General features: G+C 43.5%; 1 protein-coding gene and 1 non-coding gene across 4 annotated transcripts; one reads left to right on the top strand and one right to left on the bottom strand.

Moving 5' to 3' along the window:
• Positions 1–4,590: 4,590 nt before the first annotated feature.
• LOC119650507 lies at positions 4,591–4,786 on the bottom strand. The gene has a single exon (XR_005249321.1). It is a non-coding gene; the product is annotated as a small nucleolar RNA U3 (small nucleolar RNA).
• Positions 4,787–10,189: 5,403 nt separating this feature from the next.
• LOC119648143 (serine/threonine-protein kinase pakD-like) lies at positions 10,190–63,141 on the top strand. Of its 3 annotated transcripts, none has more exons than XM_038049690.1 (12): positions 10,190–10,275; positions 24,825–25,347; positions 29,960–30,497; positions 30,559–30,664; positions 30,765–30,987; positions 31,043–31,394; positions 41,901–41,985; positions 42,098–42,263; positions 42,331–42,779; positions 50,586–50,708; positions 61,782–62,000; positions 62,059–63,141. In XM_038049690.1, the coding sequence occupies exons 2-12, from the start codon at positions 24,951–24,953 to the stop codon at positions 62,947–62,949; spliced, it is 3,549 nt and encodes a 1,182-aa protein (XP_037905618.1). In that variant the 5' UTR covers positions 10,190–10,275; positions 24,825–24,950; the 3' UTR covers positions 62,950–63,141. The 3 variants fall into 3 exon arrangements, with proteins under 3 accessions (XP_037905618.1, XP_037905620.1, XP_037905619.1); XM_038049692.1 differs by having other exon boundaries at positions 31,061–31,394; positions 62,059–63,140; XM_038049691.1 differs by lacking the exon at positions 10,190–10,275 and adding an exon at positions 24,346–24,746.
• Positions 63,142–121,896: the final 58,755 nt, after the last annotated feature.

Raw genomic sequence — 121,896 nt, 5'->3', positions numbered from 1 at the left:
ACAATCAATATTTCATGAGCCCTACCCAAAGCCAAACTCCAGAGAAAGAAGATGGAAAGGATGGTCATAATACGAAGTATTAAGTCATTTTACACGAAGCTAGAATAGAACACACTTCGCAGACTTAAAAATCAGCAACAACACCCATGGAAGAAAAGGCGACATGACCAATATATGGGAAAAAATCAACAAGGCCTACCTGCGAAAAGGTCAAAAAGGGGAGCATACTGGAAAAGAAATTAAAGGCACTCACCTTAGTACAAGCGGGCCACATTGCAATAGAGAGACCGATGGAAGAATTCATACCCAACTATATGTTCAACAAATCCAACAAGCGAATGGCCACAAGGAATAGAGCATCGTCCAACCACCATAAAACCATAAAAAGAATTGAAAGAGAAACCCACTTTCTACTTACCAGCAAACAAACGAAACGCAGTGGTCATTATGAACAAAGGAGCATACCACGCCTTAGTACGTAAAAAATTAGAAAAAGGTAAGTTTCACTTCATCAGAAAGGACCCTCTGCCAGACTCCGTTAAAAGAGTGGATAACGCTCTGGCTGAATGTAAGCCCATTATTAAGAAAGCAGCCGAACTGAGAATGCCTAACCCATCTCTGCCTAGAATCAAATGCCTCCCCAAAATACATATCGAAGGCAACGAAGTCAGAGAGATAATAGCAGTAACGAATTTACCGACCCAAAATATTGCGAAGTGCCTCTTGGAAGAAATCAAAAGGTTAAGCCTTAAAATCGGAAAACGAGCAGTGGGAAACAGCAGACAAGTCATTGCCAGACTCAACAAAGCCGGGGGGATACAAGGTGATGAAATACTAGTACACTCCGATGTAAAAGCGGTGTTCTCTAACGTATCGATGAAGGAAGCCCTGCACTTGTTTGAGGAATAGATCACGGCACAGGAAAACTCATCCGAATGGAGGAAAAAGGCTAAAGTGTATAAGAAACTGACTTTCACATGCATGAGTGAATCCTATTTTACATTCAGGAATAAATTTTTTAAAACAACCTCCGGGGCAGCAATGGGCAAGCTCCTCTCATCGCTGCTATGCGAGGTATTTATGGAGAACCTACAGAATGAATTCGAAGAGGCTGGGAGACTCTCGAGATTCCGGATCGGATACGTGGATGATGTAGTAGCGATCATTTCAAGGAAAGAAGCAGAGACTATTCTCGAAAAGCTCAACCGGGCACACAGTAACATCGAGTTCACCATGGAGATCGAAAAGGAAGAGGAGATAACATTCCTGGACCTCAAAATCATTCGTAAAAGAGGGGGCTTTGAATTCGACATCAACAGGAAACCGACCCAGGCACAATGAACCATCACATACACCTCAAACCACGATTTCCACCGATACATAACTTTATGATTCACAGAATGGTCACAACACCACTCAGGAGAGAAGAAATCAAGAAATGAACTACATCCTGGAAATAGCCAAGAAAGATGGACACAATAGGAACCTCATCGAAAACCGGATCAAAAAGAAGCTACGCCAGGCCTCAAGACAGCAACTTTGAACACCCCTCCAGGAAGCGAACACTGAACCTAGGCAATGGATAACGTTAACTTACTCGGGTCGGGGTCGCAGAACATGAAAAAGGGGCTACACAAATGTGGATTCCGGGTCACCTCGACCAGCAGACGATACTTACTTAGGACTTAGTTGCGATCAGTGAAGGGAAAAAAGAGTGTACTGAAAAAAGCGGCATTTATAAGACTTCCTGCCCAGACTGCGACAAGATTTATGTGAGGCAAATAAAACGGCTAGTCTACACGAGGGTGTTAGAACACATAAAGGAGATCGAATCCACTAAAAATAAGAGTAACCTATACATAAAGTCCGCGGTCGCCAGACATATAATAGAGCAGGAACACATTTATCGTTAAACAACGTTAATATTTTGAAGGAAATGAACGTCGTTAGGAAATTAGACTCCTTCGAGAGTCTCCACATCTCGAAAAATCCCCCCGAAAAAAGGCTAAACACGAACATGGGCAACAATTTTTCCACTTTGGTGGAACTTTTTGAAAGGACTGGAGCAACATAATTATAAGAATAGCTATAAAAAAAACCCAAATTGTAAAGAAAATTTTCAGAAGATAAAACACTGAAGAAGGGGAGAGTTGGTCCCTGAAATACGTATTTGTATACATTACCAAATACTTTTAGCCAATAAAAAGGAAAATATCTTCAAAAGCAAATCTTTCACTTATCCATATTGCTAGACCAAACCACCAGTTGGAATATTTTTTACTGAAATTAAGTATCTGTTGAAGGGCCAATCATTTCGTCATTATTCATGAGAGGAAATTTCATTACTAAAAGGATAGTACTCGGCCCGCCCCTGAAAGAGACAATGGGGTTTCTTGAACCTCAGAAGGTCGTAGGGCGGCGGAACTTGTGTCTTCCTGTGATAGACGGAATGTAAATTGAACTCTATATAGCTATCGTGAAATTTGGAAGGTTCGAATTGGTTTCGATGCTATTGAAGCGCCCCAGGAAAACTACCCCATTGTGATCACTGGAATGTTATTAAAAGTGGCAGTTCTGCTACTCAGGAATTAATGGGTACAACCCTTTTTTTGTCACGGTTTTTAGTTGGGGGTGGGTTTGGATATTAAGGTCAGTTGAGTTTGGGAAGTCGCAATGTTTGAAGATGGCGAGCGCAATCTTACATGGATGTGGCATAGCTGCAATAGCTGGCGGAAATAATGTTAAGGTCACGATTTGCACTTTCCGAAACTGAATGAAATAGTTTTGGCGTGAATTGCAAAGCGCGTGAGTAAGAAGTCAAAATGTACGCACTTGAAGTGAGACAGGACTCATTTTCGGAAACTACCCAACCTAAAAATCCGAAAAAAAATCAGGGTGATGCGCTTAGATGAAATCTAGGCCTCAAAATATGTCCCATTCCGATATCTGCTCAAATAAATTTACTAATAGTATATTTTCTACTTTTAGAAATTGACTAAAAAAATCCCCTTAAGTTCATCCTAGGTGTACTAAATTTTGCACCGACATAGAGGACAGTCTCGTGCATACACATGCCAAGTTCCATGAAAATCCAACTATTAGTGTCAAAGTTATAGAAGTTCAAACTTATCAATTTCGTGCTAATTAACAGCAACCTAAGCCATACAAATAAGGTGCTGATGTCATAATTAACGAGAATAATAGACATTCGAGTGAAATATTAAAATTCCATTCAAGAAGAATCTAATTCTCCCCAACCTTTTTTTATATTTGATGTAGGTTACATGCTAATAATATTAAACTCAGAGTGTGAAGCATATGGGGTTGACTATTATCAATACAGGAGTTTCCATCAAATGATTTATTTAAATCGCTTTCTAACAAACAGAGGGCAATGGAATTTTTAGCTCTGTGACACGGAGCTGTCGTGCACTCGTCGCTCCTCACACCTTTTTCTTTTTCTTCAGCGTTTGTCCCGTTCACAAGCGGGGTCGGCTCGTCGTGATCGGTTTCGTCATTTGATTTTATCAAGTGCCTGGTTAGGATGTAATCGCGAGGTCTTTAAACCCCCATCCAGCGTATCAAGCCACCATTGTTTCGGCCGGTTTTTTTGGTTGCTTTCTTCGATGTTCAGACCAATATTGGTAAATTACATTCTCGTCAGCGTGAATTACGTGACCACACCATCGAAAACCCCTCTCTCGTAGTTTTCCCACGATCGGTGCAAACCCATATCGATCGCGGATATCCTCATTTCAGATGTAATCAAAACGTGTCACGCCATCAGTCCAATGCAACATCTTCGCCCCCATTACCGCAAGACGTCGTTCTTTGCTTTTTATAGTCGGCCAACACTCTGAATTATAGAGAGCGGCAGACGGACGACATTGCAGTAAATTTTAGATTTGGGATGTGCGTTGATACGTCGATCACAAAGAACACCAGTTGGGGAATCCAGATAGCGTTAATGCGTGAAGCAATTTCATTACGCAATTCTCCATTGGCTGATAGCATTGACTGAAGATATTTATATCTCTGAATTTTTTCAAACGCAGTAACCTGCCCCTTCAGATATTTAAATGGGCGGTTACATTCGATACCTATGTCAACTAAGTTATTTATATGATTTCGGGGATGAGGGAATACACTTTATCTTGTTAATACATATATCTGCCCATGGGTAAGTGGCACTGATACCAAAATCACAAAATGAGAAATAGCGCCCAACGTGGGAGCTCAAATATTAACACTGGATACGGATTTTTGACCATTATGAATTTTGAATGAAATTGTTTTCAGCTTATCCCAACTCTCGTAAATCTTTTCATGAGTTTTCTTAAAATCATAATTTATTAGTTTGATTAGCCAAAATGTCTCGGCTCTAAGAAACATCGCACTCAATAGCCCAGGAAATTACCTGCGATAAGATGAACTTATCCCCTTAGCCACCTCGAGTACGACAAGCTCACAAAAGTGTTATAAGCGCTAATTACCACCTGCCGGCAGTATCTACCTGTACTCGACCAACATAGCCTCCAAGAACCGAATGGGCCGAGTACAAAATATTTGTTTGGAATAGTTTGAGAGGCGACCACTCTGAAATCACTTCATCCCGTCTTAAAGCGATCATCGATGATTCGCTCTCTAATGAAAACACCGAGAACGAATCTTCCTCACGCTAGGGATGAAGCGACCTTGACTCGTCATCATGGGCGCAAATTCCTTCGGTTTAACCCGAAAGTTAATGAAGACTTACTACAGAAATGATCCTGTGAAGTATAGTCTTAACCTGTCGCTGCCGGACGAGAGGTATATATTCACAAGAAAACACGACATGGCCATGAATTATATTCAGTTGAAATTTTCTACAGAGTACGGGAGGGATTTTAAATAAGTCTCCTCAATGCTAGCAACAGATAAGAAAGTATGCCTGACTTTAAAATATATGTACAAATCAGATAAAAGATGCTCTATAACAAAGCTTCATTTAAACTTGGAGCTTCACGAATTGTTTGAGAAATTTATTTTTGTAAAGTTTTGAGATAACTGCACGAAAAGCTCTATTCCTGACGGAAAGTTTTTTAATAGATTTTGACAGTTATTTTCAATTAAAAGACATGTTACGTATCCGTCTGCATCTGATCCAATAGAATACGAAACCGCAACGTGCAACATTAGACAATTTCTGGAATACGTGGGAAATGCAAAATGCACATCAGCAAATAATTCATTACAAAGTTCAAACGCGAGAACAGCAAATTATTCATGATAAATACAGGTGCAACGTATCCTCCCGCGGACCAGTCTCTTAAATACATTTTCGTGGATAAGTTACGTGTTATTCAATTTTCGTTTCTAATTAAGTTTGTAGTGTGTTATAAATCTTGTGTTCCTTTTTAAAAACTTTCTCGCTCGGTCCGAACACGTAATTAGCGTGGACTTTTATGTATTTGTAATAAGTTTACTTTCATATTGTTAGGTTTGGCTAACAGAAAGTGTTGTTTACAGTTAAAAAGTAGCTTTGGTCAGCTTATATTTGAAGTAGGCATTTTTTGACGTCAATATAATTCACACTCATATCTAATTTGCAAATTTATATAGGAGACCAGCCCCTGATAATTCCTAGGGCAGAAGTGAGTCAGCGTCTGATTGTTTTTACGGTAGAAGGTGAGATATCGTTTGGCCCACTTAAATTGTTGCTAGCAATGCGAACAGAAAAGTTACCAGAATAGACGCATTATTTTCACTAATGACAGAAATAACTTCTAACAAAACTCTCAAAGACAGCTATCCAGTTTCTTTGGAGTCAATTTTAAATTGTAAGGATTTACCGCTATAAACTCGATCCCTTCGTGCTTGATTTCTCTGAGAATAGTCCCAGTTGAAAGTGAAGCAGCTTTCATGTCCTCATCCATGAAAGGTCTCATCTCATCACGCAGGGCATTCGTTTGTTTCCCACTGAACACCTTTACTAATTTGCGGTGTCCAGTTTATGTAGATCCGATCACACAACGTGGTATCAAGCCAGTTCACGTCTTTAGCTTCCCTTTCTTCCCGTTCTTCTGTAAATGGTGTGGGAAAAATTACCAACAGGTAGAATTTACTATGTTGCCCCTTCACCAGTATCCTCCAGTGTCCAAAGTACATGTCCGGGTTCTGTTCATCAACGTGTGATGATGTCCCCTGCCTTCCTTCGATCCAACATCCGACATGTTCTGTTCTGCACAGCTCAGTGTTCATAATTGGGAACCTGGACTGATCGCTAGAACTCAAAACCGGGATTAACTGCTACAGCCTAACCTTGATTGCTAAATCTTGGCTGTGTTCCACGCTCCAGCATTTTTTTCCACAGTCATTCTCTGGGGATGATAAATTGTCCCTCTAATATTTTGCCACCCTTGAAGAAAAATTCAACGGTAACGGTTAGAAATGAGGCTGCACCTTGTGCATACGTCCTCTTCCTTTGCGTCTTCGTGTCCGTACTCCTATGGGTGGCATCAGCTTCGTTGAGATCTCTCTCGTTGATTTGATCACCTCCCGGCACATTAGTACTAATCCTCGCGTGTCGTCAGTGATCCTTAATTGAGTCGCTTACAATACGGGGGTGGCATCCCCGAGGTGCCTGAGCAAGTAGTTCTGACACCTTAGTCGGGTAATGTGGATCGAACCGCTGTTAGTAGACTGCGTTGCCCCGAGCGAGCGCTGATCCGATGAGTTCCAGGATCAGCTAAGCGCAGGTCGGGCCTCAGGGAACTGGAGTAAGGGTTTTGTCCCCAAAACTATTACGGCCCACTCCCTTGCACACGATGTGCTGGTAAAAACTTAAATAGCGAATAAGGAATATGTGAAGGAGGAGATAGGTGTTTATACGCAGCACAAAAATTGTACGCTCGCCCCCGCCCCCAGCGAAGCACGTAGCAAAGCCTGAAATACCCGACGAGACATCAGGATACGCAAACAGATAAAAACGCTCGCAGAGTGATGCGGCACTTGCGACGGAGACGTCGTCCAGACTGTACCATGCAATGCTGTTGTTCCGGAAAGAAGCACAGTGGAAACTACTGAAACTGACCAGAAGTTTCCGAATATAAGCCGAGTGGGAGCGCTGTCGACTATTTTTACGATAGGGGAAGAGTTGAGGCTTATGAAGAAATGCGTGGCAGTTGTGAAGCGCATGCCGTCTGTGACGTTCATGAATGGGACATGCCTCACTCAGACTCCAGGGGAATGCGAATTCTCGAAATTGCGGCGAGAACAGGACTTGTCGTTTTAAACACCGGACTCACCCCAAAGTTCTGGCACCCACGCTGCGAGGAAAGCATTCCCGACGTAACCTTTGCATTGGAACCACTGGTGACGCTGGTAGACGAGTGCCGAGTTCTAGAAGACTTTTCGGCAAGCGACCATCAATATATTTTTTTCGAATTTTGTTGGTTGACACAAATTCGCCGTGTGCGCCACCCCGGCGCTTTTTCTGTGCGTGGAACGTCACGAAGGTGAACACTGAGAGGTTTGTCGAAACTCTTGGAACAGATGGGATACGCTGAAGTCCCCTCTTAGTTGACCCTGTCGTAAATTTTGTATGTACCTAATAACGGCAGCCTGCGGAGCTTTCACGCTCAGGAGAGCATCGGGACTTGGCAAGCCGTCTATGTATTGGTGGACGGCGGAAATTGCACAGCTCCGGATAGATTGTTATAAACTACGCCGCTTCACTCAACGTCTAAACGACCGGGAGGATGCATATACCATAATCACAGAGTACAGACTAACTCCGCTGCAAAATAAGCCGGAGCAAAGCTCGTTACTAGCAGGAATTGTTCCAAGAGGTGAATGGAGACCAGTGGAGACTCGGTTACAAATTGGTAACCCGAAAAATCTGGCCTGCCCTATCACTTAAGACTGCTTTATGAGGCGCTGGAGGGTCAGAGGAGGATGGAGGGCACATTGGGGGTAGCAAAGGGATCGATCCTTTCGCCGGACCTCTGAGACGTTTCCTGTGATAATCCGCTTAGACTCGACATGCTAGAAGCCGCGCCTAGCCGGTTATGCAGATAATGTCGCGGCGCTTGTTGCAGGACGCACTGTCGTACAGGCGCAAAGCAGACTTGGCATATTGATGCTACGGGTAAGCGGACTACTCATGGTTTCAACCTTGCACTGGAAAAAAACGAAGAAGTCATCCTGACTAAGAAGAGAATTCCGATCCTGGCTTTTCGCCCTATTGACATCAACCCGTACAGGATTTCTAGGGAATAATGCCCGTACGATGCGTATCATGTAGTCGGTACTTATTATATGTAGTATGCAGGGCTTGCGCAGAGCCCCGATTTTCCGGATGACAAACTTATAACCAAGTTCCCACGGATCCTCATTCACCTCGTTGACCAGGTTCTGTCAGCCGCGAGCTTTACTTTTATTTTTCGCACTGCGGAGTCTCCTTTTTCATGATCTATACTGTGCCTTTACGGCGCATGCCTCCTCGTTGGCGTGTAAACGCTGTGTCAAACGTCGGAGCTTATGACACTCCCTCCGTTTCCCTCTGGAGTCTGGCTGAGACATGGCCACTCAAGGGCTCCTCGTTTTCCGTATCGAAGACACCTCTGCTCCGTTCTTTTCGGGTTTCATCCTGTAGCGGATTTCACTAAGGACTTCCGCAAATGTCTTGCCTTCCGTCGACTTAGAGCCGACGGTCTAGTCCTTCTTCGCTTCCTCGTTTTTTTTTGCAACTGGCTTTAGGTTGGCAGCCTCCTTGTTTTGGACAGACGCATCTCTGGCTGCGTAGTCAGTTGTTTTCTTTTGTTGGGCCCTGGAAACTACTTTCAATAAAGTCTCTTTCAGACAAGTCATCCTCTGTACGCTTTTTCCCCTGTTCGCTTTGCAGTGGGCTATCTCCGGTCCGTTTGGCGTAAATAGCGTTCCCAGTGGGGAGTGCGGCTGTTTCTGCTTTTCAATCGTCTTCCGTTGCTCTCCACATTCGCCTGTAGAAGGAATGCGATCCAATAGTTCTGCCAGTTCCATCAGCCCGTTTTTGACGCCTTTGCTTACGTTCCTTTGGAGGGACTTTGTCGACCGCATACGCTTCACTACTGCCGCACATTTCCTGATGAGCTTTTACTCTTCGGCTCGTTAGGACGGTCGACTGCCATTGCACTCGGTTCCTGTTCGAATCCACCTGCTCAGGACTAGCGATTCTTACTGGGCTTTTTTTTCAGTAGAGGCGCACAACAGGGTATTGGAGTTGCTGTTTCCGCATCGTCAGTCGCACGACTTGGTAAGGCTTCCTCTTAATTTCAACGTCCCAGTGTCACATCGAGTATGTCAGTCCTCGCTGCCTCTTTCAATGCTCGCTGCGGTAAACGACGCATTTTTGTGCCGCGCCCAAACGCACTCATCTCTTCCTCCTTCCCTGCTATTTCGTCGATTTTTTTGTTGTTTTAGGTTTATTCTCCATGGACTTGTTTGGACATTACCAGGTGGTGCAGCTATGTTAATGCCCTCATTCCTAAGGTGCTTAGCTTCTTCCGCAGTGCCTTCCTCTGCCGCCGGCTTGAAGCCTTCATTTTCACATACCGGCACTAAATCAGTAGCGTGCACATTACCAGCTTCCCTTTCTTCCGCTCTTTCTGTTCAGGATGAAAGGGAAGATTCTGACCGGCAGGATTCAACTTTAAGTCTCCCCAGTTTAGCGTAGTAGGATTCAGGCTGGCCTTAACGTAGACACTAAATGTAAGCTCTCCATTGAATCGGAAGCATGCCTTCTACAGATTTCTCCGTAGGGGACATGAATTTGTTGAGGTCTCCAAAATCAAAATAAATTTCGAATGCTGTTAACCCTGCTGCGCAACAGTACCTTCGTTTACTTCGCATAGTTTTAAAATTTTGATCTTCAAAACTCACCATTTTGTTGGCAGTCCAAGTTATCGAATGCACTTTTAGAACTTCCTCCAATCGTTCTTGGACGTCAACCTGTTGATTTACTGCGAAATCTGCAAACGGTGGCGTACCCTGCTTAGGTTGGGTTCTGATATTATCTTAACTTCAAGCAAAAATCTACACCTTCCTTTCTCGTTGCCAAATTTACTCCTTTCCGTCTAAAAAACATGACAACTACCACCATTGCCCTATTGTGAATTGAACCGTTGCCCGCGAATGCAGCGCGATCGACGGAGAATTCGGGAAGTTCGTCGTAATATTTTAATGTGCCAAGACGAGTTGGAGGTGTTTTTCGAGTGCGTGTGAAAAATTGTGGAATTTCAATAGAATTCGAACTTTGTAAGTTGCGAACCATTCAAAATATCCTTCTGGTGGTTGTGTGAAGTCGAATGCGAGTGTGTACGGTTGTGCAAACCCCAGGAAACCAGTGAAAATGTGAAAATATGCAGAGCATTATGTGTCGGGGTCACTCCGAATTAATTTTGGTCGGAGGACCCCTGAAAAGCGTGTGAAAATTGTGCAAGTGTGCTCAGGAGGCGTGGAGCTAGGAACTAATGTCTGGGACGCCGGGATAACTGCAGGAAAACGCCCGAATTCCAGCGGGTTTTGCAAAAGGTCGGCTCAGCCAGCCCCACTGGCCGCGGCCGCCGCTCGTTGCCCGCCCCTCGTATGCATTCACTCGCATTCCATTGACGAGGAATTCGCTTTTTTCATTGACGTTTCTTTTTATTTTCGTCGGGCGTCCCGCTCACTCGCCCGGCACAGACGTCACGTAGTGCACGACTGCCCGTTCGCACGCTCGCACTTTGTTGTTGTCACGTTGTTTTTGCCTGCGGTGTGAATTTGCGGCCAATGCGACGTTCCTTTGCGCTGAGTTCTCTCTGTTTTGGTCAATTTACTCGATTTACCGTGGAAGTAGTTTTTTTTATGAAGGGGCCGCAATGGAGTGCTGCTGGGTCCAGTGTGCTCGGTACGAGTGCAACAGTGGCAGCGGCAACGGTGCGGAACAGGTCGTCGGTCGCATTCCACAGCGAGAAGTCATCGAGATTCGCCAGGGGCCCGTCCGCGCTGTGTAGGTGCACCAGATTTTGTTTTTCAATCGGAATTCCTGTCGTGGATGGCGGTTGGTCGCCAGTGACTGGTAGCTGACGTGTAGGAGCGGAGAATTCAAGATGTTTCCTTATTCGGAAGTAGCCCCTTTCGGGGCATGTTGTTGACTTTCAAAAGGAAGAGCAGCTGCCGTTTTCAGGACGAGCCTTGCAAAAGTCTTCCTTTTTATGGAAATGAAGTTCATTTCCCCGGAAACTCTTGAACTGGACCTAATTACTGTCATTTTATGCAACTTTCATATCTCTGCTGAGGTTTCCTGCCGAGATCAACCCCTAGTTCTCAGAGCCTCTTGACCGGCGCAGTCTTCTTTGTAACTGCTTCGAAACTCTAGTGAGTGCCCCGAAATATCCGGCATTAATCATATTCTTTTGAGGTCATATGTCGTCGAAGAATCCATTGAAGCTCGTGGTTTGGGACAGGATTTTCCAGCAATTTTGAGTTAGGCCCTTCGGAATTATCGCCCAACAAATAACTTCCAAATGGCGAGGCCAATCACGACGAGCCGACCCTGCTTGTGAACGGGACAAAGACTGAAGAAAAAGAAGAATCAATTGATGCAACCTGAGTGCCATTTGCTACTAATGTGACTTAATAGTGATAAGGGTTGCTGATTTGATACCGGCAGATCCCCTTTCTCTAATCTCGTGGGCGTTTTTTAATCCTTGACTAAGTCAGAGCAACTTTTTAGACGCGGCCTCCTCTTCGTCCTGCATGCGGAATGAACCTCGAAGCAAAAAGAGGGAGGAATATGACGAACAAAATTTTCCTGATTAGACCTATGTAAAGACCTGTTCCAGACTAATGACCTGTTTTACTCTCTTTGTTTATTTAAGCCATTAGAGAAAATGATATCGGCGAAGTGGTCGCCACCAGGGTTGGGGACCATACGAGCATAACATTTTCCATCTCCCTTGGGAGACCTTCGGGCGAAAAAACCGCATGAAAAGAAGTCTAGAAAGCTTAAATCGGGTGATCTGGGCGGTCAGTGCAAATCACCAAAACGAAAGATAAGGCGACGTGGAAATGCTTCCTTCAGTATATCGGTTGTGACTCGAGCAGTGTCCTGTTGGAACCACATGTTCTCCAGTCCCAATTCATCCATTGAGGTAGGAAAAAATTGGTAATCATGGCTCTGTAGCGCGTTCCGTCCACAGACGTCGTTTGGCCCGCGGCGTTCTCAAAGAAAAGTGGCCTGATGATTCCTTCAGCGTAAGCAGCTCACCTTCGATTGGGTAGGTAGGTAGGTATCAGTGGCCACTCCGAGGAGCCTAATTAGCGCTGTGATACGCCGTTTTGATGCCACAAACTCCTAAGACCGGGACTATTGTTATGGGAGCAGGGGGCATAGTCTAGCTGGCTCGGATCTTCAAAGCCAGCCCGTAGCATTCACGAAAGAAAGCAGCTCTCCCATCCTGCAGCTAGAAATCTCTCTGGGGTCCCCAAAGAATGGTTTACCCAGTGTCCGTAGCCTGACTCTAGCTAGAGCTGGGCAATCGTAGACAAAGTGCAGGAGGATTTCCCTTCCTTCTCCGCAGCTTCGGCAATGCGAATTGTAGGGTATGCCAAGCCTAGCGGCATGGTCCCCTATGGGCCAGTGCCCCGTGCAGACCGCCGTAATCATGAATGCATTTGCTCGCGTATGGCGCACGAGCTCTCGTTATCGGTTATCTTCGATTATTTTGTTTATTCACGTAACCGCTAAGATGGAAATGAGCCTCATCGCTCCTGATAATTTTCGATTAAAATTCGTCCTCCTTTTTGTTGAGATTCAGGATGGCTTGGGCGTAGGCTAGACGCGTTTGCCGGTTAACAGCTAACAGCTGATGCACTGTTTGCATTTTGTAAGGGAACATCTTGAAACCTTCCACCAAAATTCGACGTCCTCTGGTCGATGTTCCGGGCTCATCTTCGACAGCATGGTCAACAGCAACGATATTCTCATCAAAACGGCTGCTACGGGGCCAGCCAGCCTTGGGAACATCTTGTGTTGTCCTAGTCCCTTGAAGGCGAGTGGCCAAACGCCGCAGGGTTTGTCAAATTGGTGTCGGACGGTCAGGAAATCGGCTACGAAATTCACGCTGCGCCAGCACAATCGACGAATTGTTGCGCGAAAAAATGGGAGCAAATATTCCGCGTCCTGGCGAAGTTAACCAATTCGTGGCTTGTCGATTTGTGTTCTGCGTTTGTTTACTTCACAAATGTCAAAACCGAATTGACAATTGGCGCCATTTGCAAAAGTTGTAACGTTTTCCAATGGAGCGATTACTTTTGCCCCACTTTGTAGAAATTACCTTATAATTTGTAGACAAATCAATGGTCTCTGCCATCAAAACAAATATTTGGGACCCTTCTATCTCCTGACGATTAAAATGGGGTCGTTTTCAGGGGCTTCACAAATCCGCACCTCACATTAGAACAGCAGCTAAACCAGCCAGGATTGACTGTGCGGGGAGGAATTTTGGAAGCAGGTGTTTACGGCCCTTTTTTTTTGACGGCAGTATCAACGCTCACAGGTACTTGGAAATGCTGCAAAATTACTTCCTCTCAGGAAAACAGCAGCTTCCCAAATTTGATGACCTGTACTTCCAGCAAGACGGAGCGTCACTGCATTATTCAGTCATGCTCCGTGAACACCTAGATGACACATTCCAGGGACATGTTATTGTTATTATTACCATTGAATGGCCGCTTCGTTCCCTTGACCTGACCTCCTTGGATTTTCACTTCTGAGGTGTTGTGAAGGACAATGCATTCGCTCGTAAACCACGCAATCCGCAATAGTTGGAGGCGTACATTTATGACGCTTTTCAAGACATTGAAAATGATAGTACTGTGCGAAGACGCGTTCTGGAAGACTGCATTCAGCGCATCACCGACTGCATCAGCTGCGACGGTGCGCAACTCCAACACTTATGATAGATCCTAGGCAAGATTTTATACTTACTTTCCCTCAATATATCGGTCTTTCAGTTTTTTTTTCCCCTTCTGGTGTGAAGGTACTTTTGAAACATGCGAAAAGGCTTTTGAACCACCCATCCAGTGTATCAAGCCACCGTTGTTTCGGTTGCTTACAATCGACTTCGATGTTCAGACCAATCTTGGTGGTTATCTTCGAATTACGTAACCATACCATCGAAGTCGCTTTTCTCGCAGTTTTCCCAGGATCAGTGCAACTCCATATCGTTCGCGGATATCCTAAATCTGAGTCCCGATAAGAGCAACCGTTTTACTAACCAAAAAGCTCAGTTAATTGACCTCTGCAAACCATATTAAGTTAGGTGATCGTTAAAAGGCAGGTACTTAAATTGCGCCTGATTATCGTTAGTTGTAAACTTAAAGCAAATTTCTCTAAAGCCCACCATCCACGTACTGTTCTGCCTGTCAGTTATGACTGAAGGATCTACACTTTCTTGTTGTTTTCTTCTTTGTTGGGCCTATCTCGAAAAATCAAATATTTTAAATCGACCCAATTTGATTTGTTCTGTTCTTCATCTTCTTCCTGGTCCATCGTGCTTGTGGTCGGCCTCTTGTAGTAATGCGGGCGGTAATAACAGTGAATACCTCATTCATTTTTGGTTAATAGCTGCTTTTGTAAGGTTGTTAGGGCGATGATTAGTAAACTGACTCTATTTTCATACCCTTTTTTTCCGTCCAATGCCATCAATTTTTGCCTTTGGTACGTTGAAGTTCATTTTAAGATTTTGTGCGAAACAAAATTGTTTCGATGTCTGTCTGTCTGTCTGTCACACTCGATTTACTCGGAAACGCCTAAACCGTTTGTTAGGAAATTTTCTGAGAACATGTGGTCTGTGAATTCTTTTATTTAGTATGCAATGGGCGGCATCACTTTTCACTGGGCTTAAGGGGAGGTTCCTCTTACATGTGAAAGGGGGGTGTGAAGAGAGAATATGGTTGTGTATGATATCAAATGAAAGGGTTCGATTAGTACTTTTCGAAACTGATGGTATTTTTAATACCCGGTGAAAAATAGGGGCGTGATGGCTCAAAATAAATGCCCCCAAAAGTGTAACAGGTCTTGTTCTCAGAACCTATCCAGCCGAAAAATCAACAAATTTTTTATCAGTGAAATCTGAAAAAGAGGGCGTTCGTCCTTTGCGTATTATATCTCTCTTATTGATATTGGTGGTATTTCTTATATGATATTTCTTATTTACCAACTTAGACTTAGACCAACTTAGCAAACCCGTTAGTATGTCTAGTTTGTCAGTCTCAAGCTATCTAATCTATCATAAGTCTGCGAATTCCAATCGGCTTTGTTTTATTATATTAGAGGAATGCGATAATAATAAGTGATCCCGCTAGATAATGATCAAGGTAACAGTTCCCTGTTTGATAATGCCACCGCATTAGCGTCAGGAATTCTAGAAGCTTATCATTTCTGAATCAATACGAGATTTCGCTCAAATATCTTGATTTTGTTTTTAATCTTTAATCTTCATCAAAGAACAGTAGAAATATTCTACACCGAATAGTTGAAGATCCTTATCTTTATAGCTTATTAACAAGTGGCATCCCGTTGGATTTTTAAACCATGCTGTGTCTAAACTTCTGGAATAGCTATATTAACCAAGAAAGCATTGAAATCGATATACAGCTTGGAAAAGAAATGAAAATTCCACCTAAAGGAACACTTCTTTCCAACATTTAAGTTTTTTTGTAGCTCCAAACAATTGTGTTGCACAGAATTGAAACAATATTTGGTTATAGTTTATCTAATCCTTGTTAGACTGGTTTATAAAACTACCAAATAAATACAAAATTACAGGGGCACGAAGTGGTTACCGTCGTTTTTAGGAAACTTTCAAAAATTCCCTAACAAATTTATTAAAAAATAATAATTTTTCCGGGTCTTTATAATCGCTTATAGGAATTTTTGTACAAAACATTATTCCTGTATATTGGAAAAAGGTTCATAAATTGTCTAATGGAATAATGAAAGGCTGAGGGTAGTATAGTTGTCGTTGCGTTGTTAATCGAAATATTGCTTCCGAATGGTTCGGATATTGATGCATAAAATAAAAGTGTTTCTTTTGTCGAAAACAAATACGTCAGTCTATCAGTTTTTCTTGAGTCATGACTGCTTTTTTCAGCGTAATTTCTTGTCCAAATGTCATCTCTTGTTAAGGGAGGATGCAGCAGATATTGGTTGTCATTATACTAAGTTTTGAGGGTTTCATGCGCTTGCTCTATTTGCATTGGTTGTAGCGATTGACACCAAATTTGGTGGAAAGGGGGGAACTGTGAACATTTTACAGATTTCTACATCGAATTTAAGGAGGGATCCTCATATATGCAAAAGGGGGGGTGCACATTTTTTCATCAAATATAGTCACGTGGGGTGTCAAATTAAAGGTCTCGATTAGTACTTTTCGAAGGAGTGCGAAGGGTTGAAAGTGATCATTTCTTTAACGGGCCCATTCCCAGAAATTAACCAAATTCACCAAAATGTATGTTGTCCCGCATTGCCGTGATGGAATACAAATTCTTTACGATTGACCCTCCAGGCGTTTGTGATTGAGAGATGGGATCAAAATTTCTGGTCCCCGCCAATAATCTTCCGAATTGGTCGTTAGGTTCCTTAGTAGGGGACCAAAAAATCTCAAATCCTCAAAATTCCATCAAACTGATCCAATCGAGATCAACACTGTTTGCTTTGCACATTCTTAAGGCCGCCATTCACGATCAGGCCAGCCTGTCAGTTATGTGTGAACAGTCCGTAGTTAAGCGTCGACCGGGACGTCGATAAGACTCGGCTGGCTTGTCAGATTGGAACTGTTCCGGCGGCAGGTGATCGATTCAAAATGAATTCGACAATGAATGTACATGTGTGCGTTGATGCGCACAGGCTGTGTAGGTGAGCGAGAATTTTATCCACATCTTCATTACTGGTGAACATTTTTTATAAATGCTCAAATACAAAAATATCTCTGATTGACGTCTCAACGTCTTTCATGATTAGGTTTGAACACATGGCTTGCGGGTACGTGGATGGTGTTTGGCGGGACCTTCTCCACGGCTTATTCAACACTTAGCTAGAGGAGGCAATTTTCTTTCTCGGTGGAATATATCAAGGCTAGCGCAGATCAGCTAAGGCAAGGGAGATCCTGAGTTGCAATCTACATTCCGATCATTCTGTATGCTTGATACAATCGAGAAAATGCTCGAAAAGCTCATGAGGAGAAAACTCGGCGGAGCGATATGTTTTGCCCGATAATTATCCTCAAGGCAGTTCGGTTGCAGAGCAGGAAGTTCCACACTGGATATTGTCACAGAGGTTATGGATGCTTTTCATCGAGTTGATGCCGACTCCTCGTAACTCTTGATCTCAGAAATGCCTTCAATTCCGTAAGATTGTAGATATGCTGGGGCGCGATACATTAGTCTGTTAAGACTCGACATTCCAGAACAGTCGGAAATATTACTGAATCGGCGCAGAATTAACATATTGATGTAATTGGGAAGCGGATGAGTGACTGGTCATGGTTTCAGTCTTGTACTGGAAAAATATATCGATGGGCGGGATTCTTAAATGGTCAAAAGTAACAGTACAGCAAGTACTTTGAGAACTTTTAAGTAAATCAAAGCACCAGCGGACAAATCCACAGCTGGAGTTTCAGACTTAAATCGGCTCATGACGAAAATTGGGGGTTCTACCTTTAGCAGGAGGTGTCTTTTCGTGAATGCAACGTAGCCCGTTTTGTTTTAGGGGTGGTGTTTGCCTATCGCGCTATCTCAGAATCGATAGCGAGGGATCTGGTTGCTCGTGAAGAATGGGAACATACACTCAAGCGACAAGTAAATTGCGTGGCTTGTCAGCAACTTGTCTGCGGTTGAACTGGGAACAAAATAAGAATGATTATTTCTTTCCTCAGCTTCTAAGCAGGCATGAAGGATTTCAGTGTTACCGGCACAGGATTGGGAAGGTATAACTCTCTAATTGTGTTTTCTGCCGAAGCTGGGATGGTATTACTCGGCAACTTTACATAGATGCTCGAACAGAGCCCTTTATGGACAACAGTTGTCGGAAAGATGGCTGAGGAAAACTGACAGATGGGCCCATTTTGCGCATTATGTTTAGGTTCTTGTTGCGAAAAAGATAGTTCAACCAGTATGGAAGTGAATGGAACTTCAGAGATATTTCTGGTCTGCTGTCTCGGGTTATTCTGTCAAACATGTGGTCCTTGGAATGCATTGGAGTTAATTAATTTGTTCAAGTCTCTAAAGGGTTTGCATTAACCATTAAAAACCCAACAATATGAAACCTTTCTCGAAGAGCCTTGAAAAATCCCCCAATTTTTGGGAACTTATCTGGAACTTCAGAGGAGGGTAAGTAGTTTTCCCTTGCGGGTTAATCATCGATTCCACTAATTGGATCGATGTTGTTTGAAGATTTGTTTCTATCGCAAATATGCAGACCATCTTGGTGCATTGGGTGAGTCCAAAGAAGAAGTTAGGTCCACGTGGTTTAACGTGAATACCCGTCATGTCGGTCTAACTCCATGCCCTTCTTAAGGTAAGGATTGATTTGGTAGCCATCATCAGAACCCGGTTATGACAAGTCTAACGGTACCAGTTTATACTGAGTGCAGGCTCACTCCTGAAACCTATGAACTCGGGGGGCGATCCTGGTTCCCATGGCACCAAATAACCTCTGATAAGGCTCCGTGGTGACTGCAGATGAGTCCTCGTACAGATTCGCGTATGATCGCCAATGGTCTTGGAATATTTGCTTACTGCATCACGACCAGCAAGTCAATGTGAATACCGCGTTTTCCAGTGCCACCACGTAGAGGTTCTTTTTGGCCACTTGGTCGACAGGGTTGCTGTCTGACCACCTCAGAGTACCGGATCAAAGAGGAAGGTGCAGTCGTTATTTGGGTTCATAATAGCTCGCCAGGAAAAGTAGGTCTGAAGGTCTAAGTCGACAGGAAACCATAGGCTGGTCGGCAGCGATTGCTTGAAGATCCGTTTACGTTACCAAAAGTTCATTTACGATGTTAAATATGTCGGAAAGGATTGACTCCGCTGCCAATTCCGGACAAAAGCTAAAAGAGAAAACTAAATTGAATCAAAACATTCTTGAAAAAAAACTCCAAAACAAAACCTCTTCAAGAACATAATTGAAAGGTCCATCCACTTACTCGTGCAATCAATTCAATTTTCGAGAAGGAACAAAATTCCAAATAACCTTGCACGAGATACTATCATCAAACAAGATGAGATGGCATCCAAAACATCTGCACACACGGCATATATAAAAATAGTTGAGAGAAGAAAAGCATTCACGATAAATACTACTGGGTTTTTGTGGTGTCATAAAATGTGCGGTGCTGTAATCGTTGAAGGCAAACCGGTATTTATATTTATAAAGAATGCTTTCAGGTACTTCCTCAGAAACTTGCCAGGGAAGGTATCAAAAAACATTGGTCCAACAGAGATCTGCGGGTACATGTGCGTCAGATTCTTTAAACCATTTGGACAACGGATACCGCTAATTAGAGTCAATGGAGAGTGGTACGTAATATCAATTCGTCTGGAGGGATATCAAAATTTTGTTGATTTTTTTCTGGTTTTTTTTTAAGGAAAGCAAAGTGGAGTTGGAATTTCTTGATAACCCCAGAAGCTGTTGATTGCAGCAGGCGCGTGTGGTTTATTTACCTACAACTGGTTTTTATTTTGATTTTGTTATCAGTCCCGGAGCAAGCCTATGGGGCGTCTTTTATGATGGTTACCCGGTTTTTGAACAAGGCATGGAAATCCTTCTTCATACTCTCGTCTTTTACGCATTTACAAAACGAGACATCTGCAGATACATCCTATTCTAGATAATATCTAGTTGCCGATTCTGAAGTTTAGTCCGGTCTTCATTAGAATCTGGTTTAAGTTTGTGATCTTTATCTCTCAGATCAAACTCCAAATTCGTGGGAAAGTTGAAAGTGGCTTCTAGCTACGGAGGAAGCTATTAAGCAACATGCTTCAGATTTTTAGACAGTTCCAAGACAGATTTTTATACAGTCCAAGTAAAAGGCGAAACATAGTACGATTTAAATATTGTTTTTTTGCCATTTGAACTTCTTCCAATCAAGTTACATATTCGTTTCCCGCTTGTGTCCGAAATTATTCCCATTCACCAGTATTCTGAAAAAAATGCAAAACCATTAGGTAATTCAACTTTCTATCGCGTTAAGTATCCAAAGCAAAATCTTAACAAACAATACGGTTTGGGATCAACATGAAGATATTTACCAAATGCTCTATCTTTTTTTTGCTGCTCTTCCATTAACATTGTACGTTTCATTTTACACACGAGTAAGCGATTATGATTGTTCCGGTAATTGATTGTGTGAAGTTTCCAACGTTACCGGCATTCCTGAATGCCTCATACGAATGGAATGTTTTGCGTTAAATGACTAATTTAGCAGCCCGTTTGTTACGGTTGAATGCAAGCATATGGTAAAGTACAACGCCATTAGGTCTCGGTTGGTTCTGATTTTAACCAGAGTTCGAATTCCCAGAAATAATCGTTGCATCAATTGTGTTTCTGGTAATTTTCAGTTGGTTTTAGGAAGAGCTAAAGAATTAAAAACAACTTGTGTGCGCTGATAACATAATTACGAAGTAGAACGCTGTTAAACTGTAATCGAGTAGAACATAGATTATGGTTGATTGGATGAATAACAAAGAAAATGAATGAAGGGAAAAGAGGTCATGTTTGAATTGCTTTAACCTGGATATATGCTGATAATACCATGGTTCATTCTATGATACCCGCGTGATAAACTTCTCCTTGATATCAATCCAGCCCCACCGCTTTGTATGATTGCAGTTTCTTGTTCTTTTTTTCAGCCTTTGTCCCGTTCACAAGCGGGGTTGGCTCGTCGTGATCGGTTTCGACATTTGGCTCTATCGAACGCCTGATCTGGGTGCAATATCGAGGCTTTTAAATCCCCATCCAGCGTATGAAGCCACTGTTGTTTCAGTCTGCCTTTTGGTCGTTTACCATTAACTTCGATGATCAGACCAATCTTGGCAAGTGAATTCTCGTTAGCACGAATTGCGTGACCATACCATCGAAAATGCATCTCTCGCAATTTTTCCACGACCGGTGCAACCCCATAACGATCGCGGATATTCTCATTTCGGATGTGATCAAAACGTGTCACGCCACTAGTCCAACGTAACATTTTCGTCTCCATTACCGCAAAACGCCGTTCATTGTCTTTTATAGTTGGCCAACACTCAGAACCATAGAGAGCGACAGGACGGACGACATTACAGTAAAATTAAAATTTGAGACGTTCGTTGATACATCGACCACAAAGAACACCAGTTGTGGAACGCCACTTCATCCAGGTTGCGTTAATACGTGAAGCAATTTCATAATGCAGTTCCCCATTGGCTGATAGCGTTGATCCGAGGTATTTAAATCGCTCAGTTCTAGGCAGATCACTGCCGCTGACACTGATTGTGCCTGTTTCATGGGGATCGGCCATCAAAACTTCAGTTTTGTTTAGATTCAATCTGAGACCGTGTTGCATAAGGCGATCATTCCATTTTTGGACAAGTTGCTCGAGATCATTTTTACTATTAGATGCGAGGAAAACATAATCTGCACAAAGCAGTGTCTAGGGCGCTAGATGTTGGATATCCCTTGTGACGGTGTCCATAACAAGAACAAAGAGGAGTGGTGAGAGGGCGCTTCCTTGATGAACACCAACAGAGACACGGTTTTGATACACCCGCCATACTTCGAACTTTACTTTTCGGATCGTGATAGAGCAATTGTACCCAGCGCACGAGTTCTTCTGGCACCAAGTGTTGTCGTAAAGCATACCAGATGAGTTCGTGTGGTACACGGTCAAATGCTTTCTCTAGATCCAGAAAGGCAATGTAAAGAGGGCGATGCTTCTCACGGTGTTTCTCCATGAGTAACCGCGCAGCGTGTATTGCGTCAGTAGTTCCGCAGTTTTTGACAAATCCGGCTTGATTCACGGTAATTTCAATGATTTCGCGGATACGGTTGTCAAGAATGCGTTCAAAAATCTTCATAGTATGGGAAAGTAACCGGATCGGACGGTAATTTGAACATTCTGTTGGATTACTTTTCTTTTTCCATATTGGAACAGTGGTACTTTCTTGCCAGTCAGATGGTGTTCTTCCTTCTTGAATAACCCGATTAAAAAATTCACTGAGCCATAGTGTTGGGACCCAGTTCTTCGCCTTCCAGAGCTTAGATGCGATGTCGTCAGGTCCTGTGGCTTTCCCCGATTTCATTCATTTTATTGCCTCCTCGACTTCAGTTGCGCTGACAGGTGGAGCTGGTCCAAATGTGGGCAATGATTGTGGAAGTGGAAGATGAGCAAATTCTTCTTCAACTGATCAGCTCGAAGTATTCTCGCCTTCTATCCGTTGCGACTCGACGGTTGGTAAGCATGGTACCGTTCTTGTCATTAACGCAACAGAAGTGTTCGATATCCTGTGTACGTTCGTTACGACTTTTAGCAAGTCGATACATCTCCATCCATCCTGAGTGTCCAGTTTATTGTAAAGATTTTTGTAATGGTTCGCCCGGGTGACAGCGACTGCTTTCTTTGCTTCCCGGTTGGCATTCTTATAAATTTGCCAATTCGCAAGCGTTATCGTCGAGAAATTGGTGGTTTCTTTTCACGGATCTTCATGTCAATATCGTCATTCCAAAGCCAAATATCTCGGTTGATGTACCGCTTAGCCAGCTTGTTGACCCCGAGGGTTGCAGAGGCCGCTTTATGGATCGTGTCTTTCATTTGGTCCCATGATTCTTCCACATTCGTAATGGTCAGTAATCGTGTCAGTGAGATCGTTTCTGCTTTCTTCTCACGAAATCGCCACCATTTAATGCGTCGCGGGCCAGTGCGTTCCTGACGCCGTTTTATCGGTGGCAGGACGGCAATCAACGGCCGATGTTGAGGTGCGATGGCCTCATAGGGAACGGCTTCAGTGATAATGGTAAAATGTCGGCGTCTTATGAGAATATAGTCTATTTGCGTTTTACTGTTCCCACTATAAAATATAGGAGGATGAGACAATCGTTTGATGAACCATGTATTCATAAGTACAAGGTCATGGGTGTCCGCAAAATCGATTATACGCTCCCCACCCTCATTGTGCGCTCCGAACCCCTTTCCCCCGTGGCACCTGTTCTCGTCTGCCTTTTCACTCACATGACCATTAAGGTCGCCGGCAATGATAATATAGTCGTCAGCAGGCACGTGACAAGTCTTTTCATCGAGAAGTTGCCAGAAGGCATCTTTCTCGGCATCAGGTCGACCTGTCTGTGGTGCGTACGCGGTGAAGAAGTGAATAGTGCGATCAGCTGATATAATGGTGAGCTTCATCAGCCAATCATTTCTTTAATAGTATCACTTCTTTAATAGTATCACGGAAACCTTCTGGGCTACCAAAATAGAGAAATTTATAGCCATTTCTACTGCGTTCGCGTTCAATGTCGCAACTTTTGGCACCAGACCATCGGGTTTCTTGCAGAGCGCAGATATCAATGCGCCTTTTCGGAAGGGTTCTTGCGAGTTCCTCGGTCTTTCCAGTTAGGGAAACAACATTTAGCGCGCGGACACGTATTTGTTTTGTTCATTTTGTTCGGACTAACTTTCTTACGTCCTGATGCCGTCCATGCGTCAAAACCCCTTGCCCATTTCTCGACAGGACCGGGGCCCGTCCTTCCGCGTCGACTGAGGTGGACGCCCTAGCATTTCTCCGAGGCTTCTGACTATATCCGATCATCATGTTTGTAACGACATTGTATGCATTTCCTTGGTCGGCCTGTCGCGGGACCTGTCACCAAGAGAGATCAGGTAGGATTTAGCATAGTGGAATAACTCCAACTATACTCTATTTATCTCTTTCCCTGATCTCAGCATTTTATTTCTGTTTTACTGAGGATAGTACAAAATACGTTGCCTCAAACGCTCCTCCCTTACCTGAGCTTAGCACCAGCATACTATGTTAATAGCATGGCGGAGTTGCTTGTATGATTGCAGCTTATATTCTCATATCAAAATTGATCCCTAGCAACCTCATTCACACATCACCATATATGAGCAATCTTAATGCATAGATAAACTCGGAATAACCTGCTCACACCCACATTCCACCCGCACGGAACTCGATTGTGCGGCAAAGTTTCCACAAAATTCAAAGTATCTTCCGATAAGATCAAGTCATATGCCCGGTATAATAGTTAGTGGCGCAAATCAGACTGGGTTAGTCAAGTCGATCGACTTAATTTCCAATCGCAATGATGATGATTCAGGCATTTTTTCGGCCGCTAATGAAACTGGAAAAAAAAATTGTTTAAATTGCGATTCCAGTTCGGCTTAAGTATTTCTTTGACATTCTTTGGTAATCATTTTATTTCGAATATGGTTCGGCACTATTTGATTTGGCAACTTCACTGATACGGTTATCTCGGTACGAAGGCATTTCTATTTTTGCTTTCGTATTAAATTTTGTATTATCTTTACACCCGTTAAGAGGTTGTCTGTTCATTGGAATGTTGCTGATAATGGGAGTTGGCAATTTTTGAACGTAGCCAATATCTATTGAGGTGTTAAGTAAGCGAGACATTTAGGCGAATATTTCAAGTGAATAAAAATTTGAATATCGCTAATTTGATTTGAGTAAAGGTGTGAATGTGACACTGTTGTTGATCGCGCTCTGCCGTAACAAAAGCTTATTACATGTTTCTCCATCAAATATTTCAGATACTTTTTAACTTGGATGCAATGAAATAATGCACCCGTAAAACCGATACTCCGATAACGAGTGCCTTAATTCAGTGCCTTAAGTAGTTTTAAACTGCATATCGTTGCTTGGTTGTACGGAAAAGAATGTCGTCACATCCAACGGGACTACGTTTTTCATCGTTCTCCTCTTCGTCGCCACCAAATAACGGCAATCTATCGCCTACAACAATTGTTACGAAAAACCTACAGCCTCAACCGCAACAAGGCAACAATATAAACAATAATAATAATAGTAGCAACAATAATACGTTCAACAAAAAGTCGACATCGTCGTCGACTTCATCACCGTTGTCAACAGCACCGACGACCAGAAACCAATTCACAACAACCAATAGTTTGTCAGGATCAGAAACTGATATCTCGACATCTACAGAAAACTTATCAATGGAGCAACGTTACGTATTGAAGCATACGCCGCGAGTTGAGCCGCAAGGACAGGAGAATTTACAAGAGACTGTGACTGCAGCGAACGAAAATAAAGGTGAGTGGGAAAATGCATTTCACTTCATATTTTCAATATATTGAATTTGGATTATGTCTTATACATTTTGAATCTTGGTTAGAGCGACAGGCTTTCATAGCGGAAGGTCGTGGTTCCAATCTTACTGACGGCAGAGAGGCTTGTATCGTGATCGAATGCTTGTTACCAGTCGACCCACTCTGAATGAGTACCTGTGTCAGATCGGGGTAACAATCACGAGGGAGCGCAATGCTCCACTGCCGTGTTGTCGTCAAATTGCTGTCCTCCAAGTGACTCAAAAAGATAGAAATCGCAGGGAGACAAGTCCGCACTGAAGGAAGGATGTTTTAAGGTTTCCAAGTCAATGTATTGCACTTGTTTGTTTCGTTGCGTTGGCACAATGAAGAATCCCGCTTCTGACAGATTTTATCTCGTTTTTTTCGCCGAAATGCCAGTTTCGAAATATCTCGCATTTCACACTAATACCGTCCATTAATAGTGGGTCGATCATTGAGAAAATCGTGATGAATAACACCTTTCCGACCAAGCGCCTTGACCTTCACTGGTTCCACCTCGCGATTCTTGCCCCACTCCACTCCCACTTCTGTTTCTACTCAGGTGTATAAAGGTACGACCGCATCTACGCTACGTGACACTACATAGTATAGCCATAAGTTCTGTCAGTCAAACAAATCTTTATTTCTCACGAAGTAATAAACCAAATCGATCAAAAAGTACACCATTAAAAAAGGAAAACATAGAGCTTCCAAATGAAAAAAAAAATATTCAAAATTGCCGCTGTTAGTAGCTATACAGTTCCGAAGTCTGTGAGGCCACGCATCGATCGCTTCACGTACGGTACGAAGCGGCATTTCTCGAGCTGCACGCACGATGTTGGCCTTTAAACTCTCCAAAACTCTCCAAGTTCGATCACAGGCTGTCTCCTCTAAATTAGTCCAAAAGCTGTAGTTCAGAGGATTCAAATCTGGGCTGCCTGAGGCCCATTCTTCCGAGGTTACAAAGTCAGGAACATGGGCCACTGACCATTGCTGAATTATCTTGGCTTTGTGAGCGGGGGCCGAGTCCTGTTGGAAGCACCACGGCTTTCCAGCGAATAGAGATTCACTTAATGGCTCGACTACATCCTCTAACATTTTTTTGTACACGCTCGCATTGGTTTTGCCGTCAGCCTCTAAGAAATTTATATCAGTTACTCCGTGAAATGAGACGCCCCACCATACCGTGACAGAAGTCGGATGGTTACGACGTTGGACTCGCGGAGCATTTCCTTTGGCTTCGTAACAATTCTGAGCATATATTTGATCATTTTGTCGGTTAAATTTTTCCTTGATGGAAAAAATTTGTTTATCAGAAAATAGAATTTTGCGATATTTTTTACCGGGAAATCGTTGCAGAAGAGCGATACATCGAGTTCGCCGTATTTGTTTCAGTTTTGATATTAAAATAAGACTAACGTACACCAGGTCCGAACCGAGACCGAGATCTTCTCGTAAAATACGACTCATATTTCGAGTTGAAACGCCCATTTCTGCCGACATTTGTTTCTACTTGCGGAGAGGAGCGACGAACACGCTCACGCATAGCATGCACGACATTCGGGCGATGTACGGAGCGCGGCGGCGCTCCCGCGGCCTGTCAACCACATCAGCTGTTTCGCGGTATCGAACTAATGTCTTAAAAAAAAGATCGTTCGTTTACCGGTAGCTTTTTAACCAAACTATGAATCTTTTTCGGCGTATTCCCACATTGGTGCAAAGCAGTAATCGCGATTCTTTTTTCGTAGTTACCGAACTTCATGGTGTTTTCGTTCACGCGCTACTAACCTTCGGAACCTGAAAGTCTGGCGGAACTGGGATATGGTTAGGTACTCTCCGTGCGCAGTGTTACCAGTTTCGGCGGCCTAACATTTCTCGCTATACGCATTGACTGGCAGAACTCATGGCTATACTATGTACATTCCCCACAACTGCCACGACGCGGCATGCACTTATTGCACTAGCGCAGCAGCCAACTGCAAATAACTTCATGTTTTGGCATATTAATAGGTGAATACAAACCAAAACTGAAAAATCCTACCAGTCAATTCAGTTGACTATATGGAAATCGCACACGACACTACAAAATATTCGGAAATTGGATACAGTAATCTGTATTCGCCGTTGGACGTTTTCCAAATCGGTCTTCGAACACGGTAATATTCCGAAAAAATTCGAAAGTGAAGGGATGGCCTTACCCTTGGTGCACCTCAAGAAGACTACAAACAGGAGATCTACCTTCTGGCGCATTGCTTGAATTTGTATGATGAAAGCAAATCATTGCACATCTTCGACGTTCTTCGATTACTTGCTCGTGATAAATTTCGCGCATTTACTCTAGTGTTAGTGCCGTGTATGTGGTCCAGCGCATTGGAGTGCGGCCACGTGGTTGCGAGCACATGACATTGAACAGCTGTTTATGGCTTGCTATATGCGATAGGGAAACACACATAAGAAAACCATCTAGATGCTATCTATACACTGATTCACGGAAACATGAACCTCAAGGGCCGCGGGTCAGTTAGCTGCCTCGTACCTACCTGATATTTCGTGCCCCCTAAAAATTTGATTTGTTCCACCTGTGTGTAGTCTTCTTGATGCGCTTATTTTATTCCTTCCGAGAAATGCGATTTCAGCACCAGCTTTACACATCGCAGGAATTCGCAGAGAAGAGCATCCCTCAGATCACCGACTCGAACATGGATACTTTGTAGAATTCCTAGTTATTTGTATAGGTCCGTTTCGGCCTTAGCTTTGATATGGAGGTCACCAATGGTATGTCCGGCATGCGGCTCGTGAAGACCGACATTTGTATGGACCACATTCCATTTGAATGTCATGGCTGAACATGTCTCCTATTTTCAACAGACTTCTAAGATGGTTATCAGTACCAGCATCTTATTACATCAAGTGGGTTAGCTCGCACTTAGCACGTAGGCCATATTTGATTGCGAAACCATGTCCTCTAGCATCATTCAGTAACCAAGAAAACCAAAGAGGACTCAATGAATCCCCCTGGAAGATGCCTGTCCTTATGCAGGTGCTCTGGTACTCTCAGATAAATGCACTGACAAAATGGTATGCCACTCTTCCATGGCTGCCGGTATATTCGGAAGACATCGATTTGTAATTAAAGAGATTCCTTTTACATATTCTACCACTATCGAGTGCTTTTTGGAACACACTGACCCAATTCGGCAGCATTTCTACTTCTCGGTCTCGAGGGTCACATTGACCCATTCGTTTATAATGGACATTATGGACTTGTAGAGGGTTGCTAAGCAAGTGATCAGCCTTGTGCCTGTGGGGTTCTGCACCGGGCTCGTCTTAGGGATAAGGTAGGTGATTCCCGAAGTGAGGAAAGATGAAAATTCCTCCGGCCGACAAATGACCTTATTTATGCTATGCGTGAACTTTCTGTACCAGAAAATCTGTATCCGATCCGAACTGGGGCCTCTTCAATTCTTCGAGCTCTTCATGGCTCAACGAATCTCCTCTTCGGTAACCTCCGCAAAATTCACGTCATAGTGGCATGGCGGGTACCTTCAACAGTAACCCCTGAATTCCACCCTAATATTCTCTTGCTTTGAGTATCGAAAATTGCGTTCTCTTGATACTCTTTGAGAAAGTATCGCTGGTTCCTCGCATTCGTTGCCTTCTGCACGCATCTGGAGTGACTTTCGTTGCAAAGTCGCAACCGACAACATACAACATAAAACTTGTACTTCAGTGTGTCTAGAATTTCAACTGAGTGTCTCATTGTGTCTCATAGTTTCGGCAAACCCTCTGCATTTTATCCTTGGCCCGTCTGATTGTGTTGATTTGTTTTAGTGAGTCGCGCCGACATTTCAGACGAAAATTCCTCAGCGAGGTCTTTAGTCAGACGTTGAGGAAGAGTACTTCGGCGAATACTGCACCACCTCTACCTCCATCGACATCTGGTCACTAGTTTCCGCGATGACCGCAAGTCGAACATGCTGACCAATGAAGGCCGGGATTGTGTCGTTACGAGTAACAAGCGGTACAGTTACGTGTGCGTATTGCGGGAAAGATTCGACGAATTTTTGGTGCTAAAAGGGATGGTGAGATGTTGTATCTTGCCCGGCCTGCTGAAGTGGTCGCCACAGAATATGGCGAAACAGGTGGAACTAGTGGAGCCATTCTCCTAGTGATCGTGGTACCTAGATGTCGAACCGCCCGGCAATTTATGGTTTCGACGACGTGCTATCCATTACGGGAGCCCGACTCAGTCACCAAGACGGCTCCCGCCGGTTATCCGCACCGCACCTTAAGTTCTTTTTCTTCTCCTCATTAGACACCTTAAGTCTTTCCTTCTACCCAGTAGACGGTGGCGTATTTTACACCTAACTGCCAATGAGTAATCTGTGAGACTACAAAGTTCCTGCACTTTCAACGCCTAGCTCCCTGAGACGCTCCGGTGGCCTACAGTCATCCAGTCTGAAGCTATCCTTTACTCCTCCACAACCTGGTCTTTACTCTAATTTGATAGTGTAATCTTCAATTTAGCGCCCTTTTATTAGTGTAAATAAAGGTTTGTTTTCCAATTATCCATTTAGGTCGTTTTGGTCCAGAACAGCGATTCTCCTCAAATGTCTCAACAGATTCAACAAGATACGCATCCAGTAACCGATCACTTTCGGAAGCTCGCAACCCAATATTCGCTCAACCCAACAATGGAACAAACACGTCAAATCGTAATTCCCTAAAAGAGGTCAATTCAAATCGTTCATCGATGGATGTCTCCACCTGCTCTTACAATACATTGATCATTCATAATGACGATAGCATGTATTCGATTGCAAATCGTGATTACCCCAGTCCACCACCAATGACGAAAAAGGAACGACCAAGATCATATGGTGAGCCGGGTATGCAGGAGATAACTGAAATTCCCGATGACTACTTGAATCAGAGTCACGTACTGAAGCATTTGGCAAATGAAATAAAATTACCGGCTAAGAATCGAACCAATACCGGTCACAAGACAAACTCTGAACCTCATGAGACCAAGGATAATCAGGGAATTGAATGGATAATGGAAGAACCGGAATCACCAAACAAATCGAAAAGTAAAAGCCAACCGGACCTTACAAAGTATGATTTTAAATAAATTTCTTAATTTGTTGAATATAATGCTGAACTGTTATTTGTATAGGCTTCCAACCACTGATGCAGATAAAGTAAATGCTCTTCTCAAAGAAAACACAATGCTGAAGCAGCAGCTGATCATGTGCAACATGAAAGTCGCTAAGACACAAAAGGTAATTTCCTAGAAGTGAATGGGGTAATTTTGGAGGGACTGTATAAACCATAATTGTTTCCATTTATGCGTGATTAATTCCATTTAAATCATCTCAACAGCTCGAAGAAGAAGTTGCAAAAGTTTATCGAGTGTACGAAGAGCTAGTTCAATCATGTGATCGGCGCGAGAAACTAGAAAGAGTGGCACGTATGCGATTACAGGAAAACTTGCAGAAAGTACAAACACTGAACAGGGCACTGAAAGATCAAGTTGACATTTTCCAATCCCAACTTCTGGCACCATCCGAACATCAAATTCTCATTGCTCAACTTTTCTCTCAAAGTAAGTATTCTGAAACCTTCTTTCCACTTAGAGTTTATCCGAAACTCAACACAAGCTCCCTCAAAATTTACAGATAAAGAATTATGCGCCGCAAAAGAGCGACAGGACATAGAGTTGGCCGCGCAACAAGAAACATTACAGGAGCAACGAACACATATTGGAATTTTGGATACGGCATTGACTAATGCACAACGGAATATTCGTCGATTGGAGGAGGAATTGCGTAAAAAACAAATCTGTATTGATCGTTTGACACAATTGTGTGGTGCGAACAAGGCTAAACAGAATGACTGTAAAGTGCGATTAGATTATGAGACTGAATTGAGTAAGGATTCAAATCGAAGTGGTAGCAGTACAAATAGTGATTCTAAGTGGCAGCTACAGGAGAAGAACAGTCAGATTATGAGGTGAGTGATTAATTTTTGAGAATATTTTTTGCATGTAATTGCGATGAAAATAATTGGGACTGTAAAAGTTATGAACAAATTGGAAACTGGAAACAAGGATTTCATTTTTTTTTTGTTTGAGGATAGAATGGTCTGCGCTAATTTTGAAGAGCAAAGTACTCCTTTCTCGTGGTCTGTGAATCACTCTTTTTCTTGGGGGAATATTAAATTTTTCAAAAAGGTTGTTTGTTGACGGATTCGTTTGCTATGGCGGAAGTAAATTTATCAAACACTACCTCCTCTCTGCCTTACGGAGCTACGTGACCGACAGTTTCTACGGTAGTGTTTGCTTCGAAATCTTTAACTCGAAAACTAGTCCTGGGTATGAAATGTGTATTGTTCGAAAATCGTTTCAATCTTACTTTTTCAGACGCAACAATAATTTTTGGGGATAGAATTAGTGTCATTACTGGTTCTAATTATCGGCACAGTAAGGTAGAATGAAATGGTCAATGAAAATGTCAGAGTTGTGTCATTACAAGAAATTGAGGTTTTCACTTTTACCGAACGTTGAAAGTTCAGAGTCGAAAGGCATATGCATCTGCAGATAGACCTCTTTTGCTATCTTCATCGTGGAAGGGAGTATAGCAACAAAAATTGGTCGCTGAACCTTCGATGGGCGCGAAAAGAAAATATTACAGCAAAATATTGATTCAGGGAGGCAGATCGGATCATACGCAAAAAATCAAGATCTTCACTTACAGCAAGGGTGGAGCAGTAGAACGTGGAAGGTACCAGGTAGCTTACTGGCTCGTGCCCTGATGGCGCCTACATAATTTTCTTGTGTTTCCTCATCCAATGTGGCAAGTCATAAATAGCTGTGCTCGTAGTCATTGCTCCGACCACGTGGCCGCACACCAATGCACTGCATCACATACACAGCACTAACAGCAAAGTAAATGCGCAGAATTTTTCTCTTGCAAGTGACCGAAGAAGATCGAATATGTGCCGGAAGAAAAATCTACTCTGTGCAGTTTGCTTGGATGATAGGTATTGTCACCGGGCTTCTGAGGAGTGTCCTCCTCTACCTCTTTGGGAAACAATAACCTTTTCGTTTATGTATTTGAAAAAATGAGATTAGATTCCAAACGAGAAAAATTGAATTTGGGATAGGATGAGTATTTTTCGAGTTACAATGTAGGGAGAGAGGAAACATCAAGCTACATCGGAGAATGATGTTCCGTTAAATAATGCAAAATAATTATATTTCTCGCTCGTTTTCGAAAAACTCGTCATTAGGGATGATTGTTGGATAATGCCTACAATTTGGTTCACCGATTTTGACGATATCTAAGAAAGATCTGGTCTGCTTCCACTTAGAACAAGATTTACTCAGATTAAACAATCGAATTCGAAGCCCAAGTGCAGTTGGTTAGACTTTTATTTGCTCATCGACATTACTTTCAATCGGAATTCGCATCGCACTTTATACTGCTTAATTTAGGCGAGATGGGAAAGTTCATGGACAGTAGCACCTTTCCTAAAGGAGGGAGGAAATGTAAGAAAGATTAAACGAGGTCAATTAAAGGAAGATTCCTAGTCCGCTGAATAACCCCACTCTGATTCTCTTCGTTTATCAACGTAATATTCACAAGCTGCATGCATGTATAATGCTGCCGACTAAATAGCTTAAATGACATATAATCTGAAACTTTTGTTTTAAATGATTATGAATGGTTGTCAAGTCATCAGTGCAACTTGGCTGAACCGTCATTCCATAAGTGGTTCGACGCTGTGCTCTTCGTCCTGTTGCCCTCCATAATTTTGAATGTTGGCCGGCCACCAGACAATGAACGCCGCCTCGCGGTAATGACGACAAAGATGTTTTGTTGGATCAGTAGTGATCAGATCTGATCTGCGGTAGATGAGTTTGCACCCGTCATGAAAAAATTGCTAAAGAGGCGTCTTCGATGGTATAATCATGTAATTCACGCTGGACTGAACTCACCAGCTAAGCCTAAACATCGAATTCGATGGAAACGACAAAAAGTCAACTGAAACCGCGACAACTTGATGTGGTAAATGGTGATTTGTGAGCCTCTCGAGTCCATCCGAATCAAGCCTATGACCGAGAAGAGTGCCGGATTCGATCTATACGAGTCTAATCCGCTACTGAACGAGACAGAGGCTGCAAAAGAGAAAGAAGATTGCTGATCTATCAACTGACTTGTATGAAGTAATATGTGCTTTGAATTATAGAAGCCATTTCTACAGAGCAGGTAATCTGAAGTACCTGCGGATTACTGAACTTCAGCTCTCAAATATTAGCAAAATGGAGGGAGTAAACCCTCTTGAAAAATCAATTTTAAAGTAAATCGTTGTGATATTAAACTAACATTAGGTTCAAGGCGGAATTTTTTCAACCAGTTCAATCCGTAATTCCTGGATGGCCACTATAAAGAGAGAGAGTAAGTTGCTCTCAATTCGGTTCGGTATGGTATTAAAAAAAAACACCATGTTTTTTAAATTTACCGGAAAACCCCCCTTAAGTTCATTCCAAAAGTACGACGAGCCGACCCCGCTTGTGAACGGGAAAGAAAAAGAAGAAAATGCAGATGATGTTTTCCTAGCATCTAATAGCAAAAATGATCTCGAGCAACTTGTCCAAAAATGGAATGATCGCCTCATGCAACACGGTCTCAGATTGAATCTAAAACTGAATTTTTGACGACCGATCCCCATGAAACAGGCACAATCACTGTCAGCGGCAGTGATCTGCCCAACGTTCGTTTGCTATGTACACACGTACGCATTCTTTTCAGAGATAGAGCAGCATATTGATATTGAGAGTACAATTGAATGAAGGTCTCTTGTGATGTTCTTCATTCAGCCTTAAAGTTGTGCATTCGCTAGCCACTCGGCTAGATAATTCCTTAACCGAAAACAAATTGATAGAGTTGATAAGACCTGGACTGAGATCGGACGTTAAGAGACAACTTCTGTACTTTCCGGCTAGCACCAGTCGCGAGTTGTACAAGTTAACATAGTGCAGCAGACCAAAGAAGCAAACATTCTGGCTAACGTGCATCTGAGGAAATCCTCAGTATGAGGATTATGTTCTGTTTTAGTTTAAACTCGGCAGATTTGACATATATACGAGGGCTATTTGGAGGATCCTTAGGCGAAGTGCTTCTGATTTTCCAAGTGTTGCCGCCGGATTCTGATACTGATAGTAGGACAATGTTTTGGATGATATCCAATTCTTCTTGAACGAATTTTTCATGAACATTACGGCTACTTTCCCTCGAATTCGAGTTAACAATAACTCTTCAAAATTGCTGAAGACGAAACTTTTTCGTTTTTCGAAGGACGAATGTGCTGCCCTTACGGGGAGATTTTACTGTGCACTCGCTATGGCCTAGACCAACCGAAAAAATATCTGGAAGGCTTTTCAGTAGCCAAAAGATCCTGCTGTTGTTTTGTTTTCCGGGGAAGGTTCCAATGAAAAGGCTCTGTGAGCCCTTTAATAGCTGTCTTGATTTGCAAATTAGATATTTACGGATATGTTCCCCAAGCTAAACTTTGTCATTAGGCAAAGGAACGAGAAATAGTCAGTCAGACTTGATGATTGATTAATTCGAAATTGTCTTTCGTGAATTTTTGGCGTTGACGACCGCAGAAGAATGACCAGGTGGTCTGTCTCGATGGAAAAGTATTCCCTTCTTCATAAAGGGCTTTCTCAAAGGCGATCCTCACTATCTTGCCGACCAATGGAAATGTTGACTTATCTCCATGTCAAACTCGTAGACTCGAGTCTCATTACCAATAATTATGCGTTTCATGAAAGTCAGGTTATTATTCAATTCAGAAAAAATGTCCTCAGCAATCACCTTTGGATGCTGTTTTTACACGAAATTCAAGTCTTTTGGCAAGACCTGGATTGCGATACGTCTCATACGCATATTTCCACCACAATATGCTAAGCGTATGCACTGTTGGTGCACTGTTCGAGCACAGAGAGTGTCATAGGTTGGATTTCAACTGACCGACGCCATACTTGCAATCGATAGACTACTTCGTGATCAGCATTAGATTTAGGAGTTGTCTTCAGAATATGCGTAACAAGAAAGGCGCTGACATCGGCCATGAAAGGGATCACCATCTGATGGTCTCTTACGTTCGCTTGTGTGTTGTGTCTATCCTAAGTCCAACGTCGGCCCAGCTGTTGCTCGACAGTCGGAGTGCTATCTTGCTGATCGAACCACAAATCTACTGAGTAACGTGCCTGAGAATATTGATGAGCCATCAAAAATGCTCTTTTCTCGGGTGCTGCACACGTTGTCGGTCACGTCCCGAAGGGGCCTCATAAGATCTAGCTGACTGCGGAATCGGGAAACGGATCGATGAATGGAAGGGTTTAAATGCTCTATTGACCGCTACGAGTGATGCCGGTGTGAGCGCTTGAACTCCGATGCCGTGCGAAATTCCGGGAAGTTCAGCGTAGTGTCCGCCGTGACAAAAGGGAATTTGCTATTGCGCTGGTCAGGGAAGGAACGGTCGAATTCTCATCCATGATGTTGAACAATTGAAGAGGAAACAACACTTCACCAGGGTCCTTAACTGTATTACATCCCGTGAGGTCGCTCCTCTTGTAGATGAAATAGCTAGCCACCGTAACATGCGGATGCGGACTGTTTCTTCAAGCAGAAGAGACATAATTTCGACCATCGATGCAATGAAACGGAGTAAAGGCGCTGGACTTGATGGTTTTCCGGCAGAGTTATTTGTGGTTGCACTTGCAGTCAATGCACATCTGCTGCTTACACTCGTATGGAAATTTTGGGAGTCCGAGACCTTTTCCAGTAAAGGGGATGATCGTTATCATCCCAAAACAAGTCGGAATACCGGAAGCTCGCGCTTCAGGTATAAAGGTTTTGTGTTTATCTTATGAAAGAAATTTCAACGCACATAATTCTATCCGTATATCGCTACAAATCCAACATAATCCTTCAAATTTTTCCAAACTATGAGACATACGTACATATTACAGCCTAATATCTATGGGTGCTCACCCTAAACAAACAAACTGCCTATTTCCGAATACTGTACACATATATGCACGTATATAAATTTATCGTACCCATATTTCCGATTTACGTCTTATATCTATCTGAATTAGGCACTACCCGCAAAGTTCATTAACACGCATATATTATATACCTACATACACACATGTCTGGCGGACAAATAACTAAAAAACTAAAACAAAATAGTTGTCTGCCACCCAATTCATAAGAACTCATTTCGTTGTGGTATTGACGAATTGATATGTGATGATGACGTCATGCAGGTTGTAGAGTGCACGAAATTCACAAAAACTTGTAAAGTTTCACCCCCTATAACTTTGTTACTAATGGTTGGATTTTTTTCAAACTTGACCAAACAGTTCTTCATTACACGCATGCCATTTTGTACTTCTGGGATGAATATAAGGGGGGTGCCGGGTAAATTTCTAAAATGTGGAAATATACTATTATTAACTTTATTTGTGCAGATATCGGAACCGGATATATTTTGAGGCCTAGATTTCGTAGAGATGCACTACTGCGATTTTTTTCAGATTTTTCGGTTGGATAGATTCTGAGAACGAGACCTGTTTCACTTTTTGGGGGTCATATTTTGAGACCTCACTCCCCTACGTTTCACCCAACATCAAATATTGAACCAGTTTCGAAAAGTACTAATTGAGACCTTTCATTTGATACCCTACACGGCTACATTCTGTGATAAAAAAATGTGTACCCTCCATTCACATGTATGGGGAGCCCTCCCTTAAACTTAACACAAGCTGGCGCCACTTACTGCATGTAAAGGGAACACCAGATTACATACTCTCGCCAATTTTCATGTCAATCGGTCCAGCCGTTTCCGAATAAATCGGGTGTGACAGACAGACAGACAGACACCGTCTCGATTCTAATAAGGTTTTGTTTCACACAAAACCTTAAAAAGGGTACCCGTTTCGAGTGTGACAACTGGAGGGGTCGCAAAAATAATAACTAAAATAATCCTGGAACACATCAAAGAACATCTCGAAAGCTTGGTCGACAGAGAGCAAGCTGGGTTCCACTCCGTATACTCCCGCATTGACCACATCAACACCACACCGATCATTTTGGAACAATGCGTGGAATTTAAATCTTGGTTGCACTTGACCTTCAACGATTTTGAGAAAGCTTTCGATAGCGTGAACCGGGAGTGTGTCTGGAGTGCTCAACGTAGGAGGACCATGCCGGTGGAACTATTAGCTATTATCAGAGCGACATATAATGGCGCAAAAAGTCACGTCCAGGTCCAAACCGGAGTCCGCAATCTTATGCATCTTATCACCGATATTATTTCTTTTCGTGAACGATGACGTTTTTCATGCTGAAGGACGTGGAGGAATTCAATGGACGATAACATCTTTCATCTCAGCGGGTCATGGAAATTGGCCAAATGGTTCTAAATTTGGAAAGAGAGGCAAATTGGGCTGAAGATAAACACCAACAAAACCAAAGTTCTCAGCCTGAAGGGTCAAAGCACTCTCCCTATCTGCATTAATGAACAGAGCGTCGAAAGCGTCAATTAATTTACATATCTAGGAAGCGTGTTTTCTGCCGACGGCGGCACCGAATTAGATGTCAACAGCGCTAGATCCGCTTTTGCTTTCCTGTTTCATATCTAGGAATGCAGTAAACTCAAGACTAACATCAAGTTGAGACTGTTCTGTGCAAGTGTTCTCTCTGTCTTGCTATATGGGGGTAGCACATGGTATCCACTGTTATTTAAAATTTCCATACTTTCGTCAATACGTGTCTGGGTCGTATCATCGGAGTACGTTGGCCTGGCATTATCAAACGAAAAATTTGGTCGGCGCATAGACTTGGTGCTCGTAGCTGATGTGATAGGAGGACGGAAGTGACATACAGTGGAGTCCATTCTCCTAAGACGGCCGACGAGTGGGTCGCCCTAAGGGCACTTGACGCAGAACAATTGAGGAGGAGTGCAAGCGCCTCGAGAAGTTGTGTGGGGAGCTGAAGCGCATTTGAGGTAATCGTGAACCAAGGCTCGCAGATGTAGTTGACGCGCTATAACTCACCAGGGGGTGAAAGGCAACCATTTATATATATGCCTGTTTTCACAGAACAAACCCACTACAAGCTATTTTCAGCCTTTTCTATGCACCTGTGCATGAAATTTCGTTAGCAATCCACAATTTCAAACAAACTCTTTGCTGAACAAAACTTGCGGAAGTGAAGACGAATATTTTGCGTTGAGTGGACTATATCGTTTTGGTGAAAATTACGAGAGAGACATCTTCGATGGTGTGGCCATGTAAATCTCGCTGATGGGAAATTAGCTGCTAAAACTGGCCTGAAAGTCGACCGTAAGGCTTACCAAAATAACGATGACCTGATAAGCTAGAGGATGATTTGGGAGTCTCTCGATCCCACCCCGATAAAGCTTGCGACCGAAAACTTTCAATTCTTGGAAGAATATGAAGATTCAACTGTTACTTTTGATCCATTAAAAAATTCGGTATGGATGGTAGTCGGAGTTGACAAACCTTCACTTCTTCGAGGTACGGTGGTTGCACGCGTTAACATATTTTCTTGGGAATATTGCCGTTGTGAACTCAAGTTGGTATGGACCGGAATGGGCTTCATAGGTAAAGAATGCTTCTAGTTGTCTTCTACAGCTTCACGCAAAATAATTACCATAAATTAGCATCTTCTTTGCGATTTTGTGTAAAACAAAACCTTATTAAAATCGATTCACCGTTTGCTTGTCACACGCACTTTTCTTCAAAATGGCTAAACCAATCCGAACGAAATTTGGTGGACATATGGGAACTATGAGATTCCACGCATACTGTGAATGACATAAATGTACGTGTAGTTTAAAGATTTTTTCATCGAATACAGTCATGTGGGGTATCAAATGCAAAGTCGCAATTAGTAATTTCCGAATCTTCTATTAGTTTTGACGTGAATTGCAAATTGCGCGAGTAACGAGTCAAAGGGTACAGACTTAAAGTGAGGCAGGACTCATTTTCGGAAACTATCCAACCCAAAAATCCGACAAAAAAATCGGGAAGGTGTGCTTAGATGAAATCTAGCCCTTGAAATACATGCCATTCTGATATCTGCTCAAATACTAATAGTATATTATCAACTTTTAGAAATTGACTAAAAAACCCCCCTTAAGTCCATCCTAGGACTACCAAATTTTGCACCGGCATAGAGGACAGTATCGTGCATACGCATTATCAATTTCGTGCGAATTTGCCGCATCCTAAGCCATACAAATAAGATGCTCAGGTCATAATTAACGAGAATAATTGACATTTGGGTGAAGTATTAGAATTCCCATTCATGAAGAACATTCTTCTCCCCAGCCCTTTTTGTATCTGTTTTAGGTTAAGTTCACATTTGCTAATAATATTAAATTCTGAGTGTTCTGAGTTGACTATTATCAATACAGGGCTTTCCATCAAATGATTTATTTCAATCGAATTTAAAAAAAGAGAGGGCAATGGAATTTTTAGCTTTGTGACACGGAACTGTCATGCATTCATCGCTCCTCACATCTTCTACTTTTCCTTCAGTCTTTGTCCCGTTTACAAGCGGGGTCGCCTCGTCGGGACCGATTTCAAATGCCTGATCTGGATGTAATCGCGAGGCTTTTATTTCGGCCGTCCTTTTGGTCACTTACCATCGACTTCGATGTTCAGACCAATGTTGGTAAGCGACTTCCCTTTAGTGCGAATTACGTGACCATACCATTGAAAACGCCTCTCTCGCAGTTTTTCCACGATCGGTGCAGGTTTTGTTTGCAAAACAAAATCTTATTAAAATCGGTTCAATGTCTGTCTGTGTGTTTTTTTTTTTTTGTTTTAAGGAGGTGGAAATCTTCAAAAGACTCAGGCCTGGGCACGCCAGAGTGTGGGATTTTTATTCACTAAAACCACCCCCAACTCCCCTCCTACCCCGTGGAACCACCTTTAAGTATTGCATCACGGGGTGGAGTTAGCTTACTTCAGCTAGGTCTCCTTCCGTCTTCCCGCGGAGTTCGTAACCGCGCCTTCCTCACTTCTGCTTTTTGCAGTTTATTCCGGACAAAATTTTCTGGTGGTGGCATTTCACCTAGAGTTTTCTCTAGGTTCCTCCTTTCTTCCACGAACCTAGGACATTGGAAGAATACGTGCGCTGGATCCTTTAGGACCCCGTCGCAGTTTGGACAATTAGGTGAGGTGTCCAATTTAAACCTGTACAGGTATTGACGGTATCCTCCATGGCCGGTGAGAAACTGGGTGAGATTATAATTGATGTCCCCATGCTTTCTCTCCAGCCACTCCCCGATGGAAGGGATGAACCTGTAAGTCCAACGACCCTTTTCTGACGGGTCCCATCGCTGTTGCCATTTGCTTATGGATCTCTCCCTTTCGGCTTTTCTAACCTGCGATAAAGGAGAAATGGACCTGGTGTTATAAATGTTCATCATTTCGGTTGCCAGGATGTCAATCGGTGTCATTCCCGAGGTGACGAACGTAGCATCGTCTGAGACGGTCCTGAAGGCAGAACACACCCTTAAGGCTGTTCTTCTGTAAACCGTACTCAGTTTATATGCATTGCCTAAAACCTGCAGCGCGTTTCTCCAAACTGGGACTGCATACAGCATGATTGAACTCTCTGTCTGCCCTTCTGTCTGTCACACGCAGTTTTCTCAGAAACGGCTATACCGATTGACACGAAATTTGGTGAGCAGGTAGAAACTGTGAACGCCTAGACATCTCGATCTGGAGATATCCTTCTACGTTGAGAGTAGGGGGGTCCACATACATGCAAAAGGGGGGTATAACATTTTTTTTCACCAAATATAGTCATGTTGGGTATCAAATGAAAGGTCTTGATTAGTACTTTTCGATGCCATTTCTTAATTTTGACATTTGCTTGAAAGGCGGGGATTGGGAGGGGTGGAAAATGTTGACTTCTTTATCCGACCCATTCTCAGAAACTACCCAACCGAAAAATCTGAAAATAGGGATAGTTCTGTACTCAAATATACGCCAAGAAGAAGCAAACAAAATCTTTCATACCTGAAGCGCCAAGCTTCCGGTTTCTCGGCTTGTTATAAAACTTACTTCCTTGGGTAGGCCACTGTTTACCCACCACGACGACTCATCCAGCTTCAGCTCCCTGTATTTCAAAAGCGCAGGGTACAAAGGTATATGTCAGATGGCACGTTTTTTTTCATAGTTTCGGGAAAAAGGAGTAGGTCCACTCTTTCGTATGCTTTGTTGATATCAAACGATACAGCTTTCACGATTCTGCCCGGTTTAAAGTCAAAGTTGATTGTTATTCTCATTTCTTATATCAAGCAAAATCAAAGCCATTTATCAATATATAGAGCAGAACTTTATATTTATAGAAAATATAAACTTATTTTCACCATCATATCATTGTGGTTCAATTTATCTTTCAGGCTGGAGAGCGAAACCCGCCATTTAGAAGAACAACATGCCCTGCGACAGAACGCTTCGAAATTGTCCCTTGAAAAAACCTCACAGGTAAGCAAAGATCCTGAATAACATAATTTATTAAATCGGTCAGGAAAATGTCTGCCAAATGTTGGCTATGTTACTGGGACATCAAATAATTAATTAACCATTTTCTTCACAGGAAACTGATCGCATCATCGCTGAAGCAAAGCACGACAAACTTCGCTGTTTAGAAGAAGTTCACTCGGCGCAACGCAAAGTCGGTGATTTACAGTCACATTTGAAAGTACTCGAGAGTCGATTAGCAGAGAAAGATGCCTTGATACGAGCACTGCAGAATCAGAAAAGTATGTTGATGCAGATTAGACGTAAACGATAGTTTTGCTAACAGGACTTGTATTTATTTCTTTCCAGTTAGCGGATCATCATTCGATTCGTACAATCTTTCTACAGACAGCTATGCATTGCATCCCCTGCGCTACAACTCACCATCCTCCTTCAACGCCTCGAACAATTCCTTTAACGTAGCCGCAAATGTTTTACTCGACACCAATGCCTATGGAGGTGTCTCTGTTTCCCCATCATCTACGGCATACAATCACCATCAAGTGGCAATGAATGGCCTGTCAACACCAACCGCTTATGGACAAACAGCACCCACTTACAATCATCAAAGTGTCGTGAATCTCCAATCGATTTCAATTCCGGGCAATTATTCACCAAATAGCTCCAACTACAGTGCCAGCTATGATCCAAATTCCAATTATATGACACAAAACTCGCCAACTTTCAATACATCGTCATACGTGGACAATCAATACGATGAACATATGAAGAAACAAATCGATGAACAACTGAGCAAGGTAAGTCAGCTATCGCTGATGCAAAACAGTGCTCGTGCTTCATCCAAAATGCTTGATCAAGCGATTGTTGGTTTGAATCCCAAAAATAACATTATCCTAAGCCAAATCCATGTGAGCAATGAATTAGCCAAATCATGTCGAACCATATGCAATTCGAAGGAGACATTCTATTGATATGTGTGGATGTGTGAAAGCGAACAAAGGAGACAACAGAAAGTCCGTTTTCGATGTTGTAACGTGATTTTTGGTTTTGTTTTCCTTTGTTTTGGTTTCGTTTTTTTGCGATTTTTTTTCCTTCAAGTACTTTTAAGCAGTTTATTTTTATATAATCGTACAACTATTGGATTAGTTAGGATATAATGCAGATTCTAGATTGGAAGACACTTGATTCAAGGGTATGTGTAGGTTTTTTTTTGTATTTAACTTTCTTCCATTATATTTGAAATTAATGAGACTGAATTAATCGAGTCTTCTACGATTGTTTTGGGGTTTTATAATTTGTGAGAGGGTATTCCACCAGATACGTTTGGCCTGGGTATTCTAATTCGAATGGTGATTTACAACGCGAGTTTTCTCATTACAAATACTAAGTATATATTATACTTTTGAAAAAATAAAGCTTCAAAAGCTTAGAGATGTGGAGGTATCCACAAAAGGTCATCGAAAACCAATGGACAAATATTAGGTTGTTGCAAATGAAATGGCCGTTTTGGTACTAAAATTTGAAACGACGGTCAAGCTTACACAAATTTATTTATTTAATCAAAATAGGTGCCAGGCGATTAAAAACACTTCTCTCAGCGAGATTCAGGAGCAGGTATGCCAGTTTCGTAGAAGTCCAACTGTTGGGTGTTGATAAATTCGTCGAAGGCAATTTTGACAGCCTCTTCGTTCCTAAATTGTTTTTTCCGTCAAAAAATGATCCAAATGCTTAAAAAAGTGGTAGTCGGTTGCCGAAAGGTCCGGCGAATATGGTGGATGAGGCAGAGTCTCATACTGCAATTCGTTCAACTTTTAAACCGTTGTTCTGGATACATGATGTCGTGCATTGTCGTGAAGGAGTATCACACCATCTCTGTTAACCAATCTCGGCCGTTGAATACTCAATTTTTGGTGCATTTCCTCGAGTTGGGCACAGTATTTTTGTGCATTTATCGTTTCTCCAGGTGCCAAAAAAGAATAGTGGATAACTCCAGCTGTAGACCACCAAACAGTCACCTTTACCTTCTTCGGATGGAGGCTTGGTTTCGGCATATGCTTCGGTGGCTCATCAGCATCTAGCCATTCTGCTGATCGGTCGGTCGGTCGTATAATATCTACTTTTCATTATGTCACTCTCACGTACTCGAGGAAGGCGATCAGACCCGAGTCTGCAAGGGACTCATCTGAAGTGGCTTCGGCCACGAAGCCTCACCGGAGATTATCTGGTACCATGGGAACCGGAACGGCCCTCTTAGAGCATATGTTCCAGGAGAATTCCTGGAGGATGTGTTCTCGGCCCGGTTATTTGCGGTTGGCCCCCTAGTGGGAGTTTCATGGTGGTTGTGGTTATGCCTACATCGAGGGCAAAACTCCTCGGAGCTCAAGCGTGACGTTGCGCTGTACATCTAGGATGCCGTACCCCTTAGTTGCGGCAGACGTGTTAGATAGGCCTCGCATCCACTGGTATGAATGCTGAGCCTGAACTCAGTATAAACCAGGACCGCTGTGCTTGCATGGCGGAGCTCTGATTGTGGTCCCAAAATCAATCCGTGCCCGAAGAGGACCGTGGCATTATGCCTACACGGCAGGTACTCACGTTAAACCCCCAGGACTTTCATCACATGTCACTATTCTGTGCAAAAAGGGATCGCTTCTGTTGCGAGTGAGTAAGGAACTGCAAATTTCCATTCGAAGCGCCATGTTTTGCTCCGTAAGGGCATGCAGAACCCATTTGTCGAGTTTTTTCACCTTTCCAAGTTGTTGCAAGTGCCGGGAAACTGTCAAATTATTATTATTATTATGTTAAGGGAAAGTCGCACCGCGTCCTTGAAGAACTATTGTGTCCCTTTTACTGGTTATAGTGTACCTATTGATCATAGTATCTCAAACAGGCCTGTAACCGTTAGGAACTTTAGTATGTTCCCCACTTCCAGATGTTTCAGCTTTGCATCTGGTATTAAGTGTTCTCCCAGATGTCTCGACCTACTTTGCATAAGTGCCGGACAATGTCCCAGGACGTGTATAGAGGTTTCGTTCTCCTCCTCACAAAACCTGCAGGCAGTGTCCGTAGATATCCCTAGCTTCCCTAGGTGATAGTTCAGCCGACAATGACCAGTGAGAATTCCCACTATGATTCGGAGGTTCTTTTTGGTGAAGTTTAAGTAATCCTTCGTGCGCATGGGTTCGTATCCCCCAATAAACACCCTGGAGTGCTCCATCCCCGGTAGGCCCGCCCAGTATAACACATCGTTCAATAAGTCCCGAGACTAACTATGAAAACAACATTTTATCGGCAAAATTCTTTATTATTCATCAACATAATCTCGTTCAAGGGTAATACAATCATTCCAAACCTTCTCTAACCTTTCAATGCCATGTTTGTAGAACGATTTGTCTTTTGACTTAAAATGAGCCTCAGTAGCAGCGATCACCTCCTCATTTGAGCCAAATCTTTTTCCCTGGAGCATATTTTTGAGATCCGCAAAGAGCCAGTAGTCACTGGGGGCCAGATCCGGCGAGCACGAAGGGTGAGGAAGCAGTTGGAAGCCTAATTCATTGAATTAGGTCATCGTTTTGATTGACTTGTTGCACGGGGCGTTGTCTTGATGAAAGATGACTTTCTTCTTCTTCATGTGTGGGCGTTATTTCGCTATTTCGGCCTTCAAACGATCCAATAACACTATGCAGTAGTCGCTATTGATGGTTTTTCCTTTTTCGAGGTAGTCAATGAAAATTATATCATTCGCATCCCAGAATACGGACGCCATCACTTTGGTGGCCGACTGTTGTGTTTTTGCACGCTTCGGGCGGCTTTCACTGGCCGTACGCCATTCAGCTGACTGCCGACTTCGGAGTGAAATGGTGAATCCATGTTTCGTCCACTGTCACATATCGACGCAAAAAATTCTGTTTATTACGAGTAAACAGTGCCAAACAGCTCTCCGAATCATTGATACGTTGTTGCTTTTGTTCCATTGTGAGCAAACGCGGCACCCATTTGGAAAAAACCTTTTTCATAGCCAATTTTTGGTGCAAAATAGTAAATGCACTACCAGTTGATATGTTCACCATCTTAGCTATCTCGCGCACTTTCATTTTGCGGTCATCCATCACGATTTTCAATACTTGCTTGTGTTTTCGGGAGTTACTGCCTCATTTGGCCGACCCGAACGTTCTGCATCATTTGTATCAGCACGACCGCGTTTCAAGTCAGCATACCACCGACAAATGGTTGTTTTCGACGGAGTAGAGTCCAGATAACGTTTTTCAAGCCATTCCTTAGCTTGAACAGTGTTTTTTCCCATTAGAAAACAATGTTTTATCAATACACGAAACTCGGTTTGGTCCATTTTATTCACGATTGCAAAGGTAGCGTCACTTTAACCAGTATAGCTTTCTTGGTTATGTTTCGAATTACATCAAATTTTGACACATCTTATCTGAAGGTTGGTACTTCTGAACCTTGGTATATAAATGGCATTATTAGCGCCATTTCTACGCTAGTCCCGGGACTTATTGAACGATGTGTTAGTTCCCTCAACCGTTTCTCTTCATATATTAGATTCATAGCCATGAAACCGTTTCCGATTCCACAGAAGGGTTCTGGCCCGTGTAAAGGCGTCCCTGCTCCCTTCTTGGCTAGTTCAGCCGCTGCCTCGTTGTTTTCTAACCCAGCATGGCCTGGAACCCAAAGTATCCAGACCTTGTTGGACGAGCCGAGTGTATTCAGTCTCTCAAGGCATTCCCATACCAGTTTGGCATTCTTCCACTCAAAATTTCATGGATTAGTTTTAAAACGATTCATCAACCAAATATGTACCAATTCAATTCTGCAAATATCCGAAGTGTCCGCCCCCAGACGGAACCTAGGGGGTTTCGGCGACCGATCCCGGAACTCCGTTCCCCGTTAATCCACAAAAAGGACACGACGCTGCTTCGGGGCGCACACGGGTTTCAGTCTGGACAAAGAGACCGCCTTTTTGTGTCCACCGATCTCAAGCTGGAAGAAATGTTCTCCCCTCTCGAGAACGCGGTACGGGCCCTCATATGGAGGCTGCAGCGGCTTCCGGACGGCATCCGTCCTGACCAGAACGTGCGTGCATGTGTCCAGTTCCTTGGGCGAACAGGCAGGTGTGGGCGAGTGTCGAGTGGGTGGTGGCGCTTTGATGCGTCGGAGATTGTCCCTCAGCAGCCGCACCAACCCCGACTCCGTGAGACCCGATCTCTTGTCGAAGACCGGATCGCTTGGGAGTCTTGGGTTCTCGGCGGGTTGTACGTAGGCCGAGTAGGACGAGAGGCAAGACTTGAGTCCAGGACCGGTCGTCGCGTGCCATAATGGCGGCTTTCAGCGTCCGGTGCCAACGTTCTAGCATCCCATTGGATTGCGGGTGGTATGCAGAAGTCCGCTGGCGTTTAAAACCCAGCAGTTTGCCTAACTCCGAGAAAAGGGTGGATTCAAATTGCATTCCCTGGTCAGTGATGACCATTGCAGGGACGCCAAAGCGAGGTATCCACTCTCGGTAGAGGGCTTCGGCACAAGATTGCGCCGTAATGTCTTTCAGAGGTATTGCCTCAGGCCACCGCGTGAACATGTCGATGATTGTAAGGCAATATTTGTAACCGTGCGAGTCTCGCAAAGGCCCTATTATGTGGAGGTGTATCGTGTGGAAACGCTTGGTAGTGCGGGGGAATGAGCCCACTTCTTTCCTTACATGCCTGGAGACTTTACACTTTTGGCATGTGATGCACTCTCTGGCCCAGGAATTGATATCCTTGTTCATGAAGAGCCAGAACTATTTTCCGGTGACTAACCGGTTTGTTGTCCTGATGCCGGGATGCGCCAAGTCGTGAACTGCGTGGAACACTTCCTTGCGAAATGTGGCCGGAATGTATGGCCGAGGTCCCTTTTCCGAGTCTTCGCAGCAGAGCGAGAGGTTTGAGCCGAAGATGGGCAACTCTCGAAATTTGTATTTGGGGTTGGATTTAAGGCTCTGAAGTGCTGCGTCATCCTCCTGCGCCTTGGCAATAGCCGAGAAATCGAGTGAGGCGGGGATGTTAACCTCGGAGACACGAGACAAAGCGTCCTTGCCGGACACGTGCTGGATGTCTGACGTAAACTGGCTTATGAAGCTCAGGTGTCGAAGCTGACGAGGGGACGCTTTGTCGGGCTTTTGTTTCAAAGTATACGTGAGAGGCTTATGGTCCGTGAACACTGTGAACGGCCTGCCTTCTAGGGAGAAACGGAAGTATTTGATGCTCAAGTACGCGGCGAGCAGTTCGCGATCGTAGGTACTGTAGTTCCGTTGAGCGGGATTCAACTGTTTCGAGAAGAAGCTCAACGGCTGCCAAACTTGATCCACCTTTTGGTGAAGGGCAGCACCTACTGCGATGTCAGAGGCATTAACAAAAACGGCTAGGGGTGCATCTTGCAGAGGAAATGCCAAGAGTGTACCGCGCCATCTACCCTTAAATTTCAAATGCTGCGGATCCTGCCGCGCCACACCAGTTTAGAGTTCACCAGGTTGGACCTAAGTGCCTTGATCACTGCTTGGCTATCGGCTATCGAATAGCTATGTTCTGCCTCCTGTCGAATAGTGTACGCCTAGTTTCTCTGCAATGTCTCCCACAGACGTGTGTCGTATTCGACTAGCAAACGCAGCCCGTTGTTGTCAATCGATGGTCCTGGATGTCCACGTAGCTTACTTTGAAGATTTACGTCGTCTGACCGGAATTTTTCGAACCACCGCCGTGTGGTTCGTTCGCTTACCGTATCAGCTCCGAATTCGCTGTTAATGTTCCTGGTCGCCTCCGCTGCTTTATGACCGAGTTTGAACTCCATCCTTTTTTCCTTTTTATTCACTGTTATCACAACGATGGTCAACACTGAAATAACTCCTTGATTAAATATAGAAGTATTTATACGTCATTATCCAACACCAACAGCGCCAACTGATGGTGGTTTGATACAGCAAAATCGCAACTAACTTCACTTGATTGCCAAATCGACCATTTCATGTGCCACAACCTAATAGTTGGCCCACAAACCACACAGTTTAAATGCATAAGTACATCTTAAAAATATCGGAAAAGTAGTTTTCCTTTTCGGATTAGAATACCTGAATTGTTGCAGACGCTTTTTTAGGAAAATCACTTGTTGAGAGTTACCAATCTGTTGCGTTTCGTTCAACATTTTTTAATTTAAATACATTTCTGTGCATGTAACATGCACAGTGAAACAAACGTCGTTCCTTAGCTGCATTTAAAATGTACATTATCAAACTAAAATTAATTATTTAGGTACAAATTTGTCCCAAATAAAAAAAAACGTAAAGAAAGGAAGAGCAAATACTCATTATTCCAAAAAATCTTGAAATATTCTGGTAGCTGATAGTTACTGCTTTGACATGCTTTATTAACTTTATGGTAGCTTTAATTTGGACTATTAACTCATTGCAAACTTAAGAGCCTTTTAAGTTGAACTTTTGAGTAGGTTTGCAGATCTAGCTGGTTCATTGTCCTGGACAAGGCGATGAGTAGGTGATAGAAACAGGAGAAACAATAACAACAAACATAGTTCCCCGAAATAGAGAACTTTTCGTAGTTTGTTTACACAGTGTTTCGCTTAAGTTAATTTTGCATACTAATTTATGTCTAACTGGCCAAAAATTATAATTCCACTCGAATAAAAATTGGGTCTGAGTAAAAGTTTGATTAGTAAACGAAGACTAGAGTAACGGCAGCAATAAAACGAATCTCGGAATAAAATCACATGCAGACAATGCATGTGGAGTTGATCTAATTGAACCGAATGTTAGGAAAGTGTACCTTGATTAGGAAAGATTATATAAATCTACACAAAGCAAAAGGATCAAAAACAAGAAAGTATTTTGTGGTACTTCTCAAAAAAGGTCCAATAAAAAACACATTTCAAAGATTTTACAATTTATGTGCTTCATTATTAACTTATTTGTAAATTTCATGTCTCCTTCTTAAGTTGTACAGACACTCGAACATTAAAACGAATCGATAAGATTAAATTAAATTAAGAACTCTATGAAATGAATTTAACAACAAAAAGGGTCTTAAAGTTAAAACAGCATGTATATTTATTTGTAAGCATGAAATAAAATGAATAATATAAGAAAACAAACATATTTGATTTTTGATTTAGAAAAGAAGAACAAGTTTTGTGTGGTGTGTTGCTGATTTGCCGCTTTCTCTTCTTGTAAGCAAACATACATAATTTGTCGTCAAGAAACAAATCAACCTCAACACTATCAAACACAGATTTTTTTGCAATTTTTCTCCTAAATTTTATGCTTTTTTGAGTTTTCTTTTCCCAATGAACAAATCTCCAGTGCCTCAATGTGCTTTTAACGTTTGGAATTGATCCATTAAACCAAACCATATTTTGGAAGCGAATCGAAAGGTTTGTGTTTCCCCCTCAAGTATTTTTACTAAATATTTGCTTTATGTACTCTCTTGCGTTTTTTTTCTTTATTTCATTTTGTGTCCTTGATTGTTGATGAACAATTTTATTAAATATTTTATATACTTTTTTTGCTTTTTGTATATGACGTTGGAACTGGTGGGATCCGAGAACAGTTTGAAACATTACAAAGAGGCTTATGTTGCTTTCCAGGATTAAGCAATAAAAAGCCAAATCAACCGTTGCTGTCTGATGAAGTGTCCGTTTTATCAACGAATAATAGTGATGCATTCCTTCAGGTAATCAGGTTATATTTCGCTTTCAGGTTATAAGAAGAGGAAGCTGGGTATTAGTCGTAATCTAAGCTGAATTCAGCTGCTATTATTTTTATCCAGTATACCATAGCTCCTCAGTTTCTGGTTATAAAATCAAGCCACTACTTTCTTGTAGCACCACAGACTAAATTAAGTCTAGACTGCTCGTGTGCCTTCGAGAGTATTTGCATAAACTTTTGTATGATCGTTTTTCTTTTAATCTTGGAATTTCGCATCTTTTTGAAAAATTTACTTGGTGGTTACTCCAAATGTACCCTTTTTAAGGTTTTGTGTAAGACAAAACCTTATTAAAATCGATTCACTGTCTGTCTGTCTTTTTCTTCTTCAGGCGGTGGAAATCTTCAAAAGAAACTGGTCTGGACACACTAGCGTGTGGGATTTTTACCCACTAAAACCACCCCCGACTCCCTCCCTGCCCCGCAGAACCACCATAAACTATTAAATCGAGGGGCGGAGTCAGCTCATTCTAGCTTAGTCACCTTTGTGCACGTGACCCCGCTTTTCTCCTCTCCTCTCCCTTTCGCAGTTTGGTTTGGATAGATGCGATCATGGAGTTGACTGCATCCCAATTTTCTTGACGTGCTACCATTTCCGGCACCAGATTTTCTGGTACCAGCACCTCTTCTAGAGCCTCCTCTAAATTCCTTCTTTCTTCCACAAATCTCCAACAGTGGAAGAATGCATGCTCTGGGTCCTCTGGGACCCCATCGCAATTTGGGCAGTCGGATAAGGTCTCCAATTTAAACCTGTGCAGGTTTTGGCGATATACTCCATGCCCCGTGAGAAACTGGGTGAGAAACGTGTCGTCTCTCCAACCACTTCTTGATGGCAGGAATGAGCATGTAAGTCCACCGGCCTTTTCCCGAGCGTTCCCACCGGTCTTGCCATCTATTTTTGGATCTCTCCCTCAGCGTTCTTCGTCTGTGATAAGGGAGAGATTGGCCACGCATTGTATATATTCGCCATCTCATCTGCCAAGATGTCAATTGGCATCATTCTAGAGATGACAAATGCTTCATCATCTGAGACAGTCCTGAAGGCAGAGCATACTCTCAGGGCTGTCCTCCTGTAGACTGAACTCAGTTTGCCAATGTTAACTGGTATCCGCAACGCCTCACTCCAAACTGGGGTTGCATAGAGCATGATTGACGTCACCACCCTGGCTTTAAGCAACCTAGAGGTATGCCGTGGCCCTCCCACGTTCGGCATCATCCTCGCTAGGGCCATACTAGCAGTGCATCCACTGCTGGCCCTGGCGATTTATCGCAAACATACTGTACGTGTTGCTTATAGCTGAGCTACCTGTCTATCACCATCCCCAAGTATTTGATGGTCGGCTTGGAAGTGATGATATGATTTCCCATTCTAATACAGGCGTAACTTCTCTTCCGGCGCTTAGTGATGAGGACCGTTTCTGTTTTTTCCTCCGCAAGTGTCAGACCAGAGCTCTCTAGCCAACTTTTAACAGCACTGATTGCCTAGCTGGAGTATAACTCAGCATCTTCGAGATGCTTTGCGACAACAACCAGCGCTATGTCGTCAGTCTGTCTGTCTGTCTGTCTGCCTGTCATACGCACTTTTCTCCAAAACGCCTAAGCCGATCCAAACGAAATTTGGTGGATAGATGGGAACTATGAAATACCACGCATACAACGAGTAACATAAATTTAGGTGGAGCTTAAAGGGGGGCTCCTCATACATGGAAAGGGGAGATTTAAAAATAATTTTCACCGGATATAGTCGTGTAGGGTATCACTTTCCGAAACTGATACTACTTTTGGCGTAGTATACCGTCTTCCTTGTCTCCAGTCAAAATTCACTGTTATCCTTCTCAATCAATCGTTTTCCCGATCGCTATGGCTGGCAATTGAATGTAGGGTAATTTGTTGAAAAGTGCTGATGACATGCGAAAATCATCTTCGCTATAAACCTGTCATCATCATCATCATCAACGGCGTAACAACCGGTATCCGGTCTTTAGGCCTGCCTTAATAAGGAACTCCAGACATCCCGGTTTTGCGCCGAGGTCCACCAATTCGATATCCCTAAAAGCTGTCTGGCGTCCTGGCCCACGCCATCGCTCCATCTTAGGCAGGGTCTGCCTCGTCTTCTTTTTCTACCATAGATATTGCCCTTATAGACTCTCCGGGTGGGGTCATCTTCATCCATACGGATTAAGTGACCCGCCCACCGTAACCTATTGAGCCGGATTTTATCCACAACCGGTCATGGTATCGCTCATAGATTTCGTCATTGTGTAGGCTACGGAATCGTCCATCCTCATGTAGGAGGCCAAAAATTCTTCGGAGGATTCTTCTCTCGAACGCGGCCAAGAGTTCGCAATTTTTCTTGCTAAGAACCCAAGTTTCCGAGGAATACATGAGGACTGGCAAGATCATAGTCTTGTACAGTAAGAGCTTTGACCCTATGGTGAGACGTTTCCAGCGGAACAGTCCTTGTAAGCTGAAATAGGCTCTGTTGGTTGACAACAACCGTGCGCGGATTTCATCATCGTAGTTGTTATCGGTTGTGATTTTCGACCCTAGATAGGAGAAATTGTCAACGGTCTCAAAGTTGTATTCTCCTATCCTTATTCTTCTTCGTGTTTGTGTTTGACCAGTTTGATGTTGTTGGTTGATTTGTCTTCGGTGCTGACGTTGCCACAATATATTTTGTCTTGCCTTCATTGATGTACAGCCCAAGATCTCGCGCCGCCTGCTCGATCTGGATGAAGGCAGTTTGTACATCTCGGGTGGTTCTTCCCATGATGTCGATATCGTCAGCATAGGCCAGTAGTTGGGTGGACTTGAAGAGGATCGTACCTCTTGCATTTACCTCAGCATCACGGATCACTTTCTCGAGGGCCAGGTTAAAGAGGACGCATGATAGCGCATCCCCTTGTCGTAGACCGTTGTTGATGTCGAATGGTGTTGAGAGTGATCCTGCTGCTTTTATCTGGCCTCGCACATTGGTCAGGGTCAACCTAGTCAGTCTTATTAATTTCGTCGGGATATCGAATTCTCTCATGGCCGTGTACAGTTTTACCCTGGCTATGCTATCATAGGCGGCTTTAAAGTCGATGAACAGATGGTGCAACTGTTGTCCATATTCCAACAGTTTTTCCATCGCCTGCCGCAGAGAGAAAATCTGATCTGTTGCTGATTTGCCTGGAGTGAAGCCTCTTTGGTATGGGCCAATGATGTTCTGGGCGTATGGGGCTATCCGGCCTAGCAAGATAGTGGAGAATATCTTATAGATGGTACTCAGCAACGTGATACCTCTATAATTGCTGCACTGTGTGATATCTCCCTTTTTATGTATGAGACAGATTATGCCTCGTTGCCAATCGTCAGGCATTGATTCGCTGTCCCATACCTTGAGCACAAGTTGATGAACCACTAGGTGTAACTGGTCGCCTCCATATTTAACCAATTCGGCTGTGATTCCATCGGCTCCTGGCGACTTATGATTTTTTAGCCGATGAATTGCACGGACTGTTTCTCCTAAACTTGGTGGTGGCAGTATTTGTCCGTCGTCTTCAGTTGGCGGGACCTCCAACTCGCCGATGTTCTGGTTGTTCAGTAGCTCATCAAAGTACTCAACCCATGGCTCTAATATGCCCATTCTGTCGGAAATCAGATTTCCCTCTTTGTCTCGGCAGGATGAGCATCGAGGTGTATAAGGCTTCATCCTGCTGACTTGTTGGTAAAATTTGCGCGCCTGGTGCGGTTGCTCCCTGTACTTTTCGAGTTCACAGACTTGTTGGTTCTCCCAGGCTTCCTTTTTCCGTCTGTGAAGTCGCTTCTCCGCTCGACGGAGTTCGTGATAAGTCTCTGCGCGTGCCCGCGTTCTTTGAGAATGCAACATTGCTCGGTATGCGGCATTCTTCCGTTCCGTTGCTAGCTTACATTCACCGTCAAACCAGCCGTTCCGACTTTTTTTGCGGCTGGGGCCAAGTATGTTTGTGGCTGTATCAATGATAACGTTCTTCAAGTTGTTGTGAAGATCATTTGTTGATGCTTCATCTCCAGGATCTTTGTTGACTGCGGTTATTGCGGCATCCACTTCGCTCTTATAGGTGTCGCGGAATGCTGTGTTGTGGTTGACTTCAGTATTCACTCTCACCTGATTGTCAGAGGGGATTGTAGATGGTGTCGTAATTCGAACTCGGAGCACTACGCCAACGAGATAGTGGTCCAAGTCTACATTGACCCCCCTATATGTTCTGACATTCGTCAAGACTGAAAGGTGACGGCGTTCCATCAGCACAGGGTCAATTTGGTTGAAAATGGTCCGGTCTGGAGAGGCCCACGTAAGTTTGTTTCCCCGCAAACCAGATACATCCAACAACCATTTCGTGCGATACTGCTAACTGAATAATCCGCAATCCGTTATCATTGGTATCCCTATGTAAACTATGGGAGCCGACGTATCACCTGAATACGGGCTCCGTTTCTACTTGACTGTTGAAATTTGATATCAAAATCATACTTGGAACAGGCTTCGAGGGTCCTCTCAACTACCTCGTAGACGGTACCCTTCTCCGACTCTGCAGTCTCCTCTGTATGGGCGTGAACATTAATGAGGCTTATATTTCTAAACTTGCCTCGCAAGGGCAGAGTGCATAGCCGTTCGCTTATGTTTTCAAAGCCGATAACAGCAGTTTTAATTTTTAGGCTGACTAAGAAAACTACTCCGAGTACATGGTTTACTGGATGGCCACTATAATATACGGTGTAGTGGCTCTTCTCCAAAAAACCGGTTCCTGTCCAGCGCATCTCTTGCAACGCTGTTACATCAGCCTTATATCGGGACAAGGTATCGGCTAACTGTTCAGCAGCATTCGGTCTGTACACGTTCCATGAGAAAATGGGCAAATCGTTATTCTGTTGTCGTTACCGGGTTCGCCATTGTATTATCCGTCCAGTCCGAGGCTTCTGTTGTGGCTTCGTAACAAGTTGTTTTCCGCGTAGGGTTGTCAGCCCTCCCCAACCCCCAACCTGGAGGACCAGTTGGTACAATTTGTCCCGTTTTTAAGCGCGGGAGACTCGCCTTCATCCTTCTCCATCTGCAGCTTTTCGTTAAGAAAGAGGTTCCAGCGGTCACAGCAATTTGCAAACTCTCGAACCTCGAAGTGAGTCCAAAATAAAGATCGGAAGATTTAAGCAAGTATGCCATTAAAGCCAGCTCCTACTCCTTGGAGTGGGTGAAGTGGAATTTGTATCTTCTTCCGTCGGACTCTTTTGCAGCATTGAACACTGACCATCCCTCTTTCTGAACTGCGTGAAAAGTCCCGCCAAGTTTTTTTCACGATCTATGGGGTCCTTTAAATATCAAAAAAAAAAAAACATCCAAAGCTAACATATTTTTCCCATTTTCCAAAACTCAAATGCACAAATAACCCCAAATACGACTTTTGTCATAAAAAACACTGTATACGTCATACGGAGTAAAACAAACGAGGAAAGTTTTATAATCAAATAAAATCCAACAATCTTCATAAAATCTACTCGCAAAAAAACGAACTTTGATGTCAAAAAAAAAACGAGGAAAAAACCTTTTCACTCCAAAATTACACTTCCCCCATACAAAAAAATAAAAACAAAAAAACATTCAAAACCTACATATTCCCACTCATCCCTTCTCTTTCTTCAGCCTTTGCCTCGTTCACAAGTGGGGTCGATTCGTCGTGATTGTTTCGCCATTTGACTCAATCGAATGCCTGATCTGGGTGCAATCTCGATGCTTTCAAATCCCCATTCAGCGTATCAAGCCATCCAACGGTGTTTCGGCCTGCCTTTCGGTCGTTTACCATCGACTTCGATGTTCAGACCAATCTTGCCAAGTGAATTTTCGGCAGCGAGAAGACACCTCTCTTGCAATTTTTCCACGATCGATGCAACCTCATAACTATCGCGGATATCCTCGTTTTGGATGTGTTCAAAACGTGTTACGCCACTAGTCCAACGCAGCATCTCCGCCTCCATAATCGCAAGACGCTGTTCATTGTCTTTTATAGTCGGCCAACACTCAGAACCATAGAGAGCGACAGGACGAAGACATTGCGGTAAATTTTAGATTTGAGACATTCGTTGATACGTCGATCACAAAGAATACTAGTTGTGGAACGCCACTTCATCCAGGTTGCGTTAATGCGTGAAGCAATTTCATTACGCAGTTCTCCATTGGCTGATAGCGTTGATACGAGATATTTGAATTGCTCAGTTCTGGGTAGATCACTGCCGCTGACAGTGATTGTGCCTGTTTCATGGGGATCGGTCGTAAAAAATTCAGTTTTGTTTAGATTCAATCTAAGACCGTGGTGCGTGAGGCGATCATTCAATTTTTGGATAAGTTGCTCGAGATCATTTTTGCTATTAGATGCTAGGAAAGCATCCTTTGCATAAAGCAGTGTGTAGGGCGTTGGACGTCGCATGTCTCGTGTGACGGTGTCCATAACAAGAACAAAGAGGAGTGGTGTGAGGGCGCTTTTTTGATGAACACCGACACGAAGCGGTTTTGATACACCCGCCATACTTCATCCTCGCTTATGAAGTCAGGAACATGGGATGCTAACCACTGCTGAATTATCTTGCCTTTGTGAGCGGGGGCCGAGGCCTGCTAGAAGCACCACAGCTTTCTAGTGAAAAGAGATTCGCTCAATGGTTCGACTACATCCTCTAAGATCTTTTTGTACACGCTCGCATTGGTTTTGACGCCGGCGTCGCAGAGATGAATACCAGTTACTCCGTGATATGAGACGCACCAGCATACCATGACAGAAGTCGGATCGTGACGACGTTGGACTCGCGGAGCATTTTCTTTGGCTTCATAACAACTGTGAGCATATACTCGATCATCTTGTCGGATGAATTTTTCCTCGATGGTAAAAATTTTTTCATCAGAAAATAGACTTTTGCGATATTCTTTACCGGGAAATCGTTGCAGGCGTTAATATATGGTTAACGCACCGCCGGTACGCACTTCGAGTTGAAAAGCCCTTTTTCGCCGACATTCGTTTCTGCTTACGAAGTGAATTGCGACAAACACGCTCACCCACAGCATGCACGCCATTCGGTCGACGTACGGAGCGCGGGCGCCTATCCCGCGGCCTGTCAATCACATTAGCTGTTTCGCGGTATCGAGTTAATGTTCTAAAAACGAATCGTTCGTTTACTGGCAGTTTTTTTTAACAAACTACGAATCTTTTTTGGCGTATTCCCACATGGGTGCAACGCAATAATCGCAATCGTATTACGAGAAACTGGGTCAGTCGATTTTCATTTTTCCTTGAGGCCAGCAAATTCTCCGCCAGGGAACAAGGGAACAGGTGATAATCACTTGGTGTCAGGTTCGGACAATAAGTTGTGTCCATAAGAAGCAAGAGTTTTAAGTCGCATTTATTATCATCATCATCAACGGCGCATGACCGATATCCGGTCTTGGCCTCCCTTAGTAAGGAATTCCAGACACCCCGGTTTTGCGCCGAGGTCCACCAATTCGATATCTCTAAAAGCTGTCTGGCGTCCTGACCTACGCCATCGTTCCATCTCAGGCAAGGTCTGCCACGTCTTCTCTTTCTACCATAGATGTTGCTATTATAGACTTTTCGGCCTGGATCATCCTCATCCATACGGATTAAGTGTCCCGCCCACCGTAACCTATTGAGCCGGATTTTATCTACAATCTGACGGCCATGGTATCGTTCATAGATTTTGTCGTTATGTAGGCTACGGCATCGACCACCTCATGTAGGGGACCAAAAAGTCTTCGGAGGATTTTTCTTTCGAACGCGACCAAGTGTTCGCAATTTTTCTTGCTAAGAACCCAAGACCTCGAGAGGGGTCTGGCAAGATTATTGTCTCTTGTTGGTTGGTTCGTTTTTGGTGCTGACGTTGCCACCATCTATTTTGTCTTGCCTTCATTGACGTGCAAAACAAGATTTCGCGCCGCCTGCTCCATCTCTGGATGAAGGCAGTTTCTACGTTTCGGGTCGTTCTTCCCATGATGTCGATATCGTCAGCATAGGCCAACAGTTGAATGGACTTCAAGAGGATCGTATCCCTCGCATTTACGTCAGCATCATGGATCACTTTTTCCAGGACCAGGTTAAAGAGGATGCACGATAGGGCATCCCCTTGTCTTAGACCGTTGTTGATGTTGAATGGTCTCGAGAGTGATCCTGCTGGTTTTTTCTGGCCTCGCATTAATGTTCCCCGGCGCACTGTTATCTGTTTCCGATCAGTTAGATAGTGATTCTACTGTCGAACAAAAGCCGGGACCCGTAAGTTAACCATGTTAACAAGATCCAAACGTGCAACGCAAACGAATGCAGGCTACTCTCAAATAAGCGCCTCTCTCGAGGTTGATGTCTGTGCTTTTCTTTTTGTGCCCACCCAGGAGAAAACTCCTAACCCCTCGAAAGAGGGACGAAGGCGGCTACGGTTTCGGTGCAAAAGTAATTCATCAGACACTGCCCGGGGAGGACAGTGGTTTGCAGGTATTATACGCTCCCTTTTATAATTGGCAAAACATGACAAGGGAGCGTATAAGACCTGCGAGTCGCTAATGAATGTTTTATTTGCCATGGGCGAATCCAAACTAAAAGGTTTGCCCCGTCCAGCGTTTCCCCCACCTCCCTATAAAAGTTCCGCCTCCTTACAACCGCTTTCCTAAGATCTTGCCACACCTATTGGTATAACAACGCATATGTGACCACCGGAAGACAAGACAAGAAAGCAAGATTAAGAAATTTCTCCCTACCACGTTATCTTTGGGAAAAGTATAGCCAACCATGGATTAGAAGTTCGTTAAAGCAAAAGGTTGGAACGGTTTAAAATTAATTGGGGGACATGGACGATCGTAATCTGAGTTTCGTTCACAGGAAAGACCTCAAGGTCTTAATCGCTATCTCCATCTTCAGCGGTTCAATCCCATAAGTCATTACAAATATTATTAATTTTGTTTGAGCAGATATCAAGATGTGAACTATTTTGAGTCCTAGACATCATCATTTATCGTGGTGATTTTCGCTTTTTTTGGTTGGGTAGTTTCTTAGAATGGACCGTTGAAATAACTGACCCCTCTAAAACAAATTTTGGCAAAGGTTGTGCATGTTTTCGAGAGTAAAACATTACGTAGAATATTGAACCTTATAGGAATGATTTAGATTCGGTTACAGGGATATAACGATGAGTTCTATATACTTTAGAATGACCCATCAATATTATCTGTTACAAAGTCTGAGTCTAAGCGTAAAGGAAACGCTCAATATCTAATCAAGGAGACTACACACAGGAGGCTCGTCTCCGTCTATTTGAAATTGAATGGTGGAAATGAGTCATTGCACATGTTCGAACTTCTACGAATACGGATAGGGAAAGAGTCACAACAAAACCATTTAGGTGAAATACGGATACACGAATCCATGAACTATAATAGCCACTGGCCAGTTAACTACTTCATCCCTACCCCACGAATATGTAAATGCATTCTGTGGCGCCTAGACACTTGATTTACTTCTCCCATGTTTAGCCTTCTAGGATACTCTCCAGATCACCTGAGTAGTCACCTGCTTCGGAATTCAAAGCTTCCCAGCCTGTTGTTCTTACAGATCACCTGCTGAGGCATAATTAGTTGGCTTATATATCCATCCATCATATACGGGTTGATCAGGGAGTTGGGTGGAGCTCCCACGATCAATTGCAAATAGTCCACAGATCGAAATTACCGTTTGTGGTGTTCTTACTTCTGCTGATCAATACATGTGATCCCGGTCTCTTCAACGAAATCTGGAAAAAAATGTTGTGAGCCTTGTACGATGACAAACTAGAATCCCTCAAGTTTCAATAACTTTGACAGTGTCCTCTACATATGCACGCTCGAAATGTGTGCACTGCCTCCACCGTTGCCAAACATTCCTGCTCAGCGGATAGGATATACACAATCGGAACTTCATCTTTCGTCCTTGCTTTTTACATTAGTGTCGCTCCTATGCTAGATTGACTTGCGTCACAATAGGTGGTGAAACGTTTCGTAAAAGTCGAAACTGAACAAGGCTGGAGCCGGTGCAAGCAGCGAAGGGTAATTTGGCAAAAATCGTTGATACCACCCACATATTCCAAGGAACTGCCGTAGTTGTTTGACAGTTTTCGGACATGGAAAATCCAATATATCGCATAGGCTGCCAGGATCGGTACAAAGCGTTCCATTACCGGCGATTTGACCCAAGGGTTGAACTTCCGTCATAACAAGTTTGCCAGCAGGTCTCATAGCAAAAGTTACTTCGCTTAAGAGTAGCACGTGCTGGTCGAAGGCCTCCGTGGCCAATGTGCAGCAAGTCATTTAAGAATTTGGAAGACTTTCTCAATCAGCCGCTGCATTGCAGAGGCCAAACGGGATGGTAGCAAGCTGATAGAGTGGTCGCCCTGGAGTTGTGAAGGTTGTCTTATTTTTGGATGCCTCATCCAGTAGAATTTGCTAGGACGCATCCTTTAGATCTAGGTTCGGTTGAAAATTTCCTCCATTAGGGATAAAGAAGAGGCGTCTTTGATGGTGACACTTACGTGCATCGAGCCAAAGAGGCAATTTATCAGACTCCACCACAAGGGTGGGGGGCTTCTCGGTGAAAGAAGAGATTGTAAAATGATTCTGTTTGATTGCTTTACTATACCTGACACCGATGAAATTTGTCGTGAGTCTTTTATATCGTAAGCATCGAGCCTTGTTCGCTGGTGTTGCATCAGCTGGTGTTGGTCTACCGTTCTCGACATTTTCGATTGAATAAACCGAAGATGCAAAGATGAGGGTATAGAAGGAACTTTCCCAAAAAATGCCATAGGAGAACATCCTTTGCTAACAAACTTTCAGCGGAAACAACTCAGATGGTCTTAAAAATAAAATTTTGTGTCAGTACCGTCAAAATATAAATATATGTGTATAAATACACTGTTCACGCTTTTTGGGTAACAAATATCACTTTTAACTAGCATTTGCGTATATGAATCTTGTTTAAATATTTTTTGTTAACTTCCAAAGAAACTCGCTCATTTGGATCAACGTGAAAGAGAACGCCAAGAGCAGGAAGCCCAAGTAAATAAGAGCAAAGCGGAAGAAATTGTTTTATTAGAAAAGCAAGGACGCTGCTCACAGAAAACAAGAAGCAACGCATCCGGGAATCTGGCTCAAGTTACTCAGACAGTCGGACAAAATATGACAGATATAAGTAATATCGGGAACACATCACCCACACCACAGGTATTTCAAACTTCCTGAAAAAAGTGATAATTTGACCTTCATTTCGTTGTCTTTCTAGAATATTAATCCACTGGCATTACCCCCACGAAAAGAGAGAGGAAACTCCCTTCCACCTAGTGCATTACCGCGACCACCGAGAAGTTTGAAGCCGCCAAGGAAGATTGACTACGACAGACTCAGTGACTCAGAATTGAAGAAACGCTCAGAAACACCACCGAAGATATCACCTCAGCGTTTGTATGAAATGAAGACTTCCAGTCTAAAAAGAGACCAGTATCCTCCACATGACTATTCAACCGGGAATACATTCATAAAGGAAACTCTTTCTTACCCGAAAAACGATATGCCATTCAAGCGCAAGGATTACGGCGCCATGGGAACAACAGAACCAACGAAATTCGGTTTCAAAAATTCTCCTGATTTTTCACGACCAGAGTATACATCAACCAAAAAGTATCAACGTCTTGAAGATAGTCCCAAATCTATAAAAATCTCATCTGAGTCCGGAACCCTAAAGCGCTCACTTTTACCTAGTTCGGCGCGCAAAGTCAATGTACTAGGACCTAGTAACAGTAACAATTTGAAAATACCACGTGATTCCTTCAATTCGCATTCATCAGCACATTCAAACTCAAATTCAAGGAGTAGTCCTATGCATACCAAGACTGATTCGAATTCATCGCATATGACGCTGCGCCTCCACTCCAAGACGCCTCCAAAGTATATGCAGTTTGGTAACCCCCCTACCACTTGTGTAACTCCGGCTGATGGATGCATGCCAAGTCAGAATCAACACCAGTCGCGGCTGCAACCCCCACAGGTTAAGAGTTCGCTACCGATACCCACGTCGTCAGCTTCACTGCCACCTAAACCTGTTGATAACAAGAATGTTCGACGTGGTCCTAGCATTTCTAGAAATGGCGAGAATCGCTACCGTATACAGTTTTAGTTAAGGTTCGATCGATATATGCATATTTTGAATCCTTAATCTGAAGGATCACCTTAAATTAATTAAGACAGTATCAGTTGTATGGTTAGCATAGTGTATACGTTATAGTTTATACCCTCGCTGTTTCACCTAAAGACCGTGTTCTACTATTTTCCATATTGTTAATCCAACTCTCTTGCATTTCTATAAAAATATGAAAAAGAATAAATGAATGAATTGTTGTGATGACTAAGTATGTTTTCTTATGGATCTGGAGATGATCCGAGAATATCAACCTGAACCAATGGAGGCAATTGAAGTCTAATGTTGCAGACCGAGGCATCGCTCATCTACTTGGATATTCAAGCCAACCTTAGCTAGGGAGTTATCATCATCCTCTACAAGTTCTAGGGCTCTGTGCATTGATGCAGATAGGAAGAGTAAAATGCTCTGCCAGACTGAGAGGCTTGACTCATTTAGTGAGCCAGCAAATGGCACCAGCGTAGTCGAAGTGTTTGAGGAAGGATGATGTGGTCCATTGAAGACCTCAAGGTTCTCCTGAGAGAAAAGAGTCGGTGACAGAATGGAACTCTGGCTTACTCCGTTTTGGACTTTTTAAAAAATTTTACCTTGATCCATCACGTGACATTTTTTAAATTCATATATCATTTTGATAAGCTTCCCCGGAATATTTCCCCTCTCGCTACGCAGAGCGCCCTAGGAACACTTCCTATTGACGTTATCGAGCGCTTTCTGTAATCGATGAAGAGTAACATGCTCCACAAAGAAGTGCGGGGCGTAGTCTGTACGGGAGGATTCATAGCGGAAACCAACCTTATCACTGTCAATCAATACCTGGATAATTTTAGCTATTACCTTTGCGATCGCTTGGACTACGTCGAGATCTCGAATTTCCAAGATTTCCGTGCAAGTGGTAGTTGTAGCTTTTCAGGCCCTCCAAATATTACAATGATAAGTCCCATTAAGTTCAGCAGCATTAATTCGATTTAGTGCAATACATGACCGAGATGATTTCACTTTTGCTTGGAGAGCCCTTGTTCGTGTTACTCATCTGTGAGAGTCGTGGGGAAGTAAGGAGGATTACGGGGCCATAATGAAACAAGTCAGAATACCGGAAGCTGGTGCTTCGGGTGTAAAAGTTTTGTGTTCATTTTTGTGAAAAACTTTCTATGCACATTTTTCCATCCGTATATGGCTAAAAACATGAAATATTTCATCATATTTTTTTTTCAAACACATATTTTGAACCCTCGCTCCCCTGCGTTTCACGCGATATTAAATATGGGACCAGTTTCGACAAGTACTAATCGAGTCCTTTTATTTGGTATCCTACATGGCTATATTCCGCAAAAAAATGCACCCCCCTTTTGCATGTAGCCCCCCTTAAACTCAACACAAAATGGCGCATGTCAAGGGATTCACAGATCACACTTTCACACCAAATTTCGTGATAATCGGTCTACCCGTTTCCGAAGAAATCGAGTGTGACAGACCGACCGACTGACCGACGGACAGACACACATCGACTCGATTCTAATAAGGTTTTATTTTTCACAAAAACCTTAAAAAGTGCGAACAGAAGTTAACGTGGAGGAGCTGCTGGAAATACACAGAAGAATCGGCGGCAACAACGTGCTAGGTTTTGACAACATTCCTTCCAAAGCTTTGTAGCTAACAACAAAGAGCAAGCCCCACCTATTCGCAAGTGCTTTCAAAGCTTTCAAGGCATTCCATTGTATGGTGGAAAAAAATCATTGCGCATAACGGAAATGGCGCAAGAAAAATTCCTCGCATAAAGTCATGTGTTAGTGCCGTGTATGTGATTCAGTGCATTTAAGTGCGACCAAATGGATGCGAGACATGGCTGAGAGCACCGCTGTTTATGGTTTGCCACATACGATGGGGAAGCACGCAAGAAAACCATCTAGGCACCATCGACACATGAATCCATGAACCAGTCAGCTTTTTTGTCCCTAACATTTCGCCCACAATATACTTGATGTGCTCCTCCTGAATGTAGTCTTCTCGCCCAAACCTAATATACCACCAAAGTGGAATTGTGGAAAGCGGTAATCGCTTGTACGGGCATTGCTATAGGCTTCGGCTTGTTGAACCCACGGTGGACGCAATGAACATAATCCTGGGTTTGGTAAAATGAGCAGCCAGTTTAGAAAAGTGTTACACCGTGTTAATGTAAATTGGCAACAAATGCCTCTTTGTTCGGAGAGCATTGATTGGCAGGAAATTGACGGTGGGCTCAAAGAGTATATGATCACAGTAGGGGTTCCACTATGCTCGATACTAGGTTCCTTACTATGGAATGTTAAGTATAATGGTGTTATTGTTCTTTCCGTCCCGGAAAAGGCCAAGACTTCGGCTTCGTAGATGACTTGGACATCCGAGGGATGCTCAGGTCTATGCAACGGAAATCATGAAAATGGGGAAGCCCTAGCTGAAAAGGGTTGGTTTGATCGGAGGATAGGAGTCATAGGGAAGCAAAATATCAATTCACGTAGTTATTCACAAGCAACTATCACAGAGAGTAACTGCTTTGCTCTGGATTGAACGAAATCTTCGAATGTCCTAGATGTCGCAGCAATCCAAGGAACTCTGGCCTGACTCAAGGCTGAGAGAGCGATGCCGAGACCGCACATATAGTTAAGGTGATGCTGAAGTCAGGGGTAAACTGACTTGTAGTTATCTCCGCAATTATAAAAATAGACGACTAGCTACTGCAGGTGACCAGAGCAAGGAGAGGAGACTCTAAAACGAAAGTGTGAAATGGTATTCCCCCATATGAAGTAAAACAAAATCAAAGAAACGTCTCTGCGATAGGCAGACCTTCTCATGTTATTGACAAAAATTTGACGTCATACACGTCTTAGTGGGTTGAAACCGCAACAAAACCTGAAAAACAAAAACCACAAAAATGATATAAAAACTGCCTCTCTGGCATTGCTTCTTTATACAATGGTGCACCAAACCGCGAAGAAATTAATTACGATTTCGCCGGTTTGTCTCTCCAAAAAATTTAGGATGAAAACCAATCAAAGTTAAAGTCGTTGAAGAAACTGCACAACATGCAGCTGGAATTATTTTATAATTCCTTCAAATACAATTATGGAAAAAAAAAACAAAAATATGCAGTCCTAACGGAATGGATTCCTGATTTGGCAGAGGGATTCGATTGCTAGTCGATACCCTTATCACGCAAATATCTCCCTACATGCGTCTCTACGGCAAGCGATGGAGAAACTGTTGGAATATGGCTATTTTTTTCATCGACTTTAAAGCTTCCTATGATGGTGATCAAACGGTAGTATAGGTCCCGGGGTTAAACATGGATTGGTACCCACGATGGAGCATAAAACCTGGGAAACGCCAGCCGAACCAACAACAACAGCTCTACTACCATCTACTACTACTACTACTACTATCTCCACCTCCCCGAGCTCTTTCATAACGAAAAGCTGCAGACGGTGAAGGATGAAGACGAGCCTCCCGCGCCTAAAAACGAGACAAATTATACCAACTGGTCTTACAGGTTGGGGGTTGGGTAGGGCTGACAACCCTACACGGAAAACTCCCTGTTACGAAACCACAAAAGGAGCCTCGGACTGGATTGACTACACAACGACGAACCCGGCAACGACAATGCAATAACGCATTTTCTTATGGAACATGCGCTTCCTGGACAAAGATGGAGTTGTCAAGCACCTAGCCGATACCCTGTCCCAATATGGAGCTGATCTAACAGCGCTGCAGGAGATGAATTGGACAAGGACCGGTTTCCTAGAGAAGAGTCCATCTATCCATCTATCTAGTACACTACGCGCTCGGATCAGGTCTTCTTAGTCAACCAAAAAATTAAACCTGCTGTTATCGGTCTTGAAAACATAAACGAACATCGACTTTAAAGCCGCCTATGATAGCATCGCCAGGGTAAAAGTGTACACGGCCATGAGAGAATTCGGTTTCCTGACAAAATTGATAAGACTGACTAGGCTCACGCTGACCAATGTGCAAGGCCAAATAAAAGCTCTGCTCTCTCTCAAGATCATTCGACATCAGCAACCGTCTACGACAAGGGGATGCCCTATCATGTGTCCTCTTTAACGTGGCCTTTGAGAAAGTGATCCGTGATGCTGAGGTAAATGCGAGAGGTACGATCCTCTTTAAGTCCACCCAACTACTGGTCTATGCTGACGATATTGCTTGTCAGCACCTAAAACGAAAGAACCAGCAACACTACAACTACAACTTTGAGACCGTTGATAATTTCTCCTATCTAGGGTCGAAAATCACAACCGATAACAGCTACAGTGATGAAATCCGCGCATGATTGTTGACAGCTAACAGAGCCTATTTCAGCTTTCAAAAACTATTCCTCTCGAAACGTCTTACCATAGAGTCAAAGCTATTACTGTACAAGGCAATGATCTTGTCAGCTCTTACGTATTCCTCGGAGACTGGGGTTCTTAGCAAGAAAGGAGAGAAGAATCCACCGAAGAATTGTTGGCCCTCTACAAGAGGATGGACGATTCCATAGACTATGTAACCATGAAATTTATGATCGTCTGGTTGTGGACCAAATCCGACTCAATAGGTTGCGTGAGCGGATGAGGATGATCTACCCCGGAAAGTCTATACGGACCACGGATATTGATGTATTGTAGAAAAAAAAGACAAAGTAGACCCTGCCTAAGATGGAATGATGGCGTAAGTCAGGACGCCAGACAGCTTTAAGAAATATCGAATTATTGGACCCCCGGCCAAGACCGGGATGTCTGGCCGGCCTAGACCGGATGCTGATTATTGCGACGTTGATAATGTGCGAGAATTTCAGTTTGTTTAACAAGTGCGGACTGTACTTGCTGCACACTGACCATAAGTTGCTGAATGTTATTTGTTGGTGTCGTTAGGACCTAGATAATTTGGAGTTTTCTTCTTTTAAAAGTAAGTAGAAGCTAACTTCGTTACCATTAGAGTATATGTCTTCAGTGACGATTTGGGAGCACCACCTAAGAAAATCTGCTGGCCTGGTTTTGTTTCTGAGGCTATTGTTATGCGCCGATTCCCGTGTTTGCGAAATGTCGTACCATATCCCTTTTGTATCTCAAGTCCCGGTATCTCAGGGCAAGCGGAATTTTGATAAAGTTGTGAGAGAAACTTTAGTACCCAAAAGGACACCCCTTAGCTTCACATTCCTGAGCCCCGATAGCGCAGAGGTGAGCAAATTCATGCCGACAGGACATTCCAGTAGAGTTGTACTGAAGTGCTGGCAAGTTTTGGGAATACTTCTGTTCCCGTGTTCGATGGTCAACCTGGTTTTCCCAAATGGCGCACAACGTGGCACCTAACACTCTTCAGGTTTCTAGACAGTGAGCCTGTCAAAAATAAACTTTGCCGGTTTGGAAACCTTAGTTTCTCAAGTCTTCTAGAAGTTGGAGCCTTTTCCCCTTGAAGCAAGTATTCCTAAGCTTCATTGTCTCTCAAAGATCTTGGGATACACGGGCCTTTGGGGCTATATGCTGAAAGGTATTCCGCCCCGAGCTTCCGTTCTCGAAGTTTCATCCTTACCATGTTCTTTGATTTCAAACGAGTAAAATAGAGTTACCCAAATTTTCAGGATTATTAGAATATTTTTTTTCTTAGCTAAGAAATATTCAATAAAATTGTATAGATAAATTTGATAATCAATCTCCTATTGTATGTATCGTCCATTAAGGGATATGCATATGTACATATAATCATCCCCATTGTTGATTCATTTTTTCGGTATCCCCATGAAGTCATAGTGATTTTATTATCTTTCGCTAATAAATCTATCTGACATTTCTATATGTATATAAATTATATACTTTTCGCAGTGTTCCATGCAGTAAATGATAGGCACTGTAGTCCTTGCTGTTTGCATGATCCATCAAAATGAGTTTAATGAGTGTCTGTTGCGGCTCACAATGAAAAGCTTCTATTCTCATTAATCCGGAAAGGAGATTTCTTCAAACATTATAAAGTGATTGTTTTGTTATTCCCCATTCAGTATTTTACGCTTTTCCTCAAAACAGAGGAAAATGTTTATTTCCTTCTACGAAAGCTCCTAAGCATAAAGCTGTATCCTTCCAAGTCTGCACCATATAAAAATGCATGCCATGCGCACTTCTACTCATTTACAGTGGCATCAAGGATGTTTCCCTTGGCAATGGTCAGTTCGCATTTAGTTCTCAGTACGTTATTGGACAGAAGTGCAGGCTTCACAGGGAGCATGTTGCTATGAGCAACAATAAGGGAAGTAATATAATTAGGCTCTGTTCGTCTATGCCCATGGACTCCGGAAAACGGATCCGAGATGTTCATTAATTTTGATTCTTTATCGTAACTTAACACTAAAGTCGATCGATGGAATAATGAAATTTTAGGTCTGTATTGGCAGCGGTTAGGAAAAGGGCAATAAAGTATGATGAAGGAATAACTGAAAAGATATTTCACGTTTAAGAGCTAGAAAATATTCTTGGGTATACTTCTCACCTTCCATTCCTATTTTATTTGGTTTAGCAGGTGAGGAAAGGAGCCGGTTTTGGACTGGTCTTGAAGGGGGCGGTTCAATCAATAATGGATTTTTCATTCTTGTTAATGACTTCTTTTCTTTTTTTCAGTTTTTCGGTACCTTGACGATGGAAATACGAGCATATTGGCCTTAATCCGAAAAAATAGCCCAACCAAATTTTTATTCCATTACCATCATTGAACGAAATGTCCCGAAATTGCTCGGAAGTTTAAATTCCATAAGGTACATATAGGGCTGAGGACAATCCCTTGGAGAATTCCTGCTTTGATCTTAAGTTTTTCAGGGAGAACATCCTTGTACTTCACCTGGAATCTGCGTTTCATTAAGTACGGTGTTAATAGTTTGCGGAAACATCCAGGAAGCAGACGTTTGATTTTATTAATAAGACCTGTGAACTTTATCAAATGCTTTCACCACATTTAGGGCGACTCTTGTGCAGTATTTCCATTCAAGCATTTCCTTTTTCCAATACAACCCGGTAAAGTGGCTCTATTGCATTGTGCTGCTTCCCAAGTGCGAATTATTTATGGTCGCCATTTATACCTTGGTGAGGTTAGCACGTCAACCACAAATTCACGCCATCGTTCGCCGTTAGCTGAAATGTGCTTTAGCACCGCCCCAGGACTTCATGAGACATCTGCAGTCCTTCTCTACTGTTCTGCGCCAGGTGCCCTTAGTGCGACTCACCCGTCGTCTACTTTGGGAGAGTGGATTCCACCGCATGGGTTAGCCAGCAATATAAGAGACGCCCTTCCTTAATGTGTGACCTATCAACTGCCACTTTCGCCTTCCGATCATCGCGTACGGGTGCCAGGCCTGTACGCAGACCATGTTTTTCGTTTGTAATAGCATCAGAACAGCGTACCCCAATTATACGATGCAGACAGGTGTTGATGAAGGCTTGTGACTTTCGAGTGACAGTGCTGCTGCTCCCATATAGCAACACAGAAAGAACAATAGCACAGAAGAGTCCAAACTTCATCTTGATGTTGATATAACTGCTTTTCCATATTTTAGACAAGGCAGTGAAAAGGCAGTGAACGAATAAACATTCAGTTTGTTGCCACCTTCAACAGAAACCATGCTGTCTAGGTATACAAATTGATTGACGACTTTGATGCTTTGCTCATCAATGTAGATACAGAGAGTGCGATGACTCGTCAGACTAAGAACCTTCGTTTTGTTCGTGTTTATCTTCTTCTTCAGTCCAACACTACTTTCCTCTCTTTCCAAATCCAGAGTCATTTGGCCAAAGTCCATGGCCTGGTGAGAGAGCAAACAGAGGCAGTAGTGTTAGGTACCTGGTTAGTTTAGTTTAGTGGGGAGAGCCGCAGGTCTAAGCACTCAAGAACTTTGTAAGGCTCATTTTACTATCCTCGGAAATTGCCTATTCAATGGCCTCCCGTCTGTGACGCGGTCGCAGGTTTTTGCGAATCTGTGAACATCCTCCAGAGGCAGAGAGTACGCAGATTGTTGTTTGAAGAAAACCTTATCGAGTTGTCTTTGTCCCGAGGTGTGAGAAGGCCGGGCAACTATATATAAAGTGGAGATCGTCTCTTTCTCCTCCTCACATGCATATAGTCGAGACCACAACTCCAATTTGGTAACTTAAGGAGGATTGCTCCCTTAAAACACGTGCTAAGGTTTTTATGTCCCACTTCTTAAGAGACAACTAAAATGCCGTTCTCTCTATTCAGCTGCGTGAATCCTTGCAATTTTTTCCGTCAGAGTAGACCTGAAAGTGGATGGCTGGATGCCAAAAGCATGTTTTTGCTTCACCATTGTGGATTTAGATTTTGCCGAACAAGTCTGCCAGCTTCCTTATTACCGTCGAAGTTTTGATTGCCTGGCACTCACATCGGGAATGTTTCGGTCAACCGGCCAAGTTTCAGCAGCAACTGTTGGCAAGTCCATATCAATTGAATTATTTAATGCTGATAACACAACCCGACCGTCGAAATAGATTCGAAGACGAACCTGGAAACCATAGGGTCGACTGGCATCAAAGCCATTTGTTGCTTGTCAGGGAGTTTTCAGATGGACGTATGATAGTGTAATTGGCCGTTTCACCTCCGGATGAATAGGAAAGGGGGCGAGGTAGATCGAGGATAGTTTCAAGTGCCGCGGTAGCCGTAATACTCCTTGCTCCAGCAATACTTAGGCAACCGAACCTTCAAATCTCGCCAATAGCTTCCTGCTGTTAGCAAAGTTCAGTCTCAACCACCAAACGAAGCACGCATACATCAATATGGGTTTTATTGTGGGTGCATATATCCAATGAATCCGTTGTGGTGAAAGTTTCCAGGCCTTATCTATCGTAGTCCTACAGCACCAGAGCAATCTGCACGAATGATGATATTCTGATTCTGATATTGACGTTAGTTTGGAGACGGGATGTACCCCTAAATACTTGATTATTTGCATCAGCTGGATTTCAGTTCCTGACAAAGTCGGTCACCTTACATTCCTAGTGAAAACCACTAGTCCAGTCATTCTAGCTTTCAGGGTGAATCGAATACGGAGACACCAATTGTAGATTACACGCAGAGTTGCATTTAAGCGATTTTCTGTCTGAATAGACTTATGTCAGACCAGAATGTGGATCTTTCTCTACTAAAGCATGTGAAGGATCTAACTCATTAGTTGAAGGGACCTTCAATGTTTATGAATGCGCCTAAGGAGTATGCATTATCGGATATCGCTTTCTAAATTTTTACCTAAATTTTTTTAGTAGAAGGAAAATTGATCGGCGGAAGTGTTTTGCGTCCGTATAGATGGGTTTTCCTTGATTAGGAATAAATGTCACCTTCACGCCGCGCCAATTAATTGAAATATAAGCGTGTGCTGAGCATGCACTGTATACATTCCGAATATGTAGGCCCAGGATATCCACTTCCGCTCTTATTAAAGCAGACCAATTGAGTTGTATCTATCGAAAGAGTTAAATGCCCATTTTAAACGCTCCAGTGATGCTACTTTGCATGACAAATGCCTGTCTCTCTCTTGAGGGCTGTAGCAACTGTCAGCCCTTATATAAGATTGTGGATGCTGGCTGGGAAGTGTACTTGAAGCAACGGTTTGCCGTTCTTTCATTGCTCTCTGTGTGCCTACGAACCTTCCGCTCTGTAAACGTAAATAACCCATCTGCTGGCTACGTTCTTTGACAAGGATCCGGTTCAGTTTTAAGGTTCACTCGAGAGGGTTGGTCTCTTCGCAAAAGCGTCTTAATACTTTATGCACTCCTTCAGAGTTTTCTGGGCCTTTTTCTACCGATTGCAGCCAACGGTCGGTTGGCGAGCACCCTTGTTGTTCTCCTTTCTTTTCCTAAATACGAGTTCCGTCATGGTGTTTTACCCTTTTTAAGGTTGTTTGTAAAACAAAACCTTATTAAAATCGGTTTACTGTCTGTCTGTCTGTCTGTCCGTCTGTCTGTCTGTCCGTCACACGCATTTTTCTGGGAGACGGTTGTAGCGATTGACACCAAACCTCATACATGCAAAGGGAGGGTGTAAATTTTTTTTTCATCAAATATAGTCATGTGGGGTGTCAAATTAAAGGTCTCGATTAGTACTTTTCGAAGCCGGTCTTAGTTTTGACATTTGTTGAAAACGTGGGGGGTGCGGGGGGTTGAAAGTGGTCATTTTTTTAACGAACCCATTCTCAGAAACTACCCAACCGAAAAATCTGAAAAAAATCAGGGGGCTGTCACTATCTGGTGCCTAGGCTCCGAAATACCCTCCATACTGATACCTGTTCAAATAAAGTTAATAATAGTACATTACTATAATTTTTAGTAATTGACGGGAAAACCCCCCTTAAGTTCACCCTAGAATCACAAAATTGCAACAATATAGGCTACAGCATAGAGCATGATCCTGCCAAATTTGGTGAAAGTCGCACTATTACTAACAAAGTTATACTAGGTCAAATCTGCGCTCCTCTGCAAATTCAAGACTATGAATGTCAATATCACTTGAAAGTGGCGTTTTTCACATAATATATGCATATTTTACGTGCTACATGCTAATGGGACAAATGCACACCCAAATCTCTTTATAAAAGAAATACACAAAACCTTTCATACTTGAAGCGTCTAGCTTCCGGTTTCCCGACTTGTTTAACTTATTGAGCGAGCAGCTCTCTTCGACAGATTCGTACTAGTTGTGATCATCTGGGTTGTTTTCTCAGTTCCAACATAGAATTTGATGCGCCTCTTTGGGATCGTAACTCGGGCGTTCACTTCTATTTTATATGTCGTCCAATCTTTTTTTTGCGCATTCCGAAATGGTGTGGTTGAAGGTGGATTCATGGCCATCACGAAATCAATGCACCTGTGATCCGAGAGAGTGATATTGTTTGATACTCTGCACTCTCCGACAAGAGATGCAATCTGAGGAAGTGCCACCACCACGCCTGACCACGTTGAAAAAAGGATCTGCAGATCAGTTCCTATCGGTTCCTATCAGATACTCTAATTGTCTCGATTCTCTCGCGTTGTCAGTGGAGCTTCCCTAGCACACATGGTGATTGTTGATATCACATTCTGCTATTACCCCCATGCCTTTACTTTTGACATATTGGATAGCTCTGATAAATGACCCGTTGGGTTTGTCTACGTCATAGGGCAAATAGGCAGAGCCCCAAAGAATCTGTTTATCTCCCTGTTGGATTTTTGCGGTTACTTTGGCCGCTGTGTTGTTGCTGTCACATAGGTCGTTAGTCAAGTTAGCCTGGAGGACTTTTGAAATCACCATGCAGGAGCGGTGCTTATCACTTCCGTTGGCAGGAAGCATGTGGGAAATTTAAACCGTTGACTTCCCTTTCAAAATATAAATGTCTTGTAGCTCGTGATCAGATGAAAAATAAGGCACCTGAGCTATGCTTCAGATGAAGATGTCGTGGGCTGAACGTACCCTTCAATGGCTTCAAGTCCGTAATGGAGCCGGCAGCCCGCTTCTTTCTGAATCTTCTTAACATACGGCTTAGGAATGCCGATAGTAAGGAAAGTTCCCAACCTATCGGCTCTCTCCTCTGCTTTGCTGGCTAACAGCATCCAGGCGAAGGTGTTGAGGTTATTTTGGACAGCAAGTTGTTTCAAAACCTCTGCATCATTACGCTCCTTCTCTGAAAGCCTGAGAGACTATTTTATGAACGATGACAGTTCAGAGACCCTTTTCAGGGTTAGTGGCACAATCTCTCACACATAGTTAAGGGAAAAGCGGTACTGCCTGACCACTCGTTCGTGTTCTCGTCGGCAAAGTTTAGGCATAGCACTCAAAGCGAAAATGAATGCTTTGCGAGCATGCAGTCCTTATATCCTTACATCTAGGAGGCGTTTCTTCTTAAGTTGTTTGCGTTGCTCGGTATGGAAATCAGATGGAGTGGTGTCGTCATACAAGAACATCCATCGACCACGATAGCCTTGATTTTGAAGAAATGAAACGAATTTAAAATGAAGACTCACTGTTGCCAAACGAGCACTCGTTGCTGTTTTGGCCGAAGAATTGAGATCGTCAGAGGACGGTTGCCACCTCGGTTTGTCCTTAGGTGCAGATGCCCTTAGTGCTTCTTTTGGCTCAACTTTGTGATAACCCGAGGATTGTGGTTTTTTCAGAGATGGATGGATGGATTTCCCAGAAGGCGGTTTGCTGTTCGAAGACAGTTGCTCACCAGTGGGTAAGACGTTATCCCCAGCAGGTGTTGCCGACTGGAGCCTCGGGTCACAAATATCTGTAGAATGGGCCTGCTTAGGTTTGTCCATTAGGGATTGGTTTCCAATTGAATTATCCCTCTTGTATAAGTGGAGAATAAGCTCAGAGTTGACCTTTCACCTGCCACGATTGAAATTTAATTCTGTTCTGTTTTCTTTTAAGATTTTTGTTCTTTCATAATTTGCTGTCATAGCGTTAGTTTTTTAGGAAAAAGTTAGTCGATCTTAGCAGAGATCCTTTTTGCCTAGGCAAGGCTAGTTGAAATTGGGGGTCGCCTGGTATACAGAGTTCACCGTTCACGGCTACATTTAAACCCTTGTGATAATCCGGCCCTTGGCACGGTAGTGACACCTTGGCTTGAGATTTTGATTACCGCCTAATTTCAGGTGTCATTTCTGGTTCCCCAGAGGATCTTTCTCACTGAGCCCTCTTACCACGACAAAGTAGGTGGAGGGAGAAATTGAATGGTAAAAAAAATAGCAATGCAGAAGAGGAGATCCTACACGCGGGAAAGGAATAAACAGGTTGCATATAAAAAACTGGACGCCTGGTTGCCCGGTTCTAGTATGTGAATTGCGGTAAGGTCCTAGACACCTGCAATATCATCTTGACCACTCTCTTTGATAAGTGATACGGTCCAATCCATATCTCATCAGCGAATTGGATCTTATTTGTTCTCAGACTTATTAGCCTCAGGATGTCATTGCTGAAGAGCCGTGTACCTATTCCAGAATCTAGTTTGTTTCCTTAATCTACAGGGAGAGCTACATTGCATCTTTTATACATCTCTGCGAAGCATTGCTAAAAAGATTGTAAATGTTGTTCGTCTGTTCCTTTCCTTTTGAACTGTCTTCAATGCTAGTTTAGGGAATACTAGTAATCAAATCTATATCTTTTCCGGAGAGGAGAGGAGAGGAATAAATTGCATCATCTGTATAGTATTCCCGCGTGTCACAATCTCTGATATTATCTACTTTATTTTAACAGAATGTCCTTAAAAATGTCATTATAGAAGATTTGTAAAAGGGAAGGATAGAGGAAGTAGTGTAATTGACATTCCTACACAGATCACACAATTTTATTGAGATTATTTTTCCTGACAGCAAAGGAGTTTGATATTTCATCTATTGACAAGCAAGTCCCTCTGGAAAATTCTCGAATCTCATAAAGCTTCATCCTTCTATTGCCGCTATTTGCAAGCTAGTCGAAAAAAGTAAAACAAATTCAAAAGCGAAGGATCAAAGATGATGACATGCGCCCTGATTTACCTCATTCCCACTCCAAAAGGAAGTGCATTTATTGGGAAGTAACCTCGTTGGGAATAGATGGAAGATTCCATAGCTAGTACCCTTAATTTTATTGTGTTGTGGTTTCCGGGTTCCGATTGTCGCTATAAATTTTAGCATTCAGAGTTTTAGGGGTCCCGGAAATGGGAGTAAATTATAAAAGAGGAGATGAAAATTTGGTGACATTTCCCAGATAAAAATGGGAACGATACATTTCCGGAAATATCAATTAAAATATAACTCGCGTTAATAACAACAATCCCTGTAGGGTCCACCATACTTTAAGATTCTGTCCTTGCCCCAAAATATTACTTGACTGATTTTCACATCTTTATGTTTTCATCGTCATGTCCTTGACATTTTCCAATGAATTGATTCCGAAATTCCTTTCCTTTCCATGTAATAAAATGAATTCCGATTGTTCCCAAGGCTGGGCAGATTTTCACGATGGTTTTACTTGCTCTCCACCGACTTCTTTTACTGGCAGTAAGAAAGCAATTAAATTTAATTGGATATTTGACACTGTATTTATTATATAGAATTATCGTGGCGACGGGACGAAATTACAAAGATTTGAGACTTAAATGTTTGGGAAAATCTATCAATTTGCAATTGTTTTCACTTTAAAGTTAGTTTTTGAGTAAAATGGCTGGCGCCGGAGTCTAAGACCGCTTTAGTCCATCGAATCATTGAAGAAGACAAGATTTTAATAAATTTTAAGCTAGTTTTTTTTTTCATGAAGAATTAATTATAATTTCTTGTAATTGTAATGTAATCTGCACATTTTGAAACTCTACTGCTACCGAAACGTCAACCACGCCTTGGATAGGGACTGACTTTTGGCTATCGAAAACGGGTTATGATTGGTTTCTGGAATGTGCGCACGTTTCTTGACAACGGTAGCGAAGGTCCTCAGAATGCTCGCTTTCTCCAACTTGAGCGGAAATTCCTGCGATATAAACTGGACATTTTGGGTCTAAGCGTAAGATAGTGAAACTCTGGAGAGTGCTTCTCTCCCTCTTGCCACACTTATGGCAACGTGCTTTTGCACTCTGGAAAGCCAAGCAGTAGCAGACGCAAATCCGGTGTCGGGTTGCTCTTGACGGTTACCATAAGGTGCGCTCTCTTAAACTGGGAGCCGGTTTCTGACAGATTTTCAACAGCAAGATTTCGGTCCAGGTTAAGGAGCATCACAATTATACAATGCTACGTACCAACGAAGGCTTCCAATTTAGCGGAGAAGGACGCTTTCTAGAAGCAATTAAACACGGTTCAGTGGAATCTTCCTAAATTGATATTGTGATCGCGATGGGTGATCTGAACACCAAGGTGAGATTTGACAACACTTGGTCTTCGCGATAGCAATGATATTGGTGGGAGGTTTGTAGGTCTCTGCAACTTCCACAGCCTCGTCATTGGTGCAAACGGATCGGGCACATAGCCTGCTTGCTTTCAACTGATCGATGCCATACGAACAATCAGATGGACCAATTCGCAATCAGCAGTAGATTTAGGAATTGTCCTTTGGATGTGCATAACAAGAGAGGCGCTGATATTGGCCTCGAAAGGGATCGTCATTTGATAGATGAAGATGGAGACGAAGGATGAAGGCGAGTCTCCAGCGCCTAAAAACGAGACAAATTGTACCAAATGGTCGTCCAGGGTGGGAGTTGGGTAGGGCTGACAACCCTACATGGAAAACAACCCGTTACGAAGCCACAAAGGAGCCTCGGACTGGATTGACTATAAAACGACGAAACCGGGAATGAGAACGGAATAATGATTTGCGCATTTTCTTATGGAACGTGCGCTCCTTGTACAGAGATGGAGCTTCCAAACAGCTAGCCGATACCCTGTCCCAATATAGGGCTAATGTAACAGCGCTGCAGGAGATGAGTTAGACAGGGAATGGTTCCCTGGAGAAGAGTCAGTACACCATATATAATATTATTGTGGCCATCCAGTAAACCATGTGTTCGGAGTAGGTTTTTTAGTAAGCCAAAAAATGAAACCTGCTGTTATCGGCTTTGAAAATATAAGAAAACGACTATGCATTCTGCGTTTGCAAGGTAAATTTAAAAATATAAGTCTCATTAACGTTCACGCCTCTACAGAAGAGATTGCAGAGTCGGAGAAGGATCCCTTCTATGAGGCACTAGAATGAACCCTCGAAGTCCCTGTCCCCCCCCCCCTCCCGCTCTCCCGGCTTTGAGGGCCTTCAAGTCAGGGAATTCCTTTCACCAACGGGAGGAGAGAGGAACCCCTACCATCCTATCCCTCCGATGGTTGAGTTCAATCTTCTTCGTAATAAGAAGAGCCCGAACATAATGCGCAACACGATTCCAGCTGCCAGCGCTCTTCAGCATCTCTCTGACAATGTTGTCCGGAGAGAGTTCCCCTGTGTCTGCATAAAGCTGCTGACGAAAGCCGTCCCACCTCTCGCAAAAGAAAAAGGTCTGTTCAGCGTCATCCGCCTTTCCATTGCGGGAAAGATCGCGCCTCCCCAATCCTGTGCACGTAAGACTGAAAACCTTCATACCCGCTTAGAAGGTGGATAAGGAAGTAATCAATCTCACCATGCGTTCGGTTCAACCCCGGGTCTAAATTGTGGATAAGCCGCGCAGCCCATCTGCCCCTTGGCTCATTTTGCCAAGAGAGTTTCCACTGGGTAAGGGTGCGTTGACGTTCTTCATGGGCAACCACCTTTCTTAAGTTCTCACCCTTATTTCGGTAGATAGTTTTGCGCTCCTTGTTAAGGAGGGCAACTTAGATCACTCCCGCGATCACCATCATGGCCGGTTCGGAGACGGTGGGATAAGTAGACGCCACTCGCAAAGCTCTCCGCCTCTGCACTTGAGCAAGGCGCTTACGATGCATTTCCTTGTTAAGGGCATCAGCCCATAGCTCTGCGCCATAGAGCAGAACCAACTGCGTTGCTCCCATAAGGAGGCGCTTTCTAGTTGATATAGGGCCCCCAACATTCGTCATTAGCCGATTCAAGGCCACGACTCCAGCTGCTGATCTGATCGAAGAAGCTTATCTTCGAGTCGAGCATTAGGCCAAGATATTTAACCGCTGGTTTTGCCTCTATAGTCAACTCGCCGACCAATATGGGACACTGGGTCGGGATTCTCCTTGTGGTCAAGATGATTACTTCGGTTTTTTCCAGCGCAAGGCTGAATTCGTGAGCATCAATATGGCAAGTTTGTTTTGCGCCTGTTCAACATTGCGTCCGGCAACAAGTGCTGTAACGTCGTCTGCATAACCGACCAGGCACGACTCTTCGGACATATCGAGACTCAAGCGAAGCGTTCCATAGGTCCGGCTCTAGGATGGATCCCTGTGTTATTCCCCACGTGATTTCCATCCTCCTTTGGCCCTCCAGCTTCTCATAGAGCAGGGAGCGGTCTTTCAGATAATCCCTCAATATCCGGAAGAGATAGGTTGGCACGTGACATGAGTTTTCTAATGTGCCTAGCATATCTGTCCATCTTACGGAATTGAAGGCATTTCTGACATCAAGCGTTATGATGAGAACTATCCGTCGAGATCGGCGGCTGTGTGCCTCGGCTCGATGAACCGCATCTACGACTTCCCTGTTCTGAACCCGAACTGCCTTGGGGATAAGTCCCCGGCAGCGCGGATTGCTTCAGCGAGTCTACTCCTGATGAGCTTCTCGAGCAATTTCCCAGCAGTGTTAAGCATACACAGCGGTCGGTATGCAGACGGGAGCTCCGGGTGTCCTTTACCCTTGCTGATCATCGCGAGTCTGACCACTTTCCAGCGACAAGGAAAAATGTCCTCCTCCAAGCAACCGTTGAACGTCTCAAGCAGCAGTTCTGGTCTTTGACGGAACAGCAGTTTGTAGACTTCCGTGGGGATGCCATCAGGACCTGGCATCTTGCTGCTTTTAATAGTGAGAACAACTTCTTCGAGCTCTCTCATTGTGAAAAGGGGGCAAAGCAAAGGGAACAAAGCCCGTGAAATGCGGTCCATCTGGTCGGTACTTAGAATGCAGGGCTTCCGCTGAGCCGATTTTCCGGGGACAAGCCTATAGCCAAGTCCCTGCGGGTCCTCATTCACCTCGTCGGCAAGGTTCTGCCAGCCGATCTATACGGTACCTTTATGGCGCATGCCTCCTCGTTGGGGTGCAAATGTTGTGCCAAACGGCAGAGCTTATGACACTACCTCCGCAGGTCGGCAATTTCTGCCGTCCACCAGTACATAGAAGGCTTGTCGCGGCTGGGGCCCCTCCAGGGCATGGAAGCCTCACACGCCGCATTGGTGCTCGCCGGCGGTGCACTGGTGATCACTTACCGATCATCTTTCGACGCAAAAGTGATGTCAGGAATGCTTCCTTCACAGCCTGGGCGCCGAATCGTTGGCGTGGATCCGGGGTTTAAAACTACTCTCGCCGCCATTTCCCTCTGGAGTCTGACTGAACCATACCCCATTCAAGAGCCCTGGCGTTAAAATCACTGCCTACTCGAATTCGTCCCTCCGTCCTCGAAATGGCGTCCTCCAGAACATCAAGCCGGCGCCGAAAGTCCGGCATCGTCTCGTTCGGCGTCAGGTAACCGCTAAAAAATGTTATCCCTAAACACCGGATCCAGACAAAGCCGTTCCCCCGGCCTTCGGAATCGAACCCAGATGGCAGCGGTGCCCGATAAGTCGAGATGCCATGAGGCCGGGTCCTTGTTTCGGTTTTGCTCGCTAATTAGCACTAGATCAGCATTTACTTCTGTAGCGAGTTGTGCTAGCAACTGGTGAGAGGTTGCTCTCCGATGCATGCTATTTTGTAAAATACGGATCATGCCATTCGCACCCTAGCCCTTTCCAAATCCGCTCTGAGGATCGGACACCGTACCGAGCCCGCAGTGTGTGCGACGCTCTTACCAGACGCGCCACGATTCCTGCAGAGAACGCAACTCTCGCTTCCATTGCAGGTCTTCGCTTGATGAACTACTTGGCCGCATCTCCGGCATGCTGTCCTTCTGTTCGGTCCCTTGCAAGCTGCTGACGTGTGTCCATAGTCCAGGTACCTGTAGCACTTGGTGGGGACTATTCGCATTCTCGCCTTATATACTACCCATCCAATTTTGATTCTCCCGCTGCGAAGGAGTTTCCTCGCATATTGTTCGGGAACTTCCACCACGGCGAGCTTTTGGCTTCGAGCATTTACAGAGGTGATACCTAATCAGGCATTGGTTACCTCTGGACATTTACCCTTTATCCCCTCCTCAACTTCGACCTTTTCAAGAGCTTTCGCCCCCAATAACCCTTTGACCGCTTCGCAGAACGTACTCTTGCTAGTTGCTTTTGGTCCCAGTTCGACAAGGACTCCGCCACTCCTCGTTTTCCGTATAGAAGACACCTCTGCTCCGTTGTCTTCGGGTTTCATCCTCTAGTGGATTTCACTAACGACTTCCGCAAATGTCTTGCTTTCCGTTGGCTTAATGAACAGAGCCAACGGTCTAGTCCTTCTTCGTTTCCTCGTTTTTTCTGCTCGTGGCTTTTGGTTGGCAGCCTCCTTGTCTTTGGACAGACGTGTTTCTGGCGCCGGAGTCAGTTGTTTCCTTTTTTCCTTCTTCGCCTTCTTTTTTTTTGGGCCCTGGAAACTACTTCGATAGTCTCCTTCAGGCGCTGAAAATACGATGATACAACAGTCAAGGACAGTAGATCTGTCAACCCCACCTCGCTGGCGGTGAAATCGATCTGTTGCGAATGTTTCAAATATCACAAAGTTCTAGTCTTCTTAGGTAAGCCAGGTTTACTAACTCAGCCCTTCAAATTCGTTTTTAACATTATAACTTCCCACGAAACTCGTGGTGATACCACATCGCATAAGAAATGAAAGACGAATCAACGAAAAAATCGCGTTGCAAAGACGCAACAACCAAGAGCGTACGCGACACACGAGCCAGCGTAAATCGAGTGAAAGATACTCGTAGTAATGTATGTTTTCCAGTATCACATTTAAGGCCACGGTGAAAGTTTTGTTGATTTTCGAAGCAGTTCTGTTGGCGGCTGGTCGACCCCCCGCTGCATTCCATCATCTATTGCGCTGCAGCAGCAAACAAAGCGTGAGGCTTCAGAGAAAAGCTTTGGATGCAAGGCAGAATGCAGTGCAAAATTGAATATGTTAATTCAGTGCAAAGTGGTGCAAGAAGATAGTTAAGAGAGAAGAAGAGAATTATGAGGTGCTATTTGTGGCCTGTGCTCTTTACTATTCGGAAAAGAGAGGAGAAACTTTGAGTAAGACGAAAGCTGCGAATAGGATGCCGGATACTGCTGAATCGTGTGTTAGAAGAAGATGGAGAATTACTGAGAGATGGAGGGAGTCTTCTCTTCCAATTATACTCCCAAGAATAAAGTTTGAAAGCTTAAAAAAATCTCTTTGTTAAGAGATCTTATCTCTTAAGTCTCTTTCCAATTTTTTTGGTTATTTGTTTTGCAAATGCAATTCGGAGCAAGTTTGGCGTACTTGTTGAGAGGTGGAAGCGTGGGCGGGTGCCGAGGGGTACTCAGGGGCCATTTGTTTTTATAATTAATTGTTGTGAATTTGGGAGCCGTACAAAAAGTTGCGAAAAGATAGCAGCTTTTAGTTATGCTTGCTTGCCTCCCTGAATTCATTCGGCTCTGGGAATCCTCGCTCCTCTAAGCGAACAGAGGTCCTTTCCCGACCTTCCTGGTTTGCCGCAACCCCATTATATCTAATCCACTTCGTCGCTCCGGCGATTGCAAAACAATTCCACCACTCCCCGCCCAGCAATTCTTGCATAAACTTCTAGAATTTCCCACGAACACGAAGAAAAACTCCGCAGCGATCTCGCTCGTTAGGCGTGCGAGGGAAAGAGAGCGGCGAACCTGCATACATTGCTTGCATAGTGGATGGAGTTTTCCTTGGCGAATTATTTTTTTTTCTCGTCTCCAATTTGTTTTTTGCTATTTTCGCGAACGACGCGATGTTTCGCCCTTGTTGCGGTGTCGGAATGTGTATTTCAGCATCGCGGCCGATTGTGAGCTTCATTTGGGGTTTTGTTGCTTGTTTTCGGAATTTAATTACAAACAGTCGCTGGACGGCTGGTCGTTGGTGTTTTTGGGGGAGGCGGAGGCTCGCTCAGTTTATTTACACACATGTTTTGCATCGTTTAGGGTCGCTGCGAGACAACGGGGATGGCCGTAGAAAAAACGTGGAAGTAATCGGGCCAGGAGACAGGTCTTTTGTTATGCAGGGCGGACGGAGGTGTAATGGCGGAATTCTTTGGAGGGAGTTGAGTGACTTCAAGACCATTTGCGGAATTTGTTTTGTGTTCGTTCACCTGAGCATGGAAAGTTTGTGGTCAATTTTTCTTGGTGTTGTAATCCTTGAAATTGATATTTAGGGATCAATTTTTCACTGGCGGAGTGATGGATTTGGGGATCTGATTTGACATGATAAATGGAGGTTTTTAGACAGTTGGGTCACAAGGAAGCTATTACGCCCGAATTGAGTTATCTTTAGGGTTCATCATTTTAAGAGCTCGATGCACAACAAACCGTTTAATTTATGGGTCTATGTCTATAAAGGGCACCGGATTTGGAGAAGGATACAAGCAGAGTCGGACTGAAGATATACATACACCACCAAAACCAAGGTTCTCAATCTATTCCTTTATTTGTTTAACGAACACTACACAGGAAAATTAATTTTTAATTACATATTTTCCCCAGAAGGAGAATCAAGTGAGTGGTCAAAGCACCCGAGCTGAGTGAAAGTAGATTTCGTGCTCCGCGGAAGGGACTTCAATAATGTCCGCATTGAGTTTTCTTCGGGAGGCGAATATAATATCAAAGCTGGCAGAGCAGAGTTTGAAAAGGGTACACATATCAAGGAAGAGGTGGCTTTGTAGAAATGATTAAGGGTGAGAAGTGGAGAAGGATAGCCTACACGGGAAAGGATTTTTTGAAGAAGAGGTTGCGTTGTTACTAGTCACTAGTTTCCACTTCCCCCATTTGTTCCAGAGAACACTACCACCATCAAAGAGGCCGGGTACCATTAGACGGAAAAATAGGCTTTTGCGACGGAGGAAATCAGACCGGATCAGTTTTGTTTTAACTCTTCCGTAGATAATTTAATGTAAATTAATTTAAATAAAAGTTCTTTTAACTTCTATAAATGGTGATCTCGGTGAGAGCAACATAAAAAAAATAGTTTTTTTTCAAAACTAAGTTTAACAAAAAACAGGTTAAAATCGCTTTTCTCAAAGCGACGTGTCATCTTCTGCAATTTCGAACCCTGGAACAGTAAGATGACTGATACCGACGCCAATATGTCAACACGAGAGATTCCTTAGAGTATCAGCACCCAAGATCCAGCAACCAAGGAGTTGAGAAGTGTAGGCCTGTCTCCCGCATTCCATCTTTCTGGAAAGCGGACTCAACTTTTTGGTTTTACCAGATAGAAGCCGTATTCAACACTTCCAGGATTAAGAAGGACGAAATGCGATTCCAGCTGGTTATCTCCAACTTGTCCGGATAGCTCAGTGGTTAGAACGCTAGGCTGTCGTATGGAAGGTTGCGGTTCAAATCTCACTGCTGGCAGTGGAATTTGTATCGGGATTTGACGTCGGACACCAGTCGACTCAGCTGTGAATGAGTACCTGAGTCAAATCAGGGTAATAATCTCGGGCGAGCACAATTCTGACTACATTGCCTTCTACAGAGTACTGTAATCCAGTAGTGTACCATTACGGTCTTGAATGAAGTGCTCTAATACACTTCAAGGCCCTGATCTAATATGGATTGTTGCGTCAATTATTATTATTATTTTTCCGAGTTATCACAATTTCGGCAGATGCCGGATTTTACATAACACTAGCACTAAGTGCCAAGCATTTAGGCTCGAACGGTCCTACCTATTTGAAAACTAAAGGGGCGCTGGTGGTGGTGGCCGGTGGTAGGTTAATGGGAGAATCCGTCGAGAACTTCCCGCAACATCGAGCACGTATGCAGAATGGTGTACTTCTTCATGATTTGAACCAGACTGTGCGAAAGTCCCATGACTTTAAGGGAAGCCGTGAGGGATTTAGGTACAATACCTGTAGCTGACAATATTATGGGAACTACAACCACCCGCTCTAGACACCAAATTTCTTTGATTTCCCGAGCCAATGGCTCATCGTTCACCTTCTTCTCCACGTATTTCCGTTCAATGTTTCTATTATGGGGGATAGCAAGATCAATAATATACGAGAAGCGACTCGTCTTGTCAACTAACAGTACGTCAGGCTTGTTGCGCGGTATGTAGCGATCAGTTAGAACTTGCCGGTCCCAATACATGCTGTAAGCAGAAATATCAAATACTGCTTGCGGCTCATATGGGTAAAACGGACATGTTCCCGTAATCAGCCCATGCTTGTATGCAAGGTTTTGATGGATAACCTTACATACAGCATTATGCCTGGTGGTGTATTGCATCGGTGCCAGAACAGTACAGCCAAAAATGAGATGGTCCAACGTCTCTAACGCCGAACCATACATTCTGCACTGGTCGGTATCCACCCGTTCTTTCATGATGAGCTTTTTATAAGCTCGGGTGGCGACCACGCCGTCCTGAATGGCACACATGAATCCTTCCGTCTCAGCAAAGAGCTCTCCAGCACATAGCCATCGGTTCGACAAATGCAAATCGACAAATGGCTGCCAAAGGCAATTCACGTGTTTACTGTGCATTGCCTTCGACTTCCATTCATCGATTCGCTCTTGGTCCGACTTCACTCCACTCAGAGGATTGAAAGATCGATCCTTCAAGTTAAGTGGAGTCAGTCCACATCTGCCTTAAAGACAGCCGCATGTAAGGGACTCGCCTGTTCTTTGCTGTCAAAATAAGCGCGCAGCGAGTCGACTTGACGATGATGTTGTGCCGCCACGTCAACCTCGCCTCTACTTCCGATGTCACGAGGCAGGTTCATCCGCTCCACGGCAGACTTTGAATGATGCATTCGGAATTTGGACACAGTTGTCCGTATTCACCGCTGGATGTTTTCCAGATCAGTCTTCGTCTATGGCAATATTCCGAATGCATAAGCCAGTGAAGGGATAGCGAATACATTCAACGCGCTTATTTTATTCTTCCCCGAGAGATGCGATTTCAGCACCAGCCTTACACGTGGCAGGAATTCGGACAGCAGAGCATCCTTCAGATCATTAACTCGAGCAGAATTCCTAGGTACTTATACAAGTCTGCCTCGGTCATAGCTTCGAAGTGGAGGTCACCAACGCCATGTCCGGCATGCGGCCCGTGATGACTTTTGCGGATGGCTCGGATTCGACACTTGTCTAATCCAAACTTCATCCGAATATCACGGCTGAACATGTCTATTATTCGCAACAGACTTCTAAGATGGTCGTCAGTCCCAGCATACAGCTTGATGCCATCTAAGTACATCAAGTGTGTCAGTTCGCACTTAGCACGTAGACCATACTTTATTGCAAAACCATGCCCTCTAACATCATTCAGTAGCCATAAAAGAGGGTTCAGTGCCATATAAAACCAAAGGGGACTCACTGAGTCCCCCTGGAAGATGCCCCTCCGTATTATTATTATTATCTCCAACTTGGACTTCGAGATAATACAGCATGTGTCCGAGTTAGTAAAAAGTCTTAACCAAACTGTAATGCACTCAACACTAGATTAATCGAAATCTACACGGACTCTGAAGGCAAGCGCATCAGATGACTTTTCAATTTCTTCGCTAGCTGAGACTCCTCGCCTTTTCACTTATGACCGACGATATATTGCGATCCTTTCAGTTGCGAGCTCTTTCTAAGCGTACATAGGAGATTCTACAAGCCTCAGAACAAACAAACAAAAATTGGGAGCCTTAGCGGATAAAATAGCGAAGTCGATTCTTCATGTGCCACATTCTGCGCAGTAAAACCCACACCGGCCGTGTCAGCTTGGGAGGCGAAAATAGCAAAACTTCGCCAGGAAATAATCCCACTACAGCTCCGAGAACGATCGAGAATGCCGCATCGAAACAATGTGAGGTCGCGTAGTAGCTCAAAACTCAAATTGTACAATGGGTACTGTTACTACCATCATAAATTTGGCGTAGAAGCACGCAGATATCACGCTGGGTGTAAATTAGACTCCAACCAGCAACGTTAATGGCGGAAACCGCTTCTGGCACACCACTCCGCCTCTTCATAAACGATAAGTGGGCAAATGAGACATACCTCATTGACATGGCAAGCTGTCTTAGTTGTGCTCCTACCTAAAAACGGCGGCGCCAGAGCCTTACACTCTTTACGCTGCCAACGAGTCCACTCTGAAAACTTTCGGCAGAACCTACAAGGTTCTGGGCTACCTCTTCAGTGAGAATTCGTCATCGCACAAATAGAGCGTCCCACCACAGAAGACGTAGTAGATCTCCAGCATCGAGGGTTGATCGAGTTTAAAACCGGCCTCATTTCGAAAAGAAGAGTCATGCAAAGCAATCTACTTACGGTCTTGACCGTCTCGGAAGGCAACCGTTTCCAGTATTTCCTCACCTAGCTTCCTGAGCTGACAGGACCTATGCAGGTTAAGGAACAACCAAAATACGCTGTGGAACACATCATGGAAACCACAGGGCAGTCCATGGCCGCTATGGCTAGAAGGCTTCTCCCGGCAAAGTAAAAAGCGGCAAAACAAGAGTTTCAGTGGATGTTGGATCAGGGAATCTGTCGACTATCCAACAGCCCTTGGTCGAGTCCTTTGTACATCGTGCAAAAAGCCAGACGGCACTATTCGTCACTGCGGCGACTACCGCCAGCTCAATGTAAACACTGTACCTAACAGATAAGGTGTGCCCAACATAGCGGGCTTCAACGTGGGACTACACGGCAAACATATTTTCCCTAAGTGCGATTTAGGACAAGCTTACTTCTAGATTCCAATAGCAGCTGCTGACATACCCAAAAACAGCAATTTTAATACAATCTACGTTGCTTGAATTCACTCGAATGTGTTTTGGTCTCCGAAATGCAGTACAGACCTTCCAACGATTCATTGAGTCTATTTTCAGAGATCTACTCTTCGTCTTCGCGAACCTAGACGTTTTGTTTATTGCCTCAAAAGATGATTTGGAGCACGAGCAGCACCTCAGGATAATCTTCAAGGGATTCCCAGGGCACGGAATTAACCTCAACTCTGCGAAATGCGGTCTTGGTCAGTCATAAAACGACTTCCTAGGCTACAAGGCAGCATCACAAGGCGTGTTTCCACTACCTGGCAAAGTACAGGTAATCCTTCCACATTCAGCCACTACACAGAAGCCGCTAAATGCATTTCTACACATGTCAAAGAAGAACGACAAGTTACCGATCCTCTAGTCCGACTCTGCAGTGGCTGAGTTAAAAAAATACAAATCAGATCTTCAGAAGACTACGCTACTAGGTAATCCAGATCCAGAAGCAGAAATATCATTAGATTGTCATGCTTCAGATTACAATATGGAAGCTGTACTTCACCAACGAGTCAACAGAACTTAGTGACCGCTTGGGTTCTATTCATAGGTATTCAACGAGGCTCAGGGTAAGTACTCTAGGTATGATAGAGAACTTATGGTTATCTACAGTGCCGTAAGTCACTTTCAGCAATTACTTGAAGGCAGGCAATTAATTTACCATCCGTACAGGCCACAAACCTTTGGTATTCGCCTTCAGCCAGAAGACAAATACTGAACCAAGGAGAGTGAGGTAACTCCTCTACATTAGCCAGTTCACCACCGACATAAGCCATCAGAGCGGAACCAACAACACTGTCGCCGCTGTACTCTCCAGGGTGGAAGAAATAAATCTACCTAGATATGCAACTAGACTAGCCAGCGCACAGAGAGAAGATTCATCCTTGTGGGACTTACAGGCTAATTCGAACCTTCGACTTCAATGGATGGATACCCCCGGAACGAAAACCACTATTCTGTGTGAAACAACCTTAAAACCACGACTTCGATAGCCTTTATCGGCTCAGCCACCGCTGCATGCCCAGACCTTATTTCTCAATGCTACTCCTGGCCAAACATAAATCACGATATTGGAGAATGGTCACGATCCACAGCTTGCCAACGATCGAGGATCCACAAGCACACCTTCACATCCAGTGTAGGTTTTCCACTACCGGGTCGTTTCGCGCACCTCCACTTCGACATCATAGGCCCTTTATCTACGTCCAATGAAAAGGTTCTGCCTGACTATGATCGACAGATGCTATTCCAGTCGAGCAAACTTCAGCGGAAACTATCGTCAGGGCATTCTATGACCACTGGATAGCAAGATTCGGTGTACCTCACCCCTTCACAACGGACGATGGATGTCAATTCGAGTCGAACTTATTCAACGTCTCGCCCAGTTCCTAGCCATGGACCGTATCTGAACCATATAACTCAAGAGGTGGAAAGAACACTTCACCATGGTGCATAACCGTGTCAAATCCGGTGAAGTTCCTCCTCTAGAGGATGAAAGGGTAGTCACCGTAACATCCGGATATATACTGTTCCTCCAAGTAAAAATAATCCTGTAATGCATCAAAGAACATCTTAAAAGCTTCATCGACAGAGGTCAAGCTGGTTTCCGCTCGGGATCCTCTTGCATTAACCATATCAACACCCTACGGATCACTTTGGAATAGAGAGTTTAGAAGTTTAGAAAGCTTTCGATAGCATGAACAAGGAGTGTATATGTATCTACGTAGAAGGGGTATTCCGGAGAAACTAATAGCTATTATCCCGATGACATATGATGGTTCAAAATGTCACGTGCTGTACCGAAGTAAAATTTCAGAGGATTTTCGGGTCCAAAGCGGAGTCCGCCAGGGTTGCATCCTGTCACCGAAATTATTTCTTCTTGTTATCCGTGACGTTCTCCATGCTGCCTTGCCCGGAGGTCGTGGAAGAATTAAATGGACGATGACATCTTTCCTCAAACTTTTTGACTACGCTGATGTCATCTACTTGCTCTTTCACCGGGTCGTGGACCTTGGACAAATGGCTCTGGCCTTGGAAAGTAGATTTGAACTGAAGATAAGCACAAACAAAACCAAAGTTCTTAGTCCGACGGGTCATTGCACTCTTTCTATCTGCATTAATGGGCAGAACATCGAAAACGACGATCAATTTGTATATTTGGGAGGATTGGTTTCTATACTCGGGCGCACTGTGATCGAAAGATGGAAGTGGCAGTAGATAGGTCACACTTCAAGGAGGGGCAAAAATGAGAGTGCGGGCTACGCCATGCAGTGGGTCGCCCCAAGGGTTAGCAGGATCGTCTCGTGGGAGGAGCTGAAGAACACTTAAGGTAATCGCGTACAATGGCGCGTAGGTGGGGTTAACGCGCGATACCTCATCCCCAGCCCAGAATGTTCAACTTGATTTCGATCCCTGAAGAATTTCTTCAATAAGGTCTATTCTGTGAGGCGACTCATCCTGTGCTTTATCTTTTAAGTTCAGAAGTCTGTAACTTGTCGGTCCTGGAAGTCACAAAGTTGCCGTTTATAACATCTGTCAAGGTCTGAAGTTTAAACCGGTACAAGAGTGCAGATTTTCACCTTAAGTGCAATCTTTTTTAGGTCCTTGCACCGCATGTAGAATTGATGCTTTCAGACATGCACTGTGGTATTATATTTTTGACTTGGATGCGGAAGCCTTTAGTTTCTAGTAATCAAGTGTTTGATGGCTTCCAACAAAAGATTCCCATTCTGATTTTGTCTGATTTTGCTGACATTCCTCCTAAGTATCTTAAATGAGCAGCAGTTGTTGCTGTGTTGATGGTGCTCGATATGAAATTGTCTTGTTGGCTTTGCTTGACCGCCCTAAAACCACGGAGCAGAATAGTGAAAGAAAGATGCAACTTCTCGGAAAGTCGTGGGGGGAACTGAAAGACTTTGTTAGGAACCAATAGCAATTGCGGGTAGATGTGGTGTTCACCAAGCCTACATTCATCCTCTTTTTATTTTGGTGTCGGCTTACCAGCGTGATCTTCCCCACTCGGCGGTTGGTATTACCACAACTTGGGTCGATTGGCGTCTTTGTTACTAATGCCCTTGGGGGTATCATACTCAGAGAAAAGTGCATTTTTACAGCTAACAACTTTTACGATTATCGCGATCTTTGACTTCCGGCTAATTTAATTACAGACTTGACTTGAAGAAAAAAGCTCCTCCAATAAAACCCCAGTGACTGTCTCTAGATGCAATAGCGTCATTTAAGATTTTCCAATCAAGAGAGTAATTCAAATGCATCCATTAATAATGAACCCATCGGCTAAATGAGCTTTAATCGTCGTAGTGAAATACGAGTGTTTGTTTGCTTGTGCAACAATGTATCTGTGCAATGATTGATTGCTGGCATTTAATTTGAATTTTCAATACATCGAAAGCAAAAACAACTAAACACTCGTATTAGTTACAAACTCGCAAAATGGAAACAAATCGGTTTTGTAATTGTTACGCGTGCATCTAAAACTAAATTGCGATGAAAATGATGTGATGAGTGTACGTGAGTAAGTGTTACTCGTTCAATTGTAAATCAATTATATTGGCCTGCGGTTGTTGTAACTGATGTAAGACTTCAGCAAAACCGTTTTTTTATCGTTTGAATATTAATAGATACATTGAGGATTTTATGGCCGCTGCTTCAAAGAAATAATTACAATTTTTTACATATTGATAAATAAATTCATACTGCAGTAGATCATGAAATGATGGTATTACAGAATAACAATAATAGTAATCGATAGTGCAACGGCCCAATTCGGATCAACGCCCCTAGGGGCGAATACAACTATAGAACTCAAATGTACCCAGAAAACCCAGAAAGGGTATTTTTATCCTAATATTTACCTAATGTCAAAACTACACAGACAGTTGACCATATAGCTGGCAACAAAAATTCGCAAGAAATTAAATATTTACATATGCCTTCTATGTGCTTATCCTACGCAATCTCTTTTCCGTATTTGATTTTCAGAGAGATTGGCCTTCAGTTATCACACTTAATACTGTGCAAGTGATGAGCCTATAGTATATGAATAGGAACTAGCAAAAGGAATATGGTGAGATGGGTCGTAGTAGTACACTACTACACTAAGAGTGACCAAAACATGATTATGGAAGTTGAGAATTTGTACCCTAAACGTAGTAAGAGGTCACATACTTCGAATCAAATTGCAGCTTTAAGCAATCAAGTAGGGGCTGAGGCGCCAACGTTGAAAATCTTATCAAATTTACTGTCAATTTCGTTGTCTTGGGTTCTCTCTCCAGCCATTCTATGGATTTGCCTTTGATGTAAGGATGCTGACACTTCAAGGAGGACATTCTCTCCATGATCATCCTTAATTGGATATTTAGGGCCCGCTCTAGGGTCCTTAACACGAAAGAGGTGAAACTGATTGACTGAAAGTTTTTCGAGGAGTCGATATGAAAACCACCAACTCGTCACCAGGAGTGCGGTACGTATCTGAACAAAATATAAGTCTGCTAAATTTTTACAGGCCGCCAAACGACCCTTCCTTGCTATTTCTGGAGCGTGACTGGCATTATCCTATCTAGCCGCGGAGACTTATGTACAAAGAAAGTGTTTAGAGCCCAGTTGATTTTATTCTTGGTAATTACCGATTCGATTATCTCACAGGACTGGGGCTGCATACCCTCCAAGCAAGGTTCTGACAGTACTTCTTGTTGACGGGGAGTGCGTATGGACTAACAACTGCAGAGTCTCATCAGAAGTTTCTTCTTTTTCCAGGATGTCCTATGTTTTTTGTGTAGAATCTTACCGAGTTTCGCAGGCTCTGTGATGCTTCCAATGTCCTAACAAAAGTCCAGCCAAGACAGTGGTCTTGGCAGTATTGATGACTGACTTGTACCTTTTCAGGCAGTCCTTGAAAGGCTGCCAGTATGTTTACCTATAGCAGATGTTAGCATTGCCAGTACCAGTCGATCCTCCCGGATTCTTTGGGCAAAAGACCACTACAGCGAGATTTAAACTGAAAAGTAACCAATTTTGATTTCAGATCTCTGGCCAATACCTTCCAATTCTTCACCCTAAACATCCTTATTCTCCGTTAATAAGGTGATATAAAAGGCGTCCTGCTTCACAGTTTTTGCAGCTCGGGAAACGGAAGGAGGGTGCACTGCATCTTTTATACACTGACAGATTTGTGAATTCCGAACAAGGCTCTGAAGGTGGCGGTCAGGCCAGACCAAGGTGGTTTGCAAGCACATTCGAATCGTGCCTGGCGGAAGGAGTATTTCCCGCCCAATGGAAGAGGCAGAAGCTGGTGTTGCTACCGAAGCCCAAAAACCACCCGGCGTGGCCTCTTCATATCGTCCTATTTGTCTCTTAGACACCATGAGAAATATGTTGGAGAGGGTGATATACAACAGGTTGCTCCCGTTCATCGATCTTACGGGTGGTCTTTCAGAGCGGTAATATGGGTTTGGGCGAACCCGTTCTACGGTCGATGCAGTAGAAAAGGTCGTGGAATTGGTTCGAAATGCAATGGCAATGGGCAAATTCTGTGCTCTGGTGACGCTGGACGTCAAAAATGCTTTTAACTCAGCCAACTGGGGCTAGATTAAGGGCGCCAAACTGGGTGTTCCTAGTTACTTGGCTCGCAAATCGAGAGTTACTTTTCAGACAGATTTCTCTGGTACGAGACGGACGACTGGCCGAAGAAGTACATTGTGACAGCAGGTGTGCCTCAAGGTTCTGTATTGGTACCACTGCTGTGGAACATAATGTACGTCGGAGTGCTTGACCTACGCGTGCCGGAGGAGGCAACGCTGATTGGTTTTGTGGTCCTCATTACCAACCTCAGGAAGAACAAAACGGTTAATATCCGAGTTGGTAATCGTGAGGTCGTCTCAAAATCAATTGTCAAATACCTGGGGGTGATGATCGATGTCAAGCTGAGTTTCAAGGGACACTTGGATTATGTGCGAGAGAAGGCAGCAAATGCTAGCTCATCTCTTGCAAGGATGATGCCTAACGTGGGAGGGCCGAAGTATAGTAGCAGGCTACTATACTTCGGCCGGAGTGGTGAAGTCGATCCTGTTATACGCGGCCCCTGTCTGGGCGGGAGCTTTGAACCACGCTGTAAACCGGAGCAAGATAAGTTCGGCATATCGTGTGCAACGCATTTAGGACGGCGTCGACGGAGGCAGTGTATGTCATCGCATCCCTATAGATCTACTAGCGAACGAGGCACATTGGCTCTACGAAAAACGGAAGGCAAATCTAACCGAAGTGAAAGTGGATTTCCGAAAAGCCATCAGGAGAGAATTGTGCGGCAAGTAGCAACAACGGTGAGATAACTCGGACAAGGGCCGGTGGACTCATACATTGATCCCGTGTACCGAGAAATAGGTCGATCGAAAGCACGGAGAATTGACTTACCACCTAACCCAGTTTCTTACGGGAAACGGTGGCTATAGGAAGTACTTGCATCGCTTGGAGTTAGACGACTCCCAACTGTCCTGAATGCGGTGCTACACCCGAAGGCCCGGAGCACGTTATGTTCCATTGTCCCAGATTTCTGCAGCAGAAAAGGAGGTTGGACAACATCTTGGGGATGGACATTGAGCCCTCCAACCTGGTGGGAGAGATGCTGAAGTCGGAGGAAAGCTGAATGGAGGTAAATGAGGCAGTAACCGTGGTGCAGACAAAACTCCTGGAGTTGGATCGAGCTCGGAAGGCGACGCGACATGGATGAGCTGGTAATACCGCGAAGTAATACTTCACGGTGGTCCTGCGGGGAGGGGCGGAAGAGTGGAGGGTGGTTTTAGTGGGTGCAAATCCCACACGCTGCTGCGACCTGGCGCAGCAGCGTCTTTCTAAGATTTTCACCTCCTTCCATAAAAAAAAAGATTTGTGTTAATAACAAAGTCAAAGATAGACTGACCTTTTTCGTTAATTTTCGCGAGCTGCCGCAGTGTATGCCTTGCATTGGCTTTCATTTCAGGCAGTTTCAATATGTTGTAGGTCATGGTCCATGTAAGCGGAGGGGGAACCTAATTCAGGACACGTAAAGGTAAGCAGGCACTTTCTGGAGCGGATACATGCTCTAGGTCTGTCCCAATTAGTGTCCCTTGCACTGGGGAACAAATTCTAATAACATTTACTTTGGAGTTTTTTGACGGTTTAGCTTTAGTTGCGACGCATTTCGAGTGCTGTAAATTTATTTGTGTTTACCACAGAATGATCTGTTTGTTTAGGGATATCGCTGGTTCCCGTTGGACCGTCCATGGTGATCCTAGTGTTGTGAAGACTATCCCGCCAGATTATAGCCTCTGTTTCCCTGTCGTATCCTATCGTATCTTGAGCTGCGCACTCTCCCAGGCGTCACTGATCTCTGCGACGCATGAACCGTGAACATCCCTGGGGAATTTGTCCTTGCATGCCATAACGTGGTACGCACCATCTGAGAGGAATCAAAGCAGCGGATACATCCCTTGTTTCTCTTTGTTTTCGAGAATATGTTCGATGCACATCTGTGACAGCCTGAACATTCTTCCAGAATTTTACAGAATCTTACCTCCGGCGCCAGCTAGCGCTACTCGTGACGGGAGTTCCATAGTGCTTAACCTCATCCTGAGATCGATTGCGCTTGAAAGGTTCAGCCAACTGTTAGTTTCCTAGACGTTTGTTATTGTATTACTTGACAGTAGTTTCGGTATTTAGTGAAGTCCTTTTCATCTCGATCTTTAACAGTGTGGGCTTGCTTATTTGTCCTAGTCTTGCTCAGGGTATTAATGGCCTGGATTTTTTGGGCAGGATTTCAAGTAGCTGATATCCTTGTGGACCCTTGTTCTTGGGTACCCAACGTCGGCTGTATTGTATTCGAAGGTTACTGTATCCTGACTGGATTCGAGCAGTTTGTCCTCCGATGATGCGCATGGTAGCAGTATCACCTCTTCCTCTACCGCCTGTTCATTGGGCTTTAAATTGGAATCCATGTCTTGGTCTCATGAGTAGTCAGGGGAAAATGTCTGTTCTGGTTAATTTGCTCACTATGGTAAGGGCCTACCTTTTCTAGTGCTGGAAGGACGTCCGTCAGATAATTGCTTTGGTTCATCCCGCATGAGATTCACTTGTCGCTAGGACATGGTACTCAAGGTGGGGCCGAGAGGCAGCAACCCTGTCAGCTAAATCAAAACCAAGTGGCTGTGATGTAACTCTTTGTGGTGGCACCGGGAAATGCTGTATTCACTTTGGTTTGCTGGTCGTGATGCAGTAGGCGAATGCTTCATAACCAAATTAGTGCGATCAGATCGGAGTCTGCATGGGGACTGAACTGGCTTCGGCCACGAAACCTTACCAGGGGTATATTGGAACCATGGGAATCGGGATAGCCCTTGGATTCTCAGGTTTTAGGAGAAATTCTGGAGCATGTGAATTTAGCTCGGTTGTTTACGGTTGGGCTTCTAGTGGGAGTTCATGGGAGCTGTTGGCTACGTTCAAGCGAACAAGGGACCTTCGAATTTCAAACGTGGTGTTGCGGTTCAACACATGTGCCGTACTCTAAAGTTCAGTAGCGAACTGAGCCGCGCCCTCAGTATAACTGGTACGACTGTGCCTGTCTCAGCGGGGTTCTGATTGTGGTCACAAAATCAACCTGTGTCTTAAGAAGACCGTGGGATTAAGTCCACTGGATAGGTGCTCACGTTAAATCCATAGAGAGGTAATTGCCGCTAGGCCATGACCAGTAGGTCGGTTGGGTAAACTCAAGTCCTTTGAGGACTTGTCAAATTATGCAACTTAGACATAAAGCATAATCGGATCAGTAAGCAACAAAAAAGGAGAAACTGAATTGCCTTTGTCTTCCAAGGTTTAGAAAAATGTGGGAGTTAGTCTAAATAACAAGATTTTTTTAGAACAAATATTTAGACCCAAAGATGAGACGAGCTCTCTCAGCTTAGGGGCTATGCAAATAGACCTTGGTCTTAACATATGATAATTTTGATACATGTTGTTACCATTAGGCTGATTTTCGCCTATGTATCTGTATGGTTAGTTAAGGTGAGACAAAATAGTTTTCACTGTAAACTAGCCTCACTGCGAAGAACTGCATGTCTGGGGATTACTAGTGCCGCGAGTATGACACCTGGTGTGGCTCTAGATACACTACTCAATTTGCAGCTCTTGGATATATACTCAGAGCACTGGAATTCAAGCTCATGGGCTAATTTGTTTAGGTCTATGGTGAAACGGCGGATGTGAAGAGCGTAGAGCATCGTGAGAAATTTAAGGAAAACTTTACCCCGTTCTTGTAAAACCTTCTTATTCTCAGTAGGTAGGAAATATAAATTTACCCTGAAACGCTGAGAAAACAAGGAATACTGAGGTCAGGTCTTCAATGCTGAAGGCTCAAAAATAAATTAAGGTTTTTTATGAGTCTACCTCTGAAATAAAAACCAAGGGTGGACTTTTCTTTGGAATAATATACAGCGGTCTTTTAGAGTTAGGTATATGATCGAAAGAGTAGAAACCTGGGAGATTGACAAGCGGGTTCAATTTCTCCTATGCTGGGATCGGAATTAGTAATTCTAATGTCGATAGACTAGGCTAATTCTGTTATCAAAAACCAGCAACAAGCTTCCTATAAGATCAAGTGGGGGAACCTAAATGTCGCTAAACACACCGAACTTTTACTGAAAGACTCAAAAAAACATTTTGCAAAGTTTATATATTATTGGTGTTGTGATTGGCAATACATGGTTGCCCTCCATTCCTTGGTAGGATATAGCGCGCCAACCCCACCCACGTAGCGAAAGCGGATCTAGCGCTGTTAATGCGCTGGGCAACATCCGATTCGGTACCACTGTCGGCAGAAATCACGCTTCCTAGATATACAAATTGATCAGCGCTTTCGATGCTCTGGCCACTGATGCAGATAGAGAGAGTGCGGTGACCTGTCACACTGAGAACCTTGGTTTTGTTGGTGTTGATCTTGAGTTCAACTCTACTTACTTCTTTTCTCAAATTCAGAGCCATTTAGTCAAAGTCCATGACCCGGTGAGAGAGCAAACAGATGTTATCAGCGTAGTCGAGGTGTTTGAGGAAAGATGTCAATGTCCATTGAATTCCTCCAGGTCCTCTGAGCAGGGCAGGGTTGCGTGCGCCACTGACTGGCGGATCAGTTTTTGGTGCTTATACACTCCAGTTGCATTCTCTAGCGGAGATCCTGTGGCACCTAAGCAAATCCGAATCTCGGTTGATCATGAACGTTGTTGTTCATCACTGTGTTTGTCTGGCTGCTATGAGCTTGACACTGGCATAGATTAAGTGCGATGATACTAAATTTGAAGTCCTGTTTTTGAAAAATGAAAAGAAACAACACAGAATGAATAGATTGTATGGAAGCTCTATGCTGCAAAAAGGAGTGAACAGGAGACCTATAACTATTTCGCCCTTCACTTTTGTGGAAACCTCCTGATTGAATAATTTCTTAAAATCCTCTCCTTTTTTCGAACTGCTACAAGTTTTCTTTGATCGATTTTAGTCTTGTAGTACTGAGATATTCAGTGCTCCAAAAATAATCTCACCTGGCTAGACAGTTTAATTGGAGCAGTTTCCAGCTAATGTCAATCTTTCAGCCGACCCGCTTTATTACTACATATCTGAAGGCACATATTTTACTTCTTCCATGCAAACTGTGCATATGTGTTTACATATCTCTGAATGAAAAGATAATAACCCAATGTATTGTGTACCTATGATGTGTGAATATTCCACTATTATACAAGAAGTTTTAAGCCCATTTTTCGCTTTACCTACATTTTCTTTGAGCAATCTAAAGAAATTCTTCACAACATCTACTATAACTTTAGATTCACAAGATGGAACGTATGCGGAGATAATACGAGTACGTAGTCATACATGGTAGACACTCTCCATCTCATGAGTACGTGTCAGAAGGCTTCTACCGTTTGGGAGATAAGAATAATCTATCTCGCACATACTCGACAGTGTTGAAAAGATAACGAACGTGACCTGTCCTCAAATGACGGTTTGCTTCTGAATATGGTCAACGAACTCAGATAAACGAACCGAGATAAGCAAAGTCATAACTCATATAAGTCAATGTCGCGCAACAATCTTCCAGTGTAAGTGAGAATGTTATGAACATGAACAATGAAGATACATGGAAAGAAAATGAAAAGAAAGTACATCCTTGGAAATACCCATTACGAATTTCGAATATGTAAAGTATCTTCTTTGCGTATAATAAACCATTGAAAGAATTGATAGCAAATAGTCATTGTTCGAGAGATTCGATTCGAGAGAAATCAATATTCCATTGACTCCGTATGCTTCCGTAGGAGGAGAAAAGGCCATATATCAATCGAAACCAAGTTTACCAAAAATGGGTATGACTAGGGATGAGTGGAGGCTATGAAAAATGGTTCCATTCAAGGGTTTTATTGAAAATTATGAGAAGGGGAAGGAGTCGTGACCAGGGTCAACATTGATATCAAGGTTGTCAATGAGGTTCTCGACTAGGGAAAGTATGAGTAGGGGGATGACAGGAGATACGGAGTAGGCTGCATTCAGTAGTGGGAGAGAAGAAAAGGAGGTAGAGGGAACATAGACTTAGGAAAAGTAGAGTAAATCGCAAGATTGATGGGGAGAGTTAGCAGAGGAGCTAGCGGATTTGATGGAAAGAGAAGATATTCGGACGAGATTATGGGAACTGCGAATGTGAGACCAGAATGGTTTGAGCTAACGGCGCCCCAGTGAACCCTCAGTAATGGCTAGATGTTAAGATGATCTGTCTGAAGTTCTTTGGTTTTGAGTAGTCGTCTTTCTCCGGCTTCGGTATAAAGACTAGCTCAATCTTCTGTCAAGAGGTAACCCCGAGGGCCAAATCAAGGCATCCTAAAAAATTTCCATGCAGTTATTCTAGGTGCTTCATATCAATCAATCCTAGGTGCTTTGAAATACTATACAGCAGCTCTTGCTTTTTATTCGTAATCACTGCTCTTCCAATTCCTCTTGCAAGATTTATTGAAAGGGTTGCTGAAATTGCCAACTCTCTCCTTTCCACTCCTGTGACCTGTTCTCCTGGATGGTGGACTTCCAAGAAATTGTGTGCTGACTTAGTTCTAGGACTTGTGAAGGTTCCGTCCTGCTTTTCAGGAGAGTCCAACTTGGTACACTCATCCTCTCTAAAGACTCTACACAGCCTTGATGAACCTCTTTTGCCTTCCAATTCCTCATAATATGTTCTAAAGGAATCGAACATTGGAGTATCTTGCGGGCCTCTTATATTTGTGCTGCTTATTTGCACGATTCAGAGGTCGTCTGGTTGATTTTTTGAGTGTTTTCTGTTCTTGGTTTCGTCAGGGAACCATCTTATCGTGTTTGACTCAGGCACTAGAACAAGCTTGTTCAAAATGCTCTAAAAGTGTGTAATTCGCGGTTTCCAATAGAGCTTCTATCGCTAAAGATGTCGCTAGTCAGCAAAGGAATTGCACTTTAATGTTGAGAAGTAGAAGTAAGTCTTCTTCTTCTGTTCGCCTGTAATAGCTAGATTAAATTCTAGGTAGCGGTAGTCTGACAGTGAGACTTGGTCTAGTGCCCGCCAATATCTAATCAAACCTACCATCTTGGGTGTCCAGATTATTAGGTCACTTACTTCACTGCTTCTAGACTCCACGAAAGTAGGGGCACACCGCACGTTCGGAGTTATGAGACCAACTAAAGTGGTGATAACAAATAGATTTTTTTACAACCCCAACAAATGTTTTGTGGATTCACGCTTCATTCTGCCTACGTTACCAGATCCCTTAGTTCTTGCATTGGCGGATGACACAAAGGAACATAGACTTAATGCGTAGATGCAACTATTGTGTTCCTTGTCTTGGCGTTAATCTGGTATCGTAATATTACCTCAACTAGGTCTTGGGAATCGAGTTGTCTCAGCATGGTTGCCCCGTACAATTTTGACATTAGGGCGCAGGTTCAGGTCCTTGAGGACTTTTCATCATAATAGATCTTAGCCACCTTTACTGACTCAATTTCATGGATTTTGTTAGATCGAACCTATGGCTCTTGCATCAGTTGGGGGAGGGGCTTATCTTGTGGGGGATGCCGCATCAAACACATCTATGCTTCATCGTTCGCGGTTCGCTGAAATATGTGTCAACTGCCCCCAGGATTTACCTAGACGACGGCACTCCTCCTCTATTGTTCTTCGCTAAGCGCTCTTGGGGCGACCCACCCGTCGGCCATCTTGGGAAAGTGGCTTCCACTTCATGGGGTAGCCAGCAATGTAATTGTCACCCTACCCTAATGAGTGATTTATTAACTTACATTTCCGCATTCCGATTACATCGACTAAGGGTGGCAAGCCTGTGCGAAGACCAAGTTCTTTGTTTGAAATAGAGTAAATAGAAGTGGGTTTGGCATATCACAGGTTGATTTGACCAAGCTTTTTTGGTACAAGCGCAGTCTTATACGAAATAGAAAACAGTTAGGAGGGTATATCATAGCCAATGTGTCACATAGTTTCCTCCATGCTCTATCGTAAAAGATTTGGTCTCCTTACGTTCAGTTGCAGTCCTCTGTTTTTGATTGAGTGCCTTCTCTAGTTCGCAGGGTCTGGTTGGCACAGATCTGCCTTCATAAATTGGCATCGAGCCATCTCTCTTCGATCATTTCATTGAAGGTATACAAAAATGTACTATCATGTACGATCTGCTCAGTGCGAGTTCCATATGCGCGTTATACCGATGTATGCACTATGCTCTGCGTATAGATCCATTATCGAGAAGGCCTAGTGAACACGTTGAAATTTGCTCTATTTTGTGTAACTCGGAGATCATCATTACTCTTCGCTCTCTAAATATAAATAATGATCTACAGTTTTCTGGTATGATCCAATTTGTGTCTTTCCCGGAAAAAGTGGAACATCATATGATGACCTCCCCTGAGGTCTTTTAGACTCCTTTGGACCAATTCAAGCTGAAACCCTCCACGAATTCCACCCTCCAAAGTCCGAGACTAATGCTCGGGTTCTGTTCACTCAGCATGCGAATGATGTCCCCTGGTTTCCTTCAAGGGCTAAGTATCCACTATCCGTCTTGTTTTACTCAGGACAGATCTCTCAAAAGAGGTGCATCAAGTGCCTCATGTTTCGACACTTCGCGGACGGATCAATGGCGTTGATTGATCCGATTCAATGCAGAAGTTGTGGGAAGCAAGGCCGTATTGCTAGGGAGTGCAACAGGAAAACCAAATGCCTATTGTGCAAAGGGAAAGGGATGAGATTACCGGCATACCCCCGGCATACACCCGGAAGGTGCTGATTGGAGAAGGAAAATGAATTTATTTAAATACACCTGAGTCATTGCAGGGTCGCTTAGGATTTACTTGATCAGACCACCTACGAATCTGAAGTGGCTTTATGAGGGCAAATATAAGTGGAGCATGTATACCTGTACAGCTGCTATGCCCCGCCAAGTCTGACACTGTCTGAATTCGCGGAAGTACTTGACAATCTTGTTCTTGAAGAAAAGTGATTGCACTTCGGCCCTCGAATGGGATACCAGAGAAGCAAATGCAAGAGAGCGTAATCTATTAGAAGCTTTTATGTAATTAGATATAGTTCTGATCAACGAAGGTAATGTGAACACCTTCCGGAAAGGGGGGTTTAGCCCAGTTGTAGACCTGATCCTTGTCAACCCTGAACAGGCGTGTAATACCCCATGGTACGTTGGCAATATTTACACTCATAGCGATCAGTAGGCGATCTTCTTTGAACTATGGCGGAGCCACAGGATAGAGCACCAGAATGCTTGAAGTCGTGATAGATCTCAGACCGGGCTACAAAAGTTTCGGATGGAGTAGACCTTCATAGAGGTGTGGTTAGACCAGCCTCGTAAAGCAAGTACGGCTACGTAAAGAGTTCTCAATGTGACACAATGCATGTAATCATGTAACGCGTGCCTAGAATGTGCTCATTCCCTAGTAGTAGACCCAACTAACTGACCAAACTTCGATCAGCCTACCACCAAGCTAGTGGGCGGTAGGTAGGATCAATTAGGGGCAAAAAGAGCATGCCCATAAGGAAGCGAAAACACACAAGCTGGTCTTGCAGCGCAACGGGAGAGAATGCTTTATGGAGCTCGGCACTGAAGCGGACGTAAGCTCGTGGGGGAGCGCCTGTAGAATAGTGAAGGGACGATTCAGAGATGTTCATCTCCTTAGATCGTGTCTTGCCAGTTAATGCTGTCATGCAAAAGTGGATGCCGTTCGGCGAACGGAGGTAAATAGCCACCGAGCTCGAGGGGTGGTACTCCTCGTAACGCTTGATGTCAGAATCGTCTTTAATTTAGTAAGATCTTGCGGATATTGAGGGATTATGTGAGGAACCGCTCCCTGCTCTATGAAACGCTAGAGCGTCAGGATTCTTCTCGTTGCAAAGAAAATAGAGCTCGACTGGTGGAGGGGCCGGATGTCAGGGGATTCCTTGAACTGATAGTTCCCTTCCTCCTCTCCCCTCCCGTTCGTGCAACGGGTTCCCTGATTTGAAGGCTTTTCAAGGCGGGAGAGTTCCGGGGCTGGTAATGTGACAAATGGTTCCAGACCAGCTCTCTGACGATGGGGAGGTGTTTAGTTGATAGTTCGGCGACATAGCGTTTCGAGAGTCCAACATTCTGTGCGTAAATGCATTCACCTACCGCATTCACCTAGGAAAGTTTCTATGAACAATTGAATGCAGTCTAGTAGAGACTTCGTAAAGGTGATGTTGGTGTGTTTGCTGGGTGATCTGAATGCCAAGGTGGGATTTGGCAATAACTAGCTCGGATATGTGAAGGAAAAATACGGACTTGGAGACCCTAGCGGCAACGATTAGAGGTTTTTACCGTCTTGTCATTGGTGCAACATTCTTCGAGTATGAGACCTACCGCAAGGCAACGTAGGGATATCCAGATTGACTTAATCGGCTGCCGCTCGGTAGTGAGGAAGGAACATCTTGAACAATTCGCCGGAGAATATTGATTAGCGATGGTATGTCATCAAAAGTGTCATTATCTCTCTCGGGGATTAGGTTGTTGGCCAAGTCCCAAGGGCATGTTGCAAAGGTCCTCATTCATGATAATAAACAGGTTAAGAGACGAAGGGAGCATTTTACTACGATTCTCAGGTTTCCCTAGGGGACTGCTCCTTGTAGCTCCTAGAGTCATGTTGCTTTGTAGATTCTGGAAGTTCGAGATCTTTCCGGTGAATGGAAAAATGAGACCATCATCAATATTCTGAAAATGACCAAGTGCGAGCTTGACCGTTGGAGGGGTATTTGCAAGTTCCCTCCCTCGTAGCATCAGCATTAAAGAACACATTGAAAGCTTGATTGACAGAAAGCAGCGTGATTTTCACTCTGCACTGACCATATCAAGACCCCACTGATCATTTTAAAACAGTGTGAAAAGTTCAGATATCTACTTCACCTGCAATTCCTCATTTGAGAGAAAGCTTCAGATAGCAGGAGTCGGGAGTGTTTTTGCAGGCGGTCATGAGGGGGATTCCAGAGAAACTATTACTTATTATCGGAGAGACATATGACGACGCAAACTGTCACGTGCCGCATCGAGATGAAGTTTTTGCATCCTGCCATCGTTGATTTTGCCTCTCAATATCGGAAAAATCTCCATGCTACCTTTTCTGAGGATGTGGACGGTTTCAATGGGTTGTGATATTTTTCCTCAAACACATCGACAAGGCTAATGACCATATAGCATTTAGAACGTGACCGCCATTGTTAGGCGAAAGCTTCAAATTTTCGTTAACACTTGTCTACGTCGTGTTAGCGGAGTTATGTTGCCTGTTGCAACTTCTAATGAAGAACTTTGTTGACGTATGGGTCAGATACTCTCAGAAGTGATCAGGAGAATGCACAAGTGGCAGTGGATAGGTCACACATTAACAAAGGGGGACAATTCCGTGCTTCTACGGAATAGATCGCCCGAGAAATGCATGGCGCAGAACAGTGGGGGAAGAGTGCAAGTTTTTGGCAAGCCCGGGAAGGAGCTGAAACACATTTCTCAAACTGATGACGATGGCATGAGGGTATGGCTGACGTAATGTATCCAATTTAGAGGTAAATGGTATGGACACTTTTGTTGACTTCATTTCTACTGTAGGCAGCACACGTTTTGATGTTCTCGGTGTCTTGTATGAAGTAATCACTGTAATGTATCTTTTGTAATGTTTTATCTTACAATACTTACCATTTTTATGAATTAGTTTTTGGATATCTTTGAGGAATGTCGACCTACATGTAGCCTTTATAGAAGATTTTATAAGAACGAAATTCCCCACTTGGCCCATCATCCGTTGTTGGCTCCATATTTTCAAGCTGGGAAGTGAGAAAATCTTTATTGGTAAGATGTACATGTAAATCTGTGATAATAATCAAAACAAACATTATCGTTTGGATCTCATATGGCATAATGGCTCACGTGGATTTAGATAGCGGCACATGTTGGAATCGATGACGCCGGCGGCAGAATAACGTGCCAATTTCCAATTATTTGAAACCAAACAGACTCCGGTAGTTTCCTCAATCTACTGGAAAAACCGCCTATGCTGCAAGAAATAAATCTTCTAGATGAAATCCGCCTTTATCTCAGGGTGACCACAAGATAATTTAATTGGAGAAAGTTTTCTGGAAAATTCAGGTCAATCCCAGCAGCATACTACATAGAGAAAGGTTTACCTATGTACTCCGCTACCTTCTGTTGAAATTATATTGTGGCTGGTACTTTTCCCAAACCTGTTCCAAGACTTTAGTATCAGATATAAGATACAAGAGCGAGCTATAATGTCCAACAAGTTGAGTTTCAATCAGGCTCAATTATCGATTGGCTTGAATCAAATTAGGTTACGGGCGAGGTACCTTCTTTCCCTTCTACTTTCCTGGTCCCTATGACCATCAAGAGCGAGTTTTCTTGAAGGAAAATGATTTGTGGACTTGAAAGTTAATGGAGCCAGTTGCGTTGCAAACTGGTTTCAATGCAAAAATAAATCAAAATCGGAATGGACGTGAGTGGATGCAATGTCGTAAATGAGGTATGATCCGATTGGGTCCAATTTGGCCTGACGCCAGGCAACAGTAAGTCTTTTATTTGTGGGGAGAGAGGCGACATTTGAATTGTGGTAAGGTAATCGCATTCAATAGGGTTGATGCTCGTCCATAGAGGCTATGCCTACTACTTGCAGATACTGTGCACATATTTCATTTGCCTGTACAAACCTCAAATTCGGTTCGATAGGATCAGGGTCAGAGGTTGTGGGCACGTTTTCAACTTAGCTCTTGGAATACCCAATAATTGATTTCCAACTACGAATGTGTGTATGCTGAAGTTAAAGGGAATTACCCACTCCTGTTATGGTTATGTCGGCAATTTAGTAAATTTCGTGGAAAATTATATTATCATAGAATGTGTATAGCAATGGAATGAACCAAACGAGTTAGACCGGAAAAAGTTGATATTTCACTCAAAGCTAAATTTTTTGTCGTAAAACTTATCCTTTAATACTGAGAAGTGGATTTTGGATATTTGAAGTTGATTCTAAGCCGAACTCTATATTAATTTACTTCCTTGAATTTAGACAATTGGGAACTGGAACTTAAATAGGAATAGGTTGAATTTTCCAATTCATCTTTACAGGGAGTGAGGAGCTTATGAAGAGGGAGGCCCCTCTCTTCAACCCCGATGGAAACTTGCGGCGGTCGCCTCCTTAAAAAGTTATGGAAAAGTTGATTTTATGATATTCTCATGGTAAAGTTTGAATTTTCAACCATGCAGTGTTAAGGAGAGAGTATGAAGAGGGTATGCAAGAGGATTGAAAAAGTACTCCCTCTCCGCAACTAATCTCCCCTGAAACAGTTATTGCGGCACAAAGTGATACTATTTTTATATCAAAACGGTTGTCTGTAACTTCGAACCCCATCACCGTAGGGAGGATGGAGGGTGCGAAGGGAGAAGCTGGCGATTCTCACTCCCAAACTTCGATGAAAATCGCGGCGGCCAGCTCACCATAAAGTCACGCGTTTCACATGGTGGGACTAGGCATTTTGACGTCATCATGGCAAATTTTCATTTGCCAGTTCCAACCCTGAAGAAGGAGGGGGTAAAGAAGGTATGTAGAAGGAAGAAGGTCTGCTCATTCCCCCTCGAAAATTCGAATCGTATAGTTTATTGGTGTCGCGATGTGTAAGGGTGGTTACAGAGAGAAGCCACCCTCTTCTTTTTCTTCAGCATTTGTCTCGTTCACAAGCGGGGTCGGCTCGTCGTGATCGGGTGGCTTTCAAATTCCCAACCAGCGTTAGCGCGAATTACGTGACCATACCATCGAAGACGCCTTCCTTGGGCCTAAGGGCCGACCAAATTCTTCATTTGAAATAGAATCAGGTCAGCGTACTCCAATGATACGATGCAGACATGTATTGACGGAAGCTTGGAACCTTTGGGTAACAGTGGAGTTCACTTTCCATGTGCTATTCTTATATAGCAACACAGAAAGAACACCAGCATAGAACAGTCTCAACCTGATCTTGGTGTTGAGATAACTGCATTTCCGCATTTTAGACAGGATATTCCATGGTCCATTTAATTTCTCCACGTCCCTTGGAAGAGACAGCATGAATAATGTCACCGATGATGGTGATCACCAGAGGGTTCACTTGTCAGGGAGAATTGAGGCCTTTCGCCAGCCTGGTGTTGAGGTCTTGGTGTTTCGTGCGACAAAGGAGTTGCGAGGATATATACGGGAAAAGAGCAGGAAAGTTTGAAGAACTTCTATAACGACATTGAGGAAGTAATCCAGTTGAGTTCTATCGAGATTGTTCAGTGCTTCGCTCAGGCGACCTGGAGGAGGCAGCAACGCGGCGAGGGAAGTTTAAGTTCAGGTGAGAGCCCAGTTTGAATTCTATTCAGTCAATCTCGCAATCTTGCATCGGGTTAAACCGTGGCACCGTGTACTTTGTTTAAACAAAGAAAATTTTGAAAGAAATTCCAAATCATAGCCAAGTATAAACCTTCAGAAGAGCTACGGCAGTAATCAGAGACATAGATAAAATGTTGGAATTCCCGGACTGGGTATAGACAAACGCATAAATTATGAAGCACAAAAGTTATGGAGAAAAGGTGAATTAACGTTAAAATTTTCTAAGGACTATATTATTTTTTCTTTCATTGTCTTTATTTTTAATTTGTGAAAAAAAAATAAGCAGCGTTTTGAAATTTTTGAAATCTTTGGGGAATATTTATGATAACAAAATTATTTGGTCACCAGAGCTCTGGGTAAGGGTATTATTTTGATATTTTTCTTTATTATGGTAATTAATTTCTTATTTGTTTTTGAAGTGGTCCTTTTTATTCATTCTATTTTAACTTTATTTATTTATTTTATTTTATCTATTTTCTTTTTATTCCGTTTCTTTGGATGTTGGCTTTTTTAATATTTTTACTTTATATCATGCAGGAAATTTATGATTGTACTTCTCCTATTTTCTCACATATGAATGTAATATCAATTTGAGGACTTCTTTCTTTTCTCCTCCTCCTTAACCCCGCAGAACTCTAACACAATAGGGACATCTTTTAGAATCATGGGGAGAGGGTGTTGGGGAAGGGAGGGAACCTCAGAGGCCGCGCCTGAATAATCTGAGGCAGAAAGAACAGGGATCAAAACTGTGATCCGTCGTGGATCTCCCCTCCTCGATCGCGGCACTCGGGTCCGGAGATTTACGACTCCGATCGAGATGTTGTTTTCTTTTATTTTCATTTTTCAGGTTTTAGCTCGCGTTTTGATTTAAATCGTTAGACTTACGCGAATCCCTACGTTTGTGTAGTTATTTTGAAGATCCGCTGTGGATCCACGCACTGGTACAGACACACACATTTTGTAAAATAACACACGAGGCATCTTAGCGCTCAAAGGAGCAAAGGACCTCCCACCACATTCCCGAGCCTGACTAGCACAGAGACGTGCAAGCACGTGTGCACCGAGCGATCTGATGGAGCTTCAGGATTTGTGGATGGACTTTCTCAGGACCTCAACAATTTCGCCAACTTTTAGGTTTTTGGGTTGGTTCTTCCCTCGAGGTCGTCTTCGGCCACTCATTATTTTATGTTAATATCGACTGGAAGGTGGTGCAAGAGCACGCTGAGTGCCCTTACGTGAAGTTCTTTGAACCATGTTAGCCTTGGTTCTATTTTGTTCCCTACTGACCATAGGCCACTGCATAATAAAGCCATAGCCGACGATAAGCCGAACTGTGACTGATGTTGGGCATTCATAGAATCATTTTTCCAACGGAGCCCTTATTTTTTCTCGAACCTTTTTAAGAAGCATAGAAAACTAAGAGGGTTTGTTTTCCCCTAGTCCTATGTTTGCCCAGTCACCCTTGGAAAATAGTAGCAGTCTTTGTCATTGCAGCGAAAGGTGGAATCCAATGGTATCAGATTAATTTTGGCTGGAGAAAAAGGATAGAGTCCACGAGCAAAATATTTTTGAAGGATTCTCCAAAATCCCGTTGCTGATGAGTTTCCCTCAAATCACAGACAATCATTCTAAGACACATTCTAAGGTTTCCAATACAAAACACAAAAAAAAGCAATACAGGTAGGAATGATAGGAATAAAGTCTGTCGCGAATTTTTAGCTACATCTGGCTGTTTTCAGTGTGATAACTAGCCATGTTCGTTTCGAGGTGTTCAGTACATAAGTCGCTCATACCTTTTCAGACCTTGGGAAAACCTTTTCCAGCTTTTGCTGTTGCATAATTGAAATTGGGCCGTTGAGGCTAAGCTTCCGATTTGAAGTTTCTTTAGGATTCCATACCCTCTGGGTAAGGTTCCAGTTAATAGTCTTCCACCTCTGGGGAAATTCTTGTAAATTCATACTTCTCGAATCTCACCAGAACATTCCGTCCAGGAACTCGTCTACTTTCTTTTGGTAATCTCTCATCTTGCTCTTGTCCATATTCAGTCAGTCCTTACATAGCTGTCAGTATTTCCGTTTGCCGAATATAATATGGACTTTTTTGATTATCTTGTTAATACTGCCTGAAGATGTCAGGCACCAGATTTTAAAGCTTTTGTAGTCTTCTCTAAAGTCTCAGCCGTTGATTCTACGATGATTTGTCGGTTGTAAGGATGGTATTATTAAGAGTTCTGGAGAATTTACTCTTTCATGTTTGTTTTTCTAGTATCTCCTGGCATTCTCCATTTTTCAGGAGTAGGAAAGGCAGACTATTCTTTTCGGCTCTTTCTCCTTTAGTAGCACCCAGTCATCTATAAGAATGGCATCATTGTGCGATTCCTATGACTACTCCGTCGGTCGCTGTCTCCTACGAACCAACTGCGAGGGGTTAAGATAGGGGACAAGCCTCCCTTGGATTGAGGTACTGTCAAGGAAGCATTGCAGATTTTCTACACCTTTGGCGAAAGTTTGCCACTAATTACCACCAGCGTTAAATGTAAGTGATAGTCTTTCTGCTGAAAAATTTCAACGAGCATAAGCTCTGAGCTAATGAGGTTTTCTGCTGAGGTTGCCTGAGGTTTCCACGCACGTGCAAATGTTGCATCCTTTGACCTTACACTGAAATCGATTCATTTGATTACGGTAGGCGGTGTTTTCTGCCGATTATTTTCTAGTTGCTAGCAATCCTCTGGTATCTAGTCTCATAAGTTTCGTCCTGCTCATAGACCGTTTCGACTCCCTTACTCTTCTGTCCTATGTTTTAGAATAGAAAGGAAGGTCACTTCTATCTGCCTTTGAGGGAAATTTTTAATTCGCTTAATTTACTATTTCCAAATTATTTAAATCAGGGTCGTTTGCACATGAAAACAGGCGAATATGTAGTTGTGAAGAAGTTATAAGGGAGAAATGGTCGAGGCGGAGGTAAGGGACGAACTGATTCCAGAAATATGGTATTTGCGAAATAAAAATCAGTTTAGTCAAGGAGGTCACTATTCCTGTGGGCATGGTAACCAAAACTTGTACTGCATAACTTCACATATTCTAATGGGCGCCCAATGTGGGAAGTTTATCGAGTCACCCTTTATGTAACTCCCACGAAAGGCGTGGAACGGAATATTTTAGAATAAAACTGGCTCCCGATTTTCGCATAATTTTTCCATCCTCCTCTCCGTCAACGTTCTAACCACTGTTGCATACATGAATTAGCGAAATTGGTATGAATATATTCTAAATTCTGTGCAAACCAATAAATCAAGTAAATCGGAACTGACCTCTGCAAACGCTCAAACATTGACTTAACACAAGATAAGGACGTTTGCAAATATATTCCGAGACTAATTGTTTTTGCAAATATTTCGGTATGTTTTTCGTAGTACATCTGGTCAACAACGTGGTGAGTGTGTGCGCTTTCGATTGAATAAATATATATATATGTTCGTAAACATTGGACACATGCGGGCATGCATATGTCAAGTTTGAATTTTTGCATGAGTTCAACAGCTGGCATATGTAAATATATGGATATAATGCTTTGGGAAATTATACGAAAGTTGAGTAATGATGGAGATTTATTGTTCAGAATTAGCACATGGGAATGAACTTGTGTATGTTTGCAGAATTTAACCAGAAACCGTTGATTCCAAATGAATAAATGCATGTGATTAGTGCATATAGTGCAGTTATTCAAGAAAGCCATAAATAAAAACAGACCTTTTCATAGCATAATTAAGTCGATAAGGATATGATTTGTATCTGAATCTTAGAGTTACTATTTCGTGGGCCGAGTAAGTTGTGCCACAACTTTCAACCCAAACATATATGCAGGATCGTACAGAGAAAACCTTGATGTGGGGTGAAAATTATCAGAGAAAACATGGGCTTGGGGTGACCATTATCAGGGTAAATTGGGACTGGGTAAAAATTGTCCTGACTCCCCTATTCTCTCTTTTCTTCATCGAAAGCCCCGGAGAAAACATCAGCTCATGAGGAACTCCCATCTCATTTCATCTGGCTTTCCTCCCTTCAAAGAGGGTAGAGAAGACCTCCTAAGGGAAGTTTGGTCTCTTGTCCAGAAGCTCTAATCACAATGACATGGATCGAGCATGCCTGAAGTGGTAAGAACCCCGATGAATTCCTCTAACTTCCCAGTCCTTAATTAAATCTGCGGATCCGAAGTACCTGCAGAACTTTTAAGTGGTACTGAAACTTTTTCTCAAGGCATAGCACTGAAATTACCCAAAAAAACACAAGGCTAGGCAGAGTAGGCCGACAGCTCCTCCCAGGAAACAAGCCCTAACTCAGTCTTCAACAGCCCTTCTTACTTTATCGTCTCCGAATATACGAAAAATCGTCTCGCCATCATGAAGATGTATTTCAGGATACTACATAATAGGCAAGTGCAGAATGGACGGGTATGGTGGAGTCGTCATTGCTTTCAGCAAAGCATTCGTTTTGTAAAATGAAATACCCCACGGATAAGGACACAATCATTGCAGAACTTGAAATAATATTGTTCCATTTTTCTCCATTCATTGATACGGATGTTTTCACCGCTGAACTCAATAAACTAATTAATTTTTTAGAACTCAGACAAAATATCCTTACAACAAGGGATCTGAATGCCCACGCGGAATTCACTGGCGATTCCATCAAATCCCTACAGGTCGCCCCCACTAGCAAACTGTTGGCAACTCCGACTACTGCCTTCTAAATAATGGTAACCCTACCTTCTTCAAATGGTTAGCTGAACCAACCCTTTTGGCTCTGCCCTGACATAACCTTGTCAAATTCAGTTTCGACTGACTGCCTGTGAGACGCTCTAGAGAGAGAGAGAGAGAGAAATAGATCTCAAATAGCCACCTTCGGCCAATTCTCGTCCAAAACAGCAAAGTCACCCAAATCAGAGCTTTCTGAATCGGACACCTTCACCTCCATCACATGCTTTCACAATCATCCTTCCCACCGATTTTGAAAATATATCTGGAACAATAAGTAGTCGAATCTCACTTTCTACTTCTAAATCAAATGGCAGTGATCCAGAAACCCTGATGGAGTACGGATTGAAAACCTCTTTTTCGTGCAAAACACCTAGTATTCAGCAATTTAAGAAGGTTGCGAAGCTGGATCTTTCTTCAATGGCTAAACCTTGCAACGCGGAAGCTTCTCCTTAATGCGTGTAATGAAATTTGGCTCAGTATGATTTAAACAAATTTTCCCTCAGTCATCAGGATCTCGCTCGTAAATGTCTTTTCTAAACTGCTAAACTACACAGTGAAAGCCAGGCTCAACCAATACCTTGAGGTCTACCACAATCTCCCCGACAACTGCTTGGCCAATGGAAGTCACAGGTCTACGATCTCTTGCGTCAACCAGCTTTTACACATCTCCATCGAGAAGAGCCATAGAAAAGCACACCTTTAGTTTATCCATTGACATTAGTAAGTCTTATAAGAGGGCACGGTTATCAGATTTCGGTAATCAATGACCTGGGTGTGTTCTGAGTCCAGGAGCCTCCAGGGAAGAAGAAGGTATCCTCCGCTAACAGGCAAGTCTTCTCGTTAACTAATGTAACAGACACAAACTGCCCGTTAATTCTGAAATATGCTGCAGAATCAGCTTCTCCAGGTCCCAGAAGTATATTATTAGACTAAACATCAACAGCGTCGTTGAACACAAAAAATTCATTACCTCCTTCGGGAGAATGATCTCCGCTTCACTGGCAAAGGACCACAAAGTTAAGAGAGCAGTAAAGGTGATCAATTTCGCGATGGGGATCGACTGATTTCTCCATTCGAGAGAAGCCCACAAGCTATTCAGAGTATGATCCTTTGACTACTTCTGGACTGTGCCTCCTCAGCAATCTTTATGCCCAAATCCCCTGAGAATCAGATAGGATCCTTTACGGTAGCCTCTCTAAGGCAATGTTGCGACCCGCTAGAGGCACCTTATGTCAACTTGGCTCTAGCAGGCGGCAAGAGATATTCTGAATGCCAATGTCTTTAACTCTCTTCTCTACTCCCTCAGCAGAGGTAATTACGTCGCCTCTAACATATTGACTGAAGTTTCCAATAAATTCCATACAATCATAGAAAACGCTGTTGCTGATTGAACAGAATCCAACATCTTCCAAAATTTCGTCGTTTTAAATCCATACAAGGAGCAAACCTCAGGCAACAGAATCGATCTTGCTGTCCGCTGTGGGAGAAAGCCCATAAATGGGAAGCGTCAGGTTTCCTAATTTTGGCAACAGGTGCCTCGGTTGATATCGCGGTTTTTTCAAAGCTCGAATTACTCTGCTTCGTTCTTTAGGATATCCACAGTTTCGGGAATCTATGTTGAGCTCGTACCTCTCTGGCAAACTATAATATCCTCCAACTCATTAACAGCCTTGATCAACTGGCCGCACGGGCGCACGATGAAATGAGGAAAGCTCTGTTTAAAGAGGTCCTTATTCTCTGGCGTCCTGGGCTTAGTGGTAACTCTTATAATGAAAAGACAAATGTGGCAGCTAATTAAGCCATATGGCAGGCTCCTCTGCCCTTTACTTTCTCATATGCATGACGTACCGTGCTGAATGGAACGAAGAATAGAAACTAACGTAAGTTCTTTGCTGAGATCTTCCACGATGTTCCTAGAAAGCCCTGGTTCCAGAAAATGTACCTCAGTACGTCTGATATGAAGACTCTTAATAGATTGTTTACCAAATTATAGTTGTAGTTTTCCTCACCAAAGTTGGGGTGGTTCCTTCGCCGGACTGTGACCGCTGTGGAGTTGAAGGAACAAATGATTATATCATCTTTCAATGAGACAAGTTTTCGAGGCACAAGACCGCTTTCAACTGGATTAAAATATATTAACCTTTATTAAACCTCCTCACTGCGAGCGATCGGTATTTATGGAGAGACCTGGCCAGGTAAATAAGAGAGGTTGGAATCAGACTTTAGCTTCGATTTCCAGTTTCCTTTTGCTTCCGTTTCTAGGGCCTGGCCAGCCATGCCCTCGGCCTGCATCAGCATCTACTTTCTGTTTTTTTTAAAGGTTTTGTGCAAAACAAAACCTTATTAAAATTGGTTTACTGTCTGTCTGTCTGATCGTCTTTTTTTTTTGAGGAGGTGGAAGTCTTCAAAAAATACTAATTTGGACACACCAGTGTGTGGGATTTTTTCCCACTAAAACCACCCCCGAATCCCTTCTTGCCACGTGTCGTCTCTCAAACCACTTCTTGATGGCAGGGATGAGCCTGTGAGTCTACCGACCCTTTTCCCGAGCGTTTTCACCGCTCTTGCCATCTATTTATAGATCTCTCCTTCGCATTACATATATTCCCCATCTCACCTGTCAAGATGTCAATCGGCATCATTCCCAAGATGATAAATGCTGCATCCTCTGAGACAGTCCTGAAGGCAGAGCATACTCTCAGACCTGTCCCCTTGTAGTGTGCAATCAGCTTGTTAGCGTTAACTGACATCCGCAACGCCTCCCTCCAAACTGGAGTCGCATACTTGATGTCACCACCCTGACTAAAAGCAACCTAGAGGTATACCGTGGTCCCCTTCCACCATTCTTGCCAGAGCCATACTAGCAGTGGATGATTTGTCGTAAACATACTACACGTGTTGCCCATAACCGAGCTTAATTTCTACCACCACTCCCAAGTATTTGACAGTCGGCTTGAAAGTGATGATATGATTTCCGATTCGAAAAACTCAGCGAACATGTCCGGTCTGGATTGCACGACAAACTGAAGGGCCTTATTCGGAATTCCGTCCAGGCCCAGCGCTTTATTGTCTCCTATTCTACCGCAGATCTCTAGCAGCACGTCTTTTGTGACTGGCAGAAATGCTGTCACAGGTGGTTGGTGGTCAGAGGTGGCTGGAATGTTTCGGCGCTCACTTATTGCTGAGGGAATAGCCCCAGGATGATTTTCAGCAAGAGGGTAGGACACGTGATCTGCGGAGATGAATGGCCTCTGAATCGTCCCATCACGATTCTATAAGCACTCCCGCACGGGTTTACGTCCGCTTTTGAGCAGAGCTCCTTAAAGTATTTTCTCTTGCTTCGCTGGATGGCGAGCTTGAGGGTTTTGCGAGCTGCCTGATAGGCGCACGCTTTTTACTCCTGGTCGACTCTACCCGCCGCCCTCTGAGCTGCTCTTCTGGCTCTGTGGCAGACTGATCGAAGGCTGGCTAGTTCACCATTCCACCAGTAGTTTGGTCTTCTACTGGGGAATGAGCACCTCCTAGGCATTGACGCGTCACATGCACGACTCTTTCCGTAGAGGCGCCTGCTTTATCAGGTTGATCTAACCACACCTCTATGAAGGTTTGCTTATCCAAAGTTATTGCAGACCAACCAGAAATCTTTCTCGGTTTTGACACGATGGGTCAAGATCATTTACCACTTCCGCAATATACCGGTTATCCTGTCCATTATCAGTTTTGCCTACGCTGGATGTTTTCAGCTCGAACATGGGACCCTTTTCTCGGTTCTTCGGATTCTGATCACATCTTTTAAGGCGGGATTAGATTTGACCTTTCAGGAGGTAACAATCGCATTTGGACGAATTCGCACTTTTGTTTTCTTTTACCTTTTTTGCTGGTATCTTTAGTCCATCCATTGTTTTCGTTTGTTTTGGGCTTCGCAACGCTAGTCGACTTTCCTACATTCGCTGTATGTTTTCCTCCTTCTGAGCTATTGGTAGTCGTTTTTAGAATATCCTGTCTGCCTTTTTTTCTCTTAGGCGCCTGTTGATTATTGAGCGGATCCCCTCCCCCAGTACGGTTTGGCGTCACTTGGGTCGCTTGTGCACATTCACAAGGAGAAACTTAGTCTGCTGATTACTCCTCCTCAGGATTCGGGATCTCTCTATGGAAGGAGCCTTTTATGAAGTTGAAGACTAGAACCCTCCTTGGTATTTCCATAACCTGAAATGCCTTTTTTAGAAGGTAGTAATGTAGGTTGAAGATATGACCCAGTTGGTGCTGAACAAGCTAAAGTGTAGGCGCTTATCTTATCTACGTACTTGGAGGGCTAAAGTCAAAGGGATACGAAACAGCCTTTAAATCCAATCAAGTGCTTAAAAGGTCTATCCTGTGGATTTGTGCAGGAAGGAAATTAACTTCCTTCTTCTAATGTAAAGCGGTTTGATTATTTTAGCGTTAATAGTTGCTCATAAAAGATGATTGTTGCTGTTGCCACCTGTGTCTCAAAAATAAATAGAAGTGAATCTGGAGCTAGCTTTCGGGTTGCATATCTTACACGTATCTATAACTACAACAATGAGTTTGGTATTTAAGGGATGGCATTTGGATGGATTTTCCTTTATCGATTCGTAACACTAAATAGGTTTTCTTCAACCTTTTCATAGTACAAATCTCTTTTCTCACCTCCTAGATACAATCGCATGTACATTACCTTTTAACCTGCAACCTTTCCACCTTCTCGACCAAGTCAATTGGGGTCGAGGCGGTGTTATTGAGGTGCTTTTCAGAGAATTCTATTGTATTTCGCTAAGTGTGTATAATGAAAGAGTTTCATGAAATAATTCTTTCACCTTTCTTCATATAGCGTCACATTTTCATCCAATTGCAATTTGACAAGCATCTAATGTTTCCAAGAAATGGATCGGAAAATATAATACCATACTTGCGTCGAAAAAATGAAAGGAAATCAAGGCCAGGTGGTTATGTCCACTTGAATTTAATGTGGACACTTTCCTACGTCCTAAAAGAGCTATGAAACAAATCTATGAATCCACAAAAAGGTAAAAGATACTTTCTCAATCAATGGGTGAAAACCGATAGATTGGTTTGACTTTGATGTGGGTTGTTTATCGTTTTTGCAAGAAGTGTTGATGAAAGCAATTCGTAGAATTGAAGGTTTTTTTGGAGCAGGTGCCTGACCGAAGAGAAAATAGGATACGTTAGGGTTCATTTGGTTACTTTGCACTTCATTCATTGTTCAGTGGGTTTTGGCATTTCTACAATATATGGAAATACTTTTGAAAGGTTTTTGCCAGAATTATGGCCATCATAAAACACCTGATTAAGTTGATTAACTTATCTCTAACTGGGTAACTTGAGCCAAAAAACATCTGATGATGTATTACGTGATTTTGGCAAAGAAGTTGATCCTTAGGAAAAGATTGTATATCTTTTGCTTACTCCTAAGCCAACAACAGCGGGACAGGCGCTGAATCATCTCGGACACCGCACCCGTCAAGGCATCAGGTGAAAATTGGCCTTAAATAAATCTGAATTCACTAAGCGGAAATGGAAATTTGTTATTTCGGGAAAGTTCGGTCAAGTTTCTTTGGTATATTGTAGGTTATTAACCATGCCAGGATACTCGAAGCTAGGCGTTTCAGGTATATTAGGTCGACTATAGAGACCTTACATCTGAAAGTATATGAGGTCCTGTCTAGCTCCTCGAACGCTCCGGACAAGTTCTAAGTTCTTTCATATTCGTTGTCCCCGTATCCCCGGCTGTATTTTCGGCCATCGCTCATACTCGGCGAGTGTAGCGCTGGGTGCAGGAGTTTCCGCTTTAGGACTGACGAATCCATTCTTGGATTCCCCTTTCCCTTATTTTGAAAGCTTTTTTTCCGCAAGCCCATAGCCCTACATGGTCCCTGTGATCTTTGGTCTACCACTTTAATTTCTATATGGCTCACTAATTGTAGCCTCTTCAATGTTTTTAGCAGATGATTTAAAAGTCCTACGCCTAGCACTGGTCGAGGTCAATTTCTATAAATTTCATCTGCGATTTGCGTTGGAGCTCTCCTGTATTTCGAACATTTATTGCTGCCAGCAATGTGGAGGTGGTCCACAACCACCACGGTCAGGTCCAAAGATCTCGCTGATATGGCTATCCTTTCCGCATCTTCTGTATTGCTTCGGCCTGTCATTAGGAGGCATCTAAACCATCGATTCAGTGCAATCTGCTCCCAAAGTCGATACATAACCCAGCCTAGTTTTACTCGTTCTTCTGCCAACAGTTTGATTGATGTCTCCGCTGGTGGGTTAATGATGGTGGCTTATGATCCATCATAAATTTTCCTTAGCGTTTTCACCGCTGACTCTTCTAGTCCGATATGGTCGAATTCCTTTCCTGGGGCCTTGCGAACTTCCTCCTTTGCGGTGATCTCAGCTATATAGCCTAAAATAATCTGGAGCCTGCTAGCCTTTACATCAGCTTCCTGCCCTAAGGGCTTTCCAATTTTACTTACCACCGTCACATCCTTGGAATTTTTTATCTCCAATATAAGGTTTCCTTTCGAATCGTCGAATGCAGTTAATATTTGTGAGTTCGGAGTCTGCTTTCATACTTCTGAGAAAGTCAACGTCTGACCCTTCACCTCATTTAGATATGATGATAACTTCGGTTATTTTCTTCCTTCGATCTCTCCTTTTCCAAGGTGCCACCTTTCCCGTGTTCCAGTTTTTTGGAAGTTCTCTTCGGGGTTTGCTACCCTGTTGATTCGTTCACTCGTTTGCACAACTCGTCGCCAGTTTCTCCTCTCTCGTATTTTGAAAGGGCGTCGTTTGTACCCCTGGTTCACTTTTTCGCTTGATGCCTTCCCCTCCTTTTATATTGGGCCTTGCTGTACCTCTACCGCCTGCCTTATATTCTGGCAAATATTGCTAGGCTCCTTGGTGAATTCACGAAACCCCATGATTTTGTTTCCTAGTGCGTTACTGCATTTTACATCGCTCGCATTATTTGGGGGAGGCGTATTGGATATCGACGTTTGGCAGCCCGCTTGACTACCTCGAAAATCCGACGGCATTGGGTTCCCGAAGTCCTGCACCGTAACCTTATTTCTCCTCTGCTCCTCCATGCTTACTTTTATTTCTGGGTATCCTCCCCATAGCTCAAATTCAATCCCGTCTTAGAGAAAAACAGCAACTTTGGAGATTACGTATGAAAAAAACCGACAACTAGGAACTTATATCAAGTTTTTTCCGTGATAATGATCGGCGGAGTACAAGCTTCTCGAAAATTTCTGATGGAAGCTGATCAAACAGACCATGATGCCGCGTGAGCACCATTGACGCATATACTCACTACAGTTGTGTGTATTTTTGGGTATCATATAGTTGACTTATCTTAACCCTAACTTAACAATCAAAGTTGTAGGTCCCACTGTAGGGGATAGGGAAGAGATATATGAGGAACTTTCTATGGACATTTTTTTTGCACCCCTTACGATTCTCATGAATTACTTCCATTGGAACCACACAAGTTGGCTTGCAACTGACCGGCACCGCACGAGCAATCAGCAGTATTGTCTATTGGGTGTGCCTAACAAGAGAGGCGTTGATATCGGCCTCGAAAAGGATCACCATTTGATGTTCGCTGCCATTTCTGGCAGGGGTGGGGGGCTGCGACCCCCTAAGTTCAACATCTACCATTCGTATGATCCAACTGTCGCTCGACTGTAGGGAAAGTTATTTTTCTGATCGAACGGCAGATATACTGAGTAACCCACCTGAGAATATCGATGAGCGTTGAGCTGCGTCCGGATAGCTGCGTGGTTAGTGCACAAGGCGATCGCGCACAGAAAGATCGCGGTTCGAATCTCACTGGTGGCAGTGAGATTTGTATCGTGATTTGACGTCGGATACCAGTCGGCTCAGCTGAGAATGGGTACCTAAGTCAAATCAGGGTAATAATCTCGGACGGGCGCAATGCTGACCACATTGCCTCCTACAGTATTCTGTAGTGTACCGTTACGGTCTTGAATGAAGTGCTTTAACACACTTCAAGGCTCTGATCCAATATAAATTGTTGCGCCAACGATTATTTTCCAAGTTGTCACAATCTCGGCAGATGCCGGATTTTATCTAATACTAGCACTAAGTGCGAAGCATTTAAGTTTGCCCGATTCTACCTATTTAAATTATAAAGGGTGGTGGTGACAATCGATCATGTATACTGGTGAACTTCCTGTACTAGAAATTCTTCGAGCTGTTTATGGCTCCTCGTCGGTAACATCCGCAAAATTCATGCTGCATGGCGTGTGCCTTCGGCGGTAATCCACTCCCAAAATCCACCCCAGTATTCTTTCGCTTCCGTCACCGAAAACTGCACTGTCTGCACGCTCTGTTGGGATCCGTTGAGAGATCTGAAGAAACTCCGCTGGTTTCTCGCATATGTTGCATTCTGGACACGTCTGGAGTGACTTCCGCCATACCATCGTAACCGACTGCAAACGACAGAAAGTTTCAGCTTTAGTGTGTCCAGAATTTCAACTATGGGTGTCTCACTGGGAATGGCATAGTTCCTGTAAACCCTCTACACTTTATTCTTGACCCGTCTGGTGGCATTGCTAGATCTGAGTTGAGTCAGCCTAGCAATATCCTGCCTTAG

The sequence above is a fragment of the Hermetia illucens genome, chromosome 2 (genome assembly GCF_905115235.1).
Source record: "Hermetia illucens chromosome 2, iHerIll2.2.curated.20191125, whole genome shotgun sequence".
NCBI lineage: Eukaryota > Metazoa > Arthropoda > Insecta > Diptera > Stratiomyidae > Hermetia > Hermetia illucens.
This window is presented reverse-complemented; position numbering and strand designations above follow the sequence as displayed.

Excerpts from the sequence above, each read along its gene's own strand:
- LOC119648143 (XM_038049690.1), top strand. The coding sequence starts at position 24,951 with ATGTCGTCACATCCAACGGGACTACGTTTTTCATCGTTCTCCTCTTCG. Across the intron at positions 41,986-42,097 it reads CCCTTGAAAAAACCTCACAG|GAAACTGATCGCATCATCGC; the intron begins GTAAGCAAAGAT and ends TTTTCTTCACAG. Across the intron at positions 42,264-42,330 it reads AGCACTGCAGAATCAGAAAA|TTAGCGGATCATCATTCGAT; the intron begins GTATGTTGATGC and ends ATTTCTTTCCAG.